Source organism: Dasypus novemcinctus, chromosome 6 (assembly GCF_030445035.2).
Source record: "Dasypus novemcinctus isolate mDasNov1 chromosome 6, mDasNov1.1.hap2, whole genome shotgun sequence".
NCBI lineage: Eukaryota > Metazoa > Chordata > Mammalia > Cingulata > Dasypodidae > Dasypus > Dasypus novemcinctus.
Window position 1 is genome coordinate 104,221,952 of NC_080678.1, and position 144,179 is coordinate 104,366,130.

Here is a 144,179-nt window from a genome sequence, read left to right on the forward strand (position 1 = left end):
AGACATGCGAAGAGAAATTCAGAGAGGCAGAATCTGGGCAGAAGTTAATTTTGCAAATGTATTTTGGCTGTGTCACCCTCGGGGAGGAATTTTTATTGCATTCATCCTGGCTCTGCTCAGCACCCCTCCACCTCCCCCCTCCTAGGCAGCTGGGCATGATCAGATGGGAATGTGGCTTACGAGTTGAAGGTGTGGACTTACTGGGAGAGGCCAGCCCTGGCTTTCCACTGCTGTCATGTATCTCCCTAAGGGAGGAGGAGAGAGAAGGTAATGGCAGCAAGTTCCAGCCTGCTAAAATGGCTTGAAAAAACTTTCCAGGCTTGGTGCCTTCCCGGGGACCCCTGTCCTGGCAGGGTCATGATTCAAGCCATTGTTCCACCAGCCATCCTGACTGGGGCCAGCTCCAATAAACTAGGGTGCATGGTGTAGACACAGATGACCCCTGAGCCCCAGCAAATCGGACGGACCCAGAGGCAAGAGAGCAGAGTGTGTGCACATTCAGACTCCATGGTTTTGCTTTATAAACTACAATCATTTCATTCCTTTGACAGTGGCAAGGGAGGGCTCCAGGTTAACCAAAATTCACTACTTCACACAATTACACAATCCAGCATCATTGTCCAGAGATATGAAAACATTCTGAACAACAGAGTCAGAAGCACAAAGCTCATCAATCTGACCCACAACCTTTATTCCCCCGGCACGGCTCTCCCTGAGCAACCACTGTAATCCTAGGAATAAGGAACTTTCTTTCTTTTTTTTTTTTTTTAAAGATTTTTAATTTATTTCTCTCCCAGTTGTCTGCTTTCTGTGTCCATTCACTGTGTGTTCTTCTGTGACTGCTTTTATCCTTGTCAGTGGCACCAGGAAACTGTGTTTCTGTTCATTGTGTCATCTTGTTTTGTCAGCTCTCCATGTGTGTGGCCCCATTCTTAGGCAGGCTGCACTTTCTTTTGCACTGGACAGCTCTCCGTATGGGGCACACTCCTTGCACGTTGGGCTCCCCTGTGTGGCATGGCACTCCTTGTGTGCATCAGCACCGCACATGGGCCAGCTCCACATGGGTCAAGGAGGCCTGGGGTTTAAACCGTGGACCTCCCATGTGGTAGGCGGACACCCTATCCATTGGGCCAGGTCCACTTCCTGGAAGAGGAAACTTTCAAGCCAAACCTTTAATAGGACTTTCTGTTTACCCTTGCTGTTTACAAAGCAAGCTTATTTGCAACTCAGCACCAAAACAAAGATTTATTTCTGGCTAAACTTTTTCACTGTGTAACCTTATACTCAGATCAAACTGTATTACAAAAACCAAACCATTTTCCTGTAACCAAGATTTTCCAAATCCAGACCAATTTTCAGGATGCATTAAGACTTAAACCCATCAACGTTTTTCCCACTGTAATCAAACCTCCACTATCTTAGTGAAGGTGGAACCAGATGTTAACTGCAGTTAGCTGAACCTAAACATCAGGTTTCTTTTTTTTTTTTTCCTCTTTCTTTTCAGACCTGGAGAAGATGGCTTTCCCCTGAATTTCTGGAGGTACTGGGGTCCTCTTGGGAGGTGATCAGGTTCCCCTTCTAACATTTAAAGTTGGGTTTTCCTGACAGTATGCCCCCCTGGGAGGGTCTTCCCTGGGGTGTGGAGATTTTTCATTCCCAGAATCTTTTTAGACCATCTGCTGCATCCGATTCTTGCTGAGAGGATTCTGGCAGAGCCCACATCCTCTTTCTGGACTGAAGAGAGTCCAGGGCTGCCCGGATTTGGGGTCCCTCTGATCCCAGAGCCTTTACCTGGGGGTCTCACCTGGCAGTGCTGCCTTCCCCACACCAGACTTGGTGCACAGCCAGCCCATGGCTTCTCCGGTGGGAGATGCAGTCAAGGACTCAGCACCCTCCCCCACCTCCCCATCCAACCGAGTCCTATTCACGAGGGAAAGGGAACAGGTAAGCCAGAATCTTTCCCTTGGCGAGCCTCTTGCTCCCACCATCACAGTAAGGGATTCAGCACTTGATTGCTACTTTAATTGTGGCTTGATGGCCTTAGGTGACTATTTTCCACACCTGGGAGCTCAGCTTCCTCAGCTCAGAAGCTGCTGTATCCAGATTGTACCCTGCTAGCGTGGCTCAGGAGACGTAAGGAAGAAGTCTGAGAACTTCTACAAGGTGGGGGCCACCTTGTAGGACGTTTTGGGGACTGGGACAAATAAATTTGATTTCATATTCGTTGAACCTTTTTCCTGTAGATGAATGAAACGATAGATTGATTGATTTGTAGACTATCTGGAATGGATTTCAGAGCTGTGGAAAAGAATGGAGGCAAGGAGACCAGTGAGGAGGTTGTCAAATGGTTTAGCAAGGGAGGAGGTGGCCAGGAGAAGTAGGTGGGAATGGGCAGGACTTGATGTCTTGGGATTAGTATGTGAAGAAAAGAGGAGAGTGTGATGTAACCTTTGGACATTTTATGAAGAAGTGGTTTGATTTTGGTGCCATTTGATAAGATGGGGAAGACTGTAAGAAGGGCAGAAGATGGGATCTGAAAGGATCACAAAATACTGTATCAGTGATTTATTATTTTATTACTATTATTATTTTTAGAGATTTTAAAAAATTTATTTCTCTCCCCTTCCCCCCCAGTTGTCTCCTCTCTGTGTCCATTCACTGTGTGTTCTTCTGTGCCTGCTTCTATTTTTGTCAGTAGCACCTGGAATCTGTGTCTCTTCTTTTTGTTGTGTCATCTTGTTGTGTCAGCTCTCCATGTGTGTGGTGCCATTCCTGGCCAGGCTGAACTTTCTTTTGCACTGGGCAACTCTCCTTAGGGAGCATAATCTTTTTCTTTTTTTTTTTTTTAAGATTTATTTATTTAATTTCCCCCCCCTCCCCTGGTTGTCTGTTCTTGGTGTCTATTTGCTGCGTCTTGTTTCTTTGTGCGCTTCTGTTGTCCTCAGCGGCAGGGGAAGTGTGGGTGGCGCCATTCCTGGGCAGGCTGCACTTTCTTTTCACGCTGGGCGGCTCTCCTTACGGGCGCACTCCTTGCGCGTGGGACTCCCCTATGCGGAGGACACCCTTGCGTGGCACCGCACTCCTTGCGCGCATCAGCACTGCATATGGGCCAGCTCCACACGGGTCAAGGAGGCCCGGGGTTTGAACCGCGGACCTCCCATATGGTAGACGGACGCCCTAACCACTGGGCCAAAGTCCGTTTCCCGGGAGCATAATCTTTGTGCATGGGGCTTCCCTATGTGAGGGACACCCCTGTGTAGCATGGCACTCCTTGTGTGCTTCAGCACTGCACGTGGGTCAGCTCACCATGGATCAAGGAGGCCCTGGGTTTGCACCGTGGACCTCCCATGTGGTAGATGGATGCTCTATCTGTTGAGCCAAGTCCGCTTCTCTGTATCAGTGATTTAATTTGTCTTGAACCAAGTCTACCATGAGTGGACTCTTCAGGGAAACCCTGCTCCAAGGCATGACTCAAGATCCAGGGTGTTACCATTTGTTGCTCTTCCCTCTTGACAAGTGGTCGCATGGTGGCATGTTAGAGGAAAACCAGTAGAAGTGGTGCAGTGACGCATATGTGCCTTTGGCTGGATTGGCAGTAATGACCCCTTCTGCTTGTCTTCCTGTCAGCCAAAATTCAGTCCTATGGACTGAATGCAGCTGACTGCAGGCTGGGAATGCCATCCTCTTGTGCCTCGAGGTGGAATGATTTCAAGGAGACATGGTGTAGTTGCTGCTACAAGGGGTAAATGAAGCCTGCTTTTAGGGTGTGTTGGTAAGTTTGAGTTCCAGAGAGAGGACAGGCTGGAGATGCTGTTTCCAGCTGTCTCTGGATATTATGTCATCAAACTGGGCTATAAAGAATAACCTAGAATATATAGCCATGTGAATAATACATTTCAAGGAGGAATGTTACCAAGAAATTAAATAAGGCAAAAACCAAAAGAGACCTTTGCAATTGAGGATGGAAGTCCAGTTATGAAGTTATTGAAGAAAAATGGTGGCCAGCTTTGTCAAAATGATGAGAAGGGGCTTAGTTTCATACCTGGAGTTGAATATATTTAAGTTAGGGAAAGCTAGAGTATGTTTTTATTCTGATGGGAATGTTCAAATAGCACAGAATGAAGTGATAATTTAGGATGCAAGTGGAATAAGTGATTATGGAAGCACCCTTGAATGTGACATTGTCTAGAATCCAGAGCTCAAGCAGAGTGACAGAGCTTTCTGGAGAGCAGGACACACCGTCCATTGTACTCTACCTTCTGGTAGAAGGGAAGGTGGTAAAGGTGGATGGAAGGAGTGGGAGTTTCTTTCTGAATTCTTGTATCTCTCAGTGGAAAATAAACCAGGTCATTGGCTGAGTGGGTTAGAGGGAGGAGACTAGGGGACATGTAGGAATTTTGAGAAGAGGTGGGCTTTGCTGGGGGAGCACCCCTCAAAGGGTGTGCCAAGGCTGCAGGTGTGAATAACCAGCAGGGTTTTGTTGCTGGGTGCTCCCACCGAACCCCATTCTGGTGACCAGAGTTAGAGGTGAGCCCGCACGACTCGGTGAAGGGTTAAGGAAACAAAGGAATCACTGGCATTTTTGATGAAGTGATTCGAATGACAGGGCATGGATATCAGCTGGAGAGCTAAGGGGGTGACGATGTGGGGGAGACAGAAACTTCCACACTTTTACCATGGTCATAGGTTATGTGTCCTCTACTTGGGTCTGGTCAGTCTAACTCTTTCACCTCAAGGTTCATTGACTCAGAAGAGTCATTTGGACACCCCAACAACCGCCTCCATGCATGTACCTGCCTGCATCCTTGGGCCTGGGGGAGGCCCCCAGGGAGGTCATAGTACTTCACTGCAGGTATCTCAGCTGGTACCTGCACATGGGGGTGATTATTTTATTAATTGCTTCCCTTTTAGATTATGACTTTCTGGGGGCAGAAACTGTCCATTTTGCTTTTAGTAATATCTTCAGTATCACATGCCTGGCACTTATCAGATACCCCAGAATTAGCTGGGAATAGTTTACTAGTTCATGTGTGTCCATGTCACAGAGCAGTGGGTTAAGGCACAATTTTCAATAGGGCAACTTGCTTTCCTGCATGTATTGGTAGTGTCAACTGAGACATGGCAAACTAAGCTGCAAGACAACAGAACCATTTATTTGGAGTCTTAGAATTTCAATTTGGGAAGCACAGATTCAGGGAGCACCTCAAATCATGTCCCATTTGGCATTTCCAGGCCAGGGTTTATAAAGGAAAGAAGTTTGACAAGTTGTTTGTGGTTGGTGGGTATTTGGGGTGCTCTTGTCCTTCAGGTTAGATGGTTAACTGAGTTCTTTACCTTATGGTTTATGTTGTGGTTCAGAGGTTCTTGGGGTTTTGAGAAGCGTTGTTGCTCGAGGCTTTGCCGACTTAGAAGTTTATGGTATCGTTTGTGACATCTCATTCAGGCCTCTGTAAGAGTGACCTCTAGAGTGACCTGCTGGCTCCATTTTAAATGTCTTACAGCCACAGTAACTCTACTTTGTTTTATTTCTTTAAACAGTAGGTAGAAGACTTGGTTGTGGATGAAAAATAAAGAGGTGGCTCCTGCAGTAAAATACTTGAGTAAATGGGGGGTGACATTTGAAATTGTTAGGGTCATGTCTAGAGACCCTGTGTGAAAGGCAGAACAAAAGGAGGCGACTGCTTAATTTTAACAGTGTAATGAAAACCTGAAATCCTCTAAATTTATACATGAGTCCCAGGAAGAGAAGTTCAGCCCTGCCTTTCAATAGAAGATTATTAATAATGTGAATAGGAATAACAAGATTTGTTAGATACAGAAGTCAATGTTGCACTGGATGACGTGAAGGTATTTATGAAAAGGGTAAGGATTAGCGTGCAAGATGCAAATCTTCCCACAGGAAGGACAGCACACCCCGAGCTCTGTTCAGCTGTGTGGTGGAGTGGGGACCAGTGAAAGGTGGTGGTGCTTCTACTACCAGCGTGTGTAAACCCCGTGCTCCTGCGTGGGAGAGCTCCAGACAGCAGCACAGGCTCACTCCTAGGTTTCTTTCAAAAAGAAAACCACCACCAACAAAAGCCCAGCCACCTCTGGCCTTTTGCACCTATTTCTGCCTCTTCTGAAAATGGCCCTGTGCTCCTTGGCATGCATTGTGCAGCAACACATATGTCTGCTCGTGAGAAAGGCAAGGGATGGTTCCTTGGAAGTGTAGAGTAAGAGAATTCTAAACAGAACTTAGGGCCTCATCCCTAACTTGGAGAAAACAGCCACCAGCACGCCTCCTTGCCTCCGTGTGTGCTTGGAAAGAAGCAGAACAAGGCGAACCCTTGTGCACCTGCTCGTGGCTGTCACTGAGGTCCCTCTTGAGAATGGTGGCCACACCCACTTGCTTTCCCTGTGCAGCACTACCATCAAGAGATCATGGATCCCACGCAGCCACCTTCATCAGCCAGGGCAAGTGGAAGAAGAGCCAGAGGAACTACCTGAGAGAACCTGTGCTGCTGATTCCTGAGCTCTTCCCTTTAACAGGTACTGCTGGGCCATTTGGTCTTTCCACAGTGAGCCGCTCTGTGCCCCACAGGCCTGTGGCTGGAGACGTGTGCTTCTGGCAGCACCTCACCATACCCCTGGAACTAGATGCCCAGTCTTGCTGGGTTCCTCCTCTCCCAGATGCCACTGTTTAGACTTCTCTGACATAAACATAGCCTTGCTTGTTCAGATAGACCTTTTGATTTTCTTTTCTAAAAGTTTAACAGACAAGAAGTGTAAGGATTATAGGATGATGAAAGATTTGGTGGTCCATATGAGGTTGGATCCAGAAAAGAGGCAACCTGAATTTTAAAAAATTCATTACTACACAAAAGTAAGTATTCCTTCTCTGGCTGTGCATACCAAACTCAAGGCCTGTCTAGATCCTCGGCATTTCAGCTTCTTCTACTAGAAAATGACAATTGGGAAGAAAATGACATTTTTTGGCCAACTCTAATTATTGCATCATTAGAATATTGGAAGAGGTTAAGAGGGGTGAGAAGGAAAGGCTCTCAAGTGCTTACAGTAACAGTGGCGCGAAACCGAGACTGCGCTGGAGTTGGATGGTATTTGTCCGCAGCATTTCCACAGCAGCAGCAGGCATGAGCGCCGGCTCAAAGGAAAGTCGACCTGCTTTTTGCAAATGATCGGATTGCTTCTTGCTTATTTTCATGAGCTGTTTTCCATTTTCAGAGATGAGTGTGTGCAAAGGAAGCTTCAGTGCTGGGACCTGAAATTTTTTTTTTTAATTTTTTAAATTTTTTTATTTTATTGACTTTGTAGTAATATTACATTAAAAATATATATGTGAGGTCCCATTCAACCCCACCCCCCCACCCCACCTCTCCCCCCCCCCCAGCAACACTCCCTCCCATCATCATGACACATCCATTGGATTTGGTAAGTACATCTTTGGGCACCTCTGCACCTCATAGACAATGGTCCACATCATGGCCCATACTCTCCCCCATTCCATCCAGTGGGCCCTGTGAGGATATACAATGTCCGGTGATTGCCTCTGAAGCACCATCCAGGGCAGCTCCATGTCCCAAAGACACCTCCACCTCTCATCTCTTCCTGCCTTTCCCCATACCCATCAGCCACCATGTCCACTTTTCCCAATCCAATGCCACCTCTTCTATGTGGACATTGGATTGGTTGTGGGACCTGAAATTTCATAGCAAATTTCTGTCCTTCTTGGGGAGAGTTTTAAAATTAGTAAAAATCATCCAAGGAGAAAGAATGGTAAGAGCATTTCAAGAATGTTGTGTCAATTTTGTGGCAAATGAATTATGATGCCAGAGGAATGGACTCAGTCCTGCTATAATTTTGACCACTGTGTCTTCTCAAGTTAGCCATCCCTTCCCCATGAGGGAAAAAACAGGCTTGCAATAAGAATGTTTAGAAAATACCTGGTACATGGTAAGCTTTGTATTATGGCTTTATCACTTAATAATGTGGGCATTCTTTCAAGGCATAATAATCCAGATTTATCCATGAAGACACAAATTCATAGAATCAATCTAAAAGTCTGTAAGCCGTGGGAGATTTCCAATTTTACTAACTCATATTTTTAAGGAAAAGTGAGTAATTCAGTCAGCATTTGAGCTTGTCATTTGTAGTATTTCAGTAGGAAGTCGCAGTTGGTAAAACTAGTATTTCAGTAGGAAGTCGCAGTTGGTAAGATTTATAATGTGCTTTGGAATTCTTTTCCAGCTTGACTCCCATTCACAACTTGCAGACTGGTCAAAAGAAATAGAAGTGGCTCTTACTCAGGAGAAAGTCTCTCCATGGCTGGCCCTTGCTGTATACCAGGAAAAATCAGAACGCTGCCATGTCTTGAGCACGGAGTCTGCAGAAAGTGACAAAAAACATGGGCATAGTTATAAAAAGTCCAAAATGTAAGTATGTAGAGCAGAAATCCATTCCAGCTTAAAAATTGGTTCCTGGCAATCCAGCAGCAGAGAAATTGAAATATTAATTTGTAGGAATGAGTCTCCTTCTTTGACAAAACCCTTTAAAATTTTGTAAACAAAAAGTCTTTTGTTTTGTCTCCCTTAGACATATGTTGAACCTTGATTTTGTGAACTATGGTTTGTGGCTAGTGGAATCCATGTTGAAGGAGGCTTCAGAAATAGCAACTTGATCTGGAATTGGCATGGGTAGTAATAAGAACTAGCTCCCAATCATGTTTTCAGAAAATTGAACTTGTTTTTTCAAAAACAAAATTTTCCCTAGGATGCTTGTCTCAGCATTGTATCTTATGCCATTTTCTAATTCATTTCATGGGCTATGTAAAATTCTTGTTATATGTTTTGTTCTATGTTATCTTATGTATATAGAAGATATACGTATTTTATAGGATTGAGGTGGGTGATACAATTGAATCCTATTTAACGGTCTTAGAAGAACATGCTTCATCAAAAATACATATGGTACATATCATCTTGATATGATCCATCTTTAGCAGTTGAGTAGTTCTAAAGCTGCATACTCATGCATTTTAGAAGCTAGAGTGTTGCCAAGTGGTTCTGAAACCAGCCCAGGAAAGTGAATTTACCTCTCTCATGTAGCTGAACTCAGGCAGCTGCAGTTTAGCTATTTTTTAATATCATCTCATGCTAATTCTCTGAGGTTCATAGACTTAGAATTGTCACAGAAGTCTGTAAATTTCTATGGTGTTTTTAGATTTCTAAGTGCTGTGGGTGATGGTAATCTCCAAATGTGATTGTTAGTCTTCTCTCCCTACTTATAACTCACTACATCTATGACACATCTCCTCCAGCATGTCTCTTCCAAAGCTCAGTATTTCTCTTGGAATCTTCCCTTTCCTTTCCCTTAGCCAGTGCCTTAGACCTAGTTGTCATTCTGGGATGGGAATTCCTTCACCAACTGTTCCTTCAGTTCTTTCTCCTAACACATCTCCTTCTTCTGCTTCCTCCAGCATGCAATTAGGAGCTTGTTCTTTCTCGATCACGCAACCAAGGTGTTTGTCCTGTTGTCTTGTACCTAAAACCTAGACTTCTCTCTCCTTCACAATTTCCACTAAGGAGGACTTTTCAGGCTATGCTGAAGAATTCCTTGTACTTATCATTCTTACATGAACTGCCTCGCTTTCATAATCCTGTTCTCTTCAAATGCTGTGGCTCGCTTCCTATTTCTTGATCACGTGCCATCTTATATTGTCATCTGGTGTTGTGGCCTTAAGTCCTCAGAGCAGAGAAATCTTCTGTTGGGAGCTCTCACAGCATGGCATTTTGCGTGTGAGAATCTGTGAATGGGATGGAGTTTGGTCAGTGTTTGGATTTCAACTCATTATCATAATGGGAATTTCTTTGCTTGTTTAGCATCTGCCTAAAAAATTAAGATCTGCCTTTTAATTTGGGGATTTCTGAAAACAAACCAACCTACCTACCCTCCTTTTTTTTCACCTCTTGAAGGGGAACTTGACTAGTTTACCTCCTGGTACAATAGACTCTTCTCTTCATCAAGGCATCTCCTTACATATTCTAAGGGTGTAGGTTAGATGGTGAGAAGACTAGCCCCAGAATCTTTCTTCTTATGTTCTCCAGAGATTGAGGGATGACCAGGAGGATAGGGACTGAACCCTCACTCTCAAAATCAGAGAATTTCCTAGTCTAATAAAAGATGCCTCCCCAAAGGGTCCTGTGAGCATCATGATGTGAAAAGCCACATTTTGAAGAATTTCTTTTTGAATCAGGAACAAGCCCTTTCTCCTCAACTGCCCAGGCCTTGAGACCAGTGAAGGTTTGATACCCTCCTTTGTTGCTTATAAACAGGCAGTTTCCAGAATTCTCCAGCTTGTTCCGTGGTTAGTACCTAACTCAGTAGGTTGTAGAAGTAATGAACTGAGTCCAATGAAATGCTTGGTAAGTACTTGACTGATCATGTTTGTCCAGTAAATGGTGAATATCCTTATGTTTTTAAAAAGATTTATTTATTTATTCATTTCTCTCCCCTTTCCCCCAGCCCCAGTTGTCTGTTCTCTGTGTCTATTTGCTGCATCTTCTTCTTTGTCCACTTCTGTTGTTGTCAGCATCATGGGAATCTGTGTTTCTTTTTGTTGCATCATCTTGTGTCAGCTCTCTGTGTGTGCAGCACCATTCCTGGGCCATACACACTTTCTTTCACACTGGGCGGCTCTCCTTATGGGGCACACTCCTTGCATGTGGGGCTTCCCTATGCGGGGACACCCCTGCATGGCATCAACGCTGTGCATGGGCGAGCTCCACACAGGTCAAGGAGGCCCGGGGTTTGATCCACAGAGCTCCCATGTGGTAGACGGATGCCCTAACCACTGGGCCAAATCTGCCACCTTATGAATATCCTTATGATGGAATCCTGCAGTGAGTGGTTTTTTAACCCTGTTTGTTGGCTTCATGATAAATTCCAGGGAATTGAAACACTAGCTCCACAGGACCTGTGCAAGTTTAAGCTCTTGATGCAACTGCCAAATCGCCTACATTGCAGCCTGTCTCTTCCACACACTCTCCCTCACAGCTCTCATGTAAGCTCTAGGAATGTCACCCTCTTGGACCCAAATATTTGCTTAATCAGTCTACTCTAGCTGGTCATTGCTCCACCTCAACTGCTTCCTTGATGGTTTTCATTTCTCCTATCACTGCCTGGCTGTTTCTCTGGAAGTCTCACATGTGTTTGCTTTCAAGGTCATCTGCATGCTGTCCAACAACAGGGAAGACAAGTATGATAGCATAAAAAAATACTTGTGTACCAACTGTCCCATTCTGAGCCAGTGCTTGCTGGCGCGGACCATAGAGAGATCACAGATGCCAATGACCATTGCTATCAAGATGGGAGGAGAGCTCTGGAAGGTGGACACAGGTGTATGTTGGATTTCGTTGCCTACTCTCTTTTTTTAAAAAAGATTTGTTTATCCCCCCCCACCCTGTTGTCTGCTCTCTCTGTCCTTTTTTTTTTTTAAAGATTTATTTTTTTATTTATTTAATTCCCCTCCCCTCCCCTGGTTGTCTGTTTTCTGTGTCTTTTTGCTGCGTCTCGTTTCTTTGTCCGCTTCTGTTGTCGTCAGCCGCACGGGAAGTGTGGGCGGCGCCATTCCTGGGCAGGCTGCTCCCTTCTTCGCGCTGGGCGGCTCTCCTTATGGGTGCACTCCTTGCGCGTGGGGCTCCCCTACGTGGGGGACACCTCTGTGTGGCATGGCACTCCTTGCGCGCATCAGCACTGAGCATGGGCCAGCTCCACATGGGTCAAGGAGGCCCAGGGCTTGAACTGCGGGCCTCCCATGTGGTAGACGGATGCCCTAACCACAGGGCCAAAGTCCGTTTCCCTCTCTCTGTCCATTTGTGGTGTGTTCTTCTGTGTCTGTTTGTCTTCTCTTTAGGTGGCACAGGGAACCCATCCTGGGACATTCCAGAGTGGGAGAGAGGTGATCACTCTCTTGCACCACCTTAGCTCCCTGGTCTGCCACGTCTCTCATTATCTCTCCTCTGTGTCTTTTTGTTGCATCATCTTGTTGCACCTGCACTCCTGCACAGGCCAGCACTCCATGTGAACCAGCTTGGCTTCACCAGGAAGCCCTGGGAATCAAACCCCAAACCTCCCATGTGGAAGACAGGAGCCCAACCACGTGAGCCACATCCACTTCCCTCATTGGCTTCTTATTTGTTTGTGTTTAGTGGGGTTTGATAAGAGCCTAAGGAACTCTTTTTTAATTCAGTGGTTAAAGTTTGCTTGGATTCTGTTATAACTAAATCTACCTTTATTTTAAAATTTAAGCTAAAGCAAGCAATGTTTAATGGTTTCGATTGTTTCCATGATATTGAAAATTGACAGAAGTCAATTGCAGGATTGTGTCAAGCTTGAATGAAGATTTACCACAGTGAGTAAGCTTTTGCAGATGTTGTTTAGTTGGTGTTAAGCCTAGAGAATGAGAGCTGTCTTTGGGTAAAACTGGAGAGGTGAGCCAAACAAGAAGTTGCCAGCTTCTCAAGAGGTCAGGAGCTGGAAAGAAAAGTTGTTCTTTGCCCTTCTGTATATTTCCAAAATACAGTGGAAGGCTTCACAAAGTTTTCTATTGCTACCTAGCCAATCATCACAAAGTTAGCAGCATCCAGGTAACAGAACTGGACAGTTCTGTTGGTCAGAAACCTGGCACAGTATGGGCTCAGGCCTCACAAGTTTAAAGTCCAAATGTGTTAGCCGAGCTGCATCATTGCCTGGAAGCCTGGGGTCCTCTTCCAAGCTCACATGGATATGGCAGAATCCATCCCTTGTGGTTGTTGTGGGACTGAGGTCCTGTTGGGATTTGGCTGTTAGGTCATATAAGCTTCTAGAGCATGTCCACATTTCTTAAGTGGCCCCTCCATCTCCAACAAGCCTGGGCACACTGAGTATTCCTTCTGATTTGAATCTCTCTGTCTTTTCTACCACCAGCCAGAAGTAACACTCTGCTTTAGAGGGTCTCCTGTAATTAGATTATTCCTCCTTGGAAAACATTATTTTAAGAGGAACTCTGCCCCATAGCATATATCATCACAGGGGTGGTAACTCAGCATATACACAGGATCTGGGTTTGGAGTAGGGCATTTGGGGGACCATTGTGGAAATGCAACCTGCCTCTCCAGGTGGATCATCAGTACAAGAAGGAAGACAAACATGGAAACCCAACTGGGAGGCAGAGGCAGCCAGGAAGGAGGATCTGGGGGTTCTCATCTATTTGTGCATAAACTACCCAAAAGAGGAAGGCTGCTTCTAGCTACCAGGCCTCTCCTTTTCTCCAGAGGCCCTTTTCTTTTCTGCTCTTGGGTACAAACCACACTGCTCCCTGAAATGAATTTGTGCACACTTCAGTACATAATTCCTTCTGTTTTACATGATACATGACTGTTGTAAATCACCATTTTGTTTCATCATAATGTTTGTGGTCAGTGAAGCATAACTGTCAAGAGTATTCTTTAAGGAGCAACCTTTTTATTTTTAAATTTTTTCCTTACGTGGTACTGGGGATCAAACCCGGGACCTTTTACATGGGAGGCAGGTGCTTAACCACTTGAGCAACATCTCCTCCCCAAGAAGAACCATTTTTATTTTGACAGATGATTAACTTGACCAGCCACCATATTCTCTGTCAAAACGAAAACCTTCTTTTGCTATGTTTTTCTGGGGGGGAATTAGAGAATGATATTGCAGTGATAAGGACAAATTAAGCTTTCATTCATTCAACAGGTGTTGTTGAGTACCATTTTCTAAATACTCAGATTGCAGTCGTTAATCTGTAGACCAAAAAAGCCTGCCCTTTCCTATCGAGCTTAAATTCTGGTGGAGAGGCAGGCAGACAAATACACACATCCCAGGACAAGTGGTCAAGATGCGCTGAAGTAAACTAAAACACAACAAGACAGTTGAAACTTGAGGGAAATGTAGAATTTTTCTTGACATATTAAGTGGCTGTTACAAATGCTGTCACCATTCCCTAGAGAGCTGCTTTCTCAAAGCAGATGGTTGTAGACGAGCCAGAGTTTGAGAACTCCATCTCCAGGAGGAGACCCCCAGGAGTTCTGGCTCTGTGTTTGTTGTTGTTGTTGTTGTTGCATTCTCCCATAGGTGAAACTGCACAGCCATGCATAGTGACAGTGGGTGTATTCTGTAGTATTGCTGTTAAATGCCCCCTTATCTCTTCCTTTTGCACACATCAATGTTTTGTAAAAATATTTGATGTCATAAGGGACAAAGACTTTGGCGAGCTCTGTAGGGGGTTATAGAATTGATCTTTAATAAGATCCTCAATTCTGATTCTAATGTTGATTTATAGATTCATTCAGAAGGGAAGTAAGATTCCAAGACTCTTGTTTTCCAAACCCATCACTTTATTATTCTCTGAGCAGATGGCACTCTCAATGTGTTTTCCAGGAATCAGGGCAAGAGCTTGTGGATGGGCTGAAGACCTGCTTGCATGGTCAGTGTCAACACTAATAGTTTTCAACTGGGACAACCTTCTGCCCTCCCAACCCCCATCCCCAGAGGATACTGGTCCTTGTCTAGAGACTTTCCAAATGTCATGGTTCACAGTTTGGGGTGGGGGTGTGCCTGGTGACTGACCTCTAGTGTGCAGAGGTCAGGGACACTGCTAACCCTACAATGCATGGCGCAACCTCCTGCAGCAAAGAATTATCTGGCCCCCAAATGTCGACAGTCCTGTGGTGAGAAGTCCTGGACTAGACTGAAGGTTTAGGCTGTGAAAGACCCTAAGTGCTGTAGTGTCAAAAATGTGCCTCAAATTGTCAAAACTACCAATGGTTACTGTTTATTAACACAGGTGTCTGGTTTCTTTTCAGCTGCCATGAAGGCCTAGACTAAGAGCCCTGCCATCTTTTATTATCATGTAATGGGATAGGGTGGGAGATGGACAGCTTCAAGCATTGCTGGATTATGAAATACCACAGCTCAACTTCCTTAAAACAAGTTGCTAAGTCCTTTGAGTAAGTATCTACATTGCAAAGGGCCACCTTTATGTGTATGTGTGCATGTGTGTATGTTAGATCTGCACTTGAGTCTTTAACATTTCCAAAGCAAAAATAAAAACCAAAATATATATATATTTCCAAAGGAATTCCAAGTGTTAATGATGAGGACAAGGAACCCGACACCAATGGTTGGCTTCAGGCAATGGGAGGAGAAAATAGAGACCCTACTGCTTTGACTTTGGGTCCCACACCAGAGTCAGAGGGAAAAAGGCAGAATTGGTATGTTTGAGGAGCAGATATTTCTTTGCATCCAGGGTAAAAGTTTTGCCATTTTCAATCTCCATTCCAGCCCTGAAGTAGGAAGGCTTGGTGGCCTCAGATTTTCACAAGATCCATGATGTTAGCCTGGCCAGTGGCTTGCACTCCTCTCCCCTTCACCCAGAGTTTTGCAGTTACCAGGAGGGGGAGCCCTCCCAGCTGGCTTCTCTAGCCCCATCTGTGTGTCTTTTGGCCCTGCTGCCCTGCCAGAATAGCAGGAATAGCTCCTAAGGCTGGAGGAAAGGACCTTTCCCCTGGGGAGTGGGTGGCTGGCTCTGAGTAAATAACTCTCTATTTATATCTTGAAATAGACACATGAACCTAAAACAGTGATATTGGGTACCTAGAGTGCTGCTGTCCCCATATGATTATTATCTTTAGGAGGTACTGGGGATTGAATGGAGGACCTTCTATGTGGGAAGCAGGCTCTCACCTATGAGCTACACCCACTCCCTGCAAACTCTTTTAGGAGATCCTATGTATATGATCTTTCACATATTGAATGCTTCCAAGATAAGACTGAGTAGACACTGTAGCACTTATCACAATTTTTTAAAGTGCCAAACTGACTGTAATTGTGGTGAAGAAATGCATTAACATCAAATTTTTTGTTGAGTCTCAAGGAAGAATTCAAAATCACTTCCAGGCTTGATTATCGATGTAGAGATGCCCAGAAGGGAATAGTAAGCCCTTTTTTAGTTTTATTTTCACTTTTTAAAGATCTGATTATATAATTTTCTCAAATTACTTCAGTTTAGCAAAGTCCTTTAATTCAAATAACTTCTCCTTAGAAATTATTTTTGGTTCTTTACACCTATTTTGAGCTTATATTAACTTTTACACTGTGGTTCTTAATTTGGATATAGGAATCATGCTTGGTGATCTGATTGGATGGGTTTCTTAATATCACTTTCATAGGAGTTTGTGACCCAAAACCATTGTTTTTTGATGGAGCCCTAAATTGTATGTTACAGTCATAGGAGAGAGTAAATTGTGCTTATATTGACACTCCTCAGTCATCAAAGTCAGGTCTTAGCAAATATAATCTAAAAATCAAAGTATTAAATTAACACCCTAAGGAGGTTTATTGTTTTTAAATGTTTTGTTGCACTTCTAGGGGACAGCATCTAAACTAAGCTAAAGCACAATTTCTCTTATGTGCAAATTTTCTGCATGTAATACCTATCTCCTCTGAACTGGGGTGATTCAATACCAAAGTAATATTAACAGTTATTTGGCAACAAAATACAGAGTTTAATTTTTAAAAATCAGGACTGGATAATATGGACATCAAGAAATAATTGAAAATGATGATTCAGAAATTGCTTTGTCTTCTTTTGAGGAAGCAACTCTTAGAGGGAAGCTGCAGGCAATACAACATAGAGCTAAACACACAAGTTTCAGATAAAGTGTTGGAAATAGTTTATATAAATGAATTTTTAAATGATTATATATATATGTATAATGGAACAGAACATAAGCGAACTGATAAATGTTGAATAGAAAGTTGACTTTGTAATTGAATATCTAGCAATGATAAAGATGGTAGAAGTGAGATAGAAAGAAGATAGAAGGGTTAAAGGGCAGGTTAGACACAAAAGAACAGAAATAAGTAACTGCAAAATCCATTCAAAGAAATTCACAGAATTCAGTGCACAGTCATGGAGAGATGGAAGGTATGAATACAGATTATCGAAGTGTAAAACTAAGCTAGCAGATTTGCTATAGGTTGAGTAGAAGTTCAAAAAGGTGGAGATAGCAGGAAGGGGGTCAATACTTAAAGAGAGAATTGTTGAAAACCTGACTTCTTAGATTCAGGAATAATAGAACCTAAGCAAGAACAATTAAAATAAATCAATACCTAGACACATAGTGAAACATCAAAATATCCGAGACAAGAGATTTTAAAATCAGAAGAGGAAAATATTTTATTGCTAAACAATAAAAATTCCATTCAACAATAGAAAGCATAAGACATTGAAATAATATCCTCAATATGCTAACAAGTAACTCTCACCCTAAAATTTGATACCAAGTTAAACTATCATTCAAAGGTGAGAGTGAAATAAAACAAGATTTAGATAATTATACATATTGTATATGTGCATCAGACCTTCACTGAAATATAACTATCTTAAAGTATATATTTAGGGAAAAGGAGAGTGAACAAATAAAGAAGGAATGAGATTCAAGAAGCAATGCTATCAAACATATTTGGGAGTTTAAAACACTGACCTTATAAATGTCAAATTTGGGGAGTATGTAAGAACTAGGTAGATATAAAATATTGGACATAAATACCATTTGCATGGGAAAATAGGGATCAGGGCTAAAGAATCTAGAGATCCTCAGTTGCTAGGTAGAATGGTTAAATTAAAGTTTAAATGATTAACTTTAGACTTGCTAAGTTGACTATGTAAATTAAAATATATGGGAAACCATGAAGTGAAATAAAACTTGACTTCCATCTCAATAGAGTGGGAGGAGGGATAAATGAAATAGAAAGAAAGGCAGAAATATTGATCAATCTAGTAGAAGACAGGAAAGGATTAAGCAAAACACAGAAAAAACATAAATGTAAAGAACAAAATAATATGGCCCATATAAAATAAACCTGATAATTTAAACATTAACCTTGCCCCTTAAGTCAGATTGCAGTTTGGAGAAAAATCATTAAGTTATTTGTTCTTTGGAAGAAACACTCCTAGTAAATCTTAAAAGTATGATAAAATTTGGGGAAAAAAGGGGATGGAAAAACACACCAGAATATTAACTCAAAATGCTGGCCTTGGATATATTGATCAAAAGAAATAAACAAAACTAACAGTTCACCAGAATTTTAACTCAAAATGCTGGCCTTGGATATATTGATCAAAAGAAGTAAACAAAACTAACAGTTCACCAGAAAGAGACCAATTCTGAATTCGCAGCTGCTCAACCTAAGCTCCAATCTGGCTATATACTTTAGAGAACGACTTGCATTTTGGGCCTAAGAAAGCACCCGTTAGACTCTTCCTCATGTCTTTAGACTGGAAAAAAAATTAGGAGGAAACTAACAACAAGAGAATGGATAATGAATTTTGAAGCCTGTATATGATGGGGAATTACTCAACAGGCAACTGAATGGACTAGGAACATTTTATTATGTAATTCTGGATAATAAGTTCTATCCAACAATATGGGTAAATCTTTAAACTAGAGTAAATAAAAGTTCTTTTGACATATACAACCTACAACATATATATACACACACACACAATATAAATATATATACATTTTTGAAATGTATGTTGTTTAGAGATAATATGTAGGTAATAGCAAATGTGCTAATTTTATTTTTCTCTCTAGACATCTGTGTGTACCTTATTTGTCTAAAGCACCTGACAGTACCATCCCAATGATTTAAATGTCCTTTATGGAGTTGTGTCATTATATCATTGTTTACCTGTTCGACAGACTGCTTCATTTAAGAAAACACTTTCTGCTTGGGGAACGCATTTCTGTTGAGTAACAGACTAAATGTTTTCAGAGCCTCCACTCACTACATGCTTTTCTTCTGCAATGAGCTGATTCTCATGTGTCCTATAATTCCAGGTATGGTTTCTTCATTGTGAGTCAGCCTGTGAAACACGGGACTATTACTCCCACACATTATGTCATCTACGACACCGTTTGCTTGACCCCAGACACAGTGCGGCATTTGACTTACAAGCTGTGCCGCATGTATTATAACTTGCCAGTAAGGATCTTCTGATCCCAGTTTTCCTCCAGATCTGTAAAATGAATGGATCAAACTTGCATGCCTATGTTTTGAATCTGTGATGTGACATATGTGAAAATGTAAATCTAAAGAAAATAGATGTAAATTAAATTCAGAAACAGAAACTTCCTCTTAGTTTTTTTCCTCCTACAGGATGTGATTTGCGTTCCTGCGCCTCTCCACTTCGCTCACAAACTGGCTTACCTCGTGGGTCAGAGCATTGACCAACAACGACACAATTCACTGTCAGAATGTCTCTATTACGTTGATCTGCCGAAGATTGAGCTTTGTACGTATCAATTTGTAAATTGAAGCTGGACGTTTGTATTATTCTTCTAGATTCATGTTTCAAATTTGACTCATTCTTGAGTGGACATGGGAGAGGCTCAGAGGGATGTATTCTATTTTCAGTAGTATCACTCACTTAAACAAGACTTTGTGCACCATTTTCCAGGAAGGAAAACCGACAGTGAGAGTTTTGTCTTACAGGTTAGCTTTCCAATATGTTGCAAAGAGCATATAATTTAAACAGAGATGAATGCTGCCCTCCAAGCAAAGGGTCAAATAGAAAATGGTTGACCATTATTCACATGCAAATGGCAATAATGCACATCTATAAACAAATATATTGGAACACTAGCATACACACAGTTTCCCAAGTACAATGTATATGTGCATTGCATGAAACACTCATTGCTTTGTGAAATATTTATTTTGCTTTGGAAGGACAGGAAATATGAGATGGTGATGGATTTGTGTTAATTAATATGTTCTATTTTTAAATAAGTGAACGATTACTGATATATTATACATGAAATGTTCATGATATTCTCTGCACTGGGGTGGGAGTTGAATATATTTTTGGTATAAAAAGATACCAGTGATTTGAAAGTTGGCAGCTTAGGAACATGGATGCATTTCATCATATTTTTTTTGCAGAGAAGGAAAACTAAGACCTTGACTGGTATCTCTGACTTCATTCTATTGCACATGTGCCAAGTGTGATGATGTTTATTTTGATAGCTGCACCATCATCAGGAGGAAATTTTGGATAATTTGTTTGAATGAAGCCATTTTTCCTCCTGAAAGCAGACATGTTTTTTCCCTCACAGTATAAACCAATCTTAAATAGACTCAGAATTTAATATGCCTGGTATTTGAGATTGCCCTATTTTCTTATATTCATAGAATGGTATATTTTGGGGAATGATTTGTTTCAAACATGCCAGAAAGTGTTATGTCTGAAATTGATAGAAATGCTTCAATCATAAGTTAAGTAAATTTGATTTGATATTTGAGTGAGTCTTAGAAGAAATACAATTAAGCAAGAGTTACTTAAACTTTGCCATCCAGTTAAAATTCTAATGATCAGTACTGCCAATGGCGATAAATCTATTAGAGGAGATTGGCTCATAATGCAAGACAAGCAAAGGCAAAATGCTCTTTTCTGAAGCCATGAATTAGACTTAAGGTAACACATTTCTAGGTATCTACAGAAAAAGAAACAAACTTAAGGTAGTATTTCTGTATGTTTCTTATTATGCAGTATGTGCAAATATAATTTATCCATAACAGTATTCAAATTTGTAAATTTAAGAGATATGGTTGAATAAAATGTTTAAGTTGGATCTCCTTATTTAAAAATTCATGTTGGCCTTCGTATTCTAAATCTGTTTGGAGAAAAAAAATGTTGCTTTTTCAAACTAAATGGATATATTTTCTGGACTAGTGGGGCATCCAAACCTTTAACCTATATGCTTTTAAAAAATTATATGAAGGGAGACAGATATTCAATATTTCTAAGAGAAAATCTATGGTCCCAAAGGCCTAGGTAAAGCTTCTATAATATATCACCATATATAAGTATCCAATTGCTGGGAGGTATCTAATTAAAGGACTATCAGGAATGCATTTGGCCTAAGTGGAAATATTATATATAATTGAATACATCTCCTGATTCTGCCAAGATTTTATAAATTATCCATTGAAGTGATAGCAAGGCTAAGAAGAAAACAACTTTAATATCTGGCAGGTAGCCCTGATATTTGAGACGAATTTTATATTTCCTTTGAGATGTCTTCTTTGACACATGGGTTTTTTTTAGAAATGTGTTGTTTAATCCTCAAATATTTTGGGATTTTCTAGTGGTCTTTCTGTTACTGATTTTTACTTTAATTGCACTGTGATCTGAGAGCATACTTTGTCTTACTTCTATTCTTTTAAATTTGTTCATGTGTTTTATGGATCAGGGTTTGGGCTATCTTTGTGAGTGTTCACTGGGTGCTTGAGAAGAATGTGTATCCTGTTGTTTTTGGAGGAAGAATTCCATCAGTGTCAACTAAATCTAGTTGATTGTTGCTGTTCATGTCAAATGTATTCTTCTGGATTTTCTGCCTACTGGATCTGTCTGTAACTGATACAGGGGCACTGAAGTCTCCAGAGAGATTTGTCTTTTCTCCTTGCAGTTCTACCCTTTTTGCTTCACGTATTTGTTGCTTTATTGTTAGGCACAAATACATTCAGGATTGTTGTGTCTTGAAAAATCTGCCCACCTTTTCATTATGTAATGCCACTCTTTATCCCTGATATTTTCCTTACTGTGAAATCTGCTTTGTCTGAAGTTAACAGAATTATTAAAGCTTTCTATTTGATTAGTGTTTGTGTGGTGCATCTTTTCCCATCCTTTTTACTTTTAATTCATGTTTGTCTTTATATTTAAAATGGGTTTCTTCAGACAACAAAGAGTTGGGTCATCTTTTTATTTTTTTAATCCACGCTGATAGTCTGTTTTTAAATTGCTGTATTTACACCATTCACATTTAAAGCAATTGACATGCTTGGATTAATATATATCATTTTGTAACTATTTTCTATCTGTTGTCCTTGTTCTTTCTTTTACTTCTTTTTTTAAAATTTCTTTTAAAGAAGCTCTAGACTACATTGAAAATATAGATTCCCATATACCCTACCTCCTCCCCCACCACTTTTCCCCATTAACATCTTTTTCTTTCTTTTTATGCCTTCTGTGGTTTTGAGTAAGCATTTTATGATTCCATTTTCTCTCCTCTCCTAGCATAAGAAATATATTTCTTTTAAAATTATTTTACTAGTTTCTTTAAAGCTTGAAATAGGAATTTTCAAATCCACCTTCAAATAACACTATGTCCTCACAGGTAGTTAAGGTACCTTATAATGTAGTATTAGCAATCCCTCCCACCTGTCACTTAAAATATTGGCTGGAATATGTGTTCTCCCCCACATGGAAGGCTGGGAGGAGCCCAGCCCAGGAGAGGCTCCTGCCAGGCCCTGCTGGAACCACCAGCTCCCTAATGTGCCCCCAAGACTGTGATGCAGCAAGTTCTCAGCTCAGGGATCCCTGCTCTGTTCTCTGTCCCCTCTTGGAGAGCATGGCCTTCCTGACCACGCAGGGCTCCTGCCCGAGGCCAGGGCTGTTATGACTGCTCCTCCCACAGGGAGCTGAGACTCAAACCTCCTCCTGGCCCTGCCTGGCCCTCATCTGCCCGAGAAGGGCATTAGCCCAGGGACCACGGCTCAGAGCCCAGCCTTGTAGTGGGTGAGTGACCTCATCCCATCCTGGTTTGATGCTCCCAGGACTGGCTGGGTCACGTCCCTGTAATCATTAAGCCGAGGCGTTGGTGCAGGGCTGGCTCCTTTCCACGCCCTCAGAGCCGGTGCTCAGGCACCGAGTGCCCTGCGAGAAGCGGCAGAGGGAGGCTGATGCCAGCCCTGCCCAGGTCAGGGGACAGGAACTTGCGGGGACCACACGAGGGCGGGGCAAGACCTTGGCCTGCAGGCTGTGCATCCTTTAGGCACCTCGGGGGTGGCCCCCAGGGCCTCTAGATCCCAGCAGAGCGACCCGTGCGGAAACAGGGCGCGGGGATACACGCGCTTGCTGGTACGCGTTCACCCACACACGTAAAATGTGCATAAAATGGACCCAGTTTCCACACAGAACCTGCAACAGAGCCTGGCAAAGACGCACACAGAATTAAGAGGGCGCATAAACCCTACGAGAAGACCTCGATAACACCCAATTTGGAAATCACACCTGCACATAGCGACTTCGGAATTGTCCCGGCACGCCCAAGACTGCTGTGAGGATCCGGTGGGAGGCGCCTGTCAAGGCCCCTTCGGCCCCCCGGCTGGCTCTGTGAGGAGGGGCGCACGCCGCCAGCCTCCCCGCACCTGTCACCTTCCCTTCCCGGTGGGCCTCTGGGAGGCCCTCGGTCTGCTCCCCTGACTCCCCTGTCACCGGGGCTCAGCCGGTGAGGGACAGGCTCCTCTCTCCTTGTTTCTGGGGTCCGAACGTCTCCACATCCAGAAGGTTCTGAAGGCTTTTCCCACACAAGAGGGCCTTTCTCAGGGCTCGCTTCTCTCACCCAGAACCCTCCCCGCTTGCTCACAGCCCCCTCAGCTGTCCTCCCTGAAGCCAGGGCATGCCATTGGGCAAGGAGATGAATGTAAGCTACGAGCGCCATTTGGGAGCCGTCTGCACCTCACACGGGCCTCCCGACCCCCAGCCCCACCTGGGCGCCTGGTGCTGAGGCAGGAAGGCCCTGCACCCCTGGCTCAGCCGCATCTGAGACAGCCTCCAGCACGGCCCACCCGGGGCAGGGCCCTGCACCCCAGCCTCTCCAGCCTCGTCCCTTCTCGGTTTCCTGATGCCAAGGCCTCCCGTGAGGACAGAGGCAGAGGCTCCCCAACATGTGGAGACAACTCTGGGTGCGCTGACAGCCCCGGGGCTGCCTCCTAACTGCCCCTCCCCCTGCCTGGGCCCTGACAGCAGCTCTGTTGGAGTCACGTGACAAGTGGGTGGCCAGGAGGGACCCTGACCAGTAAGGGCACCGGGCAGCTACCTGGGAGCCCCTCAGTCCTCCATGCAGGGGCTGTGGGGGCTGCGGGCAGCACCCAGAGGGCAGGAGCCTGCAGGAGGAAACGCTGCTGGTTCCCAAGGCTTTCCAGCTGCTGGAGCCCTGGGCCTGGCTGCCCACCATGGCCCCCCCTGCGGCTCCACCCCCCTTGGCTCCAACCCAGCCCCGGGCCCCACCCCCTCAGCCCTGTCCTCTGCTCTGGGGTCTCTGCCTCTGCACAGCCTGAGGCGGGTCAGGCCTGTGCTGTCCGCAGCGCAGCTTTGATGTTTCCATGAAAACAGCCCCTTGGGCAGAGGCACTGAGGGACACCGCAGGCTGGGGGCATCTGGAAGTGGCCTGTGGAGAGTTGTGCAGGTTTCTTGGGTCCCTGGAAGCTTCCATGTTAGGCAATAGTGATGCAGGCCATTTTCGGGACTTGGAGTTGTCCTGAACAACATGGCAGGGATGGATGCCAGACATTATATATCCTGCCGTAACCCACTGAATGGGTGGGGGAGAGTGTGACTACAACGTAAACCATTACCCATGCGGGGCAGCAGTGCTCCAAAATGTATTCAGCCAGTGCGATGAATGTGCCATGATGATTAAAGAGGTTGTTGATGTGGGAGGAGTGGGGTGGGGGAGCATATGGGAAACTCTTATATTTTTTAACGTAACATTTAAAAATAATAATAAAAAACTATATTAATTTTGAAGAAAAAAAAGATTGCAGCCTTCTGAGCTCCTGAAGCCCCCCTCTCACCATGGGGGCTCCCCCTCCCCAGGCTGGTGTCAAAGTCCAGAGAGTCCTGCCACGCCCTCCCCTGCAGTGGTCAGGGCTGCCTGGAACACCTGGCACGTGGCCTGCTGGGGCCTCCAGCCAGCGGGTCACCACACTCAGGGGTGTAGCTCCCTCCTACCCATATGTCCTCAGGACCCTGTGGCCCCTCCTGCCCCTGGGGTGGAGGACGTGCTAGCCAGGTCCTCGGAATGAGTGTCCCCAACAGCCGGCAGTGCAATGTCCTGTTCCTCCTTGTTAGCATTCTCTTATTTATACAACCAGAAGCTCTTAGTCTTTGTGAAACAAATAAAAAGAAAACAGAAAAAAGAGTTGACTGAGTCAGGCTTCACATCCTGCAGAGAAAGCCAGGAAGCGCGGTGTGGGGAAGCCGCTTGCACAGTTGATCTGGGATCGAGTCTCCAAATGGGGCCTAAACTGACTGCCGAGCCCCTCCCCAGGGCTTTAAGCCCCTCTCCCTCGCTCCTGGCTCTGAGTTGGCCCATTGCTCGGCCTCGCCTTATGCGGCATTTTGTCACAGGAGCAACCTTCTTACCACCAGCTTGGGAGAGGATTTGTTGGCACACAGATGGCCTGGGAGGCGAGTGGGAAATGCTCTCCCCAAGCCCGTCCTGGGAGCTGGCTGGACAGACGGGGACTCGGCTGCACAGGAGGGCGAGGGGCAGGAGGGGGAGAGGGGGCTCCCTGAAGCAGCAGCAACACCAGACAGGAAGGCTTTGAAGGTCAATGGTTATTTGTCCCAGGGTAAGCCTGCACACACAACCTACATACACAGAAACAGGCCCCCCCAGGAATTTTTTTTTAAACATGGGAGATATTATGGTTATTTCTTTCAATCAGTATTGATTAAACACCAAAACCTGTTCTTGCCTTACACTCAATTGAAAGTTTCAAGAAGACAGGACTGAGGTGGAGAGTTTAGTTTCCTAACTAGTAAGATCAATAAAGACTGGCTGGGAAGCGGATTTGGCCCAGTGATTAGGGCGTCCATCTACCACATGGGAGGACTGCGGTTCAAACCCCGGGCCTCCTTGACTGGTGTGCAGCTGGCCCACGCACAGTGCTGATGCATGCAAGGAGTGCCCTGCCACGCAGGGGTGTCCCCCGCATAGGGGAGCCCCACGTGCAAGGAGTGCGCTCCATAAGGAGAGTCACCCAGGGTGAAAGAAATTGCAGCCTGCTCAGGAATGGTGCCACAAACACGGAAAGCTGACACAGCAAGATGAAGCAATGAAAAGAAACAGATTCCTGTGCTGCTGACAGCAGAAGCAGACAAAGAAGACACAGCGAATAGACACAGAGAACAGACAACCAGGGCGGGGGAACAAATAAATAAATAAATCTTTAAAAAAAAAAAAATAAAGAATGGCTAACTAGGACATGTCACCAGAGAAGAGAGTGTAGTTAGGGAATGGAAAGCTGGGTTTAATCTGAGCAGAATTGGCAAAAAGTAGTTTGTAAATGTTTGGAAATGAGTAGAAATGGCGAAAGCACATAAGAGAATTTGTAATCAGAATTGCTAATATATAGGTATTAGAGTTGGCTTTTTTTTTAATAATGAAAATGCTCTAAAATTGATAGAAATGATAAATACCCAATTCTTGATTATACCAATGGATTTTACACTTTAGATAAATTGTAAGGTTTATGAATAAAAAACATAATAGGGTGGGTTGGGGAAAAATATACCAAATGTAAGATATGGACTGTAGTTAGGAGTAATACTTTGATGATGCTCTTTTATAGTTTGCTATGTTTCACAACAATGCAAGGATTAGTGGTGGGGTGATGTGTGGGAGCCCAGTATGATGTGTTGTAAGTGTACAACTTTTACTATATACTTATTATTTATGTATGTTCATGTATGAATGATATATTTCAATAAATTTTTTAAATGAAAAAATAATATAATAGAGGATGCCTGGGCGCCCTCAGTCACAGCTGCCCTTGCAGACCCTCCTGAGGGGCTCAGGGATGCCACGCCCGGTTCCGGGGGCCTGTGGGCCTGGTGATTTCACAGGCACAGAGAGACCATGGACTGCGCCTGGTGGGAGGACGCTGCTCACTAAAACCCAGCCTTCTTGGGCGTGGATTCTCCAGCAGGGGCAGATGGACCCAGATGGGGACTCAATTTTCTTCTCTAGTGGAGAGGACACGGTTCAGTGGAATCCTTCTGGGCTTGGGCACAGTTCAGGGCACCTGGACGGAGAAGTCATGCTTCCAGCTAGTGACCCTGGGGGCTCCTCACCACCTTCTATGACACGTTCAGAATGTGGGACTCCAAAGTGGGAGACCAGGGACATGGAGAAAGGAGATGAGAAATTCAAAGGCTTCTCTTTGCATGAAGTTAGGACTGGATTCACATGAAACAGGCTCTTTGGGCTTTTTCATGGACCGGAGTTTGGCAGATGGATGAAGACGAGGTGCTGTGAGAGGCACAATCCATGTCATCCCACACGGGGCCCCAGGATGCGTTATTCTAGCAGGTGGAGCATATATGCATTTCGGAGAGGACAGAAACTCACCATCTAATAAACTCTTTTAATCATCAGCAACAAATGCCAACATCTTTTTGATTGTAAAACCAAAACTATGTCCACCTCATCAAGTCAACAATCCTGGCCCTTTGATGCTTTAGCGATGAGGCTTTGCAGGCAGGGCTCGTGGAGGGCAGGCAGCCGGAGCCCGGGAGCAGGGATGGGGGTATGCAGTGGGGGGACGGCAGTACTGCGGGCATGCCGCAACAGGGACCCCCTCGCGGCAGGGTGGGGCGCACGGGGCTGGGTTGCAGACCACCGGCCTGCATGGGGCTCTCACTGGGGCAAAGGTGAGGCACCTCCCCTGTAGGGCAGAGAAGAGAGAGAAGGTCACAGGAAGGTCATCCGACTTGGGAGTGGAGGCTGCAGTTCCCTTGGCGCGGTGGGCTGGGCTCAGGACACCTGCACCCATCGGTGGACCTTTCCCTGGGTGCTGGCCTCCAGCCTCCACTCCACTTGGCGACAAGGTTCGGCTGTCACCTCCTCTGCAGGGGTCCCCCTACCCTCCCCAGGCCTGACCTCTGACCTTGGCCTCTCCCTGTGGCCGGACTCCCCCTGGGGCCACAGCGTTGCCTGGTTTGGGCCCTGGCAAGTGTCTGCTGAAGGAGGGCCCCTCGCGGCAGGGTGGGGCGCACGGGGCTGGGTTGCAGACCACCGGCCTGCATGGGGCTCTCACTGGGGCAAAGGTGAGGCACCTCCCCTGTAGGGCAGAGAAGAGAGAGAAGGTCACAGGAAGGTCATCCGACTTGGGAGTGGAGGCTGCAGTTCCCTTGGCGCGGTGGGCTGGGCTCAGGACACCTGCACCCATCGGTGGACCTTTCCCTGGGTGCTGGCCTCCAGCCTCCACTCCACTTGGCGACAAGGTTCGGCTGTCACCTCCTCTGCAGGGGTCCCCCTACCCTCCCCAGGCCTGACCTCTGACCTTGGCCTCTCCCTGTGGCCGGACTCCCCCTGGGGCCACAGCGTTGCCTGGTTTGGGCCCTGGCAAGTGTCTGCTGAAGGAGGGCCCCTCCCCAGGGCCCTGGGCCACTGCGGGACATGAGGCTGGGGGCTGCAGGGGCCCCTGAAGGCAGAGGGTCTGCCCCACCCCCTGTGCGAGGAAGCCCGTGCAGACCCTGCATCTGTCTGCGGCACCCGCCGCCCCGGCGCTGCTGTCCTCCCTGCCCCTCCGTCCTGGGCTTGCCGAGGACCCCCACCCTCCACTCAAGGCCCCCGCAAGCGACCAGAGCACATTGGCCCCTCCCTCACTCCAGTGAGGAAGGGTCTCCCCGCACCTTTGGGCAGCCCCCTGGGAGAAGGGAGACCCCCGGCCTTCTGGGACCCCTGCTCACCTCCAGCGGGCAGCACCCCAAGACCCTGGCATCTGCCTTTAGAGCCCAGCACCCCCGGTGCCCCAGAGGCCAGCCTCAGCAGGACAGGCCCAGCAGGGCCCCGGCGGGTGCTTGCCCACCCCCCTCGGCTCAGGCCCGGGGCCGCGGTCCTCCAGCTCGCCTGTGTACCCGTGTCTGCCTGGCCTTCCACGAGGGCCTGCCCATGCCCCGCTCCAAGCCAGGCGCCTGATGTCAAGACAGCCGTGCTCTCAGGCACGTGGCCCCCCGGCTGCTGGAAAGCGAGCCCAGGGTGCCCAGGTCCTCGAACGGCCTGCAGAGCTGTGCACATCACCAGGTGAGGCCAAGGGGCCTGGAGAGCCCCTCCAGCCTGTGGATGGAGGACGGGCCAGTGTGCACGCCCAAAGCCATGGAGCTCAGGAAACTTCCATGGCAGCTAGGGGAAGCTAAGACACCGCCCAGGACAGCCAAGCAGGGGCCCCAGGAAACGGTCATGTCACAGCCTCCAAGCCACACAGGAATGGCCACTGGAACCATGTGAGGTCTCTGGGCCTTGCTGACTTCATGTGTCTCTCCCCACACCCCTGACACACACCAGGGCCTGTCCTGTGTGGTGGGGTCACCTCAGGACCTCATGCACGAGGGACAGTGGAGGACACAGAAGGCAGGTGGAAGCCAGCCCCACACAGCTGGGGTTGAGGAGGGGCCCAGCACCTCAGGAAGCTCAGAGCTTTCCTCCACAAGACACGGGGCATGACCCCCAACCCGGGACACAGTGGGTATTGGATTTGGGGTCCACGAGCTGCCCAGGAGTGCTCAGAGAACCTTCCAGCACGCAGACACGCTGCTACTGGGTGGACGCCTCCTGGGTCGGAGACCTGCTGTCCCCTGGCTGTGGACACTCATTGGCCCCGTGGTGCCTGTGCTGACCTGCAGCAATCCCACTGTGGCAGGGACTGGGGCAGCCTGCTCAGGGGGCTCAGGATGTGGCCAAATCTTACATTCACTAAGCTCTCCCCATCTCTAAGCTTTTATACACACTCTTCTTCTCTTTGGAATGCCCTTTTTTTTCTCATCTACTCATCTTTTAAAAGACAACCCAAACTTTACCTCCTCCACAAAGTCTCATTTCCATCAAAAATGACTGAGCCTGGGGAACCAGCAAGATGACAGCAGAGTAAGGAGCTCCTAGAGTTGGCTCCTGCTACAGGACAGTTAGCAAACACCCAGAGCTCTCTGGAGCTAGCTGAAGATTCTGTTTGGGGGCTCCAGGAGACCAGAAGGGCATCCTGCCACATCCTTGAAGGAGTGGAAGGAGGAGACTGCCCGTCTGCAAAGAAGACTCATAAGTTCAGACTCCACACCCTGGAGGCCAGTGCCCATCCTCCACTGGAGGCACAAGCCGCCTTGGGAGCTGTTCCGCGGCTGGAATTGAAAGCTCCACTTGCCCAAAATGGGGGAGGAAGAGATGGGTGGGCACCAACTTCAGTTACTGATGGGTAAACTCAGTCAGCTACAGTATGATGCTGAGAACAGCTAAGGTTTGAGCCTGTCCAGGTCAGAAAGAGGCCAGGAGCTGCCTTCTTAACTCCATGCCTGGCATGAGAGGAAGAGGGGTGGACTGAGATCCCAGTGCTGGTGGGAACTGGCTTCTTTCCCTCCAGGTCAGATGGCAGCTCCAGCCTTGGCCCCAGTGCCACCTCCAGCAGGGAGGAAGCTGCAGGGACCTGTGCCAGCCTCTCTGGGAAATTACCAGCCAAACCATGGACACAGGTGATGATCCTACTCTGGTGGTGCAAGCCACCCCAGGAGCTGTTCTGTGATGGGAATTGGAGGCTTCATTTCCCAGAGACAGGGGAGGAGGAGATGGTTGGCTGCCGATTTCAGCTACTGATTGGGAGACTTGGCTGGCTAAGAGATAACCCTGGGAACAGCTGGGGTGAGAACCAGCCCACCTCAGAAAGAGGCCAGTAGCCACCATTCTGACTCCACCCCCAGCCTGAGGGGAAGCTGGGCTGACAGTTTCTTTCACATAGATCAGCCTGCAGCCTGCCTAGGCTTCAGCCCCGCCTCTGGCAGGGAGGAGGCTGAGGAGCCCTGCACCAGCCTAGACAGGCAACAGCAGGGAACTCTGGCTGGCATAGACTGAAAATCAGAAGACTACCAGGGGAATTGCAGTCATCTTAGACCTGCACTGCAGAGATTGCTGCCCACACCTGCAGCTCCATCCTTGCCCCAGGTAGGGGAGAAAGGGATGTGAAGCTCCATCAGTCTCTCTGGGCAACGACAGTCTAGGCCTGCACATGGATTATTCCACATGGCTATGACTCTGTCCCTGTCCCTGGCAAAGGAGAAAGTTGGAAGAAGCTTCATTGGTCCCTGGTGGAATGAGGGCAGCTTGAGCCTCCACAGCTTACAGGACCAACTACATGCTTGGCTCCTACTGCATAACCAGCAAGGGAGAAAGGGCAGGAAGCCCTAAACTAGAGAGAAAAACTGCACCCAGAAAAAATACCCTAGTAAGCTAGATGCAAAGACACCGACAAAAAAATTACAATCCACACCAAGAAACAGGAAGCTATGTCCCAGGTAAAGGAACAAGATAAGCCTCCAGATGACATAAAGGAGTTGAGACAACTAATCATAGATGTTCAAACAAATCTTAATAAATTCAGTGAGATGGCTAAAGAGATTAAGGATATTAAGATGAGTACAAAGAAGAATTTGAAAGCATACATAGAAAATTAGCAGACCTTAGGGAATGAAAGGCGCCATCAATGAAATTTAAAAAAGATTGGAATCATATAATAGCAGATTTGAGGAGGCAAAAGAAAGGATTGGTGAGCTTGAAGAAATGGCCTCTGAAAGTGAACATACAAAAGAGGAGATGAAGAAAAGAATGGAAAAAATTGAACAAGGTCTCAGGGAACTAAATAACAGCAAAAGGCATGCAAACATACGTGTCCTGGGTGTCCCAGCAGGAGAAGAGAAGGGAAAAGGGGCAGAAGGAATATTTTTTTTACTTTTTATGGTCTTTGTTTTTTTAATGTTACATTAAAAAAATATGAGGCCCCCATATACCCCTCACCTCCCTCACCCCACTCCTCCTCCCCATAACCACAACCCCCTCCGTCATTCATTGCATTTGGTGAATACATCTCTGAGCACCACTGCACCTCATGGTCAATGGTCCACACCATAGCCCATACTCTCCCACAGTCCACCCAGTGGGCCATGGGAGGACATACAATGTCTGATAACTGTCCCTGCAGCACCACCCAGCACAACTCCAAGTCACAAAAACGCCCCCACATCACATCTCTTCCTTCCACTCCCTACCCCCAGCAGCCACCATGGCCACTTTCTCCACACCAATGCCACATTTTCTTCGATTACTACTAATCACAATAGTTCATGAATAGAATATCAGTAAGTCCACTCTAATTCATACTCTATTCCTCCATCCTGTGGACCTTAGAATGGTTGTGTCCACTCCACATCTATATCACAACGGGGCTTAGATTCCACATGGATGCTGGATGCAATCCTCTTGCTTTCAGTTGTAGGCACTCTTGGCTCCCTGGTGTGGTGGCTGACCTTTTTCACCTCCATGTTCACTGAGTGGGGTAAGTCCAATAAACCAGAGTATAGGACTTGCAAGTCTGTTGGGCCTGGCTATCACATGGTCAGTCCAGAGATTCAGAAGGAATATTTAAAGAAATAATGGTAGAAAATTTCCCAACCCTATTGAAGGACATAGATATCCCTGTCCAAGAAGCACAACAAACTCCCATCTGAAAAAATCCAAATAGACCAACTCCAAGACACATACTCAAAATGGATCAAGAAACTAAAACTAAAAGCAAGAACCATGAAACTTCTGGAAGAAATTATTGGAAAATATCTTCAAGACTGTTGTGGAAAACTGGTTTACCTGTTTGTTACTGTAAATGTTACACCTGTTAAATGTAGCTGTTGTTAGATGTTGCAGTTGTTTCCTGTTTTTGTAAATGATGTTGTAGTTCAGATAGCAAACAACTGCTTGGTAGTTTCCCAATAAATGCAATGGGAAAACCAGGGTTGAGGCTCTCATTCCAGAAGCTGTGAGTCCCCTGGTCTCAGGTTTCTCTCCCCTCTTGTGTCTCTACCTTTATTTCTGTGTTGCCTTCCCTTCAAGCCAACATATTGTGAGCTGAATGTAGCACAAGACCTGGTGGTAGGTGGTGGATTCTTAAAGGAGATAAGAGAAGAACTGAGTGGACTACTGATGTTTAATGTACATAGAAGTTTTAATTAGCTTTACTGTAAAATTGTGGAAATGTATAGAGTGGATGGTAACACACAGTGAGTAACAGCTAGTTTATAAATGGGGATGTGACTGAAAATGGTAGTCTAGTTTTGTAAATGCCACTGACAGAATGCTTGAGAATAATCTAGGAACTGGGTAGCACAGTAAACCAAGAGGTGGATGAGAACTGCGGTTGATGGTACAGATTCAAGAGTGTCCTTTGTTAGCTAGAACAAATGTCTATCAGTACTGCAGGGCGATGGGAATGTGGAGAAGCATGGGAAAGGTATGGCTGGAGTGACCTATGGACTGTGGTTAGTAGTAACAATACGATATTCTTGCATCTATGCAAAAGATGTACTGTGTTGGTTCTGAGGCAGTGTGGGAAATGTGAGCCAAATGTACACTATGGACATGGCAGTAATCAGATGATATTATTTTATCTGTGGCAAATGACACACCACATTGTGGTGTATTGATGGAGGGGTGCTTTGTTTGGGAATTCTGCACATGTGCATGATTGTGTTATAGGCTTACAACTTCTGTCATAAAAAATACATTTAAAAAATAATAATAGGGTGGGTTGGGAGAAAAACACACCAAATGTAAGATAGGAACTATGATTAGTAATAAGATTTTGACAGTATTCTTTCATAGTTTGTAACAATCATCTCATAACAATGCAAGGTGTTGGAGGGTTGATGTATGGGACCCCTGTATGATGTCATGCACGTTTGCTTTATAAGTTCACAACTTTTACTATACACTTAATTGTTTATGTATGTTCATATATAAATGATATAAAGATAATAATCAGATTGGTTAGGGGAAAAATACTTTGCTTAATAGTAATATTTTGACAATGCTCTTTAATCATTAGTTGAAAAGGTTAAAAACACTGCAAGTTATTGGTGGTAGGGCAAGATGTTATATATGTTTGTTTGATGTCATTTATGCTTGTTTTGTAAGTTCACAACTACTATACATTTATTGTTTATGTATGTTTATGTATGAGTGATGTGTTTCAATCAATGAAAAAATAAAATAAAATGCCTGTGCCTCCTGGGACTTCCCAATCCTACCTGCAATCACAGCACTTCTCCCCCAGCACTGACCCTGAGCCACGAGACCCTCTACTCATCTGGCCTGGGGACTGTGACTCTTGGGCTGGGGAGGGGCTCCCGCCCGGGCCTGGTTGGTGTGCGGCCTTTGTATTTTGCAGCACAAGGGAGTTTTATTATTTTTCCCTGTTTTTCAGATGAGAAAAGTGAGGCTTTGAGAGGTTAAGAAACTAGGCCAAGTTTACACAAGTAGCAACTGGTTAAACAAAGTTCTTCCTATGGTCACCCCTGAAAATGTTACAGGGACCCCTTCCATCCTTCCACAATTGTCCCCCAAAGAGGCTTTCTGTGCCTTCATACATGCCAGATCCAAACATGCCTCTTGGTGTCAGAGAAATGACCCAAAGTATCATTGCAGGCCCTTGTCCAACCATAAATGCTCATTCATCCACCCATCACACCTCCATCTACCCACCCATCCATCCATTATATATCCTCCCATCCCTCCATCCATCCACCCACTCTTCCACCTTCCTATCCACCCATCAACCCATCCATCCATCCTCCCATTCATCCATCTATCCCTCCATCCACAGAGAGTGCTGCATCTACAGGCCCAGGCATAGGATGATAAGTGCTTCAGAAAGCTGATCCTGTCCACACTGACGCCTGCAGGGCAGGCAGGTGTCCGTCCCCCACCCTCTCTCTGTGCCAACACTAAGTATCATCACGAGCACCTTGACCACTGGGCTGATGAAGATCATGTTGATTTCCCACTCTCTCTAGACTCGCTGCCTCTCTCTTCACCCAGAGCATGCCACCCTGGGATAACATTCATCGAGTTCTACTCATTCATGGGAACTTTGGGTTTTGTCGCTGTTGGGCATAGAATGGAATCTTTATCTTTGTTTCTCGCTCCTTTATTTCTACTCATTTATTCTAGAACATGAGCAACTGATTCTGGGGCTGGTGCTCCCCAAGGGCAGCAGGTCCCTCTGCTTTCTTTCAGGGCATGGTCTACGGGACACTTGCAGTCTCTTGCCCCAATCATGCCCATCCTGGGGCTGCAGGGGCACCCTGGAATGATCTGAACAGGTGCTGATAGAGGGGCAGATGTAAGCACCTTCACCCAGGAGAGGAGCCCTCTGGGGGCTGCAGGGATCCTGAGTCCGTGGCATGGGCATGAGGGGGTGAAGGGATGTGAGGTTGGGGGGGGCGGCTCTCCTTCCTCTCTGGCCATCAGCGATTGCCACGTGAAGCCAACTACCATTACGTCTCCTCAGGTCACTACTGTGCAGCTCAGGGCCTTTCCTGAAGGGACCGGTAGAGCTGATAGGGAGCCTCAGTGTCCAGGGCTCTGGGGCTTGGACTCTGTTTCTGGATCTCCTGGGGAAGTGGGAGGGAGGGGAGCCAGGTGCCATCACAGTCCAGAGGCACGAGCAGAGACGTTTCTAAAGATCGCTGGTGGAAGGACACTGTCACGTTAGGATTTCCCCAGCCCTACGTCTGTGCCCCCTTTGGTCCAGCTCCATCACGGGCAGGATGAGAAGAACAAGACTCACCTGCCCCTTGGGCACCCGTGCAGTCTCAGACCCACCCCAACACACTCCAACCAAGGCCCACAAACACAGGCGGATTTCCATGGAGAAGGAGTCTGCTGGGACATGGGGTGGAAATCAAGACACCAGTGCCCGCGAGATCCTTGCACGTACAGCCCAGTCCACTACAGAAATGTGCTTTCCAGGTGTTCCCAGGGTCCACCTGATGGCCAGATGCAGGCCAGCCAGGGGCTCTGCGGGGAGAGGAACTGCCCCCTGCAGCACCCAGGCCTTCGCTGAGGCGGAGTCTCTGTCTCCACACCTGGGAGGTGCAGAGGAGGTGGCCAGGCCAGGGGCGAGGGCCGGCCAGGGGTGGGCGGCTGCCTCCCTGCGCCCAGGTGAGGACGCCATGTGAGTGACCTTCAGGGCCTCGGCCCGTGCCCAGAGTGAGCCTGTGCCCCAGCCCAGAGCAGTCCTGGAGCACCACCGGAGCCACAGACACGGCGGTCAAGGGCTGGGCACCTCCAGGGCCCCTGCCCCACCTGCACAAAGCGTGACAGGGGAGGCCACACAGGGTGGACAGCAGGCTGGGTCAGGGGGCCCGCAGCCACGTGGGCACAGCTGCCAGGTGATGTAGGATGACCACACGAGATCCCAAGTGCTGACCCGAGCACAGGCAGTGCAGGGCGAGGAGGGCGCTGGGCTCCAGAGCCAGGCTGCTGGGTCCCGGTCCATCCCCGCCCCGCAGTGGCTGTGTGAGGTGGGGCAAGGCACAAGCCTCTCTGTGCTCCTGCTTCCTGGTCTTTACAACTGCACATAACCACAGCGCCAAGGCTTGAGCTGGAGGAGGGGCTGGAGGGGAAGAATGTAGGGACCCCTGAGGGCAGCTGCCCAGGATGTCCACCATGGGCACAGCACCGCCCTGGTTCCAGGTGCACATGCAGCGCTGCCATTTACCCCCTGTGCCGGGGAGCCCACGCCAGGGGACCGTGGCTACCTGGAAGAGCCCGTGGGGGCTGCACCCAGAGGCCCCCACATGGGAGGCCACTTCCTGGGAGGCATAAAGCCAGCTGACCCCCAGGGCTGCAGGTGCAGGGGGCTCATGGGCCAGGAGTGCTGGAGCCGGTGGTTGGCCCTGCTCTGCAGCCCCTTGCCCTTGACTCTGGCCGTGGCCCTTCAGCCTCCAGCCTGGACAGTCCCCCACCCATCCAAGACCACAGGGAAGGAGCGTGTGGGCAGCCACGGCCGGCCCCTGGGGCCTGCGTGCTCCTGAGGCCGTTTCCCAGGGCTGGGCCCCTGTCTGTGGGCAGGCGTCACGAGGGAAAAGCACTGGGGCGTGGGCCCGCCGCGGGTGCAGCACCGCGCCTGCTCACCATGCACTGGAACGGGGGCCGCACCAGGCGCACTGGGGTGCAGCACCGACTCAACAGGGCACACAGGAGGCTCAGCTTGCCCTGCAAAGGAGACGTGGCATGAGGATGCGGCACGGCTGAGCGACGCGTCCAGAGAGGGTCAGGCACCCCTGCTGAGCCCCAAGAACCCACATGAGCTTGGGAGTGGAGCCTGGCAGCCTGCGTGCCTGCTGGGGTGGTGGTCGCTGTGCTGTGTCAGAATCTGGAACAAGACACCCTTTTGGCATGGGGGGTCAGTGGCTCGTTTAGGGGACAAGTTCCCAGGTCGGGTGAGCTACACCAGGAGCCAGGAGAGGTCCCTGAGGGGGCAGCCGGGGGGTGTGGGGAGCTGGGCAGGAGCCCACGGTGGGCAGGGAGGCCTGTGCTGGGGTGGAGGAGGAGGGGGCAGGCAGGGGCCAGGTGGGAGGTCCCGTGCCCAGCTCAGGGGCAGGTTCCTGATATGGGGGTGGGAAGGGCAGAGAACAGTCCAGAAGGAACCCTGGGCCGGTGGAGGGCAGCACCTTGCTGGCCTGAGCCACAGGGTGGGGCAGGTCTGGGCCAAGCAGGCCGAACAAGTCACTGTGTCAGGACAAGGGCAGGGCTGGCTGTTCCAGTGCTTTCCAGGGCTGCAGAGGAGCACAGAGCAGACGCAAGAGCAGGATGGAGGGGTCCAGCCAGCAGGAGGTTGGGGCTCTTGTCCTCCAGGTGGCCCTTTCACCCCAGGACCCTTGGCCTGGCAGGGCTCTCCCAACCAGGTGGGCAGCAGCGTGTCCAGGGAGGGGTGAAGGGCTGAGACTTGGGCTCCCAGGACTCAAGGCCCAGCACTGGTCACTCGAGGATGGGGTCTTGGGGCTCCTCCTCCCTGCAGCCCTGCACCCTTTGTCACCAGCCATGAAGCCAGCAGCTCTTGTCCTCATTCTGCCAAAAAGGCTGCTGCTGGGCTGGGCACAGCTGCGGTGTCTCAAGAGAATTGAGAAGGCGCTAACAGCGGCTGCTCAGCACGTCTCTATTTCTCTGACTCATTCACCCCTCTTTGTGGCTCAGGCTGTTTTTCTCCCTCCACTGCTGGCTGGGGTTTGAAACTTGAGCCACACCTGAGCTGAGGAAACCTGGGTGGCAACCGGTTACCTGACTCCTGTGGGCTGGCTGCCAGCACCCAGCAACCAGGTGGGGCAGGGGCAGCTGGGCTCAGTTGACTTGGAGCGTCTGGGACACTGACCCACAGCTTCGTGCCCTCCCCTGGCCCCCGGCACCCAGGGAGGAAGCAAAGCACCCCGGACCCTGGACTCCCCCAGGTGGAGCCTTCCAGCAGGGCCTCTGCACCTGAATCATCACCCTCTCCCCTGCCCCAGCCCTCCTCACCTCCATTTGCCTCACATGCCCAGTGCCCGGGCAGTCACAGCAGCGGGTAATCATCATGGGGCACGGCGGGCTGCAGCACACTGTCTGTAGGAAGAGAAAGCGTCTGCTCCAGGGCGGCACAACGGGGGGCGGGGGGGGGGGGCTGGTGCTGCCACTCAGCCGATGTTTGTGGGGTGAATAAGGAACAATCGAGTGAGGGACCCCGGATTCCATCCACAGCCCGCGCCTCCAGGGAGCATCCTCTGGGGCAAACAAGACGGCATCTGGCTCGTCCCCAAAGTGCTGCAAAGCTCCCCTGTCCCCTCGCTCGTCTGATGCCCCCATTGGCAGAGCCTCGCCTTGAGGCTGTGCCCTGTGTGAGGCTTGGATTGAGGGCCCCAGAAGAGAGGGGTTCACGCCTGCAGCCGTGCTCTCTGGGGGGAGCCGTCTGTAACAGGACGTGCCCAGGACGCCACTATTGGATGGGTGGCCAAAGAGAAGTGGGGGCTCTGTACACTGCAGGAGCCTCATGAAGGAGGAAACGTGACTTGGGAGGAGTCTGAAAGCAGAGGATGGAGGGGACCAAGGATGGCGCCATGTGGCCGAGGCATGAGGCCAGCCAAGGACCCCGAGGGCCACAGTGACTGGCACTGGAACCCTGCGGACCCGGGAGAAAGCTGGCCTTCTGGGCTCCAGACCAGAGACAGTGACCTCCAGGTTCAAGCCACCTGGTGCATGGCATTTGTCAGAGCAGCCCTGGCAAATGAAGACACCACGTGTTGGGCCAGCCAGGGGTCTGCGCATGGGCAGGGGATGCCCCTCAGCCACTGGGCTCCAGCTTTGAAAGCACGACTACCCCAGGTCCACCTGGCCCCATGGCTGCTGCCCTGAACCCAGCCCTGGGCTCCCCCGGGTGGGTGCCCCTCACAGCTCCATGTCAGGTAAGGTCCCTCACCCACCCTCAGCCCTGCAGGCCGCAAGGGCTGACCTGGCCAGGCCCCTCTGCCCACCAGGAGACCGTGATTAAGAAAAGGGCATGGCAGATCCCAGAGCTGGGTCCTTGCAACATGAGGCTCCTTTTCCAGAAGCTTCCCTGAGTCCTGGGCAAGTACCATCCTGCCAGCTGGCAGGGGCTCAAGTGCCCCACTTGTCTCAGGAGGGTCCATGGCAGACCCCCCACAGGCTGCCCACACTGCCCCTTTGGTGGGAGCCTGGGAAGGGGGATTCCTGGCTTCCCTAGCAGCCTCCAAACCCCCCACCCCTGCGCCCCCCTCCTCCTGCTCTGCAGGCTCTTGGCACAGGCGGTGGAGCTCCTGGGGTGGGAGCGGACCCCTCCATGGGCCACGGGAGGCTCGGTGCATGGCAGATGAGCTCACAGGAAGTCAGGACGCACTTAGGACTTACCCTACATGGGTCCGGCTCCCTTTTACACTAGAAAGTTAAAAAGACATAGCCAAATAAGATTAATAAGAAAATGAAATAATACTAGTATTTAAAATAACAAGTAAAATACAAAAAAAAACTTTAAAAATTGACATAATATAAAAAGTTTTTAGACACTGTGTCTTTCATCACTGTAAGGTCTGTTGTCTTGTATGTACAGTAATAATTTCTCCTGTATATTCCCCGAGGACCTTATTTTTTCCACTTTATTTTCAAAGAAGCGTAGGTTACAGAAATGTGGGAAGGGGTCCACCTGGGGCATGCCTTGAAGGCATATGAATATGTACAAGTGTTCACTGTCTGGATGGTTGAAGACCCACACAGTAAGCAAAAGAATATTGAATTCCCATGCTGGGGAGTGCTGCTGCATTCTTTAACAGCATGGCAAGAATCTCCCAAGTACAAGGGCAGTGCCTAGTGAAGGAGGAGAGACCATGATGACAGGCCCTGCATATTGATGACTGTACTTACAGACCTGTCCTTGTGAATTTGAAACTTAGCCTAACATTATATATTGCCTAAGAGTTACCTCCTGAATGCTTCCTTGTTGTCGAAATGTGGCCTCTCTGAAAGCCAAACTCAGCATATAAACACACTATCCTTTTCCTAGCATGGGACATGATGCCTGTGGATGAGCCCCCCTGGCACCAAGGGATTATTACCAACACCAACGAACAATGCATGCAGAAAAAGACCTTGACCAAAAGGGAGAAATACTCAATACAAATGAGTTTTTATGGTTAAGAGATTTCAAAGTGAATCAGAAGGTCATTCCAGAGGTTACACTCTGCGCATCTCAGCAGGCTCAGCAGGATCCCATTGACTGCCACGGTAAACAATGCCTCAAACAGCAGGGCTCCTAAGAGCTAGAGACACCCAAACACCAAAAGCAGCACAGAGCCCCTCAGGAGTTAGGCACCCTATCAGCTGGCCTTACTCTGGAATCTATGCTCCTCAGTGTAACAGACTTAGACTCTTGAATAGTTTCCCTAAACAAGGCTCCTCTGTCCCTTTTATTTGAAATATCATTAGCACTCTACTTATTAAATGTATGTTCCAGAGACTTAAAATCTTTGGTCCATCCATGTGCCAGTTGGGTCCTGAATCTCAGCAGAGTTGCAGCACCTACTCTCCAGCTCATTGGACTCATCCAGCACAACTGACAAGGAGATGATGATGGACAACGCCCATCCCAAGAAGCAGAGAGTGTCTGCAACTGCAAGCAAGAGAGTAACATCCACCTACCACCTGGGAAACAGGGCCCCTCTCAATCAGAAACTGCATCACCATCGTCAAATCCTCAAGACTGCGGAATGAACACTGGACTAAAGTAGACTTATTACTATTCTATTATAGACATTATTCTAGCAATGGAAGAACTTCTATCATTGCTATAAAGGCAGTGGCCACCAGAGGGTCTGAGGGGAGGGGGAGGAAAGAAGAGGTGTCACATGAGGGGAATTTCAGGACATTGGAGTTGTCCTCCAGGACAAGGCAATGATGGGTACAGGGCATTATGGATTTTGCCATAACCTACGAAACTGTGCAGGCCAGAGTGTCAACTGTAATGTAAACTAGAGTCCATGGTTAGTAGCAATGCCTCAATACATGTTCATCAGTTTTAGCACATGTGCCACACTAAGGAAGGTTGTCATTGATGTGGGAAAGTGCGGGAGGGGGAGACGGTGAGGTTTATGGGAATCCCTTATGTATATATTTTTTATGTAGCATTTATGTAATATAAAGCTTCTTTAAAATTAAATATTTTAAAAAAAGACATAACCTGTGCTGGAAGGTGTGGTTTGGGCTCAGCCTCAGCCCCTGGGAGAGGTGGGGACCCTGCTCAGAGCCGCGGGGCACAGACTGATGCCTGCAGGGCTGTGGCCGGCATGGCTGCCTCTGAGCCTCAGTTTCCTCCTTTCTTACAGGGACACCGCCCCTCCCTGGAGGGCTGGGGCAGGCCAGACAGGCTGAGGCCACCCCAAGCCGAGAGCCCTTAGTGGGATGGTCCCCACAGGCTTTCCCTTGAGCGCTCCCTGGGCAGGGACCTGCCTGCTCCTTCTCTGCCCCCCCTTCTCCTCCTCCTCCCTGCAGCCCTCGGGAAGGTCCTCCAGCCCCTCGAAGTCCCCTCCTTCCTAGCCCAGGAGCACTCCTCTCTGTCTTCCTGCTGCCCTGCTGCACACTTGCCTCTGGTCACCTCTAGAAAGGCCGTGGGCACTGGAGCAGCCTGGCCCAGCATGCACAGCCTCCCTGTGAGCACCCCATGGCAGGTGGGGCAGGAGGCCAGTGTACCTCTAGGCTCCAGGGGGGACGGAGCCTGAGCCTTGGTCAGTCTTGGGAGATGCAACCATAGCAGGGGCGCTCACCTGCTTGTTCACTTGGCAGGGCACTCACCTGCCTGCTCAGGCAGCAGGGGCACTCAGGTGCCTGCTCAGGCAGCAGGGGCACTCACCTGCCTGCTCAGGCAGCAGGGGCACTCAGGTGCCTGCTCAGGCAGTAGGGGCACTCACCTGCCTGCTCATGTAGCAGGGCACTCACCTGCCTGCTCATGAAGCAGGGGCACTCACCTGCCTGCTCACATAGCAGGGGCACTCACCTGCCTGCTCATGAAGCAGGGGCACTCACCTGCCTGCTCACATAGCAGGGGCACTCACCTGCCTGCTCATGAAGCAGGGGCACTCACCTGCCTGCTCACATAGCAGGGCACTCACCTGCCTGCTCAGGCAGCAGGGGCACTCACCTGCCTGCTCAGGCAGCAGGGGCACTCAGGTGCCTGCTCAGGCAGTAGGGGCACTCACCTGCCTGCTCAAGTAGCAGGGGACTCACCTTCCTGCTCACATAGCAGGGGCACTCACCTGCCTGCTCAGGCAGCAGGGGCACTCAGGTGCCTGCTCAGGCAGCAGGGGCACTCACCTGCCTGCTCACGTAGCAGGGCACTCACCTGCCTGCTCACATAGCAGGGGCACTCATCTGTCTGCTCACATAGCAGGGGCACTCACCTGCCTGCTCACGAAGCAGGGGCACTCACCTGCCTGCTCACATAGCAGGGGCACTCACCTGCCTGCTCAGGCAGCAGGGGCACTCAGGTGCCTGCTCAGTCAGTAGGGGCACTCACCTGCCTGCTCACATAGCAGGGGCACTCACCTGCCTGCTCAGGCAGCAGGGGCACTCAGGTGCCTGCTCAGTCAGTAGGGGCACTCACCTGCCTGCTCACATAGCAGGGGCACTCACCTGCCTGCTCACATAGCAGGGGCACTCATCTGTCTGCTCACATAGCAGGGGCACTCACCTGCCTGCTCACGAAGCAGGGGCACTCACCTGCCTGCTCACATAGCAGGGGCACTCACCTTCCTGCTCACATAGCAGGGGCACTGACCTGCCTGCTCAGGCAGCAGGGGCACTCAGGTGCCTGCTCAGGCAGCAGGGGCACTCACCTGCCTGCTCACGTAGCAGGGCACTAACCTGCCTGCTCACATAGCAGGGCACTCACCTGCCTGCTCACATAGCAGGGGCACTCACCTGCCTGCTCACGTAGCAGGGGCACTCACCTGCCTGCTCACATAGCAGGGCACTCACCTGCCTGCTCACATAGCAGGGGCACTCACCTGCCTGCTCACATAGCAGGGGCACTCACCTGTCTGCTCACATAGCAGGGGCACTCACCTGCCTGCTCATGCAGCAGGGGCACTCACCTGCCTGCTCACATAGCAGGGGCACTCACCTGCCTGCTCACATAGCAGGGGCACTCACCCAACAGCACAGGTAGAAGAAGCAGCACAGCAACAGGAGGAAGAGCAGGGCAGCTGCGCCAGCCACCACGGGGATCCAGGGGAAGTCGCTGCTGCTGCTGCCGGTGCTGATGAAGCTTTCAACAAGTGGTGGTAAGGGTATCTCCAAGCCACGGGGCTCCACCTCCTCACCACCGCCCTCGCCCTCGGGGGTCCCCTCCTGGTCAGTGCGCTCATCGCTGCTGTCCGCATCACCACTGCGGTACTTGGAAAGCCTCTCGAGGGCTGTGGCTGCAAGACGCTTGAAGAGCTTTGCAGGGGGCTTCTCAGGAGGCTTTCCAGGGGCCTGCTTGGGGACCTTTCCAGGGAGGTTTTTTGGGGGGGCCTCCTGGGGCATCTCAGGGGCTTTCTCAGGGGTTTGCTCAATGGGGCGCTGGCTGTTGACCTTGCTTGGGTTCCCTGCCTTGTCCTCGGTGGTTTTGGCAGCAGGATTCTCCCCCTGTGGAAAGGCCACCGTCACCATCCAGCCTTGGCTGCCAGAGAACAGGTGTGGCCGAGGGCTGGGCTGGGGCTGGGTGGCCCCCTCCCAGCTCCCATCCCCTGGCATTCCACCCCCAGCCTCCTCCTCTCCTCAGGCGCTTCACCTTGGGGGACCCCAGGGGGGCCAGGAGTCCATGGCCAGATGCCCAGACCACCTCGGCAGCACCCAGGGCCACAGACGCCACGTGTGGCGGAGGCTGCCCCATCCCCCTGCCTGAACCCCGACCTGGAGGGGTGGGCCCTGGGGCCCACACAGCCAGGGGAGCCACAGGCCTGGACTCTGGTCTTGGTGGACCCCTGCCCCACCCACTCACCCTGGCTGCCAGGTGCCCCCCAGTGTGTCTGCATCAGGGCTGGGCCGATGGGCCCCGTGACGGGGGTGCCCCCACCCAGTACTCACGCAATCCTTTCCTCTGAATTTGAGGTTGTTGGTGATGAAGGTTATGCCTTTGTTGAGGCTGATTTCAACGAAGATGGGCCTAAAGCATGGAGGGGGTGGGCCGGTGACAGCCAGGTCTCCCCATGGCTGAACCTTGGCCCCCAGCTTCTGGGTGCAGTGACTTTGCCAGCAAGGCACTGGGGTAGTGGAGAGAACGGGGTGAGCTCTCCTTCCCCAGAGCACGAGGTCGGCCTGGCGCAGAGGCCCCGAGGGACACGGCCGGCCCCAGGAGCCCGGCATCATCTGTGCACCGTGTGGCCATGAGCCACATGAGTGGCAGCAATGGGGGGGCTCCCTGGGCTCCTCCGTGTGGACAGGGCACGTGGGCTCAGCTCCAGCGAGTGGCAGGAGCCCTTTGGAACCGGATGGGCTGAAGCGTGTGCCCCAGAAAAAACCATGTTCACGACCTGCACCCAGTCCTGGGGTGTAACCCAGAGTCAGTGGAACTTCTGAGGACATCGTTATGCTGCGGTCAGGGGAATGAGACTGCCCTTAGTGCTGTGACTGGGGGCTTTCAAGGGAAAGCCACTTGGAGGAGAAGATGCTGGAAGTCCTTGGGAACCGGCAGAGAGAGGAGAGCACACGGCCATGTGGTGGGGGAGCCACAGGACCCCAGGATTGCCGGCTGCCAGCACCAGAGCGCTGCCCACCCTGGAGGGAGTCAGCTTCCAGCCCCAACACTGGCAGCCAAGAAATCACTCTTGTCAAGACAACCCATGGCTTGCTAGATGTCCCAGAAGTGGGGAAACTAAGGCAGGCACCCTCCACCTCCTGCCGTCCTCAGCAGAGCTGGGCCACACGGATCCCTGCCCACCCCCAGGACCACCCATCAGGGTAGGTACAGAGGGCTCCCCGGGTGCCCCGGCCGAGGGTGTCCTCACCCAAGACCACTAAACCACTGCCCACCTGGTCTCCTGCCACGAGGGTCCCCAGGTCGGGTCACTTACTTTCCAAGTATCTGAGGTTCTACTCCAGGACAAGTTATGACATTGTCTTCAGAAGAGCTTGCTGCTTTATCTAAAAGAGAAAACCCACAGCAGAAGGTCAGTGCATGTCCATCCATCCACCACCTCCTGCTGCCCTCGGCCAGACAAGTGGACCCTGGCAGGTGGCCAGCCTCTCCTTCAGCCATCGTCTACTCTGAGAAATTGTGGGATCCCTGGCACTGGGCAGCCGATGGTATTTAACAGAAACAAGGCAGGCAGAGAGACGTTCTCAGGGCAGGAACATTCTCGTGACTGGATGGGGAGGCAATCCCATAAAATATAACCATGAACAAAATAAATGTCAGGGAGTGTGAAGTGCATGACAATGAAAATGGGGAAGGCACAGAGCAAGGAAGTGAAGGGACATCCTCTCAGAACGGGTGGCCTGGATCATCTTTTACAGGTACAATTTCTCGTTTGGAGACATTACGATATTTGCAGATGAACTGACGTGATGTCCGGGATTTGCTTCGAATAAGCGGCAGCGGGGATACTGATGTCACCAGCTTGGCATGGGTGTGCCATTACTGACAGCAGGTAATGAGTATTTCAAGTTCATTCTACGATTCTCACAATGATTGTATGCTGTTGAACCTTCACTAAAAATCAGGCCTTTCCAAGGACGCAATGCTTGCTTTGAGCCCCAACAGGTGAGGAAGCCATCAGGGAGAGGTCTGAGGGAGGAATCTTCCAGGCTGTGGAGGGGCCTGTGCCAAGGTCCTGAGGTCAGAACTACTCGTGCTTGTGCAGGGAGGAAGGGAGTGAGCAGGACGGGCAGCATGGGCTTTATCCAAGGACAGCGAGTGTGCCAGGGCCTGACAGATGCCAGGGTGGTGTGGACTTGAAGGCAGCAGGACTTTTGGTGGCTGGATGCAGGGGAAGCAAAAAGGCACGAGGGGGCCGTGAGCTTTGGAGGAGAGGACTGAGTGGCTAGGGGTGCCCTTTCCTGCAATGGGGAAGCCTGACATGGGAGGGGATTTTGGATGCTTTGGCTTTCCTTTAGCCTTCGGTTACTGTGGGGTTTGGGACTGGGGCACAGGAGGCTGAGTGCAGGCCCACAGCTGTAGGAGCACCTCTCAGTCTGCAGCCTGCACACTCACTGGCCCCTGGACTGGGGTGAAGGGCACTGCAAAGAAGCCCTCTGAGTGGGGCTTGTCATTACAGTCATCCCCCAAGCTGGAGGAGCAGGACCTTTGCTTTCCAAGGCCCGGGCCCAGCTGCACCTGGGAAGGAGGGTGAGCAGCAGCATCCACTGTCTCTCTGCAGGATGGAGGCTGGGTCTGCCACCTCACAGGGTTGGCTCTTGTGGAATGTTTTCATTTCAACTAGGCTAGTTGAGTTCCAGGAAGATGGCATTGGAGTAGGCAGGCAGGGCTCAACTCTCTCACAAAAACAATGGAGAAAGGGCCAAAAGCTGTCCTAGGGACCTGCTTTGGGAGTCAACAGACCAGGACAGTGCTATGCAACTCCCAGGAGGGCAAGGGACAGAGAGATGAAGAACCCAAAACAACAAACCTGAGCTATCAAATGCCCACCATGGCTGGGAAGGGCTCCCCTCCCCCATCCCAAGATATTAAGCTGGGGTAAAAGCCCTGGCTCCCTGCAGCCCAATGGGGGGGGGAACAGATGTCCTCCTCCCTGTCAGCTGTTTCAAGGGAAAAGGGAAGGGGCATCAGAAGGCTTCTCTTCCATGAATTCAGCCAGCAAATCCTGCTGTGAATTTCAGCTCTGACTGCACCACACAGGAAAGTAGAGATTGAAAGAAACACTTCCACGGACAGGTTTTCCAAGAAACACCATGCGCTGGCTGGTCTGGAAATTGCATGGACAAAAACTGCTTTAAGGACTCTCTTAACCCCAATTCTTGGGAGAAAATCTGCACACCATTAGTGAATCCCTGGCCCAGTTTTGGTAATTTAAGCTGGGTACTTTTAAAGACTCAGAATAAGGTGAACCAAGTATCAAAGAAGAGCTGGGGCGGGGGGGGGGGGGAGGCAGGAAACAGGCAACAGAAGAAATTGACTATCAGAGCAAATTGATTGACATATTCAGATGCCTAGACATGAGCAAAAAATTACAAGCCATATTAGGAAGCAGGAAGAGATGGCCCAGCCAAAGAAACCGACCAAATATCCTGGAGATATACAGGATTTAAGAAAATTAATGAATGATAATCATGCAACACTCCTAAATCACTTCAAAGAATTGAAAGAAAATATGACTAAAGGGATAAAGAGTATTAAGAAGACACTGAGTGAGCATAAAGACCAATTTGAGACTGCAAAGAAAAGTAACAGAGCATACGCAAATTAAAGACACAATGGATGAAATTAAAAATAGAAAGATGAAGAGGAAGACCCCACATTTGAGGAAGAAAATGAAGAAATTGGAGGAGGTGCAGAAGGTGGACAGGGTAATAGAAAGAGACTTTTTTCTAAGGAACTACAGTGTATGATGTATGGATTTGGGGATGACCAGAATCCTTATACTGAGTCAGTGGATATTCTTGAAGACCTTGTCATAGAGGTCATCACTGAGATGACTCACAAGGCAATGTCAATTGGAAGACAAGGTCGAGTACAAGTTGAAGATATCATCTTCTTGATTCGAAAGGACCCAAGGAAGTTTGCTAGGGTTAAAGACTTACTATGAATGAAGAATGGAAACAAGCTAGAAAAGCATTTGATCACACAAACTATGGATCTTGATCCTTTTTGTACTTCTTAAAGCTTCCTTATCTTCTGGGTCAAATATATATAGTAACTGCCTATTTCCTATAGTAAGGTCCGGATATCTAACTATGAAAATGAAAGCTGGAGAAACATACAGGCTTCAGCCTTTATTTTCCTGTCTTCAATTTTAGAGCTTTTGAGTCTTTAATTGCCTGTCTTTATATTGCCATTGGGTTTTAATGATCATATATAAGTTAAAGGACCTTGCAATTCATGTAATTCCTTCTGACTTTTGACTAGATGATGAAGTAGTACTTATGTGTTAGGTGTCCTTTTTTGTCATTGTAGGCTATATTGTAGCTGTTTTATATGTGACGAGTAAATGGCACCTTTGATCCTGTGATGGCTGAGACATGTTTTTTATATTTTCTTAAGTTTCTAGACAAAACTCTGATATTACTAATGAAGTGAACTGGTTTGTGTTTCTCTTAAGTAGATGATGATATAGGAAAATACAGTATTTTTAGAGAATGCTTAAGTGTCTTAAGTGGTCATTTGTTTTAATTTTCTTCAGATAGCAAGAGTGTTTTGTTTTTTGAGAAACTAAGTTTCATGTAAATGCCTCAGTGTTGGTAGGCTTTCTTTATTTAAAATCTTTGGGGTTTATACATTCTGTTTGTCAAGCTTTACAACTGAGTTTCCCAAGTCAGTTTAAATCTTCTAAAAAGAAATGCTTTCAGTAGCATGAATGTCATTGCTTAAAAAGCTGATGGCAGGATAAGCATTTGGGGTAGTGTTTTATTAATATATTGGTTAGTACTTGTTCATTGTGGAAATGTGTACTTGCCTAAAAGCATATGTGGCCATGGAAACCACTTGTAGTTCAGGATATACAGGTTGTGTGTGTATTTAACTATCTTGTATTAAATTATTATTGCACTTAGCTTAAAATGAGAGTTGAAATTGCATTTAAAGTGATCATTAAATGTAACTATCTGTGAAACTGAATGTTTTGTTTTGTGTGCTGCTTTTTCACATTATCTATAAATCAGTGCTTGGGGAAATTCTACTTTCTTAACCTATTCATACAGGGAATAAAGTATGAAAAATTAGAAAAAAAATACATTAGAGGGAGGAGGTGCAAGATGGCAGCAGAGGGACGTGCAAGATGGCAGCAGAGAAGGGTGCTTTGAGAGTTAGCTCATCCTACAAGGCAGTTGGTGATCTCCCAGAACTATGTAAAGCACCTGCTTGGGGACCCTAGGAGACCAGATGAGCATCCTGCAACATCCTTGAAAGAATGGAAGGAGGAGACCTACCATCTGCAGAGAAGATTCATGAGTAGAGCACTCTACACTATGGAGGCCAGTGTCCATTCTCCACTGGTGGAGAAGCTGCCTCAAGGGCTATTCCATGGCTGGAGTTGGAAGCTCCATTTCCCAAAAATGGGGGAGGAAGAGATAGTTGGCCCCTGAATTCACGTAATGATTAGTAAACACGGCTGGGTAAAATATAACCCTAAAAACAGTTAAAGTTTGAACCTGTTCAAGTTGGAAAGCACCCAGTAGCTGCCATGTTAACTCTGCAAAAGCAGATCTCAATACATTCAACAAGATAGAAATTATACAATGCACCTTCTCTGATCTTAATGGAATAAAGCTGAAAATCAGCAAGAGGTGGAAAAAGGGTACATTCACAAATATATGGAAATTAAACAACACACTCTTATATAATCAGTGGGCCAAAGAAGAAATTTCAATAGAAATCAATAAATATCTCAAAACAAAAGAAAACAAGAGCACAACATATCAGAACATATGAGAAGCAGTGAAGGCAGTGTTGAAAGGGAAATTGATGGCACTCAATGCTTATACTAAAAAAGAAGAAAGAGCTAAAATCAAGAAGAATAAAACAACAGCAAACTAATCCCAAAGGAAGTAGAAGTAATGAAATAACAAATATCAGAAGAGAAATAAATGAAATGGAGAACAAAAAGCAATAGAGAAAATTAACAAAACTCATAATTGGTTCTTTGAGAAGATTAACAAAATCAAAAAACCCTTAGCTAGACTGACAAGGAAAAAAAGAGTGAAGATGCAAATAAATGAAATAAAAAATGAAAATGGGGACATTACTACTGATCCCACAGAAATAAAAGATATCGTAAGAGGATTCTATGAACAACTGTACACCAAAAAACTAGACAATGTAGATGAAATGGAAAAATTCCCAGGAATGTATGAACAACCTACACTGACCCTAGAAGATATAGAAGACCTTGACAAACCAATCACAGGTAAAGAGATTGAAACAGTCATCAAACAACTCCCCAAATGACAAGCCCAGGACCAGATGGTTTCACAGGTGAGTTCTACCAAGCATTCAAAGATGATTAATACCAATCTTACTTAAGCTCTTTCCAAAAAATGGAATAAGAAGGAACGCTACCAAACTCATTCTATGAAGCCAATATCACCCTAATACCAAAGCCAGATGTAGATATTACAAAAATTTTTTTAATTGCAGACCCATTTCCCTAATGAATACAGGTACAGAAATCCTCAACAAAATACTTGCTAATTGAATCCAACAACATATTTAAAAACTTATTCATCATGATAAAGTGGGTTTTATACCAGGGATGCAAGGGTGGTTCAGCACAAGAAAATCAATCAGCATGCTATACCAATAAGCAACCGCAATGCACAAAAACATCAGTGATGTTTCTATATGCTAATAATGTGCAGTCTGAGGAGGAAGTCAGGAAAAAAATTTCATTTACATTAGTGATTAAAAGAATCAGATATATAAAAATAATTTTAACCAAGGATGTAGAGCCCTTGCATTCAAAAAACTACAATGCATTGTCAAAAGAAATTTTTAAAAAGACCTAAATAAATGGTAGAATATTCCAAGCTCATATATTGGAAGACTAAATATCATTAAGACATCAATTCTACACAATTTGATATACAGTCAATGCAATCCCAATACAAATTTCACCAGCATTTTTTAAACATATGGAAAACACAATTATTGAATTTATTTGGTAGGGTAATGGGGTTCCGATTAGGCAGAAACATCTTGAAAAGGAAAAGCAAAGCTGGAGGACCCTCTCTTCCAGATTTTAAATCACATTACATAGCTACAATGGTTAAAAAAAAAAAAAAAAGCATGGTACTGGCATAAAGACAGACACATATACCCATGAATCCAAACTGATGGTTTGGAAGTAGACCCTCATATCTATGGTCAAGTAATTTTTGGCAAGCCTATCCAACCCACCCAGCTGGGGCAGAGCAGTCTATTTAACAAATGGTGCTGGGAGAATTAGATATCCATAGTCAAAAGAAAGAAAAGGAACCCTTATCTCATGTCTTATACAAAAATTAACTCAAAATGGATTAAAGACCTAAATATAAATGCAAGAACCATAAGGCTCCTAAAAGAATATGTAGGAAAACATCTTCAAGACCTGGTGGTAGGTGGTAGATTCTTAAACCTTATACCAAAAGCATGAGCCACAAAAGAAAACATGGATATATGGGACCTCCTCAAACTCAAACACGTCTGTGATGCAAACGACTTCATCAAGAAGGTGAAAAGGCATCTGACTAAATGGGAGAAAATATTTGGAAACCACATATCTGATAAGGGCTTGATTTCCATTCTAAATAAAAGAGAGCATATAACAACAATAAAAAACCAAACAATCCAACTTAACAATGGGCAAAAGATTTAGATGGACTTTTCTCCAAAGAGGAAATACAAATGGCCAAAAAGCACATGAAAAAGTGTTCCATATCACTAGCTACTAGAGAAATGTAAATCAAAACGACAATGAGATCTCATCTTACACCACATAAAATCGCCATAATTTAAAAAACAAAACAAAACAAGTGCTGCAAAAGATGTGGAGAAATAGGAACACTCCTTCACTGTTGGTGGGGTTGTAAATGGTGCAGCCTCTGTGGAAGACAGTTTGGCTCTTCCTTAGGAAGTTACATATAGAACCACCATATGATCCAGTAATTCCTTTACTAGGAATATATCCAGAAGAACTGAAGTCTGTGGCACAAACAGAAGAACACGTGGCACACCGATGTTCATAGCAGCATTATTCACAATTGCCAAAAGATGGAAATAACCCAAGTTTCCAACAGCCAATGAATGGCAAACAAAATGTGGTATATACATATGATGGAATACTATGCTGCATTAAGAAGAAATGAAATTGGGACACCAATGATAATATGGATGAATCTTGAAGACATTATGCTAAGTGAAGTAAGCCAGACACAAACGGACAAATCTTGCATGGTCTCACTAATATGAATGAAATATGAAGAATAAATTCATGGAGTTAAACCCTAGAGGACAGGTTATCAGGAGTTATGAGGAGGTCTGAGAAGGAGTACTGATGCTTAACGTATGTAGAATTTTTAATTAACTTGACCGTTAAAGCATGGAAATGGACAGAGTTGATGGTAACATATTATAGTGAATAACAGCTGGTTTATAAATGGGAATGTGGCTGGAAAGGGTGATCCAGGGATGTAAATGTCAATTGAAAGAAAGCTAGAGCTTAATCTAGGGACTAAATAACACAGTGAACCCACAGGTGAAAGAGAATTGTGGTTGATGGTACAGATGAAAGAGTGTCCTTCTGTGAGCAAGAACAGATGTACATCACTATTACAGGGTGGTGGAAATGTGGAGAAGCACGGAATAAATACAACTGGTGTGACCTATGGACTGTGGTTAGCAGGAATAATGTAATATTCTTGCATCTATGCCAAAGATTACTATGTTGATCATGAAGGAATATGGAAAAAGTGTGCCAAATGTACACTATGGACCATAGTTGGTGGTAATGGTGTAATGATATTATCTCATAATCTGTAACAAATGTTTCACTATGGTGTGGTGTGTTGGTGAAGGGCTGTTGTATGGCAATTTTACACATACACATGATTGTTTTATAGGTGCACAACTCCTGTAATAAATATATATTAAAAAATAATAATAGGGGGAAGTGGCTGTGGCACAATAGTTGTGCTCCAATCTACCATATGGGAGGCCCTGGGTTCACATTCTGGGGCCTCCTTGTGAAGGCAGTCTCACCTGCATGCTGCGGAGAGCCACCCAGCCCACAAGCAGTGTGGAGAGCTGACTCAGCAAGATGACACAACAAAAAAATAAAGGAAGACAAGCAAAAACACAGAAGAACGTGCAGCAAATGGACACAGAGAGCAGACAGCAAGCAATCCACAAGGGGGGAGGGGAAATAAAATAAATACATACAAACCCAGAAGAATGTGCAGCATATGGACACAGAGAGCAGACAGTATGCAAAAAGCCATAAGGGGGGGGAATAAAAATAAAATAAAAATAACAGACAAAAGCAGTTTATTAAATTAAAATAATAATAATAATAATAAGGTGGGTTTGGTGGGAAATACACCAAATATAAGATATGGACTATGGTTAGTAGTAATATTTTGATGATACTCTCATAATTTGTAACAAATATTTCAGAAAAATGCAAGATGTGGGGTGGGGTGATACATGGGTTGGGGTGATATATGGGACTCTGTATAATGTCATACATGTTTGTTTTGTAAGTTCACAACTTTTACTACACACTGTTTATGTGTGTTCATGTATGAATGATATACACCAATACAACTGATAAATAAATAATTATAACAATAATAATAAATAATATTTTTAAAAATACATTAGAACTTCCAGAAAGATGGCTGACTAAAAACACACTGGACTCTCTTCTTTCCTTAAAAAATATCTAGACGGCAGACATAAACAGCTTGGGAAAATAATCTTCTAGGGTTTAGGACACCAGGGGATGGCTGGACACTGCCCAGAAGAGAAAGGGGCAAGGGAAAATAATTGTGTCTACAAAACTATGCATTAAAAGCCATAGCTACAAATGCCAGCACCTTCCCCCACAATATAAAAACTTTTGAATTCTCAGGCCTCTGGATTGATGGCTACAAATGGGGCCCTAGGGATCTACCTCCCCAGAAAAAGTGAGAGAAGGACACAGCCTAAGGCTGACCCAGCTTTTGACCCACAAATTTGGTCTGCTGTGTTCCATGGGCCCTTCCAAGCCAGATGGAGCCACACCATTGTTTGTCTTAAGAGCTAGCAAGAGATTAAAGAGATCCAACTCTCTCAATCTCCCTCTCTACTGACCAGGACTGGTTTTTGAGGTCACAAAAAGGAGAGAAATTACTTCCCACCTGGGAAATGAGAGGGGGCAGCCAGCAAAGTTTGGAGAACTGCCCCTGAGAAAGTGTCAATTACAAAGCTATTAGCCTCCAGACAGGAAACTTTGTCACAATGATCCAGTCGATGTTGCAGCAACACACTTCAACTGGGCATTGAAAGAGGGTTACCAAAGATCGCCATCTGCTGGGTGACCAAGGATTTGCATGTGAGAAAATTAAAATTAAATAAGAAAGAGAGGCTTTTTCTGGCCTTTGCAATCTCCCTCCACAAAGCCCTAGGAAGCAGGTCTGCTCCCCATTACTGGGTTCATAGCCCAATTTGATCAACTAACCAGGACAATCCCAGAGACTCAGAACAGATTGAACCAAAAATCAAAGAATAGCAGTAACACATAGCCTCTTGCCACTAAAGCCCTATGAAAGAGGAAAAAAATTTAGCATCTGAGTAAACTCACCACCCTAATCAGATGCCTGGATATCAAAAATTACAAGCCATTAGTAAGAAAATGTTAGAAATGGCCCAAGAAAAGGAATATATCAAAACTCCAGAAGGGACAGAAGATTTGAGACAATTAATCAATGTGATGAACACAAATTTCCAAAATCAAATTAATGACTTGAAAGACAAGGCATCCAAAGAGATAAAGAATATCGAGAAAACACTAATCTGTGGCCGCCAGAGTTTCTGAAGGGACAGAGAGGGAAAATAGGTGCAATACCGGGTATTTTCAGGACATTGTAATTATTCTGCATGACACTGCAGTGATTGGTATAGGCCATTATACATTTTGTCATAACCTATAAGATTGTGCAGGACAGAGGTTAAAAACTATAATGTAAATTTAATCCACGGGTAGTAGCAATGCTTCAGTATGTGTTCTTCAATTGTAACGAATGTACCACACTAATGAAAGATGTTGTTAAGGTGGGAAAATGTGGACGGGGGAGAGGATGGGACATATGGGAATTCCCTATAATTTTTATGTGACATTTATGTAATCCAAAGCTTCTTTAAAAATAAAAATAATATTACAATAGAAGATACTGAGCTAACACAAAGAAGAATTTAAAAACCTGTACAGAAATGTAACAGAGCTCATGGGAATGAAAGACACAATAGGTAAGATCAAAACCACATTAGAGGCATACAACAGTAGATTCAAAATGACTGGAGAAAGAATAAGTCATATAGAAGACAGAATGCTGAAACTGAAGAGAAAAAAGAAGAAAGAAAGAAAAGAATGGAAAAAATAGAGCAGGGGTTCGGAGTTGAATGATAACATGAAATGCAACAACATACATGTCAAGGGAATTCCAGAAGGAGAAAAGAAGGGAAAAGGGGCTGAAAGAATATTTGAGGATATAATAGCTGAAAATTTCCCAACTCACACAAAAGAAATGAACTTACATGTCCAAGAAGCTCAGTGTATCTCAATCAGAATAAATCTGAATAGACCCACTGCAAGAGTCATACTACTCAGAATGTCAAATGTCAAAGATACAGAGAAAGTTCTGAGAGCAGCAAGGGAGAAGCAAATCATCACATACAAGGAACACCCAGTAAGACCTAGTGCAGATTTCTCATCAGAAACCATGGAGGCAAGAAGACAGCAGTATGATATGATACAAATAGGATACTGAAAGAGAAAAACTGCCAGCTGAGAATCCTTTATGCAGCAAAATTGTCCCTCAAATATGAAGGCCAGTGTAAAACATTCACAAACAAATAGAAACTAAGAGAATTCATTAAAAAAACAAAAAGGATCCACCTTTGCAGAAAATATTAAAGGAAGAGTTTCAGCCTGAAAGGAAAAGACAGGAGAGAGAGGTTTGGAAAACAGGATAGAAGAAGGAATAGCAGAAAGGATAACCAAAAGAGTAAAAAGACAGATGAAAACAAGTCTTTGATACATGAAAACCAAAGAATAAAATGCTATAAGTAAATAATGTATGTACATTAGCATTATTGAATGTGAATGGATTAAACTCCCCAGTCAAAAGATATAGGCTGACAGAATGGATTTTTAAAAAAGAACCATCCATATATTGCTTACTAGAGTTTCACCTTAGACCCAGGGATACAAACCAGCTGAAAGTGAAAGGTTGGAAAAAGTTGCTTCACACAAATAGTAACCAAAAAAACAGCAGAGGTAGCTATATTGGACAAAACTGACTTGAATTGCAAAAAAAAGTTATAAGAGATAGAGAAGACCATTATATATTAATATAAGGAACAATCCACCAGGAAGAAATAACAGTCATAAATGTCTATGCACCTAGCCAGGGTGCCCCAAAATACATGAGGCAAACTCTGACAAAACTAAAGGGAGAAATAGACACCTCTACCATAACAGTTGGAGACTTTGGCACACTAGTCATATCATTAGATTGAACAGTTAGAAGATCAACAAGGAAACAGAGAACTTGAACAATATGAGTTAGGCCTAACAGACATATGCAGAATGTTGCACCCAAACTCAGTGGGTTATAATTCTTCCCAAGGGCACGTGGATCTTTCTCCAGGATAGACCACATGGTAGATCAGAATACATTTCTCAAAAAATACAAAGAGACTGAAATTATACAAAGCACCTTCTCAGATCATAATGGAATGAAACTTCAAATCAATAATAGACAGGAACTAGGTAAATTCACAAATGTGTGGAAGCTAAGCAACACACTCCTAAATATTCAATGAGACAAAGAAGAAATTGCGGGAAGCAGACATGGCTCAACCAATAAAGTGTCTGGCTACCATATGGGAGTGTCCGGGGTTCGATACCCAGGGCCTCCTGACACATGCAGTGAGCTGGCCCATGCACAGAGCTGCTGCACACAAGGAGTGCCATGCCACGCAGGGCGGCCCTGCATGGGGGTGCCCCATGCACAAGGAGAGCCACCCTGCATGAAAAAAGCACAGCCCACCCAGGAGTGGCACCACACACAAGGAGAGTTGATGCAGTAAAATGACATAACAAAAAAGAGATGCAGTTTCCAGGTGCCACCGAGGGTGCCAGTGGACACAGAGAGCAGACGGGGGCGAAGAAGGGGAGAGACATAAATAAAATAAATCTTAAAAAAAAAAGAGTCCTTTAAAAAAAAGAAGAAATTGCAAGTGAAGTCAGTAAACATATTGAGACAAAGGAAAATGAGAACACAACTTATCAAAAGTTATGCGATACATTGAAGACAGTCTGGAGAGGGGAAATTTATAGCCCTAAACACACATATTAAAAAGAAGAAAGAGCAAAAGTCAGAACAGGCTGAACTGGAGAAACTAGAAAAAGAACATCAAACCACTCCCAAAGCAAACAGAAGGAAGGGAATAATAAAGATTAGAGCAGAAATAAATGAAATTGAGAATTAAAAAATAGAGAAAATCAACAAAACGAAAAGCTGGTTCTTTGAGATCAATAAAACTGACAAACCCCTAGCTAGACTAACAAAGAAGAGAGAAGATGCAAATAAACAAAACCAGAAAGGAAAGAGATGCAGCTATGACCCTGCAGAAATAAAAAAGATTATAAGAGAATATAGTATGCAAACAAACTAGACAACCTCGATGAAATGGACAAATTCCTAGAAATGTACAAACAACCTACACTGAAGCTACAAGAAATAGAAGAACTTAAATCACATTTGAAGATATTGAATCAGTCATCAAAAAACTCGTAACGAAGAAAAGTCCAGGACTAGATGACTTCACAGGTGAATTCTACCAAGCATTTTGAGAAGAATTAACACCAATCCTGTTTAAATTCTTCCAAAAAATTGAAGAGAAGGGAAAATTACTCAACATATTTTATGAAGCCAGCATCATCACAATAACAAAACCAGATAAAGACACTGCAAGAAAAGAAAATTACAGACCAATCTCTAATCAATATAGATGCAAAAAGTTCTCAACAAAATAATTGCCAATAGAATCTAATATATCAAAAGACTTATAGATCATAACCAAGTGGGATTTATTACTAGTATGCAAGGGTGGTTCAACATAAGAAATCAATCAATGTAATACACATTAAGAAATTGAAAGGAAAAAAAAACACATGATCATCTCAATTAATGCAGAAAAGGCATTCGACAAAATCCAGTATCCTTTCTGGATTAAAAAAACACTTTGAAAGTTAAGAGTAAAAGGAAAATCCCTCAAAAGGCATATATGAAAAACTCACAGTCAACACTGTACTTAACTGGGAAAGTTTGAAAGCCTTCCCTCCAAGATCAAGAATAAGACAAGGATGCCCACTGTCACCATTGTTATTCAACATTGTGCCAGAGTTCTAGCCAAAGCCATTAGACAAAAGAAGTAAAAAAAAAAAAGACATCCAAAAGGGAAAGAGGAAGTAAAACCCTATTTGTGATGACATGATACTATATTTAGAAAATTCTGAAATGTCTATGACAAAGTTACTTGAAACAATAAATGAGTTCAGCAAAGTAGCAGGATATAAGATCAACATGCAAAAATCAATAATGTTTCTGTACACTAATATTAAATAATCCGAAGAGGAAATCAGGGGGGAAATTCCATTTACAATAGCAAGAAAAAGATTCTAATACCTAGGAATCAATTTAACCAAAGAAGTACAGGAATTACATGCAGAGAACTACAAAATAATGTTAAAAGAAATCAATGAGGAACTAAACAAATTGGGTTTGATTTCCAGTGCTTCCTAAAGAAGACACCACAGGGAGCCGATGCTGCAACAAGCAGGCACCGCAAGAGTAGATGCAACCGCTGTAACAAGCAGATACTGCAACCGCTGCAACAAGCAGACTGCCACAATCAGCAGACACCATAATCAGCAGAAGTCTCAACCACCACAATGAGCAGACACTACAGCCAACAGGGAGTGGATGTGTCTCAGGGCTTTGGACACTTGCTTCCCACATGGGAGGTCCTGGATCCAGTTCCTGGTGCCTCCTAGAGAAGATGAGCAGACACAGCAAGCACAACGAGCAGACAGACAAGGGAGCCATCTGGGAGCAAGTTAAAAATAAATAAACAGACAAACAAATAAATCTTTATTTTAAAAAATAAGATTATATGCCATAATCAAGTGGGTTTTATCCCAGGTATGCAAGGGTGAGTCAACACAAGAAAATTAGTGTAATAAACCACACTGATAAATTGAAGAAGAAAAATTACATGATCCCTTTGAATGATGCAGAAAAGGCATTTGAAAAAATATAGCACATTTTCTTGATAGAAAATACTCCAAATGATAGGGATAGAAGAAAGCTTTCTCAAAATGGTAAAACACATAAGTGAAAAAACTAGTTAGCATTGTATTCAACGATGAAAGATTGAAAGCTTTCCTGCCGAGATCACCGACAAGACAAGGATGCCCACTGCCATCACTGTTATTCAACATTGTGCTAGAAGTTCTATCTAGAACAATTAGGCTAGATAAAGAAATAAAAGGGACCCAAATAGGAAAGGAAGAAGTAAAACTTGCACTATTTGCTGATGATATGATCCTATTTCCAGAAATTCCTGGAAATTCCACAACACAGCTATTAGAACTAAAACACAAGTTCAGCAAAGTGGCAGGACACAAGATTAATACCCAAAAGGCAATAGCATTTCTATACACTACTGATGTGGAATCTGAGGAGGAAATGAGAAAACAAATTCCATATTTGCAACTGAAAGAATCAAATATTTGGGAATAAACTTAACCGAGGACATAAAGGACCTATATTCAAAAGACTAGAATATTGCTACAAGAAACCAAAGAAGACTTCAATAAATGTAAGGACATTCTGTGTTCCTGGATTGGAAGACTAAATATCGTTAGGATGTCAATTCTACCCAAACTGATTTACAGATTCAACACTACATTAAAAATCCTGGCACCCTTTTTATCTTCTCAGAAATGGAAAAGCCAATTATCAAATTTATTTGGAGGAGTAAGGGGCCCTCAGTAACCAAAACTGTCTTTAAAAAGAAGAGCAAAATTGGAGGACTCTCACTTCCTGACTTGAAGCATACACTTAGCTACATCACTAAAAACATGGTACTGGCATAAAGACAGACAGATTGACCAATGAATCAAGAACTCAGAAATAGATCCCCACGTCTACAGGCAAGGGGCTTTTGACAAGCACTCAAGTCCTCCCAGCTCAGTCAGAACAGTCTCTTTAATAAATGGTGCTGGAAGAACTGGATATCCATATCCAAAAGAAAGAAAGAGGATCTCTATCTCACACCTTATTTTAAAAAATTAAATCAAAATGGATCAAGGACATAAATATAAAAGCAAGAACCATAAAACTCCCAAAATAAAATGTTCTGGAATTTGATAGTGGTGATGGATGCACAACTCTGTGAATGGACTAAAAATTGCTGAATTGTACCTTTTTTAACATTTAACTTTATGGAATGTGAATTATGTCTCAATGAAGCTGTAAGAAAATCTTTGTCAGTAAAGTTAATGATGTCCCATTGTTAAAATTAATAAAGAAAGAAAGACAGAAAGAAGAAAATGTAGGAAGGCATCTACAAGATATTGTGATAGGCTGTATTTTCATAAACTTTACACCAAAAGCATGACCAACAAAAGAAAATAAAGATAAATGGGACTTCTTCAAAATTAAACACTTTTGTACCTCAAAGGATTTTGTCCAAAGGGTAAAAAGGCAGCTGACTCAATGGTAGAAAATAGTTGGCAATCACATATCTGATAAAGGTTTAATATACATGCTATATAAAGAGATCATATAACTCAGCAATAGAAAGGCAAACTACCCAATGAAAAAATGGACAAAAGACTTGAAAAGACAATTGTCCAAAGAAGAAATAAAAATGGCAAAGAAACATGAAAAAATGTTATACAGCACTAGTGATTAAGGTAATGTAAATCAAAACTACAATGAAATATCATTTCATACCTGTTACACTGGCCATTATTAAAAAGTCTGAAAATTGGAAGAGTTGGAGAGGATGCAGAGAGATAGGAATGCTTATTCACTGTTGGTGGAGATGTAGAATGGTATAGCCACTGTGGAGGACTGTTTGGCAGTTTCTAAAGAAGTCAAATATAGATTTGCCATGTGACCTGGCAATACCACTACTGGGTGTATACCCAGAAGAACTGAGAGCAGTGACAAGAATAGATGGATGTTCATAGCATTATTCATGATGGCCAAAAGCTGGAAACAACCCCGGTGTCCATCAACTGATGAATGGATTAACAAATTGTGGTGTGTACACATGATGAAATATTAAGCAGCTTTAAGAAGAAATGAAGTCATGAAGCATGTGACAACATGGAAGAACCTGGAGGACCTTATGATGAGTGAAGTAAACCAGACACAAAAGGACAAATACTGTATGGCTGCACTATTATGAACAAAATGTATTATGTAAACTCATGGAGATAATAATTAAAATATAGGTCACCAGAAAATAGAATGAGGTTAGAGAATAGAGAGTTGAGGGTTAATTTGTACAGAATTGGTAAAAAGGTTTTTGTAAATCTTTGGAAATAAATGTCTTTAGCATGTACTATTGTGAAAATAGTATGTGCTAAAGACAGAAATGTGGAACAGGTGAGAACACATCATGGTATTTGTAACTAGCAGAGTTATTATATGGCTATGACAGTGGTTGAAAGGGTATGTTTAAGGTAATGTTTATTACTAGAAAGAAAGCTAAAAAATGTAACATGGGATTGTATAACAGTGAAACCTCATGTAAAATATGAATATGTGTGTTACTGCATGCACACTGTAAATGCAAATATACTAGACAAAGAGCAGAACAGCTCTGTGTATGGCAGGTGAAGCATAGATTGAGAGGTGTTGAGTTTGGTGTGTTTGTTGTTTGTTTATTATTATTGTTATTGCTGTTATTGGAATGATGAAAATGCTCCAAAAATGATTGAAGTGATGAATGGCACAACTATGTGATTATAATGAATACCAATGATTATATCCTTTGGAAGGATTTATGCTTTATTAATATGATTCAATAAAATAGAATTGTTTTAAAAAAAACTAAGTTTGTTATCAGTTTAGAAATGTTTGCTAATTTTGATGGGACTGGCATCCAGGTGTTATTTCCTGAGTAACTTAATTTTTAAAACACATGGATCAAAAATGAAAGAGAACCCTCAGTTATGGCCCTAACCACTTCATTAATTTGAGGAACTCATAGGTCTCATGAAGAAATATTTGTAGGGGATTACAGTTTCTTTAATTCCAGTTCAGTCTGTTTTTCTTCCATAAATTTTAGGAAAGTAAATTTCACTATGCTGCATTTGAGATTGGAAACAATAGTTACTTGGGTTTGGGATCAGGGTAATGTTTTATTCTCTGTTCTTTCTTCTACTTCCCTGTGGCCACATCAATCTTATAATTAAGAATCTCTAACAATTGTGATTGTTTTTCTCTTTTCCACCACGGATCAGGGCTCTTCTCAACAAAAGGTTCATTTCCATGGGGACGGGTGTGTTGGCCCATCTCAATTGTCAGAGGAGCCAAGAAACTGGTGATCTGGACATATCTGGAAACTCATCTTCAAAGTAGGTGCTGAGGCAATGTGGGAAGGTTGGGATTCCCTGGAAAACAGAGCCCCAGGGAGTGGATGACGACAGCATGTCCAAGGTCAGGGGCAGGAAGTGCAGGGCACTGCAGGTGCTGCCAAGTCACAGCCAAGATGGCTCATGGCCAAGACAGCTGTGTGAGGGGCAAGGCAGGCAGATCAGGAGGGAGGGGCCACCCAGAACGAGCTCATCACCCGAATTCACAGGCCTTCCCCCTGTCGTGAAAACAACATGCGAAAGACAGAACTCGTGGAACAGGGGGCCATACTGGCTATTAAATTTTTCTTCTCATTTCTCAGTTTTCCAAAAGTTTTCCCAGGTGTTTTAATAAGAGGAACATGTGATTGGAAGGAACAAGACAAATTCTTCTCAGCACATCAGAGCTGCTCACGATGTGCCACATGCCATGGCTCTGCCCACGTGGTGTGACTGGGGGCCCGGTGCCCAGCACTGACTCAGAGGGGACACCAGGGACCCCCAAGGGGGCACAGGAACCCCCAGTCCTCTTGGGAAGGACCCAGAAGCATTTCCAGGGCTGTCAGGTGGGCTCCGCCTGCACCAGGAACTCTCTTCTAGGTGAACTAGAAGGCACCCTCCATGGTTTTGGCTATCAGCACTGGGGGGCTCGGGTCCACCCATGCTGGGGAAGGGCAGGTAAAGGGGAACAGCACTCTCCTGAGTGGAGAGCCAGCACCAAGGTCCTCCCTGTGCTCTGCCCACCTAGAGGAGCAGATGCCCACCAGTGCTGGAGAAGGGAGCAGTTCTGGGTCTACCAGGCAGCCGGGCAAGGCACTGGCCCAGGAAAATGCAACCATAACAACCGGAGGCAGTGAGGAGCTGGCAGGCAGAGGGTGCTGAGGGCCACCCAGCAGCCCAGGCTCTGGGGAAGGCCCACCCAGCCCCAGCTCCCCGGGGGCCACCTGCCAGGCCCTCTGCTTCCTAAGGCTGCTCACCCTCGGCCACGTGCCTGGCACCTCAGTCCTGCCAAGTAATAGGCTGCTTCTTACATTTTCACACAATTATTACGCCCTCAAGGGCACCTCCCCCTCTACTACGAGATCTTGCCACGACCATGGCCCGTGTTATAGGAAAGAAAACAGGCTCAGGAGCTAAGGCCCTGGGGCCTGGGCCTCAGACTCTGGAGCGCAGGCCTGGCCAGGGCTCCTCATCTCAGCTCAGGATGAGCCACCTTCCCTGCAGGGGCCAGTGGCCCAGGCAGGGCGCAGGGCCCAGGCTGGCTGCCCATGCCCCCAGAGCCACCTGTGGCCTCCATCTTGGCCCTGGGGAGGGCTCCCTGCGAGGCAGAGCTCAGCCCTGCTCCAGGTGCCTGGGGTCTGTTTCCGGTCAGGGTGGGAGGGGGCCAGGCCCCTCGCCCATCTGACCCTGTGTGGCATGCTGCCTCTGACCCTACTACGTCTACTGAAAGAGGCCAGCAAGGACAGGCAAGGCTAGGCATCTCAGAAGCAACACGTGCTGTGGGGTCACTCAGGACTCAGAGGCATCTGGGCAGGTACTTACCTTTGAACTTGGTTCTGCTGAACTTGAATCTGCAAATAATGTCCTTCTTATTCAGGGCATTCGCAAAGCCTCTTCCATGCACCTTGATATCAGGGCTTTCTGCAAGGACAACGTGGAACAGGCTTGTGAGGACACACTCAGGGCTGTGTTCGCTTGGCTCTTCCTTTCAGGGCAGGCTGCCCCAGAATGAACACCCAAGGTGACTCAGGCAAGGAAGCAGCTGTGGGGACACCACCTCTGGGGGACACCACCTCCAAGCAGCCTCTTCTCACCACTGATTCTTAGAAACCCTGACTGTGCCCTGCCAGGCCTCTCCTTAGGGTGAGCTCCACCACTGAAATCCCAAGGGGCTCCCTAAAGCCATGGGATGCTGGCAGTGGGCAGAGTCACCCCTTGCTTTACAGGTGAGAGCAGAGTTTGGCCCAGGTGTGGAGGGCCTCCCACACTCGCAGACCCGGCACCAAAAGTCACAGTCGAGCAGGTCCCCACTGGCCACGCTCAGCAGGGGCCCATGGCCGTGGCCGGGGAGAGGGCTCCTGCCCAGTTCCCAGGTGGGCGTGGGGCTCAGGATTCCACATCAGGGAGGAGGCAGCTGCCGGCCGATGAGCAGGCGCCCCTGCCACACTGGGAGGCCCTTCTCCTCCTGCACTGAGCTGGGGCATGCTGGACGTCAGGCTTGGCCATGTCTTTCCTTCACACCTGAGCCGCACTTGTCGGGCTCCCCGTCCTCTGATGCTGTGACTTGCAGGTTTCAAATGGCCGCTCAGTTTTGCGCAGCAGGGATGATGGCTAATTTTTCCTGTGTGACGTCCATCTCATGTGTTCCTGTGCTCCACCGGCTGGTGCTGTGTCGAGGGGGCTCTAAATATGCTTTTCCTTTCTTCTTGTTCGTAAACATTTTTTTTTGAGAGGGGAAAAATGTACTTGCACACAGATACCCACAAGTACCCTCACAGAGCCACTCACAAATGAGCAACTTCCTGCACACTTCAAACACACTCACACACCACACATTCACACACACACAAACACATGCACACACATATAGACACCCAAATATAAACAAAGGCACATACACATGCATATGTGCACACACCACACATCCAAACACACATATTCATGCTCACACGTACATATGCATACATTGCAAATACACACACACTGCATGTACATAGACAGATACATACACAAACATGATTCTCACACACGCCCATGAACACACAAACACACATGGATATGCGTGCATGCACATACACAACCCAAATGCACACATACACATGCATGTACACACATGATGATATCCACATGCACCAACATATGAAGTCTGAAACATATACACACAAACATGCACGCATACACACATACAGGTTCATGCTCCTCTTATACTCGTATCTGTGCACAAAAGCATGCCTGCCCACACACACAATTGTTCTGGTCCACTAGGCTGCCGAAAGCAATATCCCAGAAATGGGTTGGCTTTTACAGTGGGGATTTATTAGCATACAAGTTCACGGTTCTGAGCCTTGGAAAGGTCCAAATCAAGGCACCATCAAGATGGTACCTTCCTCCTGAAGACCGGCTGCCAGTGACCCTAGCCTCCTCTGTCACACTGCAAGGTCCTTGGTGGCATCTGCTGGTCTCCTCTTCCAGGCTGTGTTGCTTCCAGCTTCTTCCTTCCATAGCTTTCTCTCTTTGTGTGGATTTCATTGTCTTATAAGGGACTCCAATAAGAGGATTAAGACCCACCCTGAGCCAGGCCTTAACTGAAGGAACCTCATCAAAAGGCCCTACTTGATATAGGTCCACACCCACAGGAATGGATCAGCTTTAAGAACATACTTTTCTGGGGTCTACACAGGTTCAGACCATCACACTCCACCCCGTGAACTCCAAAAAGACATGTCCTTGCCATATTGAAATACATTCATTCCATCACAACATCCCAGAAGCCTTAATTCATTTCAGTAACAATATTAAGTAAACTTCTCATCAAAATCAGTTACAGCTGTCATCTGTCCTGGGGCACAATTTCTCTGGCTGTGGACCTGGGGACTCAGAGAACAAGTTACCTGCTTTCAAGAGACACAGAAGGGATAGTCATAGGGCCAACATTCCCACTGCCATAGGGAGAAATTGGAAGGAAAACAGGGGTCACGGGTCCCAAACAATTCCAAAACCCTTCAGGGCAGACCCATGAGATTTCCAGGTCTGAGAGTCGTTATGGAACAACGGTGTGACCTCAGGCCCTAGTACATCAGAAGCCCCACCCTTTCCAGGTGTTTGACAGGATCCCTGCCCACCCCAAACACTGGGGTGAAGGCTCCAGCATCATCAAATGTTGAGGTGACAGCCAGCTCTCAGCCCCACCTTGTCAAGCATCTGGGTGGCAAACAACCTCTCCATCATCCCCAAGGCATCTGAGAAATCTGGGGTGGTGGCACTCTTCCAACAACAAGGCAAAAGGTTGCTGCCTCCAAGCTCCTGGGTGTACTCACAACTTCACATAGCAGGGCTGACCTCCAAGCTCCTGGGCATACTCACACCTTCCACATGGCAGGGCTGACCTCCAGGCTCCCAGGCGCACTCACTCCTTCCATATAGCAGGGCTGACCTACAAGTTCCCAGGTATACTCACACCTTCCACATAGCAGGGCTGACCTCCAAGCTCCTGGGCATACTCACACCTTCCACATGGCAGGGCTGACCTCCAGGCTCCCGGGTGTACTCGCACCTTTCACATGGCAGGGCTGAACTCCAAGCTCGCGTTGTACTCACACCTTCCACATGGCAGGGCTGACCTCCAAGCTCCCAGGTGTACTCACACCTTCCACATGGCAGGGCTGACCTCCAGGCTCCTGGGCATGCTCACACCTTCCATATAGTAGGGCTGACCTTCAAGCTCCCAGGTGTACTCACACCTTCCACATGGCAGGGCTGACCTCCAAGCTCCCAGGTGTTCTCACACCTTCCACATGGCAGGGCTGACCTCCAAGCTCCCGGGCATTCTCACACCTCCACATGGCATGGCTGACCTTCAGGCTCCTGGGTGTACTCGCACCTTCCACATGGCAGGGCTGATCTCCAAGCTCTCGGTGTACTCACACCTTCCACATGGCAGGGCTGAGCTCCAAGCTCCTGTGTGTACTCTCACCTCCACATGGCAGGGCTGACCTCCAAGCTCCCGGGCATTCTCACACCTCCACATGGCAGGGATGACCTCCAGGCTCCTGGGTGTACTCACACCTTCTACATGGCCTGGCTGGTCTGCTCTCTTGGCTGAATACTGTCTACAGTCCAGACCTCAGCTGCCATGGTTGTGCCTTTGAAGTCATTTTTCCATCAATCTACCCCATTTCTGTTCCTTATAGACCAAACCGGTAATGGCTCCATTCGTACAGATTTTGCAAAAAACTTGTTGGTTTCACAGGTAGAACACGGGTCCAGGCCATAAGACAAAAGATCTTCTGGAGATCCTCCCTGGATGTTTGCATTCCCAGTCCTGATGCACACTGATGACCAGCTCCCTGTTCAGAGATGTTTTCACATGGGGCACTATTCTCTGGAGACTCGCTTTCCAGAAGCTCAGAATTTACCAAGTCATCAATATCTGCTCTCTTTGTGCCCATCAGTTCAGTCCTCACTTATCCCTTTCCTCTCACATTTTACTATGAGCTTCAAGGAGAAGCCAGGCTGCATTTTCTACATTTAGTCTCAAATCTCCTCAGCTACATTTCCAAGCTTGCCATTTCCAAATTCTGTCATCTTCCATATGATATCAGGACTCAACTTTGCCAAATTCTCTGCCACTTTAAAACAAGAATCGCTTTCTTCCAGTTTGCAACGACACACTCATCATCTCTGAGTAAGGCCTCATCGGAAGTTCCTTTAGCATCTGTGTTTCTACCAACAATTTCTTCAAAGTACTCTGGGCCTTTCCTATCAAGCACCACCCAATTCTTCCCACCTCTACTTTTTTATCCCATTTAACAGCTTTTTTTTTTTTTTGTATTTTTTAACGTTATTGAATTATATCACTCATGCATAAACATAGATAAAGAATTAGTGTAAGAAACATAAACCTCATACAGGGCTCTCATACCTCATCCTATCACCAATACCTTACATTGTTGTGGAGCATTTTTTACTCATGATTAAAGAGCATCCTTAAAATACTACTAATAACCAAAGAATCTTATATTTGGTTTATTTTTCCCTAACCCACCGTATTATTATTATTTTTTATGTTTATATCATTTATACATGAACACACATAAATAATATGTGTATAGAAAAGTTGTGAACTTACAAAGCAAACATGCATAACATCATACAGGGGTCTCATATATCAACTCACCACCAACATTTTGCATTGTTGTGAGACATCTGTTACAAATTATGAAAAAATATCTTCAAAATCTTACTCCTAACCATAGTCCTTATCTTTTATTTGGTATATTTTCCCCCCAAACCACCCTGCTATTATGTTTTTAATGTATTTTTATGATAGAAGTTACAAACTTACAAAACAATCATGTACATGTACAGAATGCTTATACAACATCCCTCTGTCAACACATCACACCATGGTGGAACATTTGTTACAGATTATGAGATAATATCATTGATCATTACTAGGTCCATAGCATATATTTGGCACACTTTTTCCATACTCAAACAGTATCAACACAGTACATCTTTAATATAGATGCATGAATATTACATCACTGCTGTTAACTACAGCACATAGGTCACTCCAATTGTTTTCCCGTGCTTCATCACATTCCCACCAACCTGCAGTAGTGATGTACTTCTGCTCTAGCTCACAAAGAACTCTTGCATCTGTACCATCAACCACAATTCCCACCCACCTCTGGTTTTACTGTGTGATTTAGTCCCTAGGTAATTCTCTAGCTTTTGGTCAATTGGCATTTACATTCCTAGACTACCCTTTTCAGCCACATTCCCATTTATAAACCCACTGTTACTAACTGTAATGTGGTACCTTCAACTCTATACAGTTCCACACTTTTACAGTAAGGTTAATTAAAACTTTTACATACATTAAACATCAGTGGTATACCTCAGTCCTCCTCTTATCTCCTTTAAGACTCCACCACCTACCACCAGGTCTTAAAAATATTTTCCTACATTTTCTTCTAGAAACTTTATGGCTCCTGCTTTTACATTTAGATTTTTGATCCATTTTGAGTTAATTTTTGTAGAAAGTGTGAGATATAGGGGAGTCCTCTTTCCTTCTTTTGACTATGAATATCTAGTTCTCTCAGCACCATTTGTTGAATGGACTGTTCTGCTCAAGTTGGAGGTGTTTGACAGGCTTGTCAAAAATCACTAAACCATAGATGTGAGGGTCTTATTTTTGAACCATCAGTCTGGATCCATCGGTCTATGTGTCTGTCTTTATGCCAGGACCATGCTATTTTACCACTGTAGCTAGGTAATATGAATTAAAGACTGGAAGTGAGAGTCCACCAACTTCACTTTTCCTCTTAAGATGTTTCTGGTTATTAAAGACCCCTTACCCTTCCAAATAAATTTGATAAGTGTGTTTTCCATTTATTTTTTAAATGCTGGTAGAATTTTTATCAGGTTTGCATTGAATCTGTTTATCAGTTTGAGTAGAATTGATATCTTTAATGATATTTAGTTTTCCAATCTGTGAGCATGGAATGTTCTTCCAATTATTTAGGTCTTTTTTTTTTTCTTTTAACAATGAGTTGCAGGTTTCTGAATAAAAATGCTTTACATTGTTGGTTAAGTTTATTTCTAAATATTTGGGTTTTATCTTTTGTATTTTATTTTCACTATTCTTTTTACACTTTTACTTACTTTTACTGATATGTTCTTCATTTGTAGAATCTCTCTTAAGCCTCTCTCTCCTGCCTTTTCAGGCTCCTGCACTCCCTTTAGTATTTCCTGCAAAGCTGATTTCTTGGTTACAAACTCTCTCAGTCTCTGTTTATCTGTGAATGTTCTAAACTTTCCCTCATTTCTGAAAGACAATCTTGCTGGATATAAGATTCTTGGCTGGAAACTTTTCCTCTTGCAGTATCTTAAATATATCATACCACTGTCTTACAGCGTCTGTGGTTTCTAATACAAAATTGGCACTTAGTCTTATTGGGTGTCCTTTACATGTTATGCATTGCTTTTCTCTTGCTATTCTCAGAATTCTCCCTTCAACTTTGGCATTTGACATTCTGATTAGTATGTGCCTCACAGTTGGTCTATTTGGATTTATTCAGTTGGGAGTACATTGTGCTCCTTGGACATGGATATCTATATTCTTCAATAGGGTTGGGAAATTTCCTACCAGTATTTCTTTAAATATTCCTTATGCCCCCTTTCCTTCTCTTCTCCTTCTGGGACACCCATGACATGAATGTTTGCACTTCTCTTGCTGTTATTTAGTTCCCCAAGACCATGTTCAATTTTTTCCATACTTTTCTTCATCTGTTCTTTTGTGTATTTGCTTTCAGAGTTCATTTCTTCAAGCTCACCAATCCTTCCTTCTGCATCTTCAAATCTGCTATTATATAATTCCAGTGTATTTTTAATTTCATTTATTGCACCTTTCATTCCCATAAGATCTGCTATTGTTCTATGTATGCTTTCAAATTCTTCTTTGTGCTCATCCAATGTCTTTTTAATTTCCTTAATCCCCTTAGCCATCTCATTGAATTTATTGAGGTTTGTTTGAACATCTATGATTAGATGTCTTAACTCCTTTATGTAATGTGGAGGCTTGTCTTGTTCCTTTAACTGGGCCATATCTTCCTGTTTCTTGGTGTGGATTGTAATTTTTTGTTGCTGCTTGGCATGTGGCTACTAAATGTATTTATTCTGGGTGCAGTTTCTCTCTTTAGGGCTCTTGCCTTTTCTCCCTTGCTCGTTATTTAGTACAAGCCAAGGATGTCATTGGTGCTGTAAGCTGTGGAGGTTCAAGCTACCCTCATTGCCCCAGGGACTGATGATGCTTCTCCCAGTTTTCTCCTTTGCCAGGGGTAGGGACACAGCTGCAGCCTTGTATAATAATCCAAGTCATACAGGCCTAGACTGCAGTTGCCCAGAGAGACTAATGAAGCTCACGCCCCTTTCTTCCCTGCCTGGGGAGGAGATGAAGCTGCAGGTGTGGGCAGAAATCTATGCCATGCAGGCCCAAAATGATGACAGATGATCTGGTAGACTTCTGACTATTTGGTCCGTGCCAAACAAATGAACCCATAGTTACCCGGAGAGGCTGGTGTAGGGCCTGCCAGCTTCCTCTCTGCTAGAGGTGGGGCTGAAGCATAGGCTAGGACTGCAGGATGATCTTGGTGAAAGAAGCTGGTCCCTACCTTCACTGTAATTTTCAGTCAACCTGGCTTACCCTCATCCAGGGGGATGGAGTCAAAATGGTGGCTACTGGCCTCTTTCAAACTTGGACTGGCTCAAACTTTAGCAGTTCTTAGGATTATATTTGAACCCGCTGAATTTTCTAATTAGTAGTTGAATTTGGTGCCCAAACATGTCTTCCTGGTTTTTGGAAGTGGAACTTCCATTTCTAGACACAGAATAGCTCCTGACGTTGCAGGATATTTGTCTGGTCTCCTGGAAGCCCCAAACAGGTGTTTTAGACAGCTCTGGGGGATTACTAACTGCCCTGTAGCACAAGCTGACTCCAGGAGCTCCTTATTCTGTTGCCATTTTGCTGGTTGTCCCATCTAACAGCTTTTTAAACATTTTTGGTATTTGCAATAGCAGCTACCCACTTTCTTATTACCAAAATCTGTTCCAGTTTGCTAGGCTGCCAAAAGCAACATACCAGAAATGGGTTGGCTTTTAGAGTGGGGATTTATTTGCTTTCAGATTACAGTTCTGAGGTCTTCTTCCTGAAGACCACCTGCTGATGGTCCTGGACTCCAATGTATGTTGCATGGCACATGGTGCATCTGCTGGGTGTCCTTATTTCCAGCATCTTGCTTCTGTTGCTGTCTCTCTCTTCTTCTGAATTTCATTCACTTTAAACAACTCCAGTAATAGGACAGAGAACAACCCTGGGCTATGCCTTAAATGAAGTAACCTTATCAAAAGGGAAAGACCCTACGTACATTAGGTTCACACCCACAAGAATGGAATAGCTTTAAGAACATGCCTTTCTGGGGTCTATACAGCCTCAACCACAACAACAACACATGTACATACACACACACACAAACACATGCCAACACCCACATGCACATATATACACTCATGAAAGGCACACACACACAATTCACACACATACACACATGCATATCCACATACACACATGGATGTACATGCACATGCACACACATACCTCTGTCTACACTAGTGACACCTCAGCCCTTACCTCCCATGCAGACATTGGTAGGTTCCAGATATTTAATTTCGATGCAGCTCTTCTCAATTACCTAGAATCCACAGTGGGCAGAAGGGCAGGGTGTTAGCTGTGGGGAGATTCTCGACAAGCCCCTCCTCACTTTCAGCTTCTCACACCCATCGGGCTTCTCACGTCCAGTTTCCACTCACCTGGGAACTGATGCTTGACAGGGAGTTCAGATCAGGGACCCCAAACACATGGTCCTTGGAATGTGCAATTCCTTCCAGCTATGAGGGAGAGGAGGTGGTTGGGACGCACAGCCAGGGCATGGAAGGGGCAGCTGGTTCCACAAATGGGACAGTGCCTGGCCAACACGTCAGGGTCTGGGCAGTGTTTCCCTGGAACTAGATCCTTCATCTGCAGCAGAACTCATGGGGGACGGCCTCCACCCTCAGCTGGGGTGCAACTGAGCCTGCCAACTCCATCCTTTAAAGTGGACGGGGTAGACCCAAGTAATTGGGGGGGGAGGGTTAGGATGGCATCCCTGGGCTACCTGGGGAAAGCAGCCTCTGACACCTGCCCCCAATCAGGCTCAAGGGCGGCCCCTGCATTACCTGTTCTCACTTACCTGTTTTTGCTCAAAGTCGTTCGCACCAATGGTGAAAACGATAGCTCCCATCTTCCGAGCCTTTCGAGCCTAAGAGAAAGAAGGTGTTGAGTAGAATTCCCCAGAATCAGTGCAGCATAATGGCTGTAATGATGGATTGGACTCACTTCCTCCGCAGCCAGCCAGTCTGCCCCTTGAGGTATGTTTGCAGCCATCAGAGCATAGACCACTCTGGTGACCTTCCTACCTGGAGGACAAGCAAAGAGGGGCCAGGTGGGAATGGCACTTGGGGTGCACCAGGGAGCCATGGCAGCAGAACTGCAGGGCTGCCCATGCTGGGACACGGCCCAGTGCCCCACACCAAGTCCTCGCAGGCAAGGCGTGGGCAGCTCACCGGGATGCATGTGCCAGCCACCCTACTCTGCAGGCTTTCAGCAGAGAAGGGCCTGAGCCAGGACCCACCTGGCAGACAGGAGACTGAGCCCAACTCAGGGCCCCTTCTGCCAGGCTGCCCCACCCTCCCCCACCAGATGGTACCACCTGTGCCAGGAAGGGAAACCCAGCTCGTGCACCTGACAGGTGCAAGACTCCAGAACAGCAGGGAGACCACAGGCTGACCTGCTGTAATGGGTGGGCTGCAGGTTTAGGGTAAGCAATCCCTGAGCCGGGCTGGCCTGGGGGTTCCTGCCAGTGTCCCAGGCCCCAGAGCCCCTGGCCAAGGCCCTTGAAGGGGGACCATGCACCCAGCCAAGGGCTCTGCAAACCACAGTGCAGCCCCCTGAGAAGCCTGGAGGGACGTCAGTCCTGGTCTGAGGACAGCACCCAATACCATCAGGGAGGGAGGCACAGGGTGGAAGGAAGAAGAGCCGAAAGCCACAGTGCAGCTCAGAGGGCTCAGCAGGCAACAAAGGGTGGCAGTCGAGAAGACGTTCTGTAAATCAAACCTTATGTCTGCGTGGGGCCCTCGTCTGCTTCCTTATCTTTTCCCAACTGCAGATCAGAGAGGTAAGTGGCCTCACCTGGATGCACCTGCAGCCTCTCAAATCCAAAGGTGCAGGCAGATACCTTAGTTCTCGTAAAGGCGAGGTGGGTATTATCTTAGCCTCCTCGTACAGAGGAATCTGTAACTGGGAGACCGTAAGGAACTTCCTCCAGCTCAGAGCTAGAACGTAGGGGAGGGATCGGGACCCAAACGCACTGATGCCCAAACCCGGCTTTGCCCTGGGCCCCTGAGAACACAGAGGGCAGGAGGGGGCTTACCTTGAGAGCTGGATTTTCTCATCATCATATTTGCCTGCAACAAAAGAAGGAAATGTTGGACAAGGGGGTTAGATGAGCAAGGAGCCCTCTAAGAACGTGATACAGAGGCATGAACTCCCCAGGCTCCAGCAGCTGTACCTTCTCTAGTCCTACATTCACGTAGGAAGATGGCACCAGATTACGCTCACGCATGAGTCTCCAAAGACCTTGTTGAAGATATTCTCTGAAACGCAACATGGAGAAGGCAGTGGAGGTGGGCGTGGCCCTCCCACCGTCACTCTGCGTGGACGTGCAAGGATGCTGGTGCATCTCACATGCAGACAGGGCTCCGCTGTCCCCATGGGCTCGGCCTGGCTTGCTGGGTGCATCCCTGACCCACAGCACCCAGCCCCCAGCCCCAGGGGCCCTGCCTCTGACCGTCCACTCCACAGCGGGGGCATCCCTGCACATGCAGCTGCGAGGCAGCACTCACGAGGGACCAGTGTTTCTGTGGAACTCCTGGGGGACCCCCCGCAGGTGGCCCATGGGAGGCTGAGTTTGGGAAAACTCGTCCTGCTTCTCCACTGCCCACCCCCTCCCCTGTTCAGCAGCCCCCTGTGGGGGGGGGCTCAGTGCCTCTAGATGCTTGTGTCAGTGCTAGAGGAAGCAGCAAATAGGCCTAAGGGGGTTCCTAGGCTTGCTGGGGGAGAAAGGCCGAAAGCTGGGAGGAGGGTGGGTTGTGGGCAGAGGGGGGGCAGTGTGGGTGGCCTCACAGGCCCGCCCAGCTCAGGAGGTGGGACTGGGGCCCCTCGAGGCTGGTGTGCAGGCTCCACCTCCCTGGGCAAGCCCTTCCTCCTGCAGGTGCCTCTTGCCCTAGGACCCCCCTCCCTGGTCTCACTCTCCTGACAGCCCAGCTGGGGCCACCCAGTCCCTGTGCTCTGGCCCCTGCCCCCACAGCAGATCCACCAGGACCCTGCACCTGCCACCCACGGCCACACGCTCTCCACACCCCCCAGGGGGTCGGGCTCCCTCTGCTCCCAAGTCCAGGGACCCTTCAGGCCCTACCCCACCCCTCTGCCCACCCCTCCTCAGCTCCGGCAGGGAGCACCTATGGGAGCACCAGTCCCAGGCCGCCCCAGCTCTGCTGCAGGCCACGTGCCCCCAGGGCTGCTGCTTGAGGACTCAGGGCTCCCTGCACGTGTCCTTCCTGCACGGCTCCCGCAGCCTCCTGCCTGGGGGGGCCTTCCTGCCCCAGGCCAGCTTCCCCTGGACACCACTGCCCCACCCAGTAGCTTTCCAAGACTTGCTTCCTCCCACCTCCAAACCCACATGACACCCACTCCCCCTCCATGCTCTCACCCCTGCCCAGAGCATCAGCCCTTGCAGCTCCTCCTGGAGCACCATGGGGAGGCCTGGCCCCCCCGGCACCCCCCTCAGGTGCTGCCTCCTGCCTCCCCTGCTGCCCTGGCTTCCCTCCAAGGTGCGGGCAGCCTGCTCTGCTCCAACCCCAGGCACCACCCCCAGGCTGACATGTACCCAAGGCTCCTTTGGCTCCCCACTCGGGATGGGACCCCAGCACTGGCGTCCCCAAGTGCCTGGACCCTGCGGCCACCAGGCACTTCACCAGCCCCACTTCCAGGCTTTGTGACCCCATTCAGGCCACCGCATGCCCCCACCTGTGCCTGTCCCATGCCTGCGGGACCCTGCCCTTGGGCTCCTCTTTTTGACCCACTCTGGCTTCCCCAGACCCTTTGCTCCAGCACCCTGACTGCCCCCATCGTCCCGCCTGGTTCGGACCCTGCCCCCCCAAATCTAGAGGGGGATGAGCAGGCACAGAGCTGGGCTCACAGCACAAGCAGGGCTGAGACAGAACATGCACGAGTCTCCACCAGCCCCCCTGGGTCCCTGGACTCTTCAGAGACTCTGATGAAGGGACGTGCTGCCAGCGGGTGCTCGGGACAAGGGAGACAGGGCAAGGGGTGAGGAGAGAACAATGGGGGAGGCAGTGCCAGGTGCCAGGCGTCCCCGAGGAACCCAGGTCCTGGGTGAGGGCCAGCCTGACACTGGGGCTTGCTCCTCACTGCCCTGTGGGGCCTCTGGGTCCACTGAGGACATCCGGGGGTCTTACTCGTCTGACGTGAGGTCCATGGACACGTAGGCCTGAGAGTCGAACGTGATGAAGGCGATCCGCATTTTCGGGCTGCGAGGAAGCACCCACTCGTGAGAGGCCACTCACAGCTGGAAGCCGCACGCCCAGGCAGCCAGGCCGGGTCCCCGCCCAGCCGTCCCCTCCCCACCGCGTCTCACGTCTGGGCCCACTCCCCACCAGGCAGTGCCGACAACTTGAGTGAAGGACTTGGAGGCTTCACGCAAGAGCGGGTGCCAGGATGGCATTCTGCCCACCCCTAGAGCCCAACACCCCAGAAGACGCATGTGCACACCTGCGCACAACTGTGCACACCTGCGCACACCTGCACACACCTGCAGTGACATCAAGACCTGCACTCGCATCTCTGAGGCGTCTCCCTTCTACTGTGATATTCTTGCAGCTCTGTCCCTCCTTCCCCTCCCCCATTTCCCCTCCCCCATCGCCCCTCCTCCAACAATTAGCCCTCTCTGGGGAGCTGGTCCCCACCTCCCTGTCCTGGCCATGGATGGATTTTACTGAGCTCCCTCCCCTTGGCACCACCCCTTGGCCACCATAGGGGGCGTCCACTGGCATCTCTCCATCTGTCCTCTGCTCTTGTTCAGAGCCCTGGGCTCAGGGCTCCCACCCAAGGGACATGCAGGCCCCTGGAGGCTCCAAGGAATGTGTGCTCTGCCTGGCCGGGGCCGAGCTCCCACAGCCCAAGGGGCCCGCAGCTCGGAGAAGCCATACTTCTTTAATTTATTGGAGATGTCAGCAACAAATCTGTTTATGCTCCTCCAGCTTTTCCCCACAAACGTCGACCTGAGGACAAGAGGGCATGGGTCAGGGGGACGAGGTGCCCTGTTGGGCAAGCAGAGTTTCTACCTGTCCCCCAATTCCAGCAGCCTCTCTAACAGGCGCCTCCCTCCCGGACACAGCCTTGGAGAGCAGCAGCCCTCAGGCCCCATGGCACATCTGGTGAGCAGGGCAGGGGCGCCCCCAGCCTGTTTGCCCAAGTCAGAGGAGCTTCCTGGACCAGGACCTTCCAGTGCTGAAGCCAAGTCAGCCCCAGGCAGATGGAGGTGTGGACACTGGAGGAGCCGAGAGGGCCAGGATGGGGGTGATGGATTGGCTGGCTGAGCCCATCAGGTGCTGACCAGCAGGGAAAGCCACAGGCCCTCCTGCCCACACTTTCAGGCTCTTTCTCCCTCTGAGTAAATGGAGAAGCTTCTCCAGGTTGTGTTCAGTGCCTGGAAGAAGAGAGGTGGTTGGAGGAGGCTGAGGCTCAGAGCCCCTTTTGGCCAGGTGAGAAGCTGCTCATATCTACGTATCTCCCCTGGGTTCAAGGTCATTGCACATCCACAGATCTGTTGTGTACAGCTTTGTGGAGCTGGGCATGACTCAGGTTATGGAAGGAAGTGGTAGGTGCCTGGGTTCCTTGCAGCCCTGCAGTCTGAGGGCCTGCAGAGGTAAGTCATGGGGGCAAGGCTGGCCCCAGGCCTCCTTATTCCCTGCTGGCTCTCTCCCTGGATCTGTGACCACTCAAGTCCCCCCTATTGCATGCATCAGAGGGACCAACCCACAGGGAGGCCCTTCCTTTCCCTTCCAGCAATTAATGTAACTTTGGGCAGTTTGGAGCTCTGTATCCCATAAAAAAAACATGTTCTGAAACTAAATCCATTACTCTGGGTATGAACCCTTGAGGATAAGGACTTTGATGAGGTTGCCTCAGTAGTATGTGGTCCAGAATGGGTCCTAATCCTGTTACTGAAGACCTTATAGGTAAGGTCACAGAGAAAAAGCCAGAAAGGGAGCAGCTGGAAGGTAAAAGTCAACAGAGCCTAGAAGAGAAGGGGGAGACCAGGAGAGGCTGCCATGTGCATTGCATCATGATGTAGGGGCTCAGGACGAAAGACCTAAACAGCCTGCCCTGGGAGGCCAGTCTTCGGGAAGAAAGCATCATCTTGGCTTGGACCTCTCTAACATCAAAACCATGAGCCAATAAATTTTTGTCTTTATTTTTCAATGTTACATTAAAAAATATGAGGTCCCCATATACTCCCCACCCCCTTACCCCACTCCTCCTACAACAACAACCTCCTCCAACATCATGGGACACTCACTGCACTCGATGAACACATCTCTGAGCACTGCTGCACCACATGGTCAATGGTCCACATTTAAGACCATACTCTCCCCCAGTCCACCCAGTGGGCCATGGGAGGACACACAATGTCCAGTAACTGTCCCTACAGTATCACCCAGGACAGTTCCAAGTCCTGAAAATGCCCCCACATCACATCTCTTCTTCCCACTCCCCACCCCCAGCAGCCACCATGGCCACTTTCTCCACCTCAATGCCACATTTACTTCCATCACTAATCACAATTCCAGAATAGAGCATCAGCAAGTCTCCTCTAATCCATACTCCACTCCTCCATCCTGTGGACCCTGGGATGGTTATGTCCACTCCACCTCTGTATCAAGAGGGGGCTTAGCTTCCACTTGGATGATGGATGCAGTTCTCCTGTTTGCAGTTGTAGGCACTCTTGGCTCCCTGGTGTGGTGGTTGACCTTCTTCACCTCCCTGTTAGCTGGCTTTGTGTTTAATCCAACCCACTGTATGGTATTTGCTTTAGCAATGAGGAAACTAAAACAAATCTCCATGTCCTGTTTACAGACATTGCTATACACGCAAGAGCAACCTTCTCCTCCCCTCCCTCTTTACTGCCTCCTCTAGGCTGTGTCTAAAACGGTCAGCAGAGCAGCGCTCCAGGGTGTATTCACCAAATACAATGAATGTGCCTTACTGATAAAAGAGGATGTTGATGTGGGAGGAGTGGGGGTGGGGGGTGGGGAGTGGGGAGTGGGGTATATGGGAACTTGCATTTTTTAACATAAGAGTTGTGTGATCTATTTATCTTTTTTAAAAAAAATTTTAAATAAGTAAAACTGCCAGCAGACAATGAGGAAACTAAGGACAGATGGTTCTAAAGATATCAGGACTATCATTTATGGGGTATTTATATCCCAGGCACTTTTTATGCATGACTTCCAATTCCAGGACAACCTGATGACCGGTGTTACTACCATTTCACAGATGGGATAACTGAGGGTCAGGCAGGTCAAGTCGTTGGCCACACTTTCTGGGGCTAGCATGGATAAGAACCTGTCTCCAATCACAAAGCACCTGCTCTGCCTTTTGCAGGAGGTGCAGGCACTCTGGGTCTTCTCTAGCATTGGACAACTTCTGGACTGCAAAGCTCTAGCTTCTGAAAAGGCACTCACAGTACAGACTTTACCCTTCTCAGCCCACAGGAAAAAGTACAAGGCCCCTCCTTTTCCTAGCTAATGCTAACACTTCTCTCTACTCTTCTCTTCTTGCCCTGACTGAAAAGGGCCTTCCAAAGAATTACAATTACAAGAATATTTATAGGAAGCAAGAGTCATCAACTCACACACACCATCTAGGAAAGTTCCCAGTTTGAGATGATTTTGAAGGAGGTTCTAGGCTACAGAAAGAAAGCAAAGGCTTATGGCCAGTAGAATGAGTCACGGGATACCCAAAGACTGGAGAAGGACACAGTGTGGAATAGCAAAAAGCTTCTGGCACAATGAGCCATGATAGTGTTTTTGTGCCCCCCTTTTAGATGAGAATGGACAAAGATGGTCAGACACTCGAGGAACACCTCAGCTCTTAAAATTTGTGACCAAAATATCAGTACCTACAGCAAAAACCAGAAAAATTCAGAAGAATCGGTGAGCAGGATAAAATGTAAAAATTCTGCAATTCATAGTCTCAGAGAATTAAGAGAATATCTATGAAAAAATCGGGAAGCTAGTTATATAAGAGGGAAGCTTCTACATAATCAGAAAGCATGGGAAACTAAAAGATCCCTGAAGTAACAAGATAAAAAATAAACATAACAAATCATTAAAAACTAAACACCATAATAAATAGCTCAGCTATAAACAATATATTGTAATTGCAAAGTAAGCAATAAATACTTAGTCTGAAATTATTTAACTCTGTTAGGAAAATGGAAGAGTTCAAGAGATAATATGTAAACTTTAATAAGAAACTGTACTCAGTACAACCATGTTATCAGAATAATGTGCAACATGCTCACAAAAGAAGAGGTTTTGCAAGTGGCTGCTTCTGGAAGGTAGGATTGGAGGTCAGGAGATGGGAGGTTAATTTTCAGTTTAGATGGGGCCATTCCTGCAGGGTATGAAAATGTTGGTCCATGCAAGGAAACCTGACCTAAAATTCAGAGTTATCTTCACAGTGTCTCCGTAAAGAATGTGTCCCTGGGCACTGGACATGTGTGAGTGGAGGTAGATTAGCAGTGCAGTTCTATCCCCAGGTGGAGATTGAGCCTGATGACCTGTGAGGTCACTAACCACTCTGTGAGCTGTGAATCCTGAAACCAAGCAGCAAACAAGACAGGGTGGAAAAAATATGTTTCAGCATCAAGCCTGTACCTTCCTCCTGATCTTCCCACTGCCTGAATATACTGAGGTCAGACCACAAAAGCCACATGGGGCCATTGGCCTGCAAGGGCATCCAGTGAGCTGCTAGGTCTCAAGCATCTTGGGGAGAGGCCCCAACATTTGGCTACTAGGACTGTCCGGAGCAGGCTGATGCTTCTTGGGCAGTGAGATGACAACTCCCAGCAGGAAGTGGTGGATGGCAGGAGTGTCAGAGGAAAGGACAGGAGGCAGGCAGGTGGGACCAGGCATCCCATCCAGCCTTTACCCTGGAATGCCCTTTATTCCACACCTGCACATCAGCCACAGGCACCTCCTTGTGGCCTTGTGAGGGGTCCTGAGAAGGTGAAAACAAGAGAACCTGGATGGCCCTCTGAAAGGGAGAGCACAGAGTAACTGCTGCCTTGTCTGTCTCTGTTCATCCTTGTGCATCTGCTGCCTTCCTAAGGTCAGTTCCTGGAAACTGACTTAATCCAGCAGTACACCAGGATCTCAAAGATGCTGAGGAAGGGGGTACAAGTCACAGCCAAGGCTGTAGGGAAGCTGTGCGGCAGCCTATTTCATGGGTTGAAAGAATTTTGTTGGAAGACTCCAGGCTCACTGCCTCGGGCCGTTGGCTAGATCTCTGCTGTGACACTGGCTCAGGCCTGGTGTGAACTGGGGGTTCCAGGCTGCAGCCCCCTGAGGCAAGCTGTGTGAAGCCTCAAAGAAAAGATGGACCAACTGCATGTCACAGGCCAAAGGGAGATGAAGGGACACTCGGAGATGCCCAGGAGAGGAGCAGGACAGGCAGGACCTCTCCCCTTTGGAAGAGAATTTAGGACAGGTTCTAGATCTGTCATCAGCCTATCAGAAGCCGCTCCTCAACCATCTACTCCAGGTTGCGGTCACCCCTCGGGCTGAAGTGTGGCCTGGCGGGGGAGCGGCCGCGGCAGGCCAAGCCACTGCCCCCATAATAGGGTGGCTGGTCGGACTCACCGCCACCCCTGAAGGGAGCTCGGCATGGGCGCAGAGTGCCCTCGGGTCTCCCCTTCTCGGCCGCCATGCTTCCGCGGCTGCCCCTCCTCCTGGATGGTGCCAACGATGCCTTGTGGGGCGGCACCCTTCTTCTTCTTTCTCCCTGCGCAGGCGCAGGGCGGAAAATTCCAGTCTGCCCTTTTCCCCTCCCCCGACAGCAGCAACAGCCAGGCGTGGGCGGAAAAATCCAATCTGCCCTTTTCCCTTCCCCCGACAGCAGCAACAGCCAGGCGTGGGCGGGAAACTCAAGTCTGCCCTCTACCCCAGCAACAGCAGCCACCAATCCCTAAACCCTGCCCCTTCCCCCAGCAACAGCAACAGCCAATCCCTAATCACCACCCCTCCCCCATCCAGTACCGCCCACTGACCTTTCGCTGGCAACCAATCAGAACAGGGCATGGCTTCGACCAATCAGCCTTCCCCAGCCCTTATAAAACTGTTGCCTCTCCCTCAATAAAGTGGACTTGCCTGTTTACCTTGTCTCCGCGGTAGTTCTTCTGCCATGCGCCCTCCAGTCCTGAGAGCCCCCGACAAGGGCCTGGCCTCCCTTGTCCCCAGTTTGTCGCCTGCTTCTCTGGGCGACCCCTTCGTCGCTGGCTTCGCCGGGTGACCCCGTCAGCCAAACCGCGCAACCCCTTGTGAGACCGATCTCTCGTCTGCTGCCAGATCGACCCCTCGTCCCAAGCGGGACCAACCCCTCGTCCAGAGCTGGATCGACCCCTCGTCCAGAGCTGGACTGACCCCTCGTCCGCAGCCAGACCCCACCTCTACTGACCGAGCAAGCCGCCGCACCAGGTCCAAGAAAGAATTAACCAGCTGAAATCCTTTGGCCTTCCTTCAGTTAAATCCCCCCCCAAATTTGGCTGCAAACCCCAGAGATGAAGAAGTGACAGGACAGTCCAAATCCAAAGCACTCATGGGGAGGCTGCACAGAGAGCTGGTTAAGAAAGAACCAAGGGATTTTACATCCTGACCTTGAGATCCCCAAGCATGGAGAGGGGCGGGCCTGGCTCACATCCCACAGAGCCTGGCCTGGAACCCAGGTCGGGACACCTGGCATGTGCTCTGAGGCTTGTGTGCTGCCAGAAAAGAGCCATGTCATGGGCAGACAAAGGGTGTGGGTGGGTACTGTGGTGCTACAGAGAGCGGAGGGGGGTGGGGGCAGCCCCGGACGTCCCTTCCCACCTCCCTTGCCTGTGGGGCTATCCCCCCACCAGGGGGCTTCGGCGTGGGCCCTGGAAATGCAGAGGCTATCCCAGCTGCAGGGATCTTGGCCAACAGCTGAGGACAGGCACAGTCAACCCAGCAGAGACCCAGGCGAGGGCTTCCTCACTCAACCTGAGCCTTTCCTTTTCTGCGAAAAGAATCAAGAGTGGGCCTGCCTCGTTCTGGTCGAAACCTGGAAGGATAAAGCTGCAACTGAGAAGGAACATTCCTTCCTTCTTCACAGGGTCGAGGCACTGGGCTCATTCCTCCAGGTGTTGCCATCCAGCCTGATGGAGGTGGGGCTGGAGACTGAGGAGGAATGTCAGTGTGGGGCCCTGGCTCACAGCCCCCAGAGCAGAAAGTCAGGCAGGGACCCTCAGGGACTGCAGCACGCCATCAGCAAATACTGGAGACTTTGGGAAGAGCATGTCCTTGATTGGGCCTTAGTGTGGGACTTTGAAACCTGTGAGCCAATAAAAGGCTGTTCTAAGCTAACTCATTGTGTGCCTCAACAGTGTCGGCAAACCAAGACAGATTTTGGTACTGGGAGTGGGGTGCTGCTTTTAAAATTATCTAAACATATGGAAGTGGCTTTAGAATTGGATAATGGGTGAGGGTTGGAAGAATGTGAAGCACTTGATTAAAAAAAAAAAGCCTAGATTACTTTGAAGAGACGAGTGGTAGAAATGTGTATATTAAAAGTAAATTGTATACAATTTCTATTTGGTTTGATCCTAAAGTTTTGGTAAGGAATGGTGGCGATGGTTGCACTGCATTGTGAATGTAATTAGCAACACTGATTCATAGCCCTGAATTACATTATGAATGTGGGTAAAGGGGAAATGTCAGGTTGTAAATATGTTACTAGATTAAATTTTTTAAAGAAAACTTAGGACTGTACAACTCAGGCAGAGAACCAAATTGTAAACTATGGACTACAGTTAATAATACAATTATAAAATGTCCTTTCATGAATTGTAACCAATGTAAAACACTAATGTAAGGTATTAATAATAGGATGGTATATTTGAATTCTTTTTCTTGCATGATTTTTCTGTAAGCCTACAACTGTTCTAATAAAAAAAGAGAAATTGGCAAACAAATGTTTCTGGTGAGGGTTCAGAAATAACTGAAAGGTGTAGAGAAAGCTTCTTATCAACTTAGAGAATACTTGTATTGCAATGAACATAATGTTTATAGAAATATGGACATCAAAAGTGCTTCTGGTGAGGCCTTAGGAGGAAATGATGAATGTGTTCTTGGAAACTGGAAGAAAGGCAAATCCTTATTATGTAGCAATGAACTTGGTGAAATTGTGTAGCTAAGCTGGATGGAAGACAAAACTTGTAAGTGAGCTCTTGGATGTTTAGCTAGGAAATTTCCAAGGTAAGTGTGGAAAATGCTGCCTGGTATCTCCTTGCTATTTTTAGCAAATTGAGGGAGGGAAAACAAGTCTAAAAGGAACCAGCTATTGATGCTTTGGAAAGTTCTCAGCCAATCAAGACAACATATTCTGATTAGGCACGGAAACAGCTCTATTAGGGCCCTCCCCAAGATTGGAGGAAGGGAGCTCCCAAGAACACGGTCCCTCAGGAGGCTTTGGTTGAACTGAAATTTGCAAAGATGAGGTGTATGACTCATGGATCCAACCAGCCACTTCAGAGGAAGTCAGGCTTGGAAATGCATTTATCCAGGAAGGATCTGTGGGAAATCCTTTTGTCTGGTAGCATGGGCACTCTTGAACTGCATGCAAAACTGACAAGAATTTTGAGAATTTTCTGAGTACAGGCACTGCCAGCCTTGGCACAAAGGGTCAGAGATGGGACAAAATCAAGAAAAAATGACTGCAGGGGCAGAGCCATGGGAGCAGAAGTCTGGGCTAACTTCTCGTTTGCACTTCAGTCCTTGCTTCCATCCTTCCTCCTTCATATCCATTCTCTCCACAGATGCCAAAGGCTCTTTTGAAAACACAAGTCTGACCCACCACACTTCTGATGAAGGCCTCCTTTCAGTGACCCCCAAATGCCCTTGAGATGAAGAGCAAACCTTATTCATGGCCCCAGGTCCCTGCCATCTGGCCTGTCCTCTCCTCTTCCTCTTCCTTTCTCCCCTTCCTTCTTTAAGCTCCTAGACCACCTGACATCTGCTTTCTCTGGATCTCTGCACAGGCTTTGCCCTCAGCATGGAGTTCCTTCCCTAGGACTCAGAGGTGCCCCAGTCAAGGAAGTGGGCACACAGTAGGGGCTCACCCACATTTTCCAAGTCCATCCAGTGTAAACACCTGGTCCCCAAATCCTGGGTGTCCCTGAATGGGAGTGATAACCAGAGACCCTCCACACAGCTAACAGATTTTTTTTTAAATTCCCCCCACCCCTTGCAGCTTGTTTGTTGTCTGCTTTCTGTGTCCATTCACTGTGCTTTCTTCTGTGTGTCTGTACATTTATTTATATTTATTGCCCCCCCTTTGTGGCTTGCTTTTTGTCTGCACTCTGTGTCCATTTGCTGCACACTCCTCTATGATTTTACTTGTCTCCCTTTTAGTTGCGTCACCTTGCTGGGTTGGCTCTCCACGGTGTGCAGGCGAGCCTGCCTTCACAAGCCTACCACCATATGGTAGACGGGAGCCCAACTGATTGAGCCACAGCCGCTTCCCTAACAGATTATTTTTGCCTCCAAGACCACATCAGCAGCTCCCAGGGACCCCAGCCATTGGTTTAGGACTGGGTCCTGGAGTTGCACACTCCAGAGTTTCTATTCTGTCTCCAGGTCTTCCTTCTAGAAGTGTCAACAGATCACTTTCAGTCCATGAGCCTCCTCCTCTCATTCTCTACAAAGTAAGGGTAATGCCATTTACCCACAGTGTTGTCAGACACTCAGTCAGGGGCGTTCACTTCCTCCTTACACTTACCCCAGTCCAGGCCACAACTCACCTTCCCCACTCAAACTGTCAAAAATTTCATGGCCTCTGCTTTCAATATGGGTTTGGAATGTGGCCAATTACCATATTCTCCACCAACCTATATCCTCCCCATCATCTTCTCCAACCCCCACGTGAATGTGCGCCGAGCTCAGGAAAGAGGGCACATTAGTTCCCTGGGGTTAAGAAGTCCACTGTGGTCCTGATAAGACTTCTGCACCCACCTCTGGCCACATGCCACCTTGAGGATATGCAATGTGTATACAAGGGTGATTTCTTTGGCAAGCTCAGCATATACTCCATTTTCATAATCCAGTAGCATCGTGGACTGGCAATTGTATAGACTGAGTTTGAGAAAGGGACCATGTAGAGCATCATCAATCCTAGGGTCTGATCTGGGCCATAGGCAACTTGAGTTGCTCACCCTGTCCCCTGCCCTCCAAGGATACCTAGAGGTACCTGTGCTTCCTCCCCTCTTTTAAGAAGCCAAATGAGAGCTATTAGGAGCAAAATAGTAAAATAGGAAGTATTAAAGAATCTTCCCTCCACCTCAAAAAAAATGAGCTAGAAAAAGAGAGTGTAATTAACTAGGGGGTAACCCCAAAACCAGATCAGACATTCAGAACAATGATGGGAGTTCAGGATGTAAGGAAAGACTGCCAATAATTCAGTTTTTGTAATGAAGACTAGAAACCATGAGACCTGCAGTGCTGGCAGTGGAGGTGGCACAGCTATGGCAATATGTCATAGATTCTAGGAGTAGCTGGCTGTAGTCACTGTGGGCAGAGGAAACATCATTTCTAAAAGTCTGGCTGGAGGTCAAGGTCAGTTTGGGAAATCCTGAGACACCAGCACACATGCTAAGTTCAGTCTGGGCCCACTCAGCAGAAGGGGGTTCTGGTAAAGATCCAAGCATCTTTATATTTGGTCGGTATCTGTGATGGTTAGACTAATGTGTCAACTCAGCCAGGTAATCGTACCCAGTTGTTTGGTCAACCAAGCACTGGGCTAACTGTAGTAAAAGGGCATTTATAGGCTTTAGTCACCACTGATTTTACTGCATAGATAGCTGATTACATCTACATCAGTCAGGGAGATTTCTGTCAGCAAGGAGTGACACTTTATCTAATCAGTTGAATTCCTTAAAAGGGGAAGTGATTCAGCACTCAGAGAGAATTTCCCATCTCGTCTTTGGACAGCCAACATCTCCCAGAAACTCATCAAGGACCTTCATTGGATGTTCATCAGAGCCATGCTTTGCAGCCTGCCTGTGGAACCTGGACGTGTGCAACCCCACGGTGACATAAGAGACTCTTATAAAATCGCATACTATTGACAGATATCTACTATTGATTTTGTTTCTCTAGAGAACCCTGACTAACACAGTTTCATTTCTCTTTTTGTGTGTATTTTCTGGTGGATGGGTCATGAAGGACCTGCAGAGACACAAGCCTTGATTTTGGCTTTCCTGGCAACAATAGCTTCCAGCTTTCCACTGGCATCTACTTAGAGAATTAAGGGGTGGCAGACATTTTTGGAAGGGGTGAGGGTATGTTTTTTTCCTTATTATTCTACCCCCTCACTTTTTTGTCTTTTATTTGATCTGGAAGACTGAGGAAGGCAATAGCTAGCCTGCAGAGTGACCACAATACTCGAAACTCAAAATGTCCAATTCTCAACCAAAAATTACAAAAATGCAAGGAGAGAGGAAAGTATGACTCATTTGCAGGAAAAAATGAATTCAAAAGAATCTTTTAACAGAGGAATCCCAGTCACTTGGATTACTAATCAAAGATCATAGATCAATTCTCTTAACAGGACAAATGAACTAAAGGAAACCAGGAAAACAATATATTAACAAAATTATTATTTCAATCATGAGACAGGAATTATAAAGAGGAATCAAATAGAAATTCTTGAACTAAAATTATTCTAACATGAGGAAAATTCAATAGCATGGACAGACTGAAACAAGAAGAAAGGATCAGCAAACCAGAAGATAAGACCATTGAAATTATGCAAGTTGAGAAGCAGAAAGAAAAAAGAATGAAAAAGTGAAGAGAGTATAAGGAAATGGTAGGACAATATCAAGTGTACCAATTCATATGTCATAGGAATCCCAGAGGTAGAAGAGAAAAAGTGGAAGAAAGAATTCTAAAAGAGATAATTGCCAAAAATGTCACAAATATGATGAAAGATAGAAATAAACTAATCCAATAAGCTCAATCAACTTCATGATAGATAAATTCAAAGAGATCTACATTAAGACACATTTTAGTGGAAATGGCAAAGCCCAGAGATAAAAAGAGAATCTTGAAAACAGCAGGAATGAAGTGATACATCTTGTAAAAGGGATGCTTAGGAAGATTAACATTTGGTTGTTAATTCAAATATATGGAAGACAGAAGGCAATGGCGTGAAAGATTTGAAGAGTTGAAAGAAAAAAATGACTGTCAAAGGAAAATAATATATCTACAAAATTTCTCCTCAAATATGAGGGAGAAACTGTGATATTTCCAAATAAACACAAACTGAGGAAGTTCATTACAAATAGACATGCCTTATAAAAATGTTAAAGGAACTCCTTCATATTGAAAGGAAAGAACACTAGACATCAACTCCAAGCTGTTTGAAAAATAAAGACCTGTGGTTTAGGTACATATATGGCTAAATGTAAATGTCAATATTACTGCATGTGTCATTTGTAAAACCATCTTTTATTTATTATATGGCTTAAAGTTCAAATGCATAAAGTCAACCATAGTGATACATTATAGAGCACACATGTAAGAAGAACCTTTCAATAAATGTAACATAGGGAAGGAGAGAAATAGGAAAAGGTTATGTGTAAACTATTGAAAATAAACTATAATAGATCTATTATGTCAAATGTGATCCATATGTTAATCACAAAAATGTCCAAATTATCTACACAAATGGAAATGAGAAGTGATTTAAAATGGGTCATGATAAAGGATCACCTTAGCAAAAAAAGGTAGATAATAATGGAGCAAAGGAGGGATAAAAATGGATGAGACATACAAAAAGCAAGTAGCAAAATGCTAGAAGTCTTGCCTTTTAAATAAATACCTTAGTCTAAATGAATTAAACACTCAAATATAAAGGTAGAGATTGGCAGAAAGAATAAAGAAGCATGATCCAACTATATGCACTTACAAGAGACTCATTTTTATTCCAAAGACACAAATAGGTTGAAAGTGAAAAAATGAAAAAGAATGTCCCAAGCAAATTATAACCAAAAGAGAGCTAAGATGGATATCTGATATCTTTCATATCTGAAAAAATATATGGTAAGCAAACACTCTTACAAGAAACAAAGATGGTTATTATATATTGCTAAAAGAGTCAATTAAAATAGAAGATATAACAATTATAAAACATATATGCATGTAACAACAGGGCCCCAAATACATGAAGAAAAAGTAGAAAGAGCTGAAAGGAGAAATAGACAGTTCTATAATAATAGTTTCAACACACCATTTACCATAGTAGATAAAACATTGAGACAGAAAATCAGCATAGAAATAGAAAATTGAAATAGCACCATAAACCACCTAGAACTAAGAGACATATATAGGGCAATTTACCCAACGACACAGAACACATACATCCTTCAAGTGCACATGGATCATTCCATAGGAAGACCATATGTTAGGGCATAAGACTTGTAAATTTTAAAAAATGAAAATCATACAAAGTAACTTCTTGGAGCACAATGGAATGAAGCTAGAAATCAATAACAGAAGGATCACTGGAAAAATTATAAATATGTGGAAATTAAACTACAAACTCTTCAAAACCAGTGGGTTGAAGAAGAAATCACAGAGGAAATTAAGAAGAGATCTGATGTGGGGGCATTTTCAGGACTTGGAGTTGTCCTGGGTGGAACTGCAGGGACAGATGCTGGACATTGCATGTCCTGCCATGGCCCACGGGGTGGAGTGGGGGAGAGTGTAAACTACAGTGTAAACCATTATCCATGTGGTGCAGCAGTGCTGCAAGATGTATTCACCAAATGCAATGAATGTGCCACGATGATGAAAGAAGTTGTTGATGTGGGAGGAGTAGGGTGAGGGGAGTAGGGGATATATGGAGACTTCATATTCCTTTAATGTAACATTTTTTTTAAATTAAAAAGGTAGAAAAAAAGAGAAAATACTTAGAAATATTTTTTTAAAGCCAACATACCAAAATTCATGGGATAGAATGAATGCAGTGCTGAAAAGGAAATTTATAGCAATGAATTCCTATATGAAAAAGAAGAGAAAAATCTCAAATCAATAACTTGACTTCACATTCTGATGAACCAGTGAGAGCAAAATAAATTCAGTGTTACCAGAAGGAAGGAAATAATTTCTATATTAGACCACAGATTAATGAAATGGAGAATGGAAAACCATTTGAGACAATCAATGGAAATAAACTTGGGTTTATGATAATTGGACAAAAAGGACTGTATTTTACCTACAGTGTCAAAGAAAAAATATACAAATAACTAAAATCAAAATAAAATAGTGATGTCATTACTGACTTTATAGAAATAAAAAGAATTATAAAAGAGTACTCTAAACAATTTTATACCAACAAATTAGAGGGCCAAGGTCAATTAGAAAAAGTCTTAAAAATACATCAACTACCTAAACTGACTCAAGAAGAAAGAGAAAATCTGTACAAATCTATAACAAATAAAGACACTGAATAAACAGAACCATTCACCAAAGGTCCAGGAATAGATGGTTTCAATAGTTAATTCTACCAATACTTCAAGTACAAAATAACACCAATCCTTCTCTGATCCTTCCAAAGCATTCAAAAAGAAGGAACACTTTATAATTCATTCTATAAGGCCAGCATTACCTGGATACCAAAGGCTAATAAGGAAAGAAAATTACAGAGCAAGTTCCCTTGTGAATACTGATGCCAAAAACTTGAACAAAATGCTAGCAAACTGAATCCAACAGCATGTGACAAAAGATTGTACCCATGACCAAGTGGTATATATCCCAAAATTCAAGACTGGTTCAATATATGAAAATCAATCCATGAATAGAATGAAGGAAACAAAAACACATGATCATCTAAATGGATGCAGAAAACACACTTGGAAAAAAACCAGCACCCTTTCTTGATTAAAACACTTAGAATTCTAGGATTAGAAGGGAACTTTTTCTTTATGATAAAGGTCAATTACTAGAAAATGACCTTAAATAAAAGGGCCAACTCGGACCAGCAGAATATCTCAGTCTACATATAATACCAGGAGTTAAAAATGCTTTTTGACCTGAATAAAAGGGGGAAATGGAAAGGACAAATGAGTTCATATGGCTATGAGTCTCCAAAAAGAGCCAGGAGGTTATCAGAGGGGTTGCCCTTCCACACACCTCAGCAGAGTCCCAGAGACAGATAAAGTAGATACAATCCCAGGTACTGGTTCTTCTCAGGGCTACAGACACCCACAGGTTCTATGGTCATGGCAGATGGAGTTCAGTGCCATGTCAGTTGGCCCTACTTTGGAGTTTGTGTTTCCGTGTGATGGAGCTGGACTCAGATGTGATCTTTGTCCACAAGTCTCTCCTGTTACTTTTACCAGAACTGTAGTTGGTGCTGGGGTTTAATGTATACCCAGGGGACCTGAATCTCTGGACTGACCATGTGATAGCCAGGCCGTGAGCCTCAGCAGACTTGCAAATCCTACACTCTGGTTTATTGGACTTACCCCACTCAGCCAACAAGGTGAAGAAGGTCAACCACCACACCAGGGAGCCAAGAGTGCCTACAACTGAAAGCAGGAGAATTGCATCCAGCATGCCTGTGGAATCTAAGCCCCCTCTTGATATAGATGTGGAGTGGAAACAACCATTCTAAGGTCCACAGGATGGAGGGATAGAGTATGGATTAGAGTGGAATTACTGATATTCTATTCATGAACTATTGTGATGAGTAATCGAAGAAAATGTGGCATTGGTGTGGAGAAAGTGGCCATGGTGTCTGCTGGGGGTAGGGAGGGGGAGGAAGAGATGTGATGTAGGGTGTTTTCGGTACTTGGAGTTGTCCTGGGTGGTGCTGCAAGGACAGTTACCGGACATTGTTTGTCCTCCCATGGCCCACTGGGTGGACTGTGGGAGAGTGTGGGCTATGGTGTGGATCATTGACCATGAGGTGCAGTGGTGTTCAGAGATGTATTCACCAAGTGCAATGAATGTCTCATGATGATGGAGGAGGTTGTTGTTATGGGGGAGGAGTGGGGTGAGGGGGTGGGGGTTATATGGGGCCTCATATTTTTTTAATGTAACAAAAAAAATAAAGACAAAAAAGAAAAAAGAAAAACTCACATCTAACATCTTGCTCAATGATGAAAACTGAAATCTTTCCCCTTAAAATCAGAAACAAGATAAGGATGCCCATTTTAATCATGCTATTCAATATTCAATATTGTACTAGAAGTCCTAGCCAGAACAATTAAGAAGGAAGAAGAAATAAACTGTATCCAAATTGGAATCAAGAAATTGAACTATCTATTTTGCAAATGATGTTGTCTTTTAAATAGAAAAGCCAAGGGAATCCATAAGAAAACTACTAGAATTAACAAATTCAGCAAAGCAACTGGGTACAAGTTTAACACATTAAAGATCAATTATGTTTCTATATACTAACAATGCACAATCTAAACACAAAAATAGGAAAACAATTCCAGTTATGACAGCATATAAATGAATAATATATCTAGGAATAAATTTAAGCAAGGATGTAAAATCTTTTATAGTGAAAATTTCAAAAGAGAATTGAAAGATATTAAAGAAGGCATAAATGTGTGGCATGACAAATCCCATATCCATGGATTGAAAGAGTTAATATTGCCAAAATGTCAATTCTGCCCAATAGAATCTGTAGATCCAACACAATCACTGTCAAATTACAGCAGCCATTTTTGCAGAAATGGAAAAGCTGATCCTCAAATTCACATAGAACTGCAAGGAACCTCAGATAACAAAACAATTTTGAAAGAGAAGAATTAGGTTGAAAGCATACCGTTTTCCAATTTCAAAATACACTACAAAGTTACAGTAATCAAAACAGTGTGGAACTGGCCTAAAGATAATGCATCGTTGGACCACTGGAATAGAATTGAAAGTACAGAAATAAGCCCAAACATATATGGACAATTGATTTTGTACAAAATTGTCAGTAACACACATATGTGAAAGATTAGATTCTAACAAATGACATCATTAAAACCTGGATATCCCCTTGCAAAGGAATGAGGCTCGACTCCTACCTCATATCATATACAAAAATTGACTCAAATTGGATGAAGGTCCTAATTATAATGGCTAAAAATGCAAAGCTCTTTGAAGAAAACAATCTTTATGATATACTATTTGGCTATGGAGTCATAGATATGATGCCAAAGTATGAACAACAAAAGAAACAATATGTAAGTTCCATTTCATGACAATTAAAACTAATTCATTAAGGCAGTATTAAGAAAACTGAAAATATTTTACAAAATGGGAGAATAGCGGCAGATCATAGACTAATAAGGGTTTAATGTCTAAAATATACAGAAATTTTTGCAATGCAACAACAGAAGCATAAAAAACTCAGTCAAACAAAAGGCAAAAACTTGAACATACCAAAGAAGATGCACAAATGAAAAATAAGCATATGAAAAGAGCACCTACATCATTAGCCAGTAAGGAAATATAAATGCAAACTAGGTTTATGTGGCCTTGACCAACCCACTTAGCCCCTCCAAGCCTTAGTCGCCTCATCCTAAAAGAGGGGAATCGAACACACTCCCTCAGTTGTCAGGGACTAAAGTGTCTAGTACGTTGCTTATCATGTAGTAAGTGCTCAGTTAATGTGATTTCACACACCCCTGGTGCCAAGCTCCTCCTCCAACCCTGGCTGGGCTGTGCCCCCACTGGGCCAAACAGCAGAGCCTGGGAGAGCAGTAGGATGGCTGCCCAGCAGCGGGGGGCCCTCTGGCCTCACTGCCCTTTCCAGAAAGACTAAACTAGAGAGGCTGTCATCCCCTCCAGATCCAGCCGTCCTCCAACCCTGATCCACTCTCCAAGGGGGCGTCAACCAGGCGAGACCTGTCCAGGGTGTGTCAGAAGTCCCCCCACTAGGCAGAGGAAGGGATTCTCTTCCAAGATCTGCCTCCATCACTTGCTCCTGGGTCCCTCACTCACCCCTGGGGCCTCACCCCTCCCACCCAGACTTGGATGGACACCCCCGTTTGCTCCTCTCCATTCCAGGGCTGTTTGGAGGATGAAAGAAGACAACCACGGTGAAACCGTAAAGTGCTCCAGCAGAATTACCATTGGTTGCACTTCCATTACTCTTCAATGAATGCAAAGTTCACTGTCAACCCAACAGGAGGAGCTGAAGGTAGAAGCAAGACAATCTCTCCAAGGCTGACCCTGCACCTCCCTTTCCTTCTTTGGAAGGACAACCTCACAGGGGCCAGGAGGCATGTGAGCCACTGCCCAGGGGCCAAGGCCACAAGCAGACCCGCCAGCTGCTCCTGAAAGTGACTGTGAAGAAGGAAGCAAAGCCACCAGAAGAAGCAAAGCAAAGGATTTTCCAAGCACCAGCGACACTTAAAATACCCAAAGAAAGCCACGAACCTGCTTCTTTGGGACCCTGTAAAGCCAGAAGTCTTATAGACTAAAGATCAGCCCACTTGAAGGCCACTTAAAAGAAGGGACAGAAGCTTCAGAAACATTGTGGTGGCTTATGTTCCCTTCCTTATAAAGAACTAAAAGAAAACAGTTTGACAGCCAAGAGATTTCAAATGGAGTCAGGAGGCCACGCGGGAGGTGACTCTTAGGCAGGTCTCAGGTGTCACAAACCACTCGAGTCTGCAAAGCCTCAGGCACAGGCTCCTCAAAATCTCAGGGGCATCCCCACACCAAAAAGCAAAGCGCAATGAAAGGACTCAGCTAACTCCTAACATAACCCCAACCATCCTCCAGCCACAGTCAACTTTTGTGCTCGTCTTTTTCTTTGAAATCTCTTGCTTGGAGATGCCACAACACAACACTACTTGGGGTGCTCCCTGAATCTCTGCTCCCCGAATTGCCATTGAGGCCAAATGAACGTCTTGGTTGCCTTGCATCTTAGTCTATTTCTCAGTAGAAACCTCCAAAGGAAAAGTATCTGGACACAAAAGCCTGGAGCATCCTTCTGCCTCGGGAAACGAGGCGTTCCCAGAGCCACCTCTCTTGCGACTGACCCCTGGGCCTCCCGCAGCGCCCACAAAACAGGGGCTCCCCAGGCCCTGGACCCAGGCAGAACCTCCCTGTGGAGCCTGGACCTGCTCCAACAACCCTCCCCGCCCCCCACCCCCACCCCCAGTGCACCAGGCGCCCCCAGCAACTTACTTGTCCAGGACGAAATAGAGATCCAAGGAGGGCTGGCAGGTTCCCAAATCCCCTGTATTCTGGAGCCACGTGCCCCTCCCGCTCCGAACGTGATGGGGTCTGCCCCCCACGCTCAACACCTGCAGCTGCAGGAGCAGCAGCAGCAGCCATAAGGGCGCTGGCCCGGGCGCCCGGGGAGCGCGGCTCCCCATCCGTCTGGTATCTCTGGAAGCCTGGAGTCAGGCCCAGCAAGTCCACCAAAGTCTCTTCCAAGCGCTACCTCCGCCTCTGCGCGTGCTCAGCGGCCGCCGGCCCGCGCCTCTAGCCTAGACACGCACGACCTCGCCACGCACCCACGGAGCGCGCCAAGCAAGACAGCGACTGGCTCTGGGAACCAGCCGCAACTGCCTGCTCGCCCCCTTCCGCCGCCCCGGGGCCAGGTTATTACGACGGCCATGAGGCTGACGTGCCACTTTGTGACCTGCAGCACTGCGGGGCTGCTCACAACTGCAAGGGGGAGTCACAGGATCTGTGCGGGGTGGGAGGGGGCTAAAGAGGCGCCCCTTTCCCCCAGACCCTCACAGGGGGCCTCTAGGACTCTCAAAATCGCTGCGTTTTTGCTTAATAGCATGTTACCAGAAGGGTCTGGGTGCTGGCGGATGAGGACCCGGCACTCCCTCGCCCCCCACCTGCTCTCCCCACCCCGGCCTGGGAGCAGAGCCTGGAGGCAGAGGCTGGGCTCAGGCATCTCTCTGGTCCTGTTACTGTCAATCCTGCGGGGAACGCAAGTGGAACCCAGAGGGTGCTCGCAGGCTGAGGACGCCTCCCTCTCCTCGCCCAGCAGGAGGCGGTCCTCCCCTGACCAGCTCCAGGGGGAAACCGAGGCCCTGCAGGAGGGGCCAGCGCCGAGGGCCTGCAGCAGGCAGTGGGGGAGGCGGGGCCAGCCGCGGGCTCCGAGGGTCTCCAGACTCTCCCTTGGGGCTGCCTCTGGAGGGGTCGGAGGGAAAGCCGGCTGGGGGAGCGGGAGGGGCTCTGGGAGCCCCCGTCTGTCCTGAGGGGCCCTTTCTCCTGGAGAGAAAGCCCCGCCCGGGCTGGCGCAGCCCCCGACCCGGGGGTCCAGCCGCGACTCTCCTGGCTTGGAGGCGGAGCTGTGGGGACCCAACTGCTCAGCGCCCCCGGGCCAGGGCCAGGCGCTGACAGGGCCGCGGGGCCACGCCGCGGTTCAAGCCGGCAGGGAGGGGGGCCGGGGTCCCTCTGAGTCCCCCGGCCTGGAGCTGGCTCTGGGCTGGGGGTGCAGTGACGGGGCACGGGCTCTTCTTTCACATCCCCGAGCTCAGCACTGCGATCACCACCTGCTCTGGCTGCGGGGAAGTGCCCTGTGCGCGGAGGAGGGGAGCCCCGCGCTCAGCCCTTATCAGACCAGGAGCCTCAGGCCCCGGGACCAGCAGTGCCCACACCGTGGAGTCGGATGCCAGCGGCGCTGGGCCTCGTGGAGTCGGTGGTGGGGCCGCCCCGCGGGGCCGGCTGGTCCTTTGGGGCCTTTCTCCTCCACGCAGCTTCCCGGGGGGACATGGCTGAAGTGTTTGCTGAGGGAGGGAGCGCAAAGCCGGCGTGCAGGGGCTCCGGGTGCGAGCACGTGTTGTTGAAGGGAGGGCCTAGGATCCCAGCTGCTGGGGGAGAAGGGGCAGGCAGAGGGTGCCTGGAACCCCTGGGAGAAGGCGTCACTCCATAATTTTACAGTATATGTTCAGTTCATAATAGCACAATCAAACAGTATTTGTTCTTTTGTATCTGGCTTGCTTCACTCAACATAATGTCCTCCAGGTTCATCCATGTTGTCATGTTTCCACATTTCTTCTTATGGTTGCATACTATTCCATTGGGAGAATACACCACAATTGGTTTACCCATTCATCAGTTGATGGATACCTGGGTTGTTTCCAGCTTTTAACAATCGTGAATAATGATGGGTGTGCAGAAGTCTGTTCGTTACACTGCTCTCAGTTCTTCTGGCTATATACCTAGTAATGGTATATCCAGGTCACATGGTAAGTCTATATTCGACATCCTTAGAAACTGCCCAACTGTCCTCCACAGTGGCTGTACCATTCTACATTCTAACCAACAGTGAATAAGTGTTCCTACCTCCAACACTTACACTTTTCCAACTTTTACTAGTGGCCAGTCTAGCAGGTGTGAAATAATATCTCGTAGTTTTGATTTGCATTTCCCTAATTGCTAGTGATGTTGAACATTTTTCATGTGTTTCTTCACCATTTGTATTTCTTCTTTGGACAATTGTCTTTTGAACTCTTTTGCCCATTTTTTAATCAGGCAGTTTGACTTTTTATTGTTGAGTTGTATGACCTCTATATAACATGGATATTAAACCCTTATCAGATATGTGATTGCCAAATATTTACCCCCATTGATTCAGCTGCCTTTTCACCCTTTTGACAAAGTCCTATAAGGACAAAGTGTTTAATTTTGAGGAGGTCCCATTTATCAATTTTCTCTTTCATTGTTTGTGCTATCGGTATAAGATTAAGAAAATATTACCTACCACAAGATCTTTTTTTTTTTTTAAAGATTTATTTATTTATTTGATTCCCCCCTCCCCTGGTTTGTTCTTGGTGTCTATTTGCTGTGTCTTGTTTCTTTGTCCGCTTCTGTTGTGGTCCGCAGCACGGGAAGTGTGGGCGGCGCCATTCCTGGGCAGGCTGCTCTTTCTTTTCATGCTGGGCGGCTTTCCTCACGGCCGCACTCCTTGCGCGTGGGCCTCCCCCATGCGGGGGACACCCTTGCGTGGCAGGGCACTCCTTGCGCGCAGTGGCATCAGCACTGCACGTGGCCAGCTCCACACGGGTCAAGGAGGCCCAGGGTTTGAACCGCGGACCTCCCATGTGGTAGATGGACGCCCTAACCACTGGGCCAAAGTCCGTTTCCCTACCACAAGATCTTAAAGATGTTTCTCAACATTTTCTTCTGGGAGCTTTATAGTTGTCTCTTTTATATTTACGTCCTTGATCCATTTTGTTTTATTTATTTTTACACTTTTTTAATTAAAGTTAATAGATTACAAAGAACACTACATTAAAAAATATTTTAAAAAACATGAAGTTCCCATATACCCCACTCCCCACCCCACCCCATCATTTTTGTAAATTATATATTTTTGAAGATATATACATCACACAAAATAAAGTTACATTAAAAAATATGAGGTTCCCGTATACCCCCGACTCCTGCACCCCACTCCTCCCACACCAACAACCTCCTCCATCATTGTGGCACACTCATCGCACTTTGTTGAGCACATTTTGGAGCACTGCTACACCACATACATAATAGTTTACATGTAGTTCACACTCTCCTCCCATACATTCAGAAGGTTATGGCAGGATATATAAAGTTCAGCATCTGATCCTGCAGTATCATTTAGGACAACTCAAAGTCCCCAAAATGCCCCCACATCACATCCCTTCTTCCCTCTCCCTGCCCTCAGCAACTACCGTGGTCTCATTCTCCACCTCAATGCTACAATTTCTTCTATTACTAGTCACAATAGTTTTATAGTAAAATGTCAGTAAGCCCACTCTAATCCATATTTTATTCCTCCATCCTGTGGACCCTGGGATGGTGATGTCCATTCCACCTCTAGATCAAAAGGGGGCTTAGGTTCCATGAATGATGAATGCAATTCCTCTGGTTGCAGTTGTTGGCACTTTTGATTCCCTGGTGTGGTGTTTACCATCTTCATCTCTCTGTTAGCTGGCCTGGGTAAGTCCAAAGAAACAAAGAGTAGGAGTCCCAACTCTACTGAGGCTCAAGGCCCAGCTGGCACATGGGCAGTCCAGACCCCTAAGCATGCACCATCCCTAGCACCAACCACAGTTTCAGTAAAAGTGACAGAAGAGGCATGTGTAGGAAGGTCACATCTGAGTCCAGCTCTATCACACTCAGGAGCACAAAGTCCAAAGTAGGGCCCTCTGACATGGCACAGAACTCCAAATCAATCTGCCATGACCATATACCCTGTGGATCTCCATAGCCTTCAGGAGAACCAGCACCTAGGGTTGCATCTACTTTGGCTCTCTCTGGGGTCCTGCTGAGGTGTGCATAAGTGTGACCCCTCTGATGACCTCCCAACTCGTTTTTGAAGACTCTTAGCCATATAAACTCATTTGTGTTTGCCAATTCCTCCTTTTATTCAAGGTCAAAAAGTCATTTTTAACACTGGATCATACATTTGGGCTGAGATATTCTGCTGGTCTGAGTTGACCCTTTTATTCAAGGTCTCTTTCTAGTTGCATCAGCAGTTAGTGATTGGTTGTAATCCCTCGGGGCCAGGGAGGCTCATCCCCAGGAGTCATGTCCCATGCTGGGGGGAAGGTAATGCATTTACATGCTGAGTTTGGCTTAGAGAGTGGCCACATTTATGCAGCATCGAGGCTTTCATGAGGTAACTCTTAGGTACCCTGCAGCTCTAAGCCAGTTCATATTTCAGGCACACAGGTTCATAAGCATAGTCATCAGTATAAAGGGCTCATTATTGGACCATCCTTCCTTGTTGGTCTTTGCTGTTACACTTAGGGGATTGTTGCTGTTCCATTGGGGAATGTGACAGAGCTCCCCTGGGTAGGAACTCAGTACTCCCTCTGTTGATGTTTGTAACTGTAACTTCTATAAAAATATCCAACATGTATCAGAACATTTTTATGTCCCCTATATACATGCCCTGGAGAACTCCCCCTCACTCATGTGCCCCCCATCAATAACATCCCACACCAGTGTTCCTCCACTGCGATAGTTGAACCTCTCTGTGGTCCAAATTTTCTTCAGCAATGAAACCTAATATATTGCCAAATTCAATTAATAGGAAATTGAAATACAGTGATGGGTTTAAAGCTTAGAAATAGAATACATAATAATTGAGAAATACTAAAGTAAAAATGAATTGGTGTATTAATAAAATGTAAAATATTATAAAACTTTGTTTCAAACATTTTGCCTTTTATCATTGTAATAGGTGTTGCTCTGTATGTACAGTGGCAAGGCACTTTCTTTCATTTCTTCCTCAGTGTCTATATCCTTTCTTTATTTTTCTAATTTTTAGAAAAAGTTTTAGATCACAGTAACTCTCATACACAAGATAGGGAACTCCCATATACCCAACATCAAACCCTTTCCCCAGCAATGATCTTTTTACATGTTCATGTTATATTTGCTGCAGCTGATGTACAGATATTGAAATATAGCTTTCAAACATTATGGTTTACATTATGGTTTACATTTTGGTTTATATTCTTAGACTGTACAAATTTCTAAATTTTTAGCTTCCTTATGTTTTACATTATGGCTTACATTTTAGTTTATAAACTTTTATACACTTTTGGTGTAAGTTAACATGTCCTATCTCCATCATTGTATGATCTTGTGGAGCACTTCCATTGCCCCCTAGTTGCCCTGCTTCCGTCTATTCTATACCTCTCTCCCCCTCCCCTCAGGGCCCACAGTGACAATTAATCTTCACTACTTGAGGGACCAGATTTATAGATACTGCAACAATGCTGAGGGCTTGGCATAGTAGACTGCCCTAACTAATTGGGAGCCACCAATTCTCTCAAGAGACACAATTCCCTCTATTTGGGAACATCAGGTCTCCCCAGGATGTGGGTACACTTATACACTCATTGTATGGGTCTCCACCCAATGATATAGCACACTGTTCTTTTGTATGTTCACTTTCAGAGGCCATTTCTTCAAGCTCACCAATGCTTTCTTCTGCCTCTTCAAATATGCTGTTATATGATTCCAGTTTTTTAAAAATTTCATTTATTGTGCCTTTCATTCCCATAAGATCTGCTATTTTTCTATGTATGCTTTCAAATTCTTCTTTGTGCTCATCCAATGTCTTCTTAATATCCTTAATCTCTTTTGCCATCTCATTGAATTTATTAAGGAGATTTGTTTGAACATCTATGATTAGTTGTCTCAACTCCTTTATGTCATCTGGAGGCTTAACTTATTCCTTTAACTGTGCAATAGCTTCCTTTTTCTTGGTGTGGATGTAATTTTTTTGTTGATGTCTTTGCACCTGGCTTACTAGAGTAATTATTCTCGATGCAGTTTTTCTCTTTAGTTTAGGGCTTCCTGTCCTTTCTCCCTTGCTGATTGTGCAGTAGAAACCAAGGATGTAGTTGGTGTTATAAGCTGTGGAGGCTCAAGCTGCCCTCATTACCCCAGGGACTGATGAAGCTTCTCCCAATTTTCTCCTTTTCCAGGGGTAGGGATGGAGTCACAGCTGTGTGGATTAATTCAAGTTGTTTAGGCCTATACTCTAGTTGCCCAGAGAGACTGAAGTCCCTTCATGTCTTTTTCTCCCCTACCTGGGGCTGTGATGGAGCTGCAGCTGTGGGCAGCAATCTAAGCAGTGTGGGTCCAAGACGACTGCAGTTGCCCTGATTGATTTCTGATTATTCAGTCTGTGCCAATCAAATGTACCTGCAGTTTCCTGCATAGGCTGGTGCAGGGCCTGCCAGCCTTCCCCCTGCTAGGGGTGGGGCTGATGCCTAGGCTAGGGCTGTAGGCTGATCTGGGTGAAAGAAACTGGTTCCTACCCTCACTGTGATTTTCTGTCAGCCCAGCTTTCCCTCATGCTGGGGTCGGAGTCAAAATGGCAAGTACCAGCCTCTTTTTGACCTGGACAAGTTCAAACTTTATCTATTCTTAGGGTTATACTTTAGCCAGTCAAATCTGCCAATCAGTAGCTGAAATCAGTGTCCAACCATCTCCTCCTCCCCTGTTTTAGGGAAATGGAGCTTCAAATTCCAGACACAGAATAGCTTCTGGGACAGTTTGTGCTGCCAAAGTAGGATGATCACTGGCCTCTGTGGCTTGACCGGTAATTTCCTGGAGAGGCTGGCACAGGTCCCCCTGGATTCCAGGTGGGGTTTGGTCTTATGCTAGAGCTGCAAACTGATCTAGATGGAAAGAAGCCAGTCCCTACCAGCACTGTGATTTTCATTCTGCCCCACTTCTCCTAATGCCAGGCATGGAGTTAAGATGGTGGCTACTGGCCTCTTTCTGACTTGGACAGATTCAAACTTTAGCTTTCTCAGGATTATACTTTAGCCTGGTGAATTTACTCATAAGTAGCTGAAGTTGTTGAAAAACCGTCTCTTGTTCCCCTGTTTTTGGGAAATGGAGCTTTCAATTCCAGTCCCAGAACAGATCCCAAGGCGGCTTGAGCTTCCAGTAGAGGATGGGCACTGCCCTCCTTGGCATTGAGGTCTCTACTTATGAGTCTTCTCTGCAGATGGGCAGTCTCCTCTTTCCATTCTTTCCAGGATGTTGCAGAATGCTCTTCTGGTCTCCTGGAAGCCCCAGATAGGTGTTTCAGCTAGCTCCAGATAGCTCTGGGTGTTTACTAACTCTCCTGTAGCAGAAGCTGACTCTAGGAGTGCCTTACTCTGCCACCATCTTGCCTATTGATGGATGGGACTCTCTTGGTTACAACTGTAGACTCTCTCATTTCCTTGGCATGGTGGTTATTCATCCTCACCTTCTCGTTAGTTGTCCTGGTTGAGTCCAATAAACTGGAGAGTAAGCGTTGAAACTTCGCTGAGGCTCAGGTCCTAGCTGGTACATGGGCAGCCCAAAGATTCAAATCTCTTGGACATACACCTAAGAACTCTAGCACCAAATATAGATTCAAATAAAATGGGATGGTGGAGGTATGTGTAGAGAAGTCACACCTGAGTCAAACTCTGTCACACTGGGGAGCACAAACTCCAAAATAGGGCTCACTGGCAAGGGACCAAACTTTGGAGCTATCTGCTGTGACAGTAGGCTGGCCCTGGGTGTCTCCGTAGCACTCAGGAGCCCCACTATTTGGGGCAGTATCTACTTTGTCAATCTATGAGCTCCTACTGAGACTTATGTAAGCATTACCTCTGGAATGACTTCCCAACTCACATCGAAGTCTCCTAGTCATATAAACTCATTTGTCTTTACTCCCCCCCTTTTTTTTGTTTAAAGAAAACATTTATTTATGGTTTTTATTCAAACACACACAGAACAGGTTTTCATATTTTGAACCTTGAGTGCATAGACAGGGATGTCATGCATGGAATAAATGCTTTTCCAGCAGAGCTATTCCCTGATGTGTTTAAGTATTAGGATGATTAGGCAGAAAAGAAAAAGACTTACTTGATAGAAATCTGCTCATAAATCTGCTTGAAAAAGGACATGATTTTAACCTTATTCCCCCTTTTATTCAAGGTCTTTTTCCAGTTCCATTGCTTTTGGGTGCTTGGTAGTAATCCCTTGGTGCCAGGGATGCTCATCCTTGGGAGTCATAGCTCATGCTTGGAGGAAAATAAAGCATTTTTATGCTGAGTTTGGCTTAGAGAGGCCACATTGTAGCAACAAGGTGGCTCACAGGAGGGAACTCTTAGGCACCCTGTAGCACTAGGCTAAGTTGCAATTTAAGAGCAAAGTCTCATAAGCATAATTGTCAGTATCAAGGGTCCATCAATGGACCATCCTTCTTTACTAGTCATTGTCCTGCACTTCGGGGATCAGTGATGTTCCATTAGAGAATATGGCAGAGCTCCCAGGATGGGAATTCAATATTCTTTGGGTTATTGTGTGAATCTCCACCAACTGTGACAATGCCGCATGAACATTTGAACATATTTATGTACCTTATAGGTTTGCCCAGGTGAACTTCCTTCCATGTGTCCCCTATCACTGAAGCCCATACCAATGATCCTCCCCTGCCACAGTTGTGACCCTTTTGTGGTCCAAAACTTCTTCAAAAATGAAGCCAAGATCATGAAATACAATTAATAGTGAAATGAAATAATAATGATAGGTTTAAACATAAGAAATAAAATACGTAATAATTTAGAAAAAGTAAAACTAAAATAAAAAATTGGAATATTAAAAAAATAAAGAATATTAAAAATTTTTGATGTTTTTTCATTCATCACTGTAAGATCTGTTGTCCTGTGTGTATAGTGGCATTTTATTCCATTTATTCCCACAGTGTCTTACATTTTTCATTTTGTCTTAAAAGCAGTTTTATTATTATTACTTTTTTCATTGACAAAATTGGAATTTTAATTAGAATTCAAAGCAAACTGTGGGAGTCTATCAAAATTAGATCATAATGTCAAATTTACCATACTAGAAAAACCAGACAGGATAGAAAAAGAAAATTATAGGTCAATATTACTGAGGAATAAAGACTTGGCATCTTTAAAATATATATTATTATATAGAATCCAGCATTATATGTAAAGAAAAATGCACATTATCCAAATTGGGTTTAGTCTGAGGATGCAAGGTTGATTCAATTCTTTTTATCTTTATTATGCTTTTGTGTGTGTATGTGTGTGAGATGATATCTCATTACAGTGTTTTTTTTTTAATTTTTAAAATTAAATTGTCTTTTTAAAAAAAGATACATGGATTTCAAAAAATGTTACATTAAAAAATATAACATGTTACCACATACCCAACACCCCACCGCCCCACTCCTCCCACATCAAAACCTCTTTTATCATTGTGGCACATTCATTGCATTTGGTGAATACATTTTGGAACACTGTTGCACCACATGGATTATAGTTTACATTGTAGTTTACACTCTCCCCCAGTCCATTCAATGGGTTATGGCAGTATATATAATGTCCAGCATCTGTCCCTGCAATATCATTCAGGACAACTCCAAGTCCCAAAAATGCCCCCACATCTCATCTCTTCTTCCCTCTCCCTGCACTCAGCAGGGCCCCTTTTCCAGATCAGTGCTACAGTTTCTTCCATTACTAGTCACAATAGTTCTATAGTAGAATACAGTAAGTTAAATCTAATCCATATTTTATTCCTCCATCCTGTGGATGCTGAGTTGTTGATGTCCACTCCACCTCTATATCAAGAGGGGGCTTAGATCCCACATGGCTGATGGACACAATTCTCCTGCTTGGAGTTATAGGCACTCTTGGTTCCCTGGTGTGGTAGTTGACCATCTTCACCTCCCTATTAGCTGACCTGTGCAAGTCCAACAAACCGGAGAATAGGAGCTGCAACTCTGCTGAGGCTCAGGGCCCAGGTGGCACATGGCAGGTCCAGAGATTGAAGTCTCCTGGGTATACACCAACCCCAGCACCAACCACAGGTCCAGTAAAAGTGATAGAAGAGGCATGTGTAGAGAGGTCCCATCTGAATCTGGGTCCAAGTCCATCACACTCAGGAACACAAATTCCAAAGTAGGGCCCACTGACAAAGAGCTGAACTCCAGAGCCAACTGCCATGATTGTAGAGCCTGTGTGTCTCCATAGCCCTCAGGAGCACCAGTGCCTGGGGTTGTATCTACTTTGGCTGTCTCTGAGATCCTGATGAGGCATGAGTAATTTCAACCTCTATGATGACCTCATGACTCTTTTTTGAAGTCTCTTAGCCATATAAATTCATTTGTCTTTACCATTTCCCCCTTTTAATCAAGGTCTTTTCCTAGTTGCATCACCAGTTAGTGATTGGTAGTAATCCCTTAGCACAAGGGAGGCTCATCTCTGGGAGTCATGTCCCATGCTGGGGGGATGGTAATGCATTTACATGCTCAGTTTGACTTAGAGAGTGGCCACATTTGAGCAACATGGAGGCTCTCAGGAGATAACTTCTAGGCACCCTGCAGCTCTAGGCCTCATAGAACTTTCAGGCACACAGGCTCATAAGCATAGTCATCAGTATCAAGGGCTCATCATTGGAGGATCCTTCTTTACTGGTCTTTGCCCTTGCTCTTGAAGAATTGTTGCTATTCCATTGGGGAATGTGACAGAGCTCCTCTGGCTGGGAACTCAGCACTCCCACAGTTGTCGTTTGTAACTCTAACTACTATGAAAATACCCAAGACATATCCGAACATTTTTATGTACCCTATATACATGCCCTCTAGAACTTCCTCCCAACCATGTGTCCCCCATCAATAATACCCTACACCAGCATGACTCCCCTGCCATAGTTGAACCCCTCTGAGGTCCAAAACTTCTTCAACAATAAATTCTAATATATTGCCAAATTCAATTAATAGGAAAATGTAATAGTAGTGATAGGTTTAAAGATTAGAAATAGAATACATAATTTAGAAAAACTAAAATTAAGTAAAAATAAATTGGTGTATTAAAAAATGAAAAATACTATAATACTTTGTTTTTGAAGTTTTGCCTTTCATCACTGTGGTGGATATTGCCCTGTATGTACAGTGACAAGGCAATTTTTTTCATTTCTTCCTCAATGTCTACAACCTTTTTTAAAAAAATTTTTAATTTGTCTTAAAGTTTCAGACCACAGTAAAATCACATATACTACTTAGGGGACTCCCATATATCCATATATCTACCATCAAAACCTTTTCTGCCTTCCCCAGCAATGATCTTTTTACATGTTCATGTTATATTTGCTGCAGCTGATGTACAGATATTGAAACATAGCTACCAAACATGGTTCCATTTTGGTTTACATTATGGTTTATATTTTAGACTGTAAAATTTTCAAAATTTTTAGCTACCTTATATTTTACATTGTGGTTTACATTTTTGTTATAATTTAACATGACCTTTATCCATCATTGCACAATCTTTCAGAACACTTCCGTTGCCCTCCCCAGTTGCCCTGCTTCTATCTATTTTATTCCTCTCTCCCTCTCCCCTCAGAGCCCACAGAGACAACTGGTCTTCACTGCTTGAAGGACCAGATTCACAGATAATTGCAACAATGCTGCGGGCTTGACTTTGGGAGCCACTAATGTTCTCAAGAGACACAATTCCCTCTATTTCAGAACATCAGGCCCCCCCAGGATGTGGGTACACCTTCCCACTCATTGTATGACATAATGGTATAACACACTATGGTATAACAAACTATGACAAGATGAGCACTCACACACTCCCTAGAAGCCTGCCCCTGTGCACATCCCACCCCCCTTAAGAACCTTTAAGCAGGTAATCCTTCCTTATATTATCTTCTAAAGAGTTTTTTCAACATTATGGTGTCAACCACACACACAACAATTTCCCATGTTCAACTGTTCCCCCAGTCCTCCCCCCAATTCCTTGGGCCATCTGACCCACCCTTCCAAACCTAGCCCCCCTCAAGCCTTCACTGCCCCAACCAAAGGTATCCTTAATTCTCCATCTTATCCCTTCCTGTATAAATACTTACCTCTACTTTATCATAGATTTCATCCATGTAGGCATCAGCTCACAACCTTCCTCTCTCCCTCAATTTCCTGTAAGCCTATCATCCAGTCTCTGGCTCTCTGAGACAGTTTGATTTACTTATTTCATATCAGAGAGGTCACGTAATATTTTTCCTTCAATGCCCGACTTGCTTCACTCAACATAAGGTCCTCAAGATTCATCCATGTTATCCCATGTATTTGTACTGTATTTCTTCTTATAGCTGAGTAGTATTCCATTGTATGTATATACCACATTTTATTTATCCATTCATCTGTTGATGGGCATTTGGGTTGATTCTAACTTTTGACAATAGTGAATAATGCTGCTATGAACTTTGGTATGCATATATCTGTTTGTGTCCCTGTTTTCAGTTCTTCTGGATATATACCCAGCAATGGGATTGCTGGGTCATATGGCATATCTATAGCTAGTTTTTTTAGAAATCACCTGTTAGAGAAAATACGGCTCTTACTGAGACATGGAGACTGATTGACCATAAGCAAAGAATTTATTTACTGAGAAACTCTCCCAATGGAGGGAATCTGAATAACAGATTTCAATCTCCCCACCAGCATGGTGCGGGTCTGAAGAGAGACTTCAGCCCACTCCTGGAAAGGGGGAACTTGAGTTTATACAGAACTTTCCTAGGCAGAGAAATGATAGTTAGTGGAAGGGGGGTTGAGGCTGTCTATGGCTTCTTGGAAAGCTGCCAGAGCAAATGTTTCTTTTGATCTGTAGGGTTTTAAAAGGGTCTGTAAATAGTGAAGGTTTCTGTCTCCATCTCCCTCTGATATGCAGTTAGAGGTAGTAAAGATCTCCCTCTCCCTCTGATGTGCAGATGGTGAAGATCTCTATCTCCCTTTACTCCTGTCCTTACTGGGTTCCTTTGTTTAACCTGTGGGAAAGTGCCACAGGGGGGAGGGGGTTTACCTTTCTCCCAGTGCATATCAGGGGAAACAGGTACAGCTTGTTAATTATTGCAAACTAACATCGCCAAACTATCCTCCAGAATGGCAGGATCCTTCTGCATTCCCGCCAACAGTGAATGAGTGTTGCCATTCCTCCACATCCTCTCCAGCACTTGTAGTCTTTTTTTTGATAGCTGTCACTCTTATGGGAGTAAGATGGTATCTCGTAGTTTTGATTTGCATTTCCCTGATAGCTAGTGATTTTGAGCATTTTTTCATGTGCATTTTAGCTGTTTGTGTTTCTTCTTTGGCGAAGCATCTGTTCAAATCTCTTGCCCATTTTTTAAATGGGTCTTTTGTCTTTTTATTTTCGAGATACAGGACTTCCTTTTATATGCAGAATATTAGTCTCCTATCAGATACATGGTTACCAAATATTTTCTCCCATTGGGTAGGCTGTCTTTTCACTTTCTTGACAAACTCCTTTGAGGTGCAGAAGGCTTTAATTTTGATGAAGTCCCATTTATCTTTTTGTTCTTTTGCTGCTCATGCTTTGGGTGTGAATTTCATGAAGACATTTCCTATTACAAGGTCCTGTAGATGCTTCCCTACATTGCTTTCCAAGGTCTTTATGGTCTTGGCACTTATATTTAGGTCTTTGATCCATCTTGAGTTTATTTTTGTATAAGGTGTGAGAAGGTAATCCTCTTCCGTTCTTTTACTAATGGATATCCAATTCTCCAGGCACCATTTGTTGAAGAGGCCATTCTCTCCCAGTTGAGTAGGCTTGGTGGCCTTTTGAGTATCAGGTGACTGTACATGTGAGGATCTGTATCAGAACTCTAAATTTAGTTCCATTGGTCAGTGTGTCTATCCTTGTGTGAATACCATGCCATTTTTTTTATGTTTTATTTTTTATTTCTCTTCCTTCTCTCCCCTCCCCCTCTCCCCCCCATTGTCTGCTCTCTGTGTCCACTCACTATGTGTTCTTCTGTGTCCGCTTGCACCCGTGGCAGCACTGAGAAACTGCATCTCTTTTGTTGTTGTTGGGTTATCTTGCTGCATCGGCTCTCCATGTGTGCAGTGCCACTCCTGGGCAGGTTGCACTTTTTTCAACATGGGCAGCTCTCCTTGCAGGGTGCACCACTTGAGTGGCATGGCACTCCTTGCACGTGGCAGCTCTGCATGGGGGCCAGCTCACCACACAGGTCAGGAGGCCCTGGGTATTGAACCCTAGACCTTCCCATATGGTAGGTGAATGCTCTATCAGTTGAGACACGTCCGCTTCCCTACCATGCCATTTTCACTATTGTAGCTTTGTAGTATGTTTTGAAGTCAGGTAATGTGAGTCCTCCAATTTCATTTTTCTTTTTTAATATATCTTTGGTTATTTGGGGCCTCTTTCCTTTCCAAATAAATTTCATAGGTAGGTTTTCTAGTTCATTAAAAATTGTTGTGTTGATTTTTATTGGGATTGCATTGAATCTGTAGTTCAATTTTGGTAGGATAGATATCTTAATGATAGTCTTCTTATCCATGAGCAGGGAATATTCTTCCATTTATTTAAATGTTCTTTGATTTCCTAGAAGAGTGTTGGTTTTCTGTGTATAAATCTTTTACATTTTTAGTTAAATTTAATCCTGGGTATTTGATTTTTTGTATTCACTATTGTAAATGGTATTTGTTTCTTGATTTCCTCCTCAGATTGCTCTTTATTGGTGTACAGAAATGCTACTGGTTTTTGCACATTGTTCTTATAACCTGCAACTTTACTGAACTCATTTATAAGTTCTAGAAGCTTTGTTGTAGATTTCTCAAGGCTTTCTATGTATAGGATCATGTCATCTGCAAATAGTGAAATTTTGACTTCTTCCTTTCCAATTTGGATGCCTTTTATATCTGGTTCTTGACTCAGTGCTCGAGTAAGTACTTCTAACACAATAGTAAATAGAAGGGGTGATAGTGGGCATCTTTGTCTTGTCCCTGATCTTAGAAAGAAAGATTTTAGGATTTCACCATTGTAAATGATGTTACAAAAGTCATTTTAGGTCACAGTAAAGTCACATACAGTACACAGGGGACTCCCATAGGCCCAACATCTTCCCCCTTTTCCCCCTTCCTGTATCAATAACCTTTTTATATATGGATGGTACATTTGTTACAACTGATGCATAAATATTTATACATAGCCACTAACCATGGTCAATGGTTTACATTATGGTCTACACTCTAGACCACACATGTTTATAAATTTTTTAATGAAATTCAACATGGCCTGTATCCATCATTGCAAGATCAAGCAGAACACTTCCATTGCCCCCTAAATACCCCCTCTTCCATATACTCTATTCCTCCCTCCTCCTCCTGTCAAGACCCCCAGTGACTGCCAGGCTTCACTCCTTGAAGGACAAGATTCATAGTTACTTGCAACAACACTGAAGGCTTGACACACTGGCCCACATAGGAACCACCCATGCTCTCTGAGACACCCACCCCTCTATTTGAGAATATATTGGTCTTCCCCAGGATGTGAGTCCAACTCCTTCCCTCTCATTATGTGGGTCTCCACCCACTAATACAACACACTATAACAAAATGATCACTTGCACATTCTTTAGAAGACTGCCCCAGATGCACCCTGTCCCAAATGCCCCCTCATCCAACACCGTAAGACAATAAACCTTCCATGTCATATTGCCAAAAAAACTTTCTCAACATTGTAGTTTCAACCACATACCAGCCAATCTCCAGAGTTCACCTGCTCCCTCCCCAACCCTCTCCCAGTTCTACAGAATGTCCAACCCACCCTTCCCCCTCACCCTCCTGTCAAACTTACATCACCCAACCCAATAGTGTCACTACACCCCTGTCATATTCCTTCATTGCACAACTACTCATTTCCACCTTATCATAGATTTCGCCCATATGGGCATTGGCTCACAACTTCCTTCTCCTTTTCTATTTCCTGTAAATCTATTGTCCAGACTCTAGCTCTCTGATTCTGCTTGATTTGTGTAATTCCTATCAGTGACGTCATGTAATATTTGTCCTTCAATGCCTGGGTTGCTTCACTCAGCATAAGGTTGTCCAAATTCATCCTTGTTATCCTGTGTTTTGCTATTGTATTCCTTCTTAAAGCTGAGTAATATTCCATTGTATGTATGTACCACATTTTATTTATCCAGTCATCTGTTGTTGGGCATTTGGGTTGATTCTAACTTTTGGCAGTAATTAATAATGCCACTATGAACATTGTTGTGCATATATCTGTTCATGTCCTTGCTTTAAATTTTTCTGGGTATATACCCAGTATTGGAATTGCTGTTGGGCATATATCTGTTCATGTCCTTGCTTTAAATTTTTCTGGGTATATACCCAGTATTGGAATTGCTGGATCACATGGCAGATCCATAGTTAGTTTTTTGAGGAACCACCAAACTGGCCTCCACAATGGCTGGACCCATTCTACATTCCCACGAGCAATGGATGAAGGTTCTCAGTTCTCCCCATTCTCTCCAATACTTGTAGTCCTTTGTTTTTTCAATGGCTGCCTATCTAATGGGTTTAAGATGAAGTCTCATTATAGTTTTGATTTGCATTTCCCTAATAGCTAGTGATGTTGAGCATCTTTTCATGTGGTTTTTATCCATTGTATTTCTTCTTTGGAAAAGTATCTGTTCAAATCATGTGCCCATTTTTTTAATGGGCTGTTTTTCTTTTTCTTTTTGAGATATAGGATTTCTTTATATATGCTGGATATTGGGCTCCTATCAAATAGATGGTTACCAAATACTTTCTTCCATTGAGTACGCTGTCTTTTCACTTTCTTTTTTTTTTTTCATTTGCTGAGCTACTTTATTATTTTTTTAATTTATTTTTTTATTATTGACTCTGTAAAAATATTACATTAAAAAAATATATGAGGACCCATTCAACCCCACCACCCCCATCCCACCACTCCCCCCCAGCAACACTCATTCCCATCATCATGACACATCCATTGCATTTGGTAAGTACATCTCTGGGCACCTCTGCACCTCATGGTCAATGGTACACATCATGGCCCATACTCTCCCCCATTCCATCCCGTGGGCCCTGTGAGGATTTACAATGTCCAGTGATTGCCCCTGAAGCACCATCCAGGGCAGATCCAAGTCCCAAAGACGCCTCCACATCTCGTCTCTTCCTGCAATTCCCCATACCCATTAACCACCATGTCCACTTTTCCCACTCCAATGCCACCTTTTCTCTGTGGACATTGGATTGGTTGTGTCCATTGCACCTCTATGTCAAGAGGAGGCTCAGATTCCACATGGATACTGGATGCAATCCTCCTGCTTTCAGTTGTAGGCACTCTAGGCTCCATGGTGTGGTGGTTGTCCTTCTTCAACTCCATCTTAGCTGAGTGAGGTGAGTCCAATAAATCAGATTGTAGGTGCTGGAGTCTGTTGAGGCTCAGGGCCTGGCTATCACATTGTAAGTCCAGAGATTCAGATCCCCTAAATATATCCTAAACCCCAACACCAACTACAACTCCAGCACAGTAGCATGAAAGTCTTATGAAGAGAGATCCCATCTGAGTCCAGATTCATCACGCATAAACACCAGCTCCAAAGAAGGGCCATCTGACATGGCAGTTAACCCCATCTGCCATGACCATAACACCCATGGATCTCTTTAGCCTGCAAAGGAACCAATACCTAGGGGTTGTATCTACTTTATCTGTCTCTTAGACTCTGCTCAGTTGTGCATAAGGGCAATCCTTCTGACAGCCTCCAGACTCTTTTTTTTAGAGACTTGTAGCCATATAAACTCATTTCTCCTTTCCATTTCCCCCTTGCATTAGGTCAAACAGCATTTTAAAGTCATGTTATTTTATGTAGACAGGGATATTCTGCTGATCCACATTGAACCTTCCTTTCCAGGTCATTTTCCAGTTGCATCATCAGTTGGTAGTTGATAGTGATCCCTCGGTGCCAGGGAGGCTCATCCCTGGGTGTCATGTCCCATGCTGGGGGGAAGGCATTGCATTTACATGCTGAGTTTGGCTTCGAGACTGGCCACATTTGAGTAACATGAAGGCTGTCAGGAGGAAATTCCCAGGCACGATGCTGCTCTAGGCCTTGTTCTTATTTCAGGCATATCAGCTCACAAGCATAGTCATTAGCATCAGGGGCTCACTGTTGGACCCTCATTCCTTCCCGGTCCTTGCTGCTGCATCTGGGAGACTGTCACTGCTCCCCTAGGGACCACGACAGAGCACCACCAGCCAGGATCCCAGTACCCCCCCAGCTGTAGTTTTTAATTGTTGCCACTATGAGTATATCCAAACATTACCATGCACCCTGGACATATGTCCTGTATAGCTCCCTGTCAGCCATATATCACCTGTCAATAGTATCCTATACCAGTATTCCTCCATTGCCATTGTTGAACCACTCTGTGATCCAGAACTTCCTGAAAATTGAAGCCCAATATAAAGTCAGGATCCCTTACTAGCTAAATGGCATATAGCGATGGGTTTAAAGGTTAGATGTAGAATATGTGTTGACTTGGAAAAAATTCTACATCCTATCTTTTTCTTTTTTTTTTTCCCTAATTATTGAACTTCTCTTAACAAGAGCCCTAGACCACAGCAATTCATATATATAATATACAGCACTCCCACACATCCATCACAAAACCTTTTCCCTTCCACAGCGATACTCTTACACCCTATTCACATCATATTTACTTAAATTGATGTACAGAGTCTAAGACAATAGTTTTCAAAGAAGGTGACATCTGTGCTTACATTGTGGTGCATACTTTAGGATACACAGTTTTCTAATTTTTTAGTTATCCTATGTTTTACATTATGGTTTACATTATCAGTCTGTTGTCTCCTATATGTTATGGTGTAATATTACATGTTTTATATCCATCCTTGTGTACTCTTGCGAAACTCCTCTCTTACCCCCCATTTACCTTGGTTCCACACACTTAACATCCATTTTCCCATCCATCTTGGTGCCCACGGTGACAGCCAACCTCCATTTCCCGAGGAGCCACGTCCAGAGATAGTTGGAATAGTGTTCAGAGCCTAACTTGCTCAACTGCCCCAATGCCTTGGGAGCCACCCTTTCTCTCTAGAGATACAGTTCCCTCTATTTGATGGCATTAGTCCTCCCCAGGATGTGGGTCCACCCCCACTCTCACTACTTGGGTCTCTACCCAATGGTACCACCCACTCTGGCAAAATGAGCATTCAGACATTCCCCAGGAGCCTGTCCCGCATTGGACCATCCCCTCCGAGCATTCTAAACAGGTAACCCTCTTAATTATATTTCGGTATGATTTTCTCGGCATTTTACTCTCCACCAACACCTGACAGTCTCCTATGTTCGTATGCTACCCCTCCCTCCCCCCACTTTTGGGCAATATTACCCATCTGCCCATCCCCAGCCACCCTCAAACCCGCAAAGCCCCTCCCAAAGGCAACCCATTGCCCCCATTTTATCTCTTCTTTGTGTTCATACTTACCACCAGCTCGTCAGAAATTCCACCCCTGCAGATGTCAGCTCACTTCCTTCCTCCACCCCCGATTTCCTGTAAGCCTATCATTCAGTCTCTTGCTCTCTGAGGCAGCTTGCTTATTTCATATCATTGAGGTCATGTAGTATTTGTCCTTCAATGTCTGGGTTGCTTCACTCAACATAAGGTTCTCAAGATTCATCCATGTTATCACGTGTGTTTGTAGTGTATTTGTTCTTATAGCCGAGTAGTATTCCATTGTGTGTATATACTACATTTTATTGATGCACTCATCTGTTCATGGGCATTTGGGTTGATTCCAACTTTTGGCAATAGTGAACAATGCTGCTATGAACATTGGTGTACATATATCAGTTTGTGTCCTTGTTTTCAGTTCTGCTGGGTATATACTCAGCAGTGGTATTGCTGGGTCATATGGCAAATCTATGGCTAGTTTTTTGAGAAACTGCCCTACTCTCCTCCAGAATGGTTGGACCCTTCTGCATTCCCACCAGCAGTGGATGAGTGTTCCCCTTTCTTCACATCCTCTCCAGCATTTGTATTCTTCTGTTTTTTTCATGGCTGCCAATCTTATGGGTGTAAGATGGTATCTCATTGTAGTTTTGATTTGCATTTCCCTGATAGCTAGCGATTTGGAGGATTTTTTCATGTGCTTTTTAGCCATTTGTATTTCTTCTTTGGAGAAGTGTCTGTTTAAATCTTTTTCCCATTTTTTAAATGGGATTTTATCTTTTTATTTTCAAGATATAGGAGTTCTTTATATATGCAAGTTATAAGTTTCTTATCAGATATATGGTTGCCAAATATTTTCTCCCATTGTGTGGGCTCCCTTTTTACTTTCTTGACAAACTCCTTTGAGGTGCAGAAGGCTTTAATTTTCAGGTAGTCCCATTTATCTATTTTGCTGCTCGTGCTTTTGGTGTGATATTCATGAATCCATTTCCTATTACAAGGTCCTGTAGATGTTTCCCTACACTGCTTTCTAAGGTTTTTATGGTCTTGGCTCTTATATTTAGGTCTTTGATCCATCTTGAGTTGATCTTTGTATAAGGTGTGAGATGGTAATCCTGTTTCATTCTTCTACATATGGCTATCCAGTTCTCCAGACACCATTTGTTGAATAGGCTACTCTCTCCCAGTTGAGAAGGTTTGGTGGTTTTATCGAATATTATGTGGTTATATATGTGAGGTTCTATATCAGCACTTTCAATTCGATTCCATTGGTCTGTGTGTCTGTCCTTATGCCAATACCATGCTGTTTTCACCACTGTAGCTTTGTAGTATGTTTTGAAGTCAGGTAGTGTGATTCCTCCAATTTCATTTTCTTTTTCAGTATGTCTTTGGCTATTCGGGGTCTCTTTCCTTTCCAAATAAATTTCTTTTTTTTTTTTTTATTTATTTTTTTTAAATATTTATTTATTATTATTATTTTTTAATTACATTAAAAAAATATATGAGGCCCCATTCAACCCCACCGTCCCCGCCCCCCACTCCCCCCACAGCAACACTCTCTCCCATCATCGTGATACATCCATTGTACCTGGTAAGTTCATCTCTGAGCATCACTGCACCCCATAGTCAATGGTCCACATCATAGCCCAGACTCTCTCATGTTCCATCCAGTGGGCCCTGGGGGGATCTACAGTGTCCCGTAATTGTCCGTGAAGCACTATCCAGGACAACTCCACGTCCCGAAAACGCCTCCACATCTCATCTCTTCCTCCCGTTCCCCACACCCAGCAGCCCCCATGGCTACCGTTCCCACACCCATTCCACATTTTCTCTGTGGACATTGGATTGGTTGTGTCCATTGCACACCTATGTCAAGTGAGGGCTTAGATTCCACATGGGTACTGGATGCACTTTTCCCGCTTCTAGTTGTAGACACTCTAGGCTCCATGTTGTGGTGGTTGACCTTCTTCAACTCCATGTTAGCTGAGTGGAGTAAGTCCAATAAGTCAAAGTGTAGGAGCTGAAGTCTGTTGAGGCTCTGGGCCTGGGTGTCATATTATCAGTCCAGAGATTCAAATCCCCTACATATATCTTAAACCCAGCACCAACTACAATTCCAATAAAGTAGCATGCAAGTCTTGTGAAAAGAGATCCCCTCTGAGTCCATTTCCATCACGCAGAAACACCAGCTCCAAAGAAGGGCCATCTGTCATGGCAGTGAACCCCTTCTGCCATGACCATAGAACCCGTGGGTCTCTTTATCCCTCAAAAGAACCAATACCTGGGGTTGTATCTACCTTATCTGTCTCTTAGACTCTGTTCAGTTGTACATAGGAGTATTCCTTCTGACAACCTCCAGACTCTTTTTTAGGGACTCACAGCCTTATAATCTCATTTCTCCTTTCCATTTCCCCCTTACATTAGGTCAAACCGCTTCCCGAAGTCATGTTATTATATGTAGACAGGTATATTCTGCTGTTCCGCATTGAATCTTTAATTCAAGGTCATTTTCTAGTTGCTTCTTCAGCTGGTATGTGGTAGTGATCCCTCGGTGCCAGGGAGGCTCATCCCCGGGTGTCGTGTCCCACGCTGGGGGGAATGCATCACATCTACATGCTGAGTTTGGCTGTGAGAGTGGCCACATTTGAGTAACATGAAGGCTGTCAGGAGGAAACCCCCAGGCACAATGCTACTCTAGGCCTTGTTCTTATTGCAGGTGCATAGGCTCAAAAGTGTAGCCATTAGTATCAAGAGCCCACTGTTGGGCCCTCCTTCCTTCCTCGTTCTTGCCGTTGCACCTGGAGGATTGCCGCTGCTCTCCCAGGGCCCACAACAGTGACCCCCCGGCCAGGAGCCCAGTACCCCCCCAGCTGTTGTTTTTAATTGTTTCCACTATGAGTATATATAGACATTACCGTATACCCTGGGCATATGCCCTGTATAACTCCCTATCAACCATATATATCCTGTCAATAACATCCCATATCAGTATTCCTCCGCTGCCATTGTTGAACCACTCTGTGATCCAAAACTTCCCGTAAAGTGAATCCCAACATAATGTCAGCTTCAGAAGAGTCTTAGATGACCAAAATTCATATATACAATATACAGTATTTCCCCAGACCCACCATAAAACCTTTTCCCTTCCACAGCAATAATCTTTTAACTTATTCATATCATATTTCCTGAAACTGATGTACAGATTACGAAACTATAGTTTTCAAACAAGGTAACATTTGTGCTTACTATGTGGTCCATACTTTAGGTTGTACAGTTTTCTAAATTTTTTAGTTATCCTATGTTTTGTCTTATGGTTTTCATTATTAGTCTGTCGTCCCCTATATGTTTTTGGTGTAATATTAGCTGTTTTATATTCATCCTCGTGTACTCTCACATAACTCCTCTTTTGCCCCCTTGTTTACCTTTGTTCTATCCATTGCACGTCCATTTTCCCCTCCCCTTAGGGCCCACAACGCCTGCCAATCTAATGCCCTGGGAGCCATCCTTTCTCACGAGAGATACAGTTCTCTCTATTCGACGGCATTAGTCTTCCCCAGGATATGGGTCCACCCCACCCAATGGTAGAACCCACCTTGGCAAAATGAGCCTTCAGCTATTCCCTCCAGAGTCCATCCCGCATCAGACCATACCCCCTGAGCGTCCTAACCAGGTGACCCTCCTACTTATACTTTGATACGTTTTACTCAACCTTTAGTTCTCAATGGACTTCTGGCACTCTCCCATGTTTGTATGTTGCCCCTCCCTCCCACCTATTTCTTGGACCATATTACCCCTCTTCCCATCCCCAGCCCCCCTCAAACCCAGAAAACCCCACCTGAAGGTAACCCCTTGCCCCCATTTTGTCCCTTCTTTGTGCTCATACTTACCCCCAGCTCATCACAGATTCCACCCCTACAGACATTAACTCACATCCTTCCTCCACCCCCCGATTTCCAGTAAGCCACTTTTCCAGACTCTAGCTCTCTGAGGCAGTTAACTTATTTCATATCATTGAGGTCATATAGTATTTGTCCTTCAATGCCTGGGTTGCTTCACTTAACATAAGATTCTCAAGGTTCATCCATGTTATCACGTGCGATTGTAGTGTATTGGTTCTTACAGCTGAGTAGTATTCCATTGTGTGTATATACCACATTTTATTGATCCATTCATCTGTTGATGGACTTTTGGATTGATTCCAACTTTTGGCGATGGTGAACAATGCTGCTATGAACATTGGTGTACATATATCGGTTTGTGTCCTTGTTTTCAGATCTGATGGGTATATACCCAGCAGTGGTATTGCTGGGTCATATGGCAAATCTATGGATAATTTTTTGAGAAACTGCCAAACTGTCCTCCAGAATGGTTGGATCCTTCTGCATTCCCACCAGCAATGGATGAGTGTTCCCCTTTCTTCACATCCTCTCCAGCATTTGTATTCTACTGTTTTTTTCATGGCTGCCAATCTTATGGGAGTAAGATGGTATCTCATTGTAGTTTTGATTTGCATTTCCCTGATAGCTAGGGATTTGGAGCATTTTTTCATGTGCTTTTTAGCCATTTGTATTTCTTCGTTGGAGAAGTGTCTGTTTAAATCTTTTTCCCATTTTTTAAATGGGTTGTTTATCTTTTTGTTTTCGAGATATATGAGTTCTTTATATATGCAAGTTATAAGTCTCTTATCAGATATATGGTTGCCAAATATTTTCTCCCATTGTGTGGGTTCCCTTTTTACTTTCTTGACAAACTCCTTTGAGGTGCAGAAGGCTTTAATTTTGAGGTAGTCCCATTTATCTATTTGTTCTTTTGCTGCTCGTGCTTTTGGTGTGATATTCATGAAGCCATTTCCTATTACAAGGTCCTGTAGATGTTTCCCTACACTGCTTTCTAAGGTCTTTATGGTCTTGGCTCTTATATTTAGGTCTTTGATCCATCTTGAGTTGATCTTTGTATAAGGTGTGAGATGGTAATCCTCTTTCATTCTTCTACATATGGCTATCCAGTTCTCCAGGCACCATTTGTTGAATAGGCCATTCTCTCCCAGTTGAGAGGGTTTGGTGGCTTTATCGAATATTATATGGCTATATACATGAGGTTCTATATCTGAACTTTCAATTCGATTCCATTGGTCTGTGTGTTTCTCCTTATGCCAGTACCATGCTGTTTTCACTACTGTAGCTTTGTAGTATGTTTTGAAGTCAGGAAGTGTGATTCCTCCTATTTCGTTTTTCTTTTTCAATATGTCTTTGGCTATTCGGGGCCTCTTTTTATTCCAAATAAATTTCATAGTTAGTTTTTCTAGTTCCTTAAAGAAGGCTGTGTTGATTTTTATTGGGATTGCATTGAATGTGTAGATCAGTTTTGGTAGGATAGACATCTTAATAATATTCAGTCTTCCTATCCATGAACAGGGAATATTCTTCCATTTATTTAGGTCTTCTTTGATTTCTTTGAACAATCTTATATAGTTCTCGATGTATAAGTTTTTTATATCTTTAGTTAAATTTATTCCTAAGTATGTGATTTTTTTATTTACTATTGTGAATGGTATTTGTTTCTTGATTTCCTCCTGATCTTGCTCATTATTGGTGTATAGAAATGCTACTGATTTTTGCGCATTGATCTTATAACCTGCGACTTTGCTAAACTCATTTATGAGTTCTAGGAGCTTTGTTGAAGATCTCTCAGGGTTTTCTATATATAGGATCATGTCATCTGCAAATAATGAAATTTTGACTTCTTCCCTTCCAATTTGAATGCCTTTTATATCTGGTTCTTGTCTCAGTGCTCGAGCCAGTACTTCCAAGACAATGTTAAATAGGAGCGGAGACAATGGGCATCCTTGTCTTGTTCCTGATTTTAGAGGGAAGGATTTCAGGATTTCGCCATTGTAAACAATGTTGGCTTTAGGTTTTTCATATATACTCTTTATCATGTTCAAAAAGTTTCCTTGTATTCCGATCTTTTGGAGTGTTTTTATCAGGAAGGGGTGCTGTATTTTGTCAAATGCCTTTTCTGCATCTATAGATATAATCATGTGGTTTTTTTCTCTCAATCTGTTTATATGGTGTATTACATTGATTGATTTTCTTATGTTGAACCATCCTTGCATACCTGGGATAAATCCCACTTGGTCATGGTGTATAATTCGTTTAATGTGTTGTTGAATACGATTAGCAAGTATTTTGTTAAGTATTTTTGCGTCTAGGTTCATTAGAGAAATTGGTCTGTAATTTTCCTTTCTTGTGGTGTCTTTGTTTGGCTTTGGTACTAGGGTAATGTTGGCATCATAGAAGGAATTAGGTAGTGTTCCTTCTGTTTCAATTTTTTGGAATAGTTTCAACAGGATTGGTGTTAGTTCTTTCCGGAATGTTTTGTAGAATTCACCTGTGAAGCCGTCTGACCCTGGGCTCTTCTTAGTTGGGAGATTTTTAATGACTGATTCTATCTCTTTGCTTGTGATTGGTTTGTTAAGATCATCAATTTCTTCTTTCGTCAGTATGGGCTGCTTATGTATTTCTAGGAATTTGTCCATTTCCTCTAAATTGTCATTTTTGTTGGAATATAGTTTTTCAAAGTATCCTCTTATGATAGTCTTTATTTCTGTGGGGTCAGTGGTGATATCACCTTTCTCATTTCTTATTTTGTGTATTTCCATCTTTTCTCTTTTTTTCTTTGTTAGTCTCGCTAAAGGTTTGTCAATTTTGTTGATCTTCTCAAAAAACCAGCTCTTGGTCTTGTTTATTTTTTCAAATGCTTTCTTATTTTCTATTTCATTTAGTTCTGCTCTTATCTTTGTTATTTCCTTCCTTCTTCTTCCTGTTGGGTTACTTTGTTGTTGTTTTTCTAATTCCTTCAAATGTGCAGTTAATTCTTCAATTTCTGCTCTTTCTTCTTTTTTGATATAGGAATTTATGGCTATAAATTTCCCTCTCAGTACTGCTTTTGCGGCATCCCATAAATTTTGGTATGTTGTGTTATCATTATCATTTGTTTCAAGGTAGTCATTGATTTCTTTTGAGATTTCCTCTTTGACCCACTGTTTTTCTAAGAGTGTGCTGTTTAATTTCCAAGTTGTCGTGTGAAGTCTGGGTCTCTGTCCCTTGCAAATTTCCAGCTTGACTCCACTGTGGTCAGAGATATTGTTTTGTATGATTTCGATCTTTCTAAATTCATTAAGCCTTTCTTTGTGGCCTAGCATATGGTCAATCTTGGAGAATGTTCCATGTGCGCTTGAGAAAAATGTATATCCTGCTGTGTTTGGGTGTAATGATCTATATATGTCTATTAGATCCAGCTCTTCTAATATACTGTTCAAATGTTTTGTTTCTTTAGTGACTCTCTTTTGAGATGTTCTGTCCAGAGTTGATAGTGGTGTATTAAAATCCCCCACTATAATTGTAGATGCATCTATTCTTTCACTTAGTTTTTCCAGCGTTTGCCTCACATATTTAGAGGCGCCCTTGTTAGGAGCATAAATATTTATGATTGTTCGATCTTCTTGACAAATTGTCCCTTTCACTAAAATATAGTATCCTTCTTTGTCTCTCACAATTGTTTCGCATTTAAAGTCTATTTTGTCTGATATTAATATAGCTACTCCTGCCTTTTTTTGGTTGTTGTTTGCTTGTATGATTGTTTTCCAGCCATTCACTTTCAACCTCCATGAGTCTCTGGGTCTAAGATGTGTCTCTTGTAGGCAGCATATAGATGGGTCGTATTTCCTTATCCAGTGTCCCAGTCTGAATCTTTTGATAGGTGAGTTTAATCCGTTGATATTCAGTGTTATTACGTTTAGAGAGTTATTTATGGTAGCCATATTTTGGTTGGATTTGTGTTTGTTATATTTTGTTTGTATTATTTTATTTTCCCCTTCTATTTTTGTCTTTCTTGTTGCTTTTACACTCTCCTCCATCTCTGACTGTCCTGTTTTTTCCTTTCTTCCTGCAGAATTCCCTTAAGAATTTCTTGAAGGGGAGGTTTCTTGTTGATATACTCTTTCAGTTTCTGTTTATCTGTGAATATTTTGAACTCTCCATCATTTTTGAATGCTAGTTTAGCTGGATAGAGTATTCTTGGTTGGAGATTTTTTTCCTTTAGTACCTTGACTATATCATACCACTGCCTTCTTGCCTCCATCGTTTCAGATGAGAAATCAGCACTTAATCTTATGGAGTTTCCCTTGTATGTGATGGTTTTCTTTTCTCTTGCTGCTTTTAGAATTTTTTCTTTGTCTTGAGCATTGGATAATTTGACAAGTATATGTCTTGGGGTGGGCCTGTTGGGGTTTATGACCAGTGGAGTGCGCTGTGCTTCTTGGATATGTACATCTGTCTCTTTCAGTAGATTTGGGAAGTTTTCAGTGATTATTTCCTGCAACACTCCTTCTGACCCCTTTCCCTTCTCTTCTCCTTCTGGAATGCCTATAATACGTATGTTTGAGCGTTTTGCGTTATCATTCAGGTCCCTAAGTCCTATCTGGATTTTTTCTACCTTTTTATTGACCACTTCTACTATCTGTTTGATTTCCAATGCACTGTCTTCCACATCACTAATTCTCTGCTCTGCCTCTTCTAGTCTGCTGATATTTGCTGCAAGTGTATTTTTGATTTCTTGAATTGTGGTGTTCATTTCCATCATATCTGTTATTTTTTTTTTTTTTTCGCATGTCTGCAATTTCCCCTCCAAGTGTTGTCTTCACGCTGTTAACCTCTTTCATTACTTCATCAAATTTGTCAGTGATAAATGTTCTGAGATCTTTCATTGCTTGTGCGAAGTCCTGCCCCCCTTCCTGATTTTCAGTTTGTTGATTGGGTTCAGCCATGTTTTCCTGATTACTGGTTTGGTTTGTAGATTTTTGTTGCTGTCTTGTCAACATTTTTTCTTGACGGGTTTAATCAGTTCCTTAGCTTCTTTGTCTAGTCTTGGAGATTAATTAGCTGTTGTTTTTGCATAAGTGTTATATCTTCTCTTTGTCACTTTGTTCTTCTTATTCCAATTTCTTATTGCTAGTTAAGCTCACTTTAAAGGAAAGTATTAGTGCTGGGGAAAGTCAATTGTGTAAGGAAGGAAAAAGTGTGAAGTAGTATTGGTGATATATGTTTACAAAGCAACAATATGAGTTCTGGGAGGATGGAGGTTATATCATGTAAATTGTGTAGAGTTATAGTAGTAGGAAAGTACCTATAATGAGGTAGACGACTGAATATGGGAGGAATGTGGTACGTACTAAGAGGCTATTGTTTTTGTGAGAGAGGGAAAGAGAAAAGAAAGGTAATAGTTTCAGGGACGAATACCAGATGGAAAACTAAACAAAGGTATTAGAAATTAAGAGTTAGACACTTTGTGGATCAAAGAAAGGGAGATGGAATATAGGAGAGATAGCAGATGGTGGAGGATATCAAGTTGTAGGGGAAAGGGGATAGTGTAGATAGGCTAAATCTATTCACAGAGAAATGAGGCATTGGAGGGTGAGGAAACCCAGCAAATGTGAGGTATTTCCTGTAGGACCTATTGTATTGTTAAGGTAAAATAGTATAAGAAGAATATTGGGGACAAGAAAGACAGGATTGAAAAAAAAAAAAAAGAACAACAACAACAAAAAAAAACAAAAACAAAAAGAAAAAAAAACCAAAGAACAGAAACCCCGCCGCCAGGCTCGTCTGGGCTCAGCTGGGCTCCGGTCCCCCGCCCGCCACCCGCCGCGGCTCGGCTGGGCTCGGCTGGGCCCGGGTCTCCCGCCTGCCGCCCGCCGCGGCTCGGCTGGGCTTGGCTTTCCCGACCGCCGCCCGACGCGGCGCAGCACGGCTCGGCTCTCCCGCCCGCCGCCCGCCGCGGTGCTAGCTGCCTCGGCTCCGCCTACCCAAGGAGGGAGTCCTCCACACGTAGCTGGGATCTCCGTGTATATTTCACAGATGGATCCTCTCTGTTACCTTCCCTCTAAATCGATGTCCAGACACCTCCGGACCAGGAAAAATCCCGAAACAGCCGGTCCCAAAGAGTCTCCGACGCCTCCCAGCCGATTCCCCCCAGGAGCTAGTAACAGGGAAGTTTACTCAGCCGCCATCTTGCCTCCCCCTCCTGAAAAGTCCCAAATTATATCTTATAGACCAGTCCTTTCCATTACCTTCCCACCAAATCGATGTCCAGACACTTCCTGCCCTGAAAAAATCCTGAAAAAGCCTGGTCCCGGAGAACCTCCAGCGGTGCCCAGCTGCCTCTTCCCAGGAGAGACGGCAAGGCAAGCTCACTCAGCCACCATCTTGCCGGAAGTCTCCTTTCCAAATAAATTTCATAGTTAGTTTTTCTAGTTCCTTAAAGAAGGCTGTGTTGATTTTTATTGGGATTGCATTGAATGTGTAGATCAGTTTTGGTAGGATAGACATCTTGATAATATTCAGTCTTCCTATCCATGAACAAGGAATATTCTTCCATTTATTTAGATCTTCTTTGATTTCCTTGAACAGTCTTGTATAGTTCTCAGTGTATAAGTTTTTTACCTCTTTAGTTAAATTTATTCCTAAGTATTTGATTTTTTTACTTACTATTGTGAATGGTATTTGTTTCTTGATTTCCTCCTGATCTTGCTCATTATTGATGTACAGAAATGCTACTGATTTTTGTGCATTGATCTTATAACCTGTGACTTTACTAAACTCATTTATGAGTTCTAGAAGCTTTGTTGTTGATCTCTCAGGGTTTTCTATGTATAGGATCATGTCATCTGGAAATAATGAAATTTTGACTTCTTCCTTTCCAATTTGAATGCCTTTTATATCTGGTTCTTGCCTCAGTGCTCGAGCAAGTACTTCTAAGACAATGTTAAATAGGAGCGGAGACAATGGGCATCCTTGTCTTGTTCCTGAGTTTAGAGGGAAGGATTTTAGGATTTCTCCATTGTAAACAATGTTGGCTGTAGGTTTTTCATATATACTCTTTATCATGTTCAAAAAATTTCCTTGTATTCCGATCTTTTGAAGTGTTTTTATCAAGAAAGGGTGCTGTATTTTGTCAAATGCTTTTTCTGCATCTATAGATATAATCATGTGATTTTTTCCTTCAGTCTGTTTATATGGTGTATTACATTGATTGATTTTCTTATGTTGAACCATCCTTGCATACCTGGAATAAATCCCACTTGGTCGTGGTGTATAATTCGTTTAATGTGTTGTTGAATACCTTTTCACTTTCTTGATAAACTCCTTTGAGTTGCAAAAGTTTTTAATTTTGAGGAGGTCCCATTTATCTATGTTTTCTTTTGCTGCTCATGGTTTGGGTGCGAAGTTTGTGAAACCATTTCCTATTACAAGGTCTTGTAGATGCTTCCCTATGTTATCTTCCAAGGTCTTTATGGTCTTGGCTTTTATATTTAGATCTTTGATCCATCTTGAGTTGAGTTTTTATAGGGTGTGGGATGGTGTTCCTCTTTCATTCTTTTGGATATGGATATCTAGTTCTTCAAGCACTATTTGTTGAAGAGGGCATGCACTCCCAGTTGAGTGGGCATGGTGGACTTGTTATATATCAGATGACTGTATATGCAAGGATCTATATCAGAACTCTCAATTTGTTTCCATTGGTCGGTATATCTATCCTTGTGCCATTACCATGCAGCTTTGACCACTGTAGCTTTGTAGTATTTTTTAAAGTCAGCTAGTGTGATTCCTCCAATTTCATTTTTCTTTTTCAATATTTCTTTGGCTTTTTGGGACTTCTTGCCCTTCCAAATAAATTTCATAGGTTTTCCAATTTGGTAAAAAATGCTGTGTTAATTTTTATTGGGATTGCATTAAATCTGTAGATCAGTTTGGGTAGGATAGACATCTTAATGATGTTTAGTCTTCCCATCCATGAACAGGGAATATTCTTCCATTTATTTAAGTCTTCTGTGATTTCCTTTAACAGTGTTGTATAATGTTCTGTGTATAAGTCATTTACATCTTTAGTTAAATTTACTCCTAGGTATTTGATTCTTTTACTTGCTATTGTAATTGGGATTTATTTCTTGACTTCCTCAGATTGCTCATTATTGGTGTTCAGAAAAGCTACTGATTTTTTGCATTGATCTTATGATCTGTGAATTTACTGAACTCATTTATAAGCTCCAGAAGCTTTTTCATAGATTTCTCAGGGCTTTCTATGTATATAGGTTCATGTCATCTGCAAAGAGTGAAATTTTGACTTCTTCCTTTCCAATTTGGATGCCTTTTATATCTTTTTCTTGCCTAAGTGCTCAAGCAAGTACTTCTAATGTTAAATAGGAATGGTGAGAGTGGGCATCCTTGTCTTGTTCCTGATCTTAGAGGGAAACATTTTAGGATTTCACCATTGTAAATGATGTTAGCTGTGGGTTTTTCATATATATACCTTTTATCATGTTCAGAAAGTTTCCTTGTATTCCTGTCTTTTGCATTGTTTTTATCAGGAAAGGGTGCTGTATTTTGTCAAATGCTGTTTCTGAATCTATAGATATGATCATGTGATTTTTTTCTTTCAATCTGTTTATGTGGTGTATTACATTGATTGATTTTCTTATGTTGAACCATCGTTGCATACCAGGAATGAAACCCACTTAGTGATAGTGCATAATTTGTTGGATGTATTGTTGAATATGATTAGCAAGTATTTTGTTGAGTATTTTTGCATCTACGTTCATTAGAGCAATTGGCCTATAATTTTCCTTTCTTGTGGTGTCTTTGTTTGGCTTTGGTATTAGGGTAATGTTGGCATCATAGAATAAGTTAGGCAATGTTTATTCTACTTCTATTTTTTGGAAGATTTTAAGCAGGATTAGTGTCCTTTCCAGAATGTTTGGTAGAATTCACCTGTGAAGTCATCTAGTTTTGGACTCTTCTTAGTTCAATCTTGTTACTTCTGATTGGTCTGTTGAGTTCACCAATTTCTTCCTTTGCTAAGGTAGGCTGCTTTTGTGTTTTTAGCAGTTTGCCCATTACCTCCAAATTATCCTTCTTGTTGGCATATAATTTTTCAAAGTAACTTCTTATGATATTCTTTATTTATGTGGGGTTGATGTAATATCTCTTTCCTCTTTCTTATTTTGTGTATTTGCATCTTTTCTCTTTTTTTTCTTTGTTAGTCTAACTAAGGCTTTGTCAATTTCATTGATCTTCTTAAAGAATCAGGTTTTTGGTTTTGTTTGTCTAGTGCTTTATTTTCAACTTCATTTAGTTCTGCTCTAATCTTTGTTATTTCCTCCTTTCTACTTCCTTTAGGTTTACTTTCTTGTTCTTTTTCTGATTCCTCTATGTGTCCAGTTAGGTCTTCGATTTTAGCTCCTTCTTTTGATGTATGCATTTATGGCTATGAATTGCCCTCTCAGTACAGCTTTTGCTGCATCACATAGGTTTTGATATGTTGTGTTGTCATTTTCATTTGTTTCAAAGTAGTTACTGATTTCTTTTGAAATTTCCTCCTTGACCCACTGTCTATTAGTGTGTAGTTTAACTTCCTTATCTTTGTGCCAAATCTGGTTCCTCGCCCTTACTGATTTCCAGCTTCATTCCTTTGTGGTCAGAGAAGTTGCTTTGTATGATTTCAGTCTTTCTGAGTTCATTGAGAATTTTTCTGTGGCCTAGCGTGTGATATATCTTGGAGAATGATCCATGTGCACTCAAGAAGAATGTATATCCCACTGTATTTGACTGTAGTGTTCTGTATATGTTTATTTGGTCCAGATTCTCTAATGTGTTGTTCAGAGTCTTTGCTTCTTTATTGATTCTGGTAAGAAATTCTGTCTAGTGGTGTTAATGGTGTATTAAAGTCTCCCACTATAATTTTAGAGGTATCTATTTCTCCAGTTAGTTTTTCCAGTGTTTGCCACATGTATTTGGAGTCACCCTGGTTAGGTGCAGAAATGCTTATGATTTTTCTTTCTTCTTGAAAGATTACCCCTTTTACTAATATATAGTGCCTGTCTTTGTCTCTTTCAATAGTTTTGCATTTAAAGTCTACTTTGTCTGATATTAGTATAGCTACTCCTGCCCTTTTTTAATTGTTGTTTGCTTGTAAAATTGTTTTGCAGCCAACCTCTTTCAGACTCCTTGAATTACTGGGTCTAAGATGGGTTTCTAGTAGACAGCATATAGATGGGTCATATTTCCTTATCCGTTCTGCCATTCTTTGTCACTTGACGGGTGAGTTTAATCCATTAACATTCAGTGTTATTACTTTCAAGGAATTACTTATATAAGCTATATTTTCTTTGGATTTATGTACGTCATGTGTTGTTTTTATTTCTCTTTTTTTAAATTTATTTTTTCTTACACTGTCATCAAACTCTCTCTCTCCTGTTTTATCCTTTCAATCTGCAGTACTCCCTTTATTATTTCTTGAAGGACAGGTTTTTTATTGGCATACTTCCTTGCTTTCTGTTTTTCTGTGAATATTTTGAATTCTCCATCATTTTTGAATGCCAGCTTTGTTGGATAAACTTGGCTATAGGTTTTTTTCTTTTAGCAGCTTAACTATGTCATACTACTGCCTTCTTGCCTCCATAGTTTCAGATGACAGACCAGCACTTAATTCTATTGAGCTTCCCTTGTATGTGATGGTTCTCTTTTAAACTCTTGCTGCTTTCAGTATTCTCTCTTTGTCTTTTGTCTTGGACAATTTGACAAGTACATGTCTTACAGTAGGCCTGTTGGGAATTATACTGTTTGTGGTACACTCCACTTACTGGACATGTACATCCATCTCTCTCAATAAGGTTGGTAAGTTTTCAGCTCTTATATCATCCTATACTCCTTCTGCCCCCTTTCGCTTCTCTTCTCCCTCTGGGATGCCTATAATGCATATATTTGAGTGTTTTGTGTTGTTCAGATTCTTAAGTCCCCACTAGATTTTTGCTCTCTTTTTATCTATCATTTCTACTCTCTGTTTGATTTCAGCTGTACTGTCTTCCACATCATTAATTCTTTCCTCCGCCTGTCTGTTCAAATCTGCTGGTATATGCTTCCAGTGTATTTTTGATTTCTTGGATTGTGCCTTTCATCACCATCATATCCATTATCTTTTTATATATGTTTACAATTTCTTCAGTATGTTCTCCCAGCATCTTCTTAATATCCTTAATCTCTTCCTTTGCTTAATTAAATTGGTTCAAGATATTTGTTTGGACAGCTCTGATTAGTTGTTCCATGTTCTGTATCTCCTCCTGGTTTTTAGTTTGTTCATTGGACTGGGCCATGCCTTCCTGTTTCTTAGCATGACTTATAATTTTTTGTTGGTTTTTAGGCATCTCTTTATCTTGATGGGTTTATTCAGTTGATTAGTTTCTCTCTCTACTTGGGTTTTATTTAATTGCTGTTTTTGTGTGTGTGGTAAGTTTTCTCTTTGACACTTAGTTCTTCCTATTCTGTTTCCTTACTGTTGTCTGTGTTCCCTTGATAGAGAAAGATTAGGGCCAGAGAAAAGGAAAGAGGTAAGAAGAGAAAAAGGATAACAAAAATAATAATAATAAAAGATAGGAGAGGAACCATATAAGGCCTAGGAAAATGAATAATTAACTCATGTAAGAAGTACAGAGGAATTAGAATAAAGAAGAGGGGTACAATGAAATGAAAAACTGAATAGAGAAAAATATCTAGAATGAATTAAAAGGCCTGAATGGTAAGAAGAGACAGAAAGAGAAAAAATACAATAAGAAAAAAAAAGTTAAAAATGAAAGAAAACAGAGAATAGAGGAGATAGAAATAAAAATAAGAAAAATTGAAGACTAAACATAGAGAGGCAGAATTTAAGAACCAAAACAGAAAGCAGAATATTGGAACATAAGGAAGGAAGAGAAATAGCATAAATAGACAAAATCTGTATACAAAAAAAAAGGGGGGGAAACAAAGGATGGGGAAACATAGCAAACAAGAAACAAGACAGCAGTACCTAATTTTTAAAAAATGGTGAGGAAGGGGAGGAAAAGAGGGAAAAAAAGAACAAAAAAATAAGCAATCAAACAAAAATTTAGGAGAAACAGCCTTCTCACTTAAGCCCCTGAAGAGCTTCTCAGGTTACTAGTGTTTGTCAATCAGTTACCCTGCAGCCTGCCCTCTGCAAATTTTGAATTGGGTTTTACCAAGTAAAATAAGTAAAATTTTAAAAAGGAACCTTTTTTGAAGAAAAATAAGAGACCCAAGAGAAGCTAATACAATACTGTTTATGTGTTTCCTGTTCTAAAGTATCAGCTGTGTGTTTGATCACCTGGTAGATCACTACTCTAAGGAGAGGTGGGAATCAAGCCAGGGCCCTTGTATATTCAAATTGGAGACTCCTCCACTGAGATAAACTTTCTACTTTTGTCTGTTAGCTAGAGAGCTATCCAGTCACTTTCCCCAGGATAGGCTTGACTCCCTGCAGTTGGGGTATTACTACTTATAGGAGCCTGTCTGTCCCCTGTCCCCCCTTTCTACTCTTACTGTTTATTCTCCCAGGGCAGTAGGACATGACAGCCTGTGTGACTGGATCTCCCCTCACCTCTCCTGGTCAGGTTGAGTTCCCTCCTGAAATTCAAATGGGACCCTGTTATGTGAACTCACCATGGAGAAATGACTCTCAACCTTCTTCCAGACCTCCCCCTCCACCCGGGGGACCCTAATAGGCTCTTGGAAGGTTATTAAATGCTTCCTACTGCCTGCCTCCCTTAGGAGAGTTGGAATTTTAATAGTTTTCAGCACCACACCAGTCAGTTGCCTGACTCCACCATCTCTCAGCCCAAGTTCCTCTCTCCCAGGTCAGCTTGGTAAATCAGGCTGCTTGAGCAAATTTGCCCTCCTCTCTTCCTGGGGCCACCTAGGTATGCTCCCTAAAGTTCAAAGGGGGACCAGGTAACCAAGCCCACAGAAAGGAAATCCCTCTCCACCCTTTGCCAGAACCCTATTAATCCTGGAGAACGTTCCCTCCTGCTCAGTGACTATTGGGAGTCAGGGAGTTAGCTGTGGTTTTTTGCCTTGAGGGCCTAGCTGCCCACCGTTTCCAGTCACTGGGGCAAGAAACTGATGGTTTTCCTTTGGGTTTTTTATCTCTTTGCCCTGTTCCTTGCAGATCCATGCCCTGATGCCTCCTGCTCTGTGTGTTCCCAAAACAGCTCTCTCGGCCAGGATCTTGTTCCTTCCTAGCCTTTTTTGCGAGAGAGGTGGTGAGTGCGCACTTAAACCAATGCCATCTTGCCTCAGTCTCCAGAACACTGTCTTCATTGCAGAAAGAGCTTAACAATGCATGTCCACTTTCATGTTTGACACTGGATCTGATATTTTACTCTTTCTTCAATCAGCATTTGTGGAGTCCTCCAGTCTCTACCATCCTCCACAGTTTTGGAAAATGCATTGAATAACTCAGGCACTATACATAGTTTTAAACTTGTGAGTTAAAGAAGAAATCAAGAGGAATATCAAGTATTTAGAATTGAATACATATAAAAATATTTTACATGAAAACTTGCAGTTTGCTGATTGTACAGTGCTTTGCAAATCTAATTTAGAAGTCTTATATTTACAATAGTATCAATTATATAGTATTAGAATAAATTAAAAAGATGTGATTTGCCTTTGAGAATGTTAGAAATGTTTTTGATGGATAGCAAGGCATACTATAATGAAGATATCAGATATCCCCAACTTAATATTCATAATGAATTTAATTTCATTGAATATCTGTTTTTGCACGGTAGGTAGATTTGACCAACTGATTCAAAAATTTACTTGGGAAAGCAGAAGGTCAAGAATAGCCAAGAGAGATTTGGAAAAGAAGGAGGGAGCAGGTGTAGCTCAGTTTTGAGTGCCTGACTTCACATATATTAATACAAGGTCCCGGGTTCAATCCCTAGTACCTCCTGAAAAACAAAAACAAAAACAAAAACAAAAGGAAAAGAAGCAAAAAGCATGTGTACAGTATATATGATGGAGGGGTGACTTGCACTGCAAATTAGTAAGATCGTAAGATATTATAAGGTTGTACATTAAGAAAATGTGGTAATGGTGTAGAAATTGGCACTTAAGACCAGTGCATAGGTGTGGAGAGTCTTGGCAAAGACCCATGGGCACTTTATATATGACAAGTGACATTGCAAATCATTGGAGATGGAATGGTCAGCTCGATGAATTGTGCTGGAGCAATTTATCCAAATAGGAAAAATAAAACTTCAATACTACCTGTGAGTAAATGTCAATCAAGCCTGTCCTTCTCAATAAGAAAATGGTCTTTTGTTAGTGTGCTACCACCATGTTTCTCTGGAAACCTGATAAAAGTAGAATCTCCACTGTGTCACCTGGCAGCACCACTGCACAGGGTAAATTCAGTGCTGACTTGTGAACTGCATCTGGACTGGAGGGACTGTGACTTGTTGAAAGTACAGATGGAATCTGCTCTAAATGTGGACGTTTCTCACTGTGATCCCCAGAAGTTAGGTCTGTGGGCTCTATTACACTGGTTCCCGTGGACCTGGGGCTCTTGTGGACCCACCCATGTGCTATCACTGCCTCACACCTGCCTGACCCTAGACTGCTTTGAGGGCCCCTGCTTAGGCTGTCCTGCAAGCATGCTGAGGTTCCTCTCCATTGTCCTTCCATGAAGCTAATGGAGTGAGTGAGCAGCTCACAGCTCACTTTTGGTGGTTGAGCAGAATGGGCAGGTTCACTGAGGTTCATTCCATGGAGACTAAATCGTCAGAGGGAAAAGCAAAAATGTTTAAAAAGTAGTATATGTAGAATTGATATTTTTCTTATTCATTGTAGGGAATGGCTTTTTAAATCTATGTTTTATACATAATTCAAAATGGCACTGTATTTTAGAAATCCATTAGAACTTAATACATTCCAAAACGATCAAGTTATTGCTAAAACACAAGTTGACTGATATTTATTGTAAGGAGATTCATAGTCATGTTAGCGTAAAAACATGTTTTGGCTCATTCAGCCAAACTAATTGCTTAATAGGAATGCAAGGTAGTTGTTTACATGTGTACATGTACATGCTTATTGGTAAAAATGATTGTGCTCAGGCCCCTATTCTGGAATCACATATCTAATTTTGTCTGTAAGAGTCATTCCAAGGCTAGAGCATCTCATGGAATAGAATTAAGCACCACACCCACACCCACACTAAATAGCACTAAATAGCAAGAAAGGAAAAAATAAATGCATTCAAAATTATAAACAGACACCACCAAGAAGATGAAAGGAAAGGGCATAGTCATGGAGGGTGGGGGACCGGAGCCCAGCCGAGCCCAGCCGAGCCCAGCCGAGCCTGGCGGCGGGGTTTCTGTTCTTTGTTTTTTGTTTTTGGTTTTTTTAATTTTTAATTTTATTTTATTTTTGTTGTTGTTGTTGTTGTTTTTAATCCTCTCTTTCCTGTCCCCAATATTCTTCTTATACAATTTTATCTTAACAATACAATAGGTCCTACAGGAAATACCTCACATTTGCTGGGTTTCCTCACCCTCCACTGCCTCATTTCTCTGTGAATAGATTTAGCCTATCTACACTATCCCCTTGCCCCTACAACTTGATATCCTCCACCATCTGCTATCTCTCCTATATTCCATCTCCCTTTCTTTGATCCACAAAGTGTCTAACTCTTAATTTCTAATACCTTTGTTTAGTTTTCCATCTGGTATTCGTCCCTGAAACTATTACCTTTCTTTTCTCTTTCCCTCTCTCACGAAAACAATAGCCTCTTAGTATGTACCACATTCCTCCCATATTCAGTCTTCTACCTCATTATAGGTACTTTCCTACTATTATAACTCTACACAATTTACATGATCTAACCTCCATCCTCCCAGAACTCATATTGTTGCTTTGTTAACATATATCACCAATACTACTTCACACTTTTTCCTCCCTTACACAATTGCCTTTCCCCAGCACTAATACTTTCCTTTAAAGTGAGCTTAACTAGCAATAAGAAATTGGAATAAGAAGAACAAAGTGACAAAGAGAAGATATAACACTTACGCAAAAACAACAGCTAATTAATCTCCAAGACTAGACAAAGAAGCTAAGGAACTGATTAAACCCGTCAAGAAAAAATGTTGACAAGACAGCAACAAAAATCTACAAACCAAACCAGTAATCAGGAAAATATGGCTGAATCCAATCAACAAACTGAAAATCAGGAAGGGGGGCAGGACTTCGCAGAAGCAATGAAAGATCTCAGAACATTTATCACTGACAAATTTAATGAAGTAATGAAAGAGGTTAACAGCGTGAAGACAACACTTGGAGGGGAAATTGCAGACATGCGCAAAAAAATAACAGTTATGATGGAAATGAACACCACAATTCAAGAAATCAAAAATACACTTGCAGCAAATATCAGCAGACTAGAAGAGGCAGAGCAGAGAATTAGTGATGTGGAAGACAGTGCATTGGAAATCAAACAGATAGTAGAAGTGGTCAATAAAAAGGTAGAAAAAATCCAGATAGGACTTAGGGACCTGAATGATAACGCAAAACGCTCAAACATACGTATTATAGGCATTCCAGAAGGAGAAGAGAAGGGAAAGGGGTCAGAAGGAGTGTTGCAGGAAATAATCACTGAAAACTTCCCAAATCTACTGAAAGAGACAGATGTACATATCCAAGAAGCACAGCGCACTCCACTGGTCATAAACCCCAACAGGCCCACCCCAAGACATATACTTGTCAAATTATCCAATGCTCAAGACAAAGAAAAAATTCTAAAAGCAGCAAGAGAAAACCATCACATACAAGGGAAACTCCATAAGATTAAGTGCTGATTTCTCATCTGAAACGATGGAGGCAAGAAGGCAGTGGTATGATGTAGTCAAGGTACTAAAGGAAAAAAATCTCCAACCAAGAATACTCTATCCAGCTAAACTAGCATTCAAAAATGATGGAGAGTTCAAAATATTCACATATAAAGAGAAACTGAAAGAGTATATCAACAAGAAACCTCCCCTTCAAGAAATTCTTAAGGGAGTTCTGCAGGAAGAAAGGAAAAAACAGGACAGTCAGAGATGGAGGAGAGTGTAAAAGCAACAAGAAAGACAAAAATAGAAGGGGAAAATAAAATAATACAAACAAAATATAACAAACACAAATCCAACCAAATTATGGCTACCTTAAATAACTCTCTAAATGTAATAACACTGAATGTCAACGGATTAAACTCACCTATCAAAAGATTCAGACTGGGACACTGGATAAGGAAATACAACCCATCTATATGCTGCCTACAAGAGACACATCTTAGACCCAGAGACTCATGGAGGTTGAAAGTGAATGGCTGGAAAACAATCATACAAGCAAACAACAACCAAAAAAAGGCAGGAGTAGCTATATTAATATCAGACAAAATAGACTTTAAATGGGAAACAGTTGTGAGAGACAAAGAAGGATACTATATTTTAGTGAAAGGGACAATCTGTCAAGAAGATCGAACAAACATAAATATTTATGCTCCTAACAAGGGCGCCTCTAAATATGTGAGGCAAACACTGGAAAAACTAAGTGAAAGAATAGATGCATCTACAATTATAGTGGGGGATTTTAATACACCACTCTTAACTCTGGACAGAACATCTCAAAAGAGAATCACTAAAGAAACAAAACATTTGAACAGTATATTAGAAGAGCTGGATCTAATAGACATATATAGATCATTACACCCAAACACAGCAGGATATACATTTTTCTCAAGCACACATGGAACATTCTCCAAGATTGACCATATGCTAGGCCACAAAGAAAGGCTTAATGAATTCAGAAAGATCGAAATCATACAAAACAATATCTCTGACCACAGTGGAGTCAAGGTGGAAATTTGCAAGGGACAGAGACCCAGACTCCACACGACAATTTGGAAATTAAACAGCACACTCTTAGAAAAACAGTGGGTCAAAGAGGAAATCTCAAAAGAAATCAATGACTACCTTGAAACAAATGATAATGATAACACAACATACCAAAATTTATAGGATGCAGCAAAAGCGGTACTGAGAGGGAAATTTATAGCCATAAATTCATATATCAAAAAAGAAGAAAGAGCAAAAATTGGAGAACTAACTGCACTTTTGACGGAATTAGAAAAACAACAACAAAGTAACCCAACAGGAAGAAGAAGGAAGGAAATAACGAAGATAAGAGCAGAACTAAATGAAATAGAAAATAAGAGAGCACTTGAAAAAATAAACAAGACCAAGAGCTGGTTTTTTGAGAAGATCAACAAAATTGACAAACCTTTAGCGAGACTAACAAAGAAAAAAAGAGAAAAGATGCAAATACACATAATAAGAAATGAGAAAGTTGATATCACCACTGACCCCACAGAAATAAAGACTATCATAAGAGGATACTTTGAAAAACTATATTCCAACAAAAATGACAATTTAGAGGAAATGGACAAATTCCTAGAAACTCATAAGCAGCCCATACTGACGAAAGAAGAAATTGATGATCTTAACAAACCAATCACAAGCAAAGAGATAGAATCAGTCATTAAAAATCTCCCAACTAAGAAGAGTCCAGGGCCAGACAGCTTCACTGGTGAATTCTACAAAACATTCCGGAAAGAACTAACACCAATCCTGTTGAAACTATTCCAAAAAATTGAAACAGAAGGAACACTGCCTAATTCCTTCTATGATGCCAACATTACCCTAGTACCAAAGCCAAACAAAGACACCACAAGAAAGGAAAATTACAAACCAATTTCTCTAATGAACCTAGATGCAAAAATACTTAACAAAATACTTGCTTTTCGTATTCAACAACACATTAAACGAATTATACACAATGACCAAGTGGGATTTATTCCAGGTATGCAAGTATGGTTCAACGTAAGAAAATCAATCAATGTAATACACCATATAAACAGAATGAGAGAAAAAAACCACATGATTATATCTATAGATGCGGAAAAGGCATTTGACAAAATACAGCACCCCTTCCTGGTAAAAACACTCCAAAAGATCGGAATACAAGGAAACTTTTTGAACATGATAAAGAGTATACATGAAAAACCTAAAGCCAACATTGTTTACAATGGCGAAATCCTGAAATCCTTCCCTCTAAACTCAGGAACAAGACAAGGATGCCCATTGTCTCTGCTCCTATTTAACATTGTCTTGGAAGTACTTGCTCGAGCACTGAGACAAGAACCAGATATAAAAGGCATTCAGATTGGAAGTGAAGAAGTCAAAATTTCATTATTTGCAGATGACATGATCCTATATATAGAAAACCCTGAGAGATCTACAACAAAGCTCCTAGAACTCATAAATGAGTTTAGCAAAGTCGCAGGTTATAAGATCAATGCGCAAAAATCAGTAGCATTTCTGTACACCAATAATGAGCAAGATCAGGTGGAAATCAAGAAACAAATACCATTCACAATAGTAAATAAAAAAATCAAATACTTAGGAATAAATTTAACTAAAGAGGTAAAAAACTTATACATCAAGAACTATACAAGATTATTCAAGGAAATCAAAGAAGACCTAAATGAATGGAAGAATATTCCCTGTTCATGGATAGGAAGACTGAATATTATTAAGATGTGTATCCTACCAAAACTGATCTACACATTCAATGCAATCCCAATAAAAATCAACACAGCCTTCTTTAAGGAACTAGAAAAACTAACTATGAAATTTATTTGGAATAGAAAGAGGCCCCGAATAGCCAAAGACATATTGAAAAAGAAAAACGAAATAGGAGGGATCACACTTCCTGACTTCAAAATATACTACAAAGCTACAGTAGTGAAAACAGCATGGTACTGGCATAAGGAGAGACACACAGACCAATGGAATCTAATTGAAAGTTCAGATATAGAACCTCATGTATATAGCCATATAATATTCGATAAAGCCACCAAACCCTCTCAACTGGGAGAGAATGGCCTATTCAACAAATGGTGCCTGGAGAACTGGATATCCATATGTAGAAGAATGAAAGAGGATTACCATCTCACACCTTATACAAAGATCAACTCAAGATGGATCAAAGACCTAAATATAAGAGCCAAGACCATAAAGACCTTAGAAAGCAGTGTAGGGAAACATCTACAGGACCTTATAATAGGAAATGGCTTCATGAATATCACACCAAAAACACGAGCAGCAAAAGAACAAATAGATAAATGGGACTACCTCAAAATTAAAGCCTTCTGCACCTCAAAGGAGTTTGTCAAGAAAGTAAAAAGGAAACCCACACAATGGGAGAAAATATTTGGCAACCATATATCTGATAAGAGACTTATAACTTGCATATATAAAGAACTCATATATCTTGAAAACAAAAAGATAAACAACCCATTTAAAAAATGGGGAAAAGACTTAAACAGACACTTCTCTAAAGAAGAAATACAAATGGCTAAAAAGCACATGAAAAAATGCTCCAAATCTCTAGCTATCAGGGAAATGCAAATCAAAACTACAATGAGATACCATCTTACTCCCATAAGATTGGCAGCCATGAAAAAAACAGTAGAATACAAATGCTGGAGAGGATGTGAAGAAAGGGGAACACTCATCCATTGCTGGTGGGAATGCAGAAGGATCCAACCATTCTGGAGGACAGTTTGGCGGTTTCTCAAAAAATTATCCATAGATTTGCCATATGACCCAGCAATACCACTGCTGGGTATATACCCATCAGATCTGAAAACAAGGACACAAACCGATATATGTACACCAATGTTCATAGCAGCATTGTTCACTATCGCCAAAAGTTGGAATCAATCCAAATGCCCATCAACAGATGAGTGGATCAATAAAATGTGGTATATACACACAATGGAATACTACTCAGCTGTGATAACATGGATGAACCTTGAGAATCTTATGTTGAGTGAAGCAACCCAGGCATTGAAGGACAAATACTATATGACTTCAATGATATGAAATAAGTTAACTGCCTCAGAGAGCTAGAGTCTGGAAAAGTGGCTTACAGTAAATCGGGGGGTGGAGGAAGGATGTGAGTTAATGTCTGCAAGGGTGGAATCTGTGATGAGCTGGCGGTAAGTATGAGCACAAAGAAGGGACAAAATGGGGCAAGGGGTTACCTTCGGGTGGGGTTTTCTGGGTTTGAGGGGGGCTGGGGATGGGAAGAGGGGTAATATTGTCCAAGAAATAGGTGGGAGGGAGGGGCAACATACGAATATGGGAGAGTGTCAGAAGTTCGTTGAGAACTAAATGTTGAGTAAAACGTACCAAAGTATAAGTAGGAGGGTTACCTGGTTAGGACGCTCAGGGGTATGGTCTGATGGGTGACGGGCTCCGGAGGGAATAGCTGAAGGCTCATTTTGCCAAGGTGGGTTCTACCATTGGGTGGGGTGGACCCATATCCTGGGGAAGACTAATGCCGTCGAATAGAGAGAACTGTATCTCTCGTGAGAAAGGACGGCTCCCAGGGTATTAGATTGGCAGGCGTTGTGGGCCCTAAGGGGAGGGGAAAATGGATGTGGAATGGATGGAACAAAGGTAAATAAGGGGGCAAAAGAGGAGTTATGTGAGAGTACACGAGGATGAATATAAAACAGCTAATATTACACCAAAAACATATAGGGGACGACAGACTAATAATGAAAACCATAAGACAAAACATAGGATAACTAAAAATTTAGAAAACTGTACAGCCTAAAATATGGACCACATAGTAAGCACAAACGTTACCTTGTTTGAAAACTATAGTTTTGGAATCTGTACATCAGTTTCAGGAAATATGATATGAATAAGTTAAAAGATTATTGCTGTGCAAGGGAAAAGGTTTTATGGTGGATCTGGGGAAATACTGTATAGTGTATATATGAATTTCGGTGATCTAAGACTCTTCTGAAGCTGACATTATGTTGGTATTCACTTTACGGGAAGATTTGGATCACAGAGTGGTTCAACAATGGCAGCGGAGGAATACTGATATGGGATGTTATCGACAGGATATATATGGTTGACAGGGAGTTATACAGGGCATATGCCCAGGGTATATGGTAATGTCTATATATACTCATAGTGGAAACAAAAACAACAGCTGGGGGGGTACTGGGCTCCTGGCCGGGGGGTCACTGTCGTGGGCCCTGGGAGAGCAGTGGCAATTCTCCAGGTGCAACGGCAAGAACCAGGAAGGAAGGAGGGCCCAACAGTGGGCTCGTGATACTAATGGTTACACTTTTGAGCCTATACACCTGCAATAAGAACAAGGCCTAGAGTAGCATTGTGCCTGGGGGTTTCCTCCTGACAGCCTTCATGTTACTCAAATGTGGCCACTCTCACAGCCAAACTCAGCATGTAGATGCGATGCATTCCCCCCAGCATGGGACACGACACCCGGGGATGAGCCTCCCTGGCACCGAGGGATCACTACCACATACCAGCTGAAGAAGCAACTAGAAAGTGTCCTTGAATTAAAGATTCAAAGCAAAACAGCAGAATATACCTGTCTACATATAATAACATGACTTCGGGAAGCTGTTTGACCTAATGTAAGGGGGAAATGGAAAGGAGAAATGAGATTATAAGGCTGTGAGTCTCTAAAAAAGAGTCTGGAGGTTGTCAGAAGGAATACCCCTATGTACAACTGAACAGAGTCTAAGAGACAGATAAGGTAGATACAACCCCAGGTATTGGTTCTTTTGAGGGATAAAGAGACCCATGGGTTCTATGGTCATGGCAGAAGGGGTTCACTGCCATGACAGATAGCCCTTCTTTGGAGCTGGTGTTTCTGCGTGATGGAATTGGACTCAGAGGGGATCTCTTTTCACAAGACTTGCATGCTACTTTATTGGAATTGTAGTTGGTGCTGGGTTTAAGATATATGTAGGGGATTTGAATCTCTGGACTGATAATATGACACCCAGGCCCAGAGCCTCAACAGACTTCAGCTCCTACACTTTGATTTATTGGACTTACTCCACTCAGCTAACATGGAGTTGAAGAAGGTCAACCACCACAACATGGAGCCTAGAGTGTCTACAACTGGAAGCGGGAGGAGTGCATCCAGTACCCATATGGAATCTAAGCCCTCACTTGACATAGATGTGCAATGGACACAACCAATCCAATGTCCACAGAGAAAATGTGGAATGGGTGTGGGAACGGTAGCCATGGTGGCTGCTGGGTGTGGGGAACCTGAGGAAGAGATGAGATGTGGAGGCGTTTTCTGGACGTGGAGTTGTCCTGGATAGTGCTTCACGGACAATTACGGGACATTATAGATCCCCCCAGGGCCCACTGGATGGAACGTGAGAGAGTCTGTGCTATGATGTGGACCATTGACTATGGGGTGCAGTGATGCTCAGAGATGAACTTACCAGGTGCAATGGATGTGTCATGATGATGGGAGAGAGTGTTGCTGTGGGGGGAGTGGGGGGCGGGGGCGGTGGGGTTGAATGGGACCTCATATTTTTCATAATGTATTTTTTTAAAAAAATAATAAATAATTAAAAAAAAAAAAGAAAGGGCATAGATTATGGCTGGAGCAGGAATGGGAGCAATAGAGTGACATGAGCTGAGGATGGAGAATTAGGCAGGGCCAGCTAATTTAAGGCCATGGGCCTTTGAACCTGTCATTCCTTTTGCTCCTTGCTGAGCTTCTTTTCATATATTAGGCACATGGCAGTTATGTATCAGTAGGCTCTATTTGTTAATAGTTATCGCCAGCGGCAATGATTTATTTGTTTGCCAGTTTATTATCTGTCTCCTCATGAGAATATATACACTCATAAGGGCAGAGCACATCTGTCATGTTCACTGGGTATCCCAAACACTTAGAATAATATCTGCACATAGGAGGTCCTCAGAAAATATTTTTTGAATGAATGAGTAGATGATGCAGAATCGAGGGCTAAAATACTGACTACTGAATCTTTATTTTAATGTGATTTTTTTCTGCCATCTAATGTAATTCAGTTTCATTCCCCATTGGACCAAGTACTGTAGAGGATGCTATAAATGCATCGAAGTGGACTAAAAGTCTTCCTCAGGCAGAGCAAAATCTCATGTGGGAGAACTACATAATATTATTGGATTAGATGGAATAAATACTAAAATAAAGATAAATATAGTGCTGGAAGCTTTATATTCACAGTAAACTAAAATAATAAGCACTTGTTATAAGAATCTCAACCAGGCTACAGTGGAGCAAAGACAAGGAGTTGTGAAAAGATCTTAGTGGTGAGAAATTTTATGTAATAGGAGTTGTAGGGAATGGGTGAGTTGGAATGCTAGGAAACCTGAAGAGAGATAGAGCCAAAAATAGAAACTAGGCCAGAGTGGAAATGAATTCTATATGTGATGCCAAGGAGTATGCATTTGATTCAGTCCCATAGAATGAAAATGAAACAGAGATGGAGACTTCCTGTTTTACTTTCTCATCTACCTACCTACATCTATCTATCTATCTATCTATCTATCTATCTATCTATCTATCTATCTATCTATCTATCTATCTATCTATCTATCTCTAATCTACCTACCTACCTACCTATCTGTCTACCTACCATCTATGTATCATCTCTTTGTCTAGAAGGTGGATTGCTGGTAAGGTGGAAGATAGCTTGGAGTGGCAAGAAGTGAAAAACAATTACTAGACAGATGTTCACAATAAATTAGTAGGTAGATGTTTACAGTAATCTAAAAGAAAAGATGAAAAGGAGAAAAGAGTTAGAAACTTGAATTTACCCATAGAAGCAAAAGAAAAAGCCATGTATTTTGCTATGGGTAAAACATAAAGTACATGTAGGAAATTAGTAGAGGTCATGGTGAGCAGGCAGGCAAAGGCCAAGTAGTCAATGGTCTACACTTATATGCCTAGCAAGAATCCATGGTTTATCTTGAAGTCGGTGGGCGGCTATAATTAGATTTGCATTGTAGGAAGAATT

The 144,179-nt window shown here is 44.6% G+C and overlaps 1 protein-coding gene across 1 annotated transcript; it reads right to left on the reverse strand.

The window, feature by feature from the left end:
• Positions 1–27,259: 27,259 nt before the first annotated feature.
• LOC131278909 (anthrax toxin receptor-like) lies at positions 27,260–95,901 on the reverse strand. Its single transcript, XM_058299549.1, has 18 exons — positions 95,711–95,901; positions 77,420–77,491; positions 76,670–76,741; positions 74,701–74,785; positions 74,563–74,596; positions 73,470–73,549; positions 73,324–73,392; positions 72,905–72,982; positions 72,726–72,786; positions 64,355–64,453; positions 45,320–45,389; positions 44,334–44,412; positions 43,416–43,892; positions 39,627–39,653; positions 38,244–38,327; positions 36,864–36,944; positions 27,802–27,975; positions 27,260–27,579 (listed from the first exon to the last, which is right to left on the reverse strand). Exons 1-18 carry the CDS (start codon positions 95,899–95,901, stop codon positions 27,373–27,375), a joined length of 2,040 nt encoding a protein of 679 aa, XP_058155532.1. The 3' UTR covers positions 27,260–27,372.
• Positions 95,902–144,179: the final 48,278 nt, after the last annotated feature.

Coding starts and splice junctions, on each gene's coding strand:
- LOC131278909 (XM_058299549.1), bottom strand. CDS start 95,901: ATGGGGAGCCGCGCTCCCCGGGCGCCCGGGCCAGCGCCCTTATGGCTG. Junction 74,786..76,669: donor ATGGACCTCACGTCAGACGA/GTAAGACCCCCG, acceptor GTTGCGTTTCAG/AGAATATCTTCAACAAGGTC. Junction 45,390..64,354: donor CAGCAGAACCAAGTTCAAAG/GTAAGTACCTGC, acceptor TTTCTCTTTTAG/ATAAAGCAGCAAGCTCTTCT.